At 36.9% G+C, this 116060-nt stretch overlaps 1 protein-coding gene across 4 annotated transcripts; it reads right to left on the reverse strand.

Annotated features, from left to right (window-relative positions):
• Positions 1-13737: 13737 nt before the first annotated feature.
• Tab2 (TGF-beta activated kinase 1 (MAP3K7) binding protein 2) lies at positions 13738-87256 on the reverse strand. Of its 4 annotated transcripts, XM_047558506.1 has the most exons (8): positions 86880-87256; positions 61767-61915; positions 47768-47958; positions 39905-41405; positions 20895-21055; positions 20589-20682; positions 19288-19368; positions 13738-15749 (listed from the first exon to the last, which is right to left on the reverse strand). In XM_047558506.1, the coding sequence occupies exons 3-8, from the start codon at positions 47867-47869 to the stop codon at positions 15607-15609; spliced, it is 2082 nt and encodes a 693-aa protein (XP_047414462.1). In that variant the 5' UTR covers positions 47870-47958; positions 61767-61915; positions 86880-87256; the 3' UTR covers positions 13738-15606. The 4 variants fall into 4 exon arrangements, with proteins under 4 accessions (XP_047414462.1, XP_047414463.1, XP_047414464.1 ...); XM_047558507.1 differs by lacking the exon at positions 61767-61915; XM_047558508.1 differs by lacking the exon at positions 19288-19368.
• Positions 87257-116060: the final 28804 nt, after the last annotated feature.

The following is a 116060-nucleotide window of genomic DNA, read 5'->3' on the forward strand; positions in this document are numbered from 1 at the left end:
TCTGTTGCACATGACTGTAGTATATGTAAAGATTTTGTTTGGGAAAGGAGTTTAGTTGCTACATATTTTGGAAACCATTGCTTTGGGGCAAAATTGGCCACCAACTCTTTTCCTGATCACTGTAGATTTCTAGTCAGTGTTGAAATTTGTGGAGGCTCAGGTCTTCCCAGTGTGGGTTTGCACTTTGGGGGTTCAAGACAGCCTGCAGGGAGACCTGGAGTGAAGGGTGGTTGCCTCCAGAGTGTAGGGAGGGGACTCACAGGGGATCTGGAGGACCCCTCCTTTGCCTTCAGCTTAACAGGACTGCAGCCATCTTGAGTCATAACTGCCACGATTCCTGGCTAACCCTGGTCACTGGCCCCCTGTGTTTCTGCAGCACACTCTAGATAGCCAAAACCATTACAGGACTAGACCTGTAGGAACTTTAGGACTAGACCCCAGTGCTGTCAGTGCCACTAATGTGCCCAAGTCTTTTAGCTTGAGCTAAACCAGGTGTGTTGTGACTTGGTGTGTCCTGATCACTGCATACACCCCACAGTGCAGGGACCCACTGGTCTCACTGTCACCCAGGGCCACACTTCTCGTAGTGGCTCTCCAATAAATGGCACTATGCACAATCCTGGCCTCTTTGGTCTCTTTAGGGTCACACGGCTGATTGAGATTGAACCTGAGCTGGAACCCAGGCTGCTGTCTGCCTCTTTCTTTGGTCTCGCAGCACCTTGCGGTGGGTTCTCAGCCACTGGGATCAGGTTGTTCCAGAACACCTTGGGACTGCCACTTCCTCCCTAGCAGGGCACAGTACAGGAGTCAGTGAAGCGCAGCACATAATTTTAGCAATGAGGATGATGGGAAATTTGGGAGGAGAGTATCTTAGTAAATGCACCATATGGTAATGAGCAGTGGTGTTGGGAGGGAGGACAGGAGGGAGGACTGAGGGGAGGACTGGAGGGGAGGATTGAGAGGGAGGACTGAGGGGCAGGACAGGGGAGGACAGGAGGGAGGACTAGGGGAGGACTCAGAAGGAGGACTGAGAGGGAGGACTGGGGGGAGGACGGGAAGGGATGGTACAGAGCAAACGCCCTCCCTTTCCAGACGCCATAGCCACTTGCGTAGCTTTCTCTGGATCCAGAACATTCCTGTCAATGGTCATCCGGCTGTGCTCTGTGTGTCTTGAGGAAGCCCACATTCCTTGCTCCTGCCAGGCGAGCATCCTTCAGGCGACACAGATGGTGGAGACATGGTTCAGTGAGAACCATCACAGGACAACCCAGACCAGAACACAGGTGGATCTGGGCAAGAGCAGGGAGTTCCTCTCCCGTACTTTCTGGTCCCTGTCCCTGGTGTTTCTCTGAGAGCACACAGTATGCCCTACCGCCCCAGCTGCTGAGCTCCACCACATCACAGCAACCCGCCTGCTAGATGGCTCCGCTCCACTTCCTCTCATTCAACTGCCACAGTGTCCCAGCTGCTTGGGAGGCTGAGGCAGGAGGATCAAGGGTTCCAAGCCAGTCTCAGCAATTTAGCAAGGCCCTAAGTAACTCAGGGACACCCTGTCTCTAAATAAAATACAAAATAGGGCTGGAGATGTGGCTCAGTGGTTAAGTGCCCCTGAGTTCAATCTCTGATACCAAAAAAAAAAAAAAAAAAAAAAAAAATCAATAAAATAAAATAAAGGAAGTTGGGAGGAAACAATACAAAGTCTCTAAGGATAAGAAGGGTGCACCTATCATGGGGTTTAAAACTCACGTAGTGATGATGTCCAAGGTGGCATGTTGCTAATACAGTGTTGCACATTTCTGTATTCCTTTATGAATAATGAGGTCCTTTTTCAGAAGGTAATTACTTGCTGAGCTTTGCAGCAGTAACATCCGAGTCATGATCTTAAAATTGTGCCAAGACTCAGGAGGCTGAGGCGGGAGGATGGTTAAGTTCGAGGCCAACCTGAGCCACTTAGTGAGACCCTGTCTCTAAACAAAATGTGAAAAAAGGACTGGGCTGCAGCTTAGTGGTAGAGCACTTGCCCAGCATGTGTGAGGTCCTGAGTTCAATCCCCAGTACTGGGGGGAAAGTTGTACCAAGAGGGACTGAGAGAGCATGGCTTTGCTGACCTGCTGGGTTCTGAATGGCCTCACTCACATGGCTGGGGGTGAGTGACTTCCCTGAGCTGCAGGAAGCCACCAACCTGTGGGAGCTGTTTAAATCTGCTGGCTTTTGAGATTCAACCATCCTTGGAGCTAAAGACAGGGGATTCTGCTAGGATAGGCAAGGGATCTGTTGCTGAGGAAAGTGTCATTGACAGACAGCCCCAGCTGCTCCTCCCTCTGGATCCCCCACTGGTTTTGTGTGAGGCCACTTTTCCCAGAAGCTGCCCCAGAGATGACAGCCTGGTGGAAGTCCTCCTCAGACCCGTCCAGGGCCTGTCGTCTGCTAGACAATTTCCTCCAAGGACTCCCCGAGGGCCTGGGGAGCCTGTTTGGGACCAACCTGCAGCCCGAGGCTCTTCCTGACCTCTCTTCCACCTCCTCAGGCTGGTGGCGGCCAAAGGCTCTGCTACCTTCTCCTGCTTCTCCCTCCTTCACAGCGCTTCTTGCGACAGAACATCTGGCCTATCTCAGGTCTACTTCATGGAGGACCTGAACCAAATGCAAGTGGCACCTGGAGGGGTCCAAGGGAACAAGACGGGGAGGGTGGGTGGCCCTTCCTCTCGGTGTGGTCTGCCTTTGCCACTGAGCTTCAGTGGCACCTCTGTCTGAGGGTCTGAGCCACAGCACAGGTCTGCACAGCACCAAGCAGACGTTCCTCACAGCGGTGAGGGCCGGTAACAGTTCCTTGGTCCTGAGACTCACTGGCTCACACACTGCACCAACTAGAAGCAGGGGGCTTGGCGGAGCACTGGAGTGGCCTGAGGACACAGGGGAAGCACCACATACCCGGAAGCTCTCTCTGCAGTGCCCTGTCCCCAGCAGGGGGTGGCACAGGAGGGGCTCCACTCACAGGGACTGTGTGCTTCTTTTCTATCTACCTTGAACTCTGAGGGGTGCAGGGCCTGGCCCAGAAAGAGACCATGCTGGCCTGGGGATACGGCAATACCCTGTGTGGCTGGGGTCCTGCAGGTGAGGGGTCACCTGAGGATCCATGGGAAGACATAGGGCTGCTTTTTAAACAGGAGGTTAGAGAGGAACAGGTGTGGAATCCAGCGACTCACTGACACTCCCAGTGAGTGAAATCCCTGCCTCACTGAAATCACAAATAGACATCTGCAACCTTCCTGGGAAAGGAGGTTTGGGTCACCACCCAGGCCGTGCCCATAGACCTGCTGAGGCCGTAGCTGAGGCTGAGGGAGACCTAGCACTGCATACTGGGGAGGGACAGGATGATTACCAGCCATGCCCTGTGACCAACTGCTGAGACAGGGGCCACGGTTGTCTCATCGATCTCATCCTCAGGAAGAGAAGCCTCTGGGAACTACCGGGGGATTGCCGCCCACCTGACAGAGACAGTAGACAAGAGCAAGTCAACCTGGCGGCGGAGCGTCTGCTCAGATGTACTGTGCGGGCAGGGGCTGCGGCCTCAGCTGTGTGGAGGCCATTTCTGGCTTCTGCCCAAGGGTGGAGGACGCCACCTCAGGCCCACTGCTGGAAAATACTGGACCCCGGAGGCAGGCAACCCCGTCTGAGGGCTTCCCTCGCCCTGGCAGTGCAGCTTGGTGGTATCCCGTCTCTTGCCTTCTGACCCAGGCCTGGTGCCTAGAACCAGCAGGGATGCCCTTGGGATTTGGAAGATCTGCTGCTGGGTGTGTCTACAGCGAGGGTCCGTGAAAACAACTGAAAAAGGCAGCTTTTAAACCGAAATTAATCTGGCTTATGAAAATTTAGTCCTTCCTTCCTTCCTTCCTTCCTTCTTTCCTTCCTTCCTTCCTTCCTTCCTTCCTTCCTTCCTTCCTTCCTTCCTTCCTTCCTTCCCTCCCTCCCTCCCTCCCTCCCTCCCTCCTTCCTTCCTTCCTTCCTTCCTTCCTTCCTTCCTTCCTTCCTTCCTTCCTTCCCTCCCTCCCTCCCTCCCTCCTTCCTTCCTTCCTTCCTTCTTTCCTTCCTTCCTTCCTTCCTCTCTCCCTCCCTCCTTTCCTCCTTCCTTCCCTCCTTCCCTCCCTTCCTCCTTTTTTTTTTTAATCTGGCCACGTACAGATCACCGAAGAACATCAGTTAGGAGTGGACGAGTTTGAAGCCGGCCCGGAACCACAGCGGTAAACTTCGCCGCGGGTTCTGATTCCCAGGCTGCTGGCCGCTCCGCGCTGGGTTTGGGCTGCTGCTAGGACTTCGGTAATAGGTGCCTGGTGACGCCGGGCAGGGGTGCGTGCGTGCGGCCGCCGGACCCCGACGGCTCCACTTGATTGGCAGGTGGAGCGCGGCGCGGACCGCACGGCCGGGACCGCGGGGCGCAGCTGCGAGTCCCCGCCTCCCGCGGAGGGACTCCTCTCCCGCGACCACAGACCCCGTGCCCCGCAGTGGCCGGGCGCGTTGGTGCTGTCCCTCGGAGTGAATCAGAACTGTGGCGCTTTGCTCTAGTAGTTCGTTCTGAGCTATGAAAACATCAGCCCTAGGGACACCTTTCAGGGGAAAGTGACAACGGCTTAAGCTTTTCTCTGCGCAGTTTTTCCTGGTGAGCAAGGTTTTCAACTCGAAAGGTTCCCTTGAATTACGCCTCGAGTTTGTGCTTCTGGCTTCGAATCTGCTCCGTGTAGTCAGTAGTTCGAGGGCTGCCACAGAGCGAGCAGGGGACAGGCGACAGACCCGTGCGGTCAGAAAGCATCGGGGGCCCGCGCCGGACCTCTTCGCCGCGCTCCCGGGCTCGGCCCCGCGCTTAGTGTGAAAGGCAGGGCTGTGTTTGTGAAATGCCCTTCTCTCCCCTTGAAGTTGAAGAGGAGGCTGGGGTGGGAGAAGGGGGAGGGGAGGGGGACGAAGAAAAAGGGGAGGAGGAGGAGGATGTGAATGTGATGTCAGATTTAGGAATCCAGTTTAAAAGGAAAAGATCTGGCAGGCACGCCACAGTGTAAGATGCAACCAGAGGGGACCCGAAGCCGAAATTCCCAGGCCTTGGGCAGTCGCGACATTAAAGCCGTTGCAGGCCGGTTTCCCTTCCCATCTCACCTCAACTACAGCAGCAGAGCAGCAGCAGCAGCAGGTCACAGCTAAAGCCAGTACTGAAGAGACCCAGAGCCCATTCCTGGAGCATTTGGCAACTCCCACCCGCTTCCTTCTCATCACAGAAGTAGAAGCCAGAAAAGCATTAACGGTTTCAGTTTATAGTTTTTCCTTCAAGGGGACGTTAGCTCACGTTTGGAACTTTATTTATCCCTCGGATTTTGAGCATATGCTACTAATGAGAGAAGTAAAGTGAACATATAAGGAGGCCACTCTCAAGCACTTGGCGACACAGAGAAGGGGCTAACAAGGCAGGTGGCTGGACAGGCTGGAGAGGAGCCTGGTGATGGACCGCTCAGGGGCCGCTTTCTGTCCTGTTCAGTGTGGTAGCCCCAGGCCCCAGACGAGGCTTGGTCCCTCCGACGGCGCTCTTGGAACGAATAAATAAGCAATGAAATTTCTGAATCAAGTGTTACCTCTAGGAAGCGGAACATCTGAGAGCTGCTTGGGACTTGTCAGGCAGCACAGGGAGGGAGTGGGACCGCAGGGATTTTGTGTGAAAGACAAAGATGACTAGTCCTGCATTGTAGTGACAGGCACCAGGAAATGGGATAACTGAAGGTGGGTGGCCGTCCCTGGAGAACATCCAGGATGCCTGAGGCTGTGCCCACGGGATGCCATCCTAACACTGGTGTCCCTTTCAGGAACATGTGTGTGGGGTTGTGACCAGGACCAAGGAGGCTCCTTCCCCTCTCAGAAAGGGCGATCATTTAGGAGGACCAGAGACCCGAAGTACTAGGCGCGCAGGGATCTGGTCTGTACAGCAGCATTCACGTGGACACTTCCAGAGTGTCACAGTGAGCTCCCAAGAGAGATAAGTGCTCTTAACACAAGGTGACTTCAGCAGGTTTCTTCCTAGCATTAAGTTGGCAGTGCTGTGGTGTGAGAAATCATGCAGCTGTGCAGCAGTAATAACATAGGGGAGTTGGAATTGCATACTACTAATATCAACAAGAAGTTTCAGGTGCAGGTTAGCAATGGTGTTGTTATGGTGTGGATGTGAAGTGTCCCCCCAAAGCTCCTGTTAAGACAGGGATATTCAGAGGTGAAATGGTTGGATCATGAGAGCTGTAAGCTAATCACTCCATCCTGGTCTGAATGGCAACTACAGGCAGGTGGGCTCTGGGGTGTTCCTTGCAAAGGTGCATCTTCTCTGTGGCCCCTTGCTCTCTTGCTCTTCTTCCTGACCCCACCATGAGCTGAGAAGCTTCCTTTTGCTGGGCCCTTCCCCCCTGGTGTTCTGCCTCACTTTGGCCCAGAGCAATGAATTTGATCATCTATGGACTGAGACCCCTGAAACTGTGAGCCCCAAATAAACTTTTCCTCCTCTGTTCTGGTTGGATATTTTGGTCACAGTGACACAAAAGCCAAAACAAGCATAGGTCAAGGAGATTCTCATAGGAGGATGCCTGTCATCTCTAGCTTTCCATATGACAGATTTTCCCAAGGGGCCTCTGGTTGGATTTGAATGACTGTACTTCTCCTTGGGTACCTTTCTTGGGGGTGTTGGTTCATTAGGATGGGGGAACAGTATTGAAGCACAGCAAATATTTCTCTCCCTAAAGTTTTTTTTTTTTTTTTTTTTTTTTAAGACAGATCTGATTTTAATTTATGTATATTATGGTCTGAATGTTTGTGTCCTCACCAAAATGCCTATATTGAAATTCAATCACCAAGGTGATGGTATTTGGGGCCTTTAGGAGGTGATTAGAGATCAATAAACTGCCTCCCACAGGGTGAGGACACAGTGAGAAGGTGTGGGAATGGCCCTCAACAGACCCCAAATCTGCTGGTGCCTTGATTGTGGGCTTCCCACCTTCTAGAACTCTGAGAAATAAATTCCTGCTATTTAAACGCCACTCAGTCCATATTTTATATATGCAGAATGGACAGAGACAATAAAATACACTCATAGTAACTATATATATGTCTACAATAAAATCTACCCATTAAAATTTTTTTTTTTTCAGTACTGGGAATCAAACCCAGGGCCACACACATGCTAGGCAAGCATTCTTCTGTTAATGCCCAGCCTTAAAACGAGTTCTAACAAATCGAGGTACCCATGTAACCTTGCCATGATCACACATGGAATATTTCCACCACACTGAACAGTCCCCACGTGCCCCTTCTCTGTGAATTCTAACCCATTGCTCTTTCTGTCACTTTCTGTTGGTTTTGCCTTTTGTTTTCTCTTATAAATGAAGCCCCGCGGGGTGTCCCCTCCTGCCTCTGGCTTCTTTCAGCAACATCATGCATCTGAGATTGGCCTATGTTGTATTTATCCAGAGTTTGTTCTTTCTTAACGCTGAGCAGCATTCCGAGGTATAGATAACCCATAATCTATTTATTCCCCTGCCTGTTGATGGACATTTGGGTTGTTTCCCGTTTTCAGCTACTCTGACTAAAGCTGCTGTTAACATTCATGTTTGTCTGTATGAATTCACGTTGACATTTCTCTCGGGCAAATCACCCCCAACTTTTCACGGCTCGTTTTCCCATCACGTTAAGTATGCTCCTGGGGCTAACGATGAAGCTTAGCAGTAGAGCATGTAGGGCCCGCACAAAGCCCTGAGGCCCAGGAACACTCCCCAAAATTGAAGACTCTTTTTCCCCCCTTGGTACATGGGGTTGAACCCAGCTGAGCCACATCCCTATCCTTTTTATTTTTGAGACAGAGCCTCGCTAAGCTGCTGAAGTTGCTTTGAACTTGTGACCCTCCTGCCTCAGCCTCCCCAGATGCTGGGATTCCAGGTGTGCGCAACGCATCTGGTGAGTACACTCCTAATTATCCTCTACAGAATGGTCCAAATCACCTTTCTTATCTTTCCCACCTTTCAGCCCAGCGAGGTTGCCTGCAGATCTCTACAGAGCCCCTGAAGTTTCTGAACTCCACATGGCTCAGGTTTCTCCTCATAAAAAGCTTCCCACCTGTGTGACCTACCATCTGAGTTCCATCCCAAATGCCTCCTTTCCATTGACTGTCCAACTCAGCCACAGATTCTCTCCCTTCACTGAACCCTGCAGCACTTTGGACAGTGCTTGTCTTGTATTATCACAGATTTTCTTTATTTATAATGCAATTACTCTCCATAAACTCTCCGTGAATACTAAGTCAGTGAATACTGAACTGCAGGTCAGGTTCCTAGGAGCCTCTGGCCACATTTTCAGCACTCCCTCAACACATGGCCTTGTTTCACATGTTTCTGTTTAAATTAAATTCAACCTCTATGATTGGCTATGAACATTGAACTCTTGACCAACAGCACTGTAATTGTGCCTGGAGGAAACTTCTCTAATGTCTGGTTTTTCTTCCTAAGAGTTGCAGTCTTTTTGGGCTTTAGAGTCCCAGACTGCATTTCAGCACTGTTTGGGGACCATGTAAAATAGCACAATCACCATAAAAAATGGAAAAACATGTCCCTATGTAAAGTGCAGAAAGGACACTTGTTTATAGTACAAGGGCTGAGATAAGGAGCGGGGATCATGAGCACTGGTGACTAATGTCTTGTTGTTTCCTGGATGGTGTTCCCTCTCAGCTGACCTAGGGCAGGGACCTGACAGTGAGAAGCACCCGGGAGAGAGTCATAGAAAAATAAAGTTAGACACTGTCACCAAACTCTCAAAGTTACTTAAAACATGTTGTCCACTCTCTATGTGTCGGCCCACTCAAGCTGAGAGGAGGGTATACAGTAGTGAACAAAATAGGAGACACTGTTCACACACACTGGCATAGAGCCAGAGGAGGAAGTGCCCAGGGAGGGTCTTTACATTCACCAGAATGTAAAGATGAATGCAGACATAAACAGGAATATGTCAATCTGCAGCCCTTCCACGTGCACCAGGCAGCGGTGTAGTGTTAAAAGCATGGCTGGAGGTAGGCCACTTGATTTTGAATTGTCTCTGACCTCTATTAGCTGTGTGACCTTGGGCAAGTGGCGAGACCTCTCCTCGCCTCGATTCCTCCTCAGTAAGAACAGGGAGAATACATCAACTGCTTCTTCGGTTGTCCTAAGGATCACATGTTAACATTTGCAGAGCATTCAGAACAGTATCTAATGTGACATTGTAAGCACGTATCAGAGGAATCATATTTAAAAAAATGCCTACATAGCACCTGATTTATCGGAAGAAGTAAATCTTGTGGGATTTGAGAGAAACAGGAAGTGGGAGGTGCGACTATATTTCTACTTAGCATTTTCACCAGGGGGCCAGGGAAACATGAGCTTGACCACCTAGGTGTCACCTTGGTACATGGTAAGCCTAGTGGGCAGAGCTGCCACTGCTGTCCTGCTCAGCCTCTTGTGAGTCAGAAAGACCCAGGGAACGTATACACTCAGGATTAACTCAGGGAATGCTCCCACTGAAAGAGAAACCAATATTTAAGTATCTAAAACATTAGAAAAACAATTCTATAAAAATAATAGAATCACAAAGTAAAAGCATGGATGGATTTAAAAACCAAACCAAACTACAACTAAACCAAGACCCAGGAATGATCAGAGTCTAATACCAAGAGTGGCTGGGGCCATGACATTCCTCTGAAAAGCCTGGTAGGAGAGTGTTTGACCAACACGTGGTAGAAAAACTCCACTGTGCTTCGCATGGAATCAAAAGCACACAACAGGCTAGTGCCAGGAAACAAGCAGGGGTGTTTTCCAAATTCATCAGGATGCCAAAGATCCCACGATCAACCGTGATTTACAAAATGCGGTAGAGGATTGCATGAGGAGACTCACCGTCCTGTCCAGAGGAGACCTAGACATTACATTCCTTGAGTGAAAGGCCTTTCCAGTGTCACAACTGCAGTAGAGGAGCGAATGGCCAGAGCCTTACCAGTTGGGAAACCCTTCATGTGCGCAGTGCATGAATACTGAGAACGGAAGCCTTGCACCACCCTTGCAGGTCTGAGATCCACCATAGGAAACTGAGCTTCGATGTCAGAACACACGCACATGCTCAGGGAAGACAGCCGGCCTCAGGGTTTCAGGGAGTACTGCCCATTCCTTATTTCACTTGTTCTAGAATTCAGGAGCCATCTATCCTTGAGACGTGGAGTCAGTACTTGTGGCTCTAGCCTGCAAATGACCGAGTAGGAGAAAGGAAGGGCAGGTTGAATCCAGGACTACCAGAGGCGAGTTGTAAAAACTGCTGTTTTTGCCACTGATGCTGAGTAATGACATTTTGGGACACTTTGTGGTCATAACAAAAATCACCTGTTACCATCCGTGGGACTGAAACCACACACGTGACCTCTGTAGCTTAGTGGAGCTTGGCTGTCCACATCAGCAAGCTAGTGTCCATGGTGTAACCGCTGTTCTAGTATGAAAGGAACCTGGCACTTCAGCAAAAGGGCACGTGAAAGACTTTTATTAAAAACCAAATAGTAATCGAGACTTCAAGCCCACTCACATCACAAAATGCAGGCTTGTTTCACATCAGTCGTTGCACAGGCTTTGTCCTGGTCACGTGGACCCACCTTACAAATTCACAAATAGTCCCTTCTGTCTGCTATGAATCCTTCAGCCTGAAGCCTGACTTTCCACTTTTCTTGGGAGAGAGGAAAGCGGGGTTATTGCACACTTCACATTCAATTTTCTTCTTTCCTCTTTTCTTCTACGATTTTTTTTTTTGAAAAATGTTCTTGTATGTCCCCTTCTACTAATAACAAATTAAAAAAAAAAAAAAAAACAACAACCTGTCATCACATCCAAGAACAATAAGGCACCCAAACACGTGTATCCAAGAAAAGACAAACTTTGAACTCCGAAATTAAATCAGATGTTAAGAAACTCAGGGAATTTTATTTCAAACACCAACTTCTAAATTTTCCAGAATGTCCACATCATGCATAAGACAAAAGAAACACTATTTCTTAACTTTGTTTTTAATATTTATGTATCCCAGTAGTACCATTCTTTCAGTATTTTAAATGCAAACCATTCTAGGTAATCAGTGAACCTATCTCTCATCACATTGGTCCTGTGGGAAAATATCTATGTAATTCAAAATGGTTGTACCTGCTGGTTAACTTGAACAAACATTAGAAATTACTTGACCTTCAAGTTAAGAATCATTATTACCATCAACTACTGACCTTTTACTACAGTAATAGGATATTACTGTGGGGACAAAAAGGAATATAACATCTACTCTGTCAGGTATATACAAATGGAAGTCTTAGTTGTATGGAATGCTGAGGAGGAAAAACAGCAAGCGCTGCAAGAGAAGGTGGTTTGGAAAGGTTTCACGATCTTGACCTTTAGCTTAATGTTTGCAGGGAAGGGGTAAGGAGTAAGAACATGGAGGTAGGGAAATCAATTAGCTCTTGTAAAAGGCACAAACATTCTAACAACAGATGCCTGGGCAGGGAGGTAGGAGTCATTTTCTTTTTAAAAACATTTCACAGTGCCCATGAGTAACAACATTTCTGGAACAAAGATTAATAAGTTGTAATGGTTCTTTATTATATAGATGGGGTCAGCGGGAGGCTATCCTTGGAAAAGGAAGGAGGTAAAGAGGATCCAAAGGAAGGAGGCACTAGACCGAGGGAACCTCAGGTCAACTTTAGGCTTAATAAAAATATGCAGATATGCAAACTCTGCACCAAGTCCTTTGAATGAAGTGTTTATTTTCCTGGAGAAATAGTTATATTCCCTAAAATGTACATTCTTTAGGTAGGTGGAATAACAACAGAAATATAAACACAACAGAAATATTTCAAAGGTTGGCCTTTGATATTTTTGTAAACTTTGCAAAGCAACCCACCTTTGACATTCAAAGGGAGGAAAATTCAATTTCAGGGATTGAACCACCAACTGCTGATCCATTGAGATGTTTCCAGACCAATTTAGAAAAATAAAGAGCAAACTTACCTGTCAGAAAAACATGACCCATGGTTTCAGGTTAATATAGTTCCTAGTGAGCAAGAGAAGGGGTTGGCTCAAATGGTTTAACCTTCCATTCCCCAAACCAGTCTACCATACACTAAGGGGGAAAAATCTAATTTAACAAATACCAAGCTCTGAAATTCTGTTTTCTTTAGAAGAGATTTTTCTCTCAGTTGCCTAATTGTGTTTTCAGGTGGAAGTAGTAAAAATTAAAATGTTAATATAGTAATGCACAACATATATGATATGCTAATACCCAGTGTGCAGATAGTACATCTGGTGCTAATAGATTTAATATTATTTTCTAGGGCAACATGCCCACTTCAACCACCCATGGACTGAATAGTATATCTTATATATCTTACATTATTCACCTCTTAAACCTATCATTGCTCTCTAGAATTTTCCATTGACATTAAATTGGGTTAGAGGAAACTACTGTCAGTTAATTTTGCTATTATAAATCTTTGATAAAAATATCAGTTTAAAGTTAATAGCTAATAGAGTCTGGATATATTTTTCTATACAATTTCCTCACATAATTAATTTTAGGGGGTAGAAGGATTCAGATTGGTTGTTTTAAAAAGTAAATAGATTTGAAAATAAAAATTTTCATGTTTTGTTCACAAAAACTTGGCAATACAACATGCATCCCTGTATTAGTATTGATAGTAGATAGTGGCTGACATTTTAATGAGCTTTCCTTCCAGTTTATAAGACTTTCAGTCCCCTCTACCTCTTTGAATATGTTAGCACACAAAGAGAGTGACAAGAAACAGGAGTCCATCTTTCCATGAGGTTCTTAGATCTGCCATTCTGTTTCAGTGCAGTAATTCCCAAAGGTGGTCTCTGGACCACTAACATGTCTATGCCTCATATTCTTTGACAAAGAAAATTTATTTCCTACTGTTTTTTTTGGTACCAGGAATTGAACCCATAGGCGCTCAAACTCAGTTACATCCCCAGCCTTTTTATTTTGAGACAGGGTCTCGCTAAGTCTTTAGGGCTTTGCTTAGTTGCTGAGGTTGGTCTTGAACTTATGATCCTCCTGCCTCAGCCTCCCCTTAAATTGCTGGGATTACAGATGTGCATCACCATGCCTGACCCTCTTTCCTAGTAGGTTTAAAAGGCAACTTGAGGCAGGCCTTTCTACAGCTACATTACAGAGATCAGCAAATGCTACCTCGTTCTCTTCAAGCTCAGAAAAACTGTCGTATTTTTTGAAAATTGTGAACAGAAAAGCTGTCTTCAGGAGAAACACACCATACTCAGCACTTGTTATGCCATGGGCTAGAGCCAATATCAACTATCTGACGACCTAGCATAAATAGCCCAAGAAATCACACCTATTTTCAACAATGGGGTAAATTTTCAAAATTTAAAAAATGGAAAGTTATAACACATTATGAAAAAAGTCACATCCACTTTGTTCTGACTCGTTGAAATCTGGTTGCTTTATCAGTTAAAAAGAAGGCTGGGGAAACTGACAAAAAGAATCCAAGCAGTGTAGCTTCTGAACACCTGGCATCCTAAGAGGACTCTAGAGAATGTATTTTTTTTTCCTGATCACAATTAACAATTAAATATTCTGCTAGAGTACAAATTATTTCCTGTCCCACAAACTTTAAAAACAAAGCACAAAATCCACATTAGAATATAAGTTTTTTAATTTTTATAAATAACTTATCTGTTACAAAGATAGTTTACCCAGCTAAATCACAAAACCATCAACTCAAGATATCCAAATTACGTTTTATTAATAAAACAAGTAAAAACTGATTTATCAATCTTCACATAGAACTGCAGATGAAGCTGAAAAACAAGGCCTATTTTTAAAACAAAATGCATCCAATGTAAGGGCTCTGGGTCTATTGTCTAATTACCTAGGATTGTCATATTTCTTTCCATATACATAATGCAAAGCCTGGAAGCTGAGGCTTTGACATTCATAGAGATCACTGTAGTAATCCTGATTATTTAAAACACAGCCACTTGCAAACATTTACAGTGGGTGACAGTCCACAATTACCTCCTATCTTTTACTGTATTTCAGCACTTCCCTTAGCCCCATCCTAAGCACTGATATAGTTTCATAATTCTTTTTAAATGCATACTGTTCTCTTTTTCTTGATTTCATTTAGTTATATACATTCCTGATCATCTGAATACTTATTTTCCTTACAAAAATATATCATCAAAATAAAGAGATGCTTGAGGTTGCTTCAGTGTTCAAGTTTGCTTGTTTTTCATTTTTTCCAGCTTTTCTTCAGTTGTCCTAAATATGAATAGCCTTGTTTTATAAATACACATATTACTGCCACCAAGTCAGGTTTAGAACAGATTGTCCCAACAGTAAAGCATTTAAACTTCTTTCCAAATAAAAGGGCTGTCGGTACTGCTGCTGTTGCTGGTTTTGAAACTGTACTTTCCCAATAAAAATCTCCCGTGAAAGTTCTGTGGGACACCAAGCAGATGAGGCACGCTCTGTGAGTGGGTTAAAATACCTTCAGTTTTAAGCTTCCCGGAAGACAAACACCATGTTGTGTCACCCACTTCTAAAGTCAGCACACAGTGTGACCTACTGACATAATTCTTGTAACACTTTCTGCAATTCACTGTGCAGCATCTGTATGTCTTCACAGAACATCGGCACCCATGAGGGCAAAGTACAGGGTAAGTAGAGGAAAGTTATTTGTGCATAGTTTCATTTCATTAATGCTTTTTTATTTTATGGCATTGCTTCTCTTAGGTAAGGCTTAAAAAGGGACATGATCGTGCTTAATCACTAAAAGGAAAAAAGAAAATTAGTTAACAAAAGGCTATTACACTATACATATAGAAATATAAGAAAATAATAAAGAAGAAATCACTTAAAGCAGACTCGAGAGATCTGTACAGTAGGAAAAGCTTTGGGGTATTTCACTGCATGTTTGTACAGACAATGCATGCTGCTTTCCTTTTCATCTTGACACCCTAGATTCTGGCTTCACAGAGACATTTTCAGGGAAGACAAAGACAAGGCCAAGAGTACCACAGATGTGTGAAGGTCTTCCCCTAGCCACTGGCACTATGCGGCAGCAGTTTTTAAATAGTTAAACCTTGTTCCTTCTCTTCGTGTATGTAGTGTTTCACTGAAAGCTTTAAAAATAAAAAAGCTATTATTCTATTTCTTCCTCCTGTCAAAATTCAGTAGTGACACGAGGGGAAAAAAGTACTGGGAACCTAGGCATGAACATAGTGAGAATCGCTGTAACGGGCTCCTGGTAACACTGTACATGGCCAGGCAGTGGGCAATCCAGTCTTTCAGCAGATTACCTTTCCGGTGATGGATTTCAACTGCCTGTGACATTATACTGAGGTATTATTAGCTCTGTGGGCTGACACAATATTAGCACAACACCATCTTGTCACACCTTCAATTTGACAAAATCCTATGTAGCAGTGAAACGTTGCCCCGATGACAGACTAGTTTCTTGAACTTTAGATGTGGTTTTGGAGAAGACGGAGGGCCTTCTGGCTCAGAAATGCCGCGGCATCTCGCACTGTTCACATCGGATTAAGGCTGGATGGTTCAAAAAAGTACAGGCAGTGCAATTCCACTGAGCCCCCTCATCATCGTCTGCATCTTGAGTCTTTGGTGTTTTGATGGTGGACCTCTGATCTGTAAGAAAGCAAAAAGAATTATTTTATAGGTAGAGATCACCAAGTCTGACAAATTACTGGCAACTCTAAATACGATTTGCACTGCATGGCACAAAGCAGTTTGTTAATCAAAGGAAGCCAAGAGCTGAAAGTGACACAGGAGCTTGACCACTGCCAGCCTCCACTGGGCTGGTGCTTCTCCTTTGGGGAAGAGCAACACTGACAAGACAGAACCACCACCACATCTCCTTAAGGGAGAAAACAGCACTATTTCCCCCAATTTATAGCAGAAGAAAGGATCTCTAATGGCAAACTTTCCACAATGTCACTTCAGATTGTAAAAAGGTACCCCACTGCAAAGCAATACTGAGTGTATTTAAGCCTCATTAAGGTTAGAGTCAATCATTTCCCATTGAAGTCATCTTTGTATTTCTATTTTCAATTAGGAATGAACATTTCCATGAAATGTTCTTTATCTACTGAAAATGTAAACTTTGAATAACATAAATCAAATACAGAGAAATAATTTCTTAAGTCGTATTTAACTATGTATCAAAATTAGACCTTGCTGGGCACAGCCGCGCATGCCTGCAATCCCAGAGGCTGGGAGGCTGAGACGGGAGGACGGCGAGTTCAAAGTCAGCCTCAGTAAAAGTGAGGCGCTAAGCAACTCAGTGAGACCCTGCCTCTAAATAAAATACAAAACAGGGCTGGGGATGTGGCTCAGTGGTTGGGTGCACCCAAGTTCAATACTTGGTACTCCCCCCGCCCACTGCAGAAAAAAGACCTTGAAGTAGCACATCAGTATAAAATTGTCTACCAAATTTCATTTTTTAAAAAAATCACATTTACTATGGTAGAATAGAAACACTACATAGCCTTTTCATTCTGTTGACTGTTTCCTCTTTGGTGCAGAAGCTAATTAGTGTGATGCAATCCCACTTGTCTATTTTTGCTTTTGCTGCCTTATGCAAAAAAAAAATCATTGCTCAGAACAATGTCAAAAGGCTTTTCCCTATGTTTTCTTCTAGTAGTTTTATGTCTTAAGTTTAAATCTTGAATCCATTTTGAGTAGATTTTTGTACATGGTGTAAGGAAAAGTTCCAACTTCATGCTTCTACTGTGGATACTCAGTTTTCCCAGGGTCACTTTTTTAAAGAAAATTTCATTCCCCCATTATGTGTTTTTTGTAACCTTGTCAAAGATAAGCTTGCCAGAGATGCAGGTACTTATGTCTGGGCTCTCTATTCTGTTCCGCTGGTCTGCATGTCTGTTTTTGTCAGTACTGTACTGTTTGGTTATTGTAGGTTTGTAATCTATTTTGAAATAATGGGGTCTTCAGTGGTTCCTTTGGCACCCTGACAGTGAATCTGTGAATTTCTTTGAACAATATTAATTCCTCTATCCTGTACAGGATGTTTTCCATTTACGTGAATAGTTTCCTTCATCAGTGCTTTATAATTTTGGTGTATAAACATTCCACCTCTTTGGTTAAGTTTATTCATATTTATTCTTTTGGTTGCTACTGTGAATGGTATTGTTTTCTTGATTTCTTTTTTGCATATAGTTCATTGCATATAGAAACATAACTGATTTTTATATGTTGATTTTGTATCCTTCACTTTTACTACATTCATTTATTAGTTTTAATAGTTATTTTTTTGTTGTTGAGTCCTTTGGGTTTTATACATATATTGTTGTCCTCTTCTCTTATCCTTGGGAAATATACTGAACAACCAGAAATCATGGATCACACTGAATCCTATACATACCATGTTTATTCCTATGCATACATACCTATGATAAATTTAAATTTATAAATTAGGCATCATGAGAGATTAACAATAACTAATGATAGAATAATTTTAACAACATACTGCAACAAGTTATTTAAAACTTATTGCTTTTGAGACCATGGTTGACCTTGAGATAAATGTATATTTTTTTGGTACTGGGTAGACAGTTCTATATAGTCTATGCTTCCCTTTTGAATTGATCCTTTATCATTTACATATAAAAATTATATGTATAATGACTGTGTTTAGAGACAAATATAGACTTAAAAATCTATTTTATCTGATACAACCACTCATGATTTCTTTTGGTTACCATTTACATGAAATATCTTTTCCCATCCCTTTACTTTCAGCCTATGTATGTCTTCAAATATAACAAGTCTCTTGTAGATAACATGTTGGATCCTGTTTTTAAAAATTCATTTATTCTATGCCTTTGGGTTGGTGAGTTTAATCCATCTACATTTATGGCAATAATTGCTAAGTGAAGATTTATTACCATTTTGTTGTTCCTAGTATGTTCGGCAGCTTTTTGCTCCTTTTTTCCTCTTTTGCTGTTGTCCTTTTATGATTTTTTAAACAGTGATTTACTTTCTTTTCTCTTTATCTTTGTTGTATCTATATAGGGTTTCTTCTTTGTTGTTAGCTTGAGACTTGCATGAAATATCTTTTAGTTATATACCCTTCTACTTTAAGTTGATAACAAAGTAACTTCAATTGCATACAAAAATACTATATTTTCAGCACCCCCATCATGCCATTTTGTGTTCTTATAGTCAAAGTTTACTTTGTTAAAATATTGTATATTCATTAATAAAATTTTAATATTTTAACTTTCATATTAGGGTTAAATTAAATTATACACCATGATTGTAGTGTTCTAGTAACCTGTATATTATGTATGTCTATATATTTACCTTCAGTAGTGTGGTTTATGCACTTGATTCCATTTGACATGTCTTAATTTGGTATGCATATATTCTTTGAATATCAATGATATAAAATAACAATACTTAACACTTTCTGTAAACCATTCACCTGGAATTCAGGATATTTTGATTACTTAAGAGTTACACAGAACTAAAACAAGACTATGAAAAAATAAACTTCCCTAAAGTGTCATTATTTATCTAAATTGAAAGAATACAAATTTTTGCCCTGGATGATTTATTTTAAAACCAAGACTTGCTATTTTGGAATACAGAGTAATCCCTAAGGTATTCCCTAAGGATTACACAGTAATCCCTAAGGTATTTTTCTTTACAAAAAAAAAAAAAAAATTTTTTTTTGTTTTTTTAGTTGTTGACGAACCTTTATTTACATGCGGTGCTGAGAATTGGACTCACTGCCTCACACTTGCCAGGCAAGCACTCTATCACTGAGCCACAACCTCACTTCACATGTTTTACTCTTTTTTTTTAATATACTTTTTAAATTGTTGATGGGCCTTTATTTCTATTTATTTATATGCAGTGCTGAGAATTGAACCCAGTGCCTGACATAGGTGAGGCGAGTGCTCTACCACTGAGCTACAACCCTAGCCCCCACATGTATTACTCTTAAGAAGCTAAATACATTACACCTTTGCATCCTCCGCAGCCCCCAGCATGTAAATGAAAATAAACAAACATCTTCCTAATGAATTCATCCAAGAATGCCAAAGTTTGAAGTATTTCTAGAGTGGAAGGTTATTAAAAATAAAAAATTTCTAAGATCTTGCTTTTCAAAATTAACAGTTTCACACTTAATGGATACACTAACCTTTGGGTTTTGGTGGCACAGGACCTACAAATCCAATATTGTCATAAAAGTTATGAATAGCGCTGGGATTAAAATGTGGTCCTGAAATATATAAAAAGTAAATATATCAATGTTTATAGTTCAAAAATACTTATTTTATTTTTTAAAGCAAGCATTTCTTTCTAAAAATGCTACAGTATAAACCAAAGAAATGCTTTTCATTATTTTCACCTCTAATCTCTATTATATGTAAGATTTCAAAAACATATTTCAAAATATAGATATAACATAGCATTCATATACAGAGGTAAGTGGTAAATTGGGGAAGAAGTCAAACTAAAGCTGGTAAGAAAGAATTAGAAGCAGATCCCTGTTCTATGTGACAAGTTAAAATAACTTAAAATTGCACAATTTAAAAAGTAACTTTAAATTTCAAACATGGACTTAAACAACTACATAGCCTGGCCCCATGTAAGTATAAAAACCTTGTGCTAATGTGATGTAATGGTTCATTTTAAAAAACTACATGAACAAGGTCAAGGATTGTAGTTTCTAGAGTAGCCATTTCTTTTTTTTCTCCAAAGTTTAAACTGTGGCATTTTTCTATGAATGTTTCAAGATACACAGCTTACCAACATTCTTTTAAAAATTTTAGTAAAATCAATCATCTTTCAGTTTAATGGATGTTGGAACACACTCAAAAGATGGAAGATTTCTTTTTTATTAATTTCTTTTCTTTCCCTGTCTTATTTAATATTTCTATTATTTCCCCAATTTCGGGATTAGCTTTAAGGGATAAAATTTTGTTTTAGTTTTCTATGGAAATGAATTAAGTTGTAAACATCTGTTACTACAACAAGAAATTATTGTTTGCTATTAACAGTTCAAGTATTAAAAAAAACTATCACTGACTTAAGAATGTATAACCTTACTTTCATCTTCTCTATTTTTATCAATCAAGACAGTGCCATTGAAACGGGAATGCATAATTCTTGAAAGGTAAAAGGACCAAAAAACCCAAAAAACAATTATATGGATACATCTGCTAATAAACATTATTGCAACAGATTCTACACACACAAAAGCAATACATCTGACAAAAGTGGATCTGAGGTAAAGTATATCAAGTTATCCTGAACCAAGTATATACTTATTTTGGGGGGAGGGGCAAAGAGGAAATAAAAATCCAATGGTTCTTTAGCATTTTCATCTGGCTTCAAACTGAGGTAGTAAAATATAACTGATGAGTCTGTTCTCAGCCACAGGAAAAGAGTTGGCATATTAATTCAATGAATTTCAGCTGAGTACGCACTGAACTTTACCTCGGGCTTGAAAAAGATCAATTTCTTTGGTTAAGCAGTCAATGTCAATCTGGAGTTGTCTATTACAACTTCTCAACTGCTGCATTTCTTCGAGCTGAAAAATAATTCCATGTCAGAAAGATTTGCATTGAATTCTCATGTTATTAGTTAAGAAAGAGTGGAGTTTGTCAAGGGAAGGTAAGGACAGAAAAACAAGTACGAATTAAGAACATTTGTAGAAAACTAGATCAAGTCCTTTTAACACTATGATGTACAGTCTATTCTCATGTTCAAGCACAGAGGTCACGACAGTTACATAAGACTTACCGAAGGTATTTGGGATATGGAATTTGATCTTTTCAGGCGCCTTCGAGTTAGATTATTTTCCATTTCATTGACCTCAGATTTTAGTTTATCCAGCTTTTTCTTTTGAATCTCAAGTTCTCTTTGAAGTCGTTCCATTCTGGCCTTCTGGTGTACCAATAGAGCTGCAATACATATTAGTAAACATGAGGACCTGCCTACTTCAGTCAGTTAACCTTTAAGCAGACTTGGGGAAAGAAAACAAGTGAATATTTCTGTGCCAAACAGGAACTGTCAAGAATCCCAAAGCTACATTAAAAAAATAATTTTTTTTTTGAGTTTAAACATTTAAAATTCCAAAAATTTTAGCTTGAAAATTGTTTTAATTATTTAAACAAATGTCACTTTACTTAAAAAATTTTTAGGATTTGGATTAAATCCACTTTATGGCTGAAGACAGTATTTTTAGCCTATTACTTTTCTAAAGATTCTAGTCTAGTTGACCTACTCATTGTTATCTAATTCACATCAGACCCTTGGAAAGGATAAGTCCTTTTACACCACAGTGACATGTTTGGTTTTTGCATGACATATTCTAATATTGAAATTTTATATATATTTTAGAAGGGAGTGTGGGAATAGGTTGAATACATTTTGGTGTAGGCAACAAAGCAGGTACTGATTACAAGACACCTGAATGTTAACATTAAATTATTCAAATTGCAAAGTAAAAACAGTATCATTTAAAGAAATCACTTTTTCTTATACTCAGATCATATTTTGTGAAAATATTACACACACACAGAGTTTGTAGTACTTGGGTATTTGAACCCAGGGCTTCACACATGCTAGATAAGCCCTCTACCACTAAACTACATCCTCGGTTCCCAAGATTTTTAAAAGAAACAATATAAGCAATTAATTTTGAACCATGAACTCCCTGGGAAACTTTTAAGCTAGGAAAATAGGGGTGTGTCTTTTTGATTCATCCCCGGACAACATGATCCTCACCCTTCCATCCTTTAGGATACTGGGCTGGAAATAAAGGTACCTGACCTACTTTTATAATGAGATAAGTTTGGGATGATTCTATCTTGAGCAAATAGGCAAATGTGGGGAAAAAAAAAAAAACGCTTAAATCTCTAGAAATAAAAGTCATTTGAAATGAAAAAGTCAAAAAGATTAAATAGAAGATTAGATAGTCAAAGACACAGCTGGTAACCTGTAAGACAGAACTAAGAATTTTACCCAGAATCCACATATAGTACTACAAAACATGAAGGAGTTGTTAAAGGGTCTCATATACAGTCACTCACTATGTAACAAACAACATTTGGGCCAATGATAGTCTGCATATACAAAGGCAGACCCAAAACATTATAATGGAACTCTCAAATTCCTACTGCCTAATATTTTCAACTGTGTCTTTTCTATGTGTAGATAGATTTAGGTATACAGTTATCTACCACTGTTTTATAATTACCTATAGTTTTCAGTACAGGTTTGCAGCTTAGGAGTTACAGGTTATATCTCACAGTTCAGGTATGTAGGAGGTAACAGCACTGAGGTTTGTCTAAGCACATTCTACCATGTTTGCCAATGAGAAAATCAGATAATGACACATTTTCAGAATGTATCACTGTCAATGATCCATGACTATATATCAAAAAAGAATACCAGAAGACAATCAAGAAGATGTGAAGCAATACTAGGTGAAAATGTTCCAAAACAGAAAAGTAACGAATTCCAAAAAATAATGAAATAATTTGTCCACCTAAATTATCATAATACAGATGACTAAGACACTTTCAGAGTTTGGGAGTTTCATCAATGATAGATACCTGTTGAAATAACTACGAAAGATGCTTTTATTTTTTGTGGTGCTAGCGATTGAACCCAGGGCCTTGTGCATGCAAAGCAAGCACTCTACCAACTGAGCAATATCCCCGGCCTGAAAGATGCTTTTTGATAAGAAGGAAATAAAATACAAAAGGATGAAGTAAGATGAATAAATCTAACGAAGAGCTTTGACTAGAAAATAAAGGAAACAAACTATGGTGGATGTGGGGAATGACTAAGATGTTCTAAGGGAAAGTGAAACTAAAACATGAGAGAAGAATAACAAGAAATTAGAAGTATGAAAAATTAGAGATGTAGGTCTTGAACATGTTCAGAGGAGTATCCTCAAATGTTGCTAAGACAAACACACGTTAGTTTTTAAATTAAATATACAGCTTCTATATTAAAATGTGCTAAATAGAAAGTATAGTTTCTAAACTGCACTGATTAGAATGTTCCGTTTCTAAATTCAATGACAGAACAAAGAAACAGAGAAAATGTGATTAAGTCTAGAGAGCAAGAAAGGAGGTTTAAAGGAAAAAAACAGAAAACAAAACCAAAAAGCTGACAAAAGCAGTTCCAATTTTATTAGTAATCACAATAAAAGCAGCCTACTTAAATGCATTAGTTGCATCACAAGAGATCAGCAGATCATATTTTAAAAATTCAGGTATAAGCTACTCATAAGAAAAACATTCCAAATATAGTTCACTCATCCATTCTTTTTAATAAACTGACATCCCATTATGTGTTAGATGCCATTGTTGATAATTTGGGAAATGAATGAACACAAAAGGCAAAAGTCCCTGCCTTGGTGGAGCGAATACCACAATGGCAGGAGAGCCTAGCAGGAGGGCAAGAACAAGACTGCACAGTGGCCAGTGAAAGACACGGGCCAAATCTGGCCTGTTTTGTGAAGAAAGTTTTGTTGGAATACAGCCTTGCTCATTTGTTTACTTAATGGTTATGGCTGTTTTCATGTTCTAACAGCAGACTTGAGTTGCTCTGACAGAAACTATGTGGCCTGCAAGATCCTAAATGATTTACTATTTGACCTTGTACCTCACTGCCCTGTTGACCTTATTAAAAAGATTCTGAGTAAAATGAGGACCCATCACTGCACAGAAAGGTATATAGTAGAAGGAATAAAGTAAGCACCTTGCACTTCAAGCACTACTCTCAGAGGCACAAAGCGAGAAGAGCCAACTGTTGGAGTTTGAGGACTGTGGTGCACTGAAGGCAAGGACAAAAGCCAAAGCCAGTAGCCTTCCTCATGAAACTGACTCCACTCCTCACACCAATAACCTGAGAGAAAAAGAAGTGCCCCCATGGGTGCTACTATGATTTACTTTAGTCTCTTCTGTTTCTTTCCACACAACATTTGACATTTGACAAAAAATTACAAGATACACCTAAGAGCAAGAGAAAAGCCCAACTCATTGTTCAGAAATAACGCAACCAACAGAACCATTCTCAAGATGAGCCAGATGCTGGAACTCCTGATAGGTTAAAGGGTTGAACTTAAAAAGTGGACAATGTGCAGACAAAGAAGCATAATTTGAGAAGGCAGAAATTACAAATGAGTTGAATGCTAGAAATAAAAAAAAAAAACAAAAAAAACAAAATAGTATCAGAGATAAGAATTCCTTTAACAGGTTTATCAGCACATGACACACAGAACTCGTGAACGTGAAGACAGAAATCACCCATACTGAACACAAAGAAAAAAAGTGGAAGAGAACAAAGAATTCAGGAGTTGCAGGAACATCAAAAGCATATGTGCAACTGGCAAGAAAGAAAAGAAAAACAAGACAGAAAACATATTTGAGGAGATAATGGCCCAAAACTTCCCCAAATTAATGAAAGACAATGAATTACAGATCCAAGAGACCCAGAGATACCCAAATAGTATTAGAACTAAAGAAAATACTTATGACACATGATAGCCAAACTGCTTAAAAACAAAGACGGAGAAAAAAAATCTTGAAGGCAGCTAGTGATTATTTTATTTCTATTTTTTTGTGGTGCTGGGAATTGAACCCAGGAGCTCATGCATATTAGGCAAGTGCTCTCCACTGAGCTATATCCTCAGTCCTTTTAAAAAAAATTTATTTTTGACAGGGTCTTGCCAAATTGCTAAGGCTGTCTTGAACTTGAGTTCCTCCTGCCTCAGTCTCCTAAGTAGCTGGATATGCTTAATATAGATAAACCAGGCAAAAATAAAACTGAAACAAAGCTGGTCTACTCATTTCAGAAATACCTCTTTCAGAAAATAAAATTGAGTTCAGGACAAAATGTGTTATGAGACTAAGAGGTTCTTAATGCTAGAAGGGAAAAGATGCTAATACACAATTCTCATTCTATATGGAAAATCAAAAAAGATTATTTTTAAATAATGCATCATAAAGCATAAATTCCAGGATTCTTTTAGTCACATCTCCTCTAGTAATTCCCAATCTGGTATTTTAATGCTTCTATCAAAATAGGAAGTAAATCACAGGGTTGAGCTATAGGGAAGGCCAATACTAGCTTTTAACATAGGGTAAAAATCTAATTTAAAGATCTAAAATTGAAGGAGCCTGTTATGATTTGGATCTGGAATGTCCTGCAAAGGCTCATATGTTGAAGGCTAGGTCCCTAATGCAATAGTGTTCGGATGTGGGGCTTTTAGGAGTCAAAACCTCATCAAAGTATCGATTCATCATGGCTGACTGGACTATGGGAAGTGGTAGAAAGAGCAGAAGGTGAGACTTAGTTGAAGGGTATGGGTCCTTGGGTGTGTGTGTGTGACCTTGGGGACTATATTTTGTCCCCAGCTCTTTTCCCTCTCTTGCTCTGTTTCCTGATCACATGAACTGAGCAGCTTAACTTTGCTCTGCCATTCCTGCCATAATGTTCTGCCTTACCAAAAGCCAGCAATGGAGCCAACGACCATGGACTGAAACCTCTGAAATTGTGAGCCCAAATAAATTTTTCTTTCTGCAACTTGATTTTTCTCAGGTATTTTGTCTCATCAATGGAAAACTGACTAATACAGAGCCACAGTTGCTAAAGGTATAGTTGTGAGGAAGATGGTTTTGAAATTAAAGAGCAAATTCTTCAGAACATTTCTGAAATAGGTAAAATGCTACATCTTTGATAATTCACAAAGATGGAAGTTTTTGCAATGACTGAAGACTTGGCCATGATAAGACTGAGGTTCTAAAGTAAAATATTGCAAATCTAGTGTCTTAAAATTATTTAAGAGGTACTGCTTTCCAGTTTTAACAAAATTTTATTTATAATGACTATATTACTTATAAATGACATAGTGGGTAGACTACTTAGGATCTCTTCAATATATCTTTTAGTTATAAATAAGCTAAATCTGCTATGAACAGTATAAAAGGGCAATTTCTTAGCCAATCTTTATGCCTCTAATTACTTTTCACTTACAGTTTGGGAATTTTAGATAGGAATCTGAGGAAGATAAACTACAGAGAAAAAAGGAGGTTAACATGAATTTCTAAAATCATGAAAATTCAGGTAAAGCTAAATTTTCTTCTCTTGCTGTGATTTCTGCAATTTTAAACTCTGCTGTGCAAAATATTACCCAATACTTGTACATTATGAAACAGTGTTTTCAGTGTTATCCTGAAGAAGGGTAATTGTAGTAAAGACACATCTGCTCTAATCAGCCTCCACCAAATGATCAAGGAAAAATGCAATTACACTTCCAGGGTGCAAAAGAAGAGGATGTTCAGGAGCTTTTGAATAGTGGGCTACAGTTGCTGAGGGAGCCTAGAAATTTTCAACACTGTTATGGAAAGTGACTGTGAATACAGACTTGAGAAAATTACTTCTTATGGCTTCCTGTTTTTTGATTTGGCCCATTAAGAGACTGTTTTAAATGAAATAATTCCAATCACATATTCTGATGAACCAGGCTCATGAACATCTAGTAATATACACTTACACATGAGAATTTGTTCAGACTTCTGTGAAGGAAAATTTTCTCCATCCCTGTCTTTTATTTACAGATTAATAGTGACTTAAAAAGTTAAGTTATAAAGATGGAATTATATTAGCCATGACTTTAGATGGTTGACCGCACGTTGTACTTCAAGAATTTGTTTCCTGAAAGTCCATGAAAATGACGGAGGAATAAAACTGGTATAATCCAACAATAAAGAACAGGAAGAAGGCAATTAATCGACAACAGATTTCAACAAGTTTCTAAAACACTAAAAGCAGATGAAATGACATAGACTAATGAAGGGGAGCAGAGAAACCTACAGTCTCGTGGACAATGGGGTGCTACGAAGAAGCAGTGAGCAAACCTGCCCTGCAGAAACTCACCTGTTCAGCACAAAGCAGTCTGTCAAGTGCCAAGCCTCACTTTCATATACAGGGCTCTCAGCCAGCCCTCCCGACACTTTGCTCTTAATTAAATATGAACCATCTGCCAGGCATCAGCACACATTTGAGTAATGTCTGACACATGAAAGAACTGAATGAACAGTGAGAAAAACTAAACGCAGATTAAGTGGAGATAACTGAGAGAGATGAGAACTTAAATTCTAATTACTATCATTAAGAGATTAGAGATAATATCATACCCATAAAACAACTATCTGCTATGAAAAAGAATCAGAGGGGGTGGGGGGGCAAGAATGGAGGAAGGAGGGACTGTATAGAGGGAAAAGAGAGGTGGGAGGGGTGGGGGGGAAGGAAAAAAATAACGGAATGAATCAAACATCAAAAAAAAAAAAAGAATCAGAGAACTAGCTCTCAGAAATTAAAAACATCACTGCTGAAATGAAAATTTCATAAATGGGCTGGAACAAATATTAAGCAAATCTCCTAAAATGTAAAGTAGAAAAAAAGGTGCAATATACTGAGGATATGAGGGTGAGAAATAGTCAGTCAGTCCAGGAAGTTAAACTGCTGAAGAAGCAAGGTTCTATACAGAGAAAGTGTGGAAACTAATGAGGACCAGAAAAGAATTTTCCAGGGTTGAAGGGATGTGCTAGCTTTTGAACAGGAGGGGTCTGTGGAATGTGGGATGCGATGAATTAAAAAAAGAGAGAGACCTAAGCTTAAACATAACATTGCAGAATTTCAGACTACGAGGACAAAAGGAAGATCTTAAGTATTTCCAGAAAGAAAAGAAATAGGTTACAAAGGCACAAGAATCACATTGACATAGGACTTTCTCAGTGATATGGGACTGTGTCAGTGGCACATTCTGTGGAAAAATAATTTTCATCCAAGAATTCTACAAGATAGAAATATGAGGGCATATAATACAAAGTACCTGCCTCTGTTGTGAACATTTACAAGCATGACTATTAGACATTTAATTTCAGTTAAGTTCCTGCTTTATAAGCATCCTATAGATCAAAACATTATATAATTGCTGTGGTCAGAATGTTGGCATTCTTCCCAAATTCACATAATAATAAGCACAATCCCCCTGATGGTGCTATTATGAAGTGTGGGGGGCGGGGGTTGGGGAAGTGATTAAGTCAAGAGGGATACACTCTCATGAATGGGGTTAGGGTCCTCACCCAAGAGCATCTTCCCTTCCCCTCCCACCATGTGAGGACACACAGAAGGCATCTATGAATAAAGGAACCTCACTGGACACTGTGTCTGCTGGTGCCTTGATCTTGAACTTCCTAGTCTCCACGACCTTAATAAATTTCTGCTGTTCATAAATTATCTAGTCTAATACATTTTGTTATAGTATCTAGGATAGACTAAGGTAGAAATTATGAACAAAATGTCAATGCTATCTACTGTGAATATATATTACATAAGTAAAAATAAAGATGACACAAGCTAGGAAGAGATGAAGAAAAAGGGAAGGGGTGCTAGTAGTCTGTGTTATCAGCAAAAGCTTTCTGTATCATAGCAAGAAGTGGGCAGAAAAAAGTTTAAACAGTATTGATATATTTTAAAAGCTATACTGAAGCACTCTTTGTATCTATATATAATAATATTTTATAATACATATGATGTAATTACATATAAATAATATACCTTATATATTGAATATACATTAGTATGTATATAAAAATAGTATACCCTAAAATACATTAAGTTTTCACTATTCTGGAATTCATAATTTGAACAGTAATGAAGCTTAAGTTATTTTTGCACTACTCATTCAAAAGGCATTAATTAATATCATGAATGAAGTGTGAAGGACAGAAACAGAGATAAAGTTAAGGAAACAAACTATTTCGTAGTTTTTTTTTTTTTTTTTTTCCCTCCCTCTCATTTTCCCCGCAGGGGATTTGAACCTCGGTCCTTCGGCACGCTAGGTGAGCACTCTCCTAAAGGAGCCATTTGTTCAGCTCCCAAGGAAACAAACTATTTCAATCTTTACATGTTATTACCTTGAAAGCTATAGGCACTAACTACCTATTAAAAATAAAATAGTGACAATAACCTGCTGGTTTTTTTTTTCTTAGGTGGAGTCTATGTTGCTCAGGTTGGCATCAAGTCTCTTGTGTAGCTGGGATTACAGGCATATACCACTGCACCTGGCTTAATATTTTGACTTTTAATGGGCAGTAAATAGAAATATTGTTGAAACAAAATCTTGATTGATATTTAAAGCTTCCTTAATGTTTAGCTTAATATTTTCCCCTTGGTTTCATAATAATTTTACCTGCCAGTAAAATATGGCAAGACTTTTAGGTTGATGATGTATTATCAGTGGTTTCTTTATATGCTAGTGCTACCAAGGAAATAAGTGGTGTATTTAATATCAATGATATATTTATTTCTTTAGTTTTCTAAACTATCTTATCTTCCTAAATAGATGAAAAGGAGGAATTATAGGTAGAGAAAAAATATTTAGTACCTTTTAAATCTTTTCATCAGTTAATGGATAAAAGTAATTTAAGTATGCAACTCCCTCTTGTGGTTGATAACTGAATTTTCCTGAATTTAAGTACCAGGGCTCTTAAACCATTCATTGAGGCATTACAGATGTTTTATACAGAAAGTTTAGTCATGACCCAACTTTTGTCAGCTTCTAATGAACAACAGATACAAATTTACTCATTTCATTTAAAACTAGAGAAAAAAACACTGGAAGCTCCAGACGATGTTAACTTTTGTAATTTTAGGCACTTTATAGTACAAATAATGCCCAATTTCTCCAGAAGCTTATAAACAAACACTCAAGAAAACAGAATAATCTTATTTAAGAAATACTTATGCTACCATAAAGTGTACCAGGAACTGATGGATACAAAGATTTCAGTCTTATTTAAAAGGAAATTTTGCCATTGAAAAACACAATCAGTACTTATTTCCAGTACTTTTGAATTTCTGTCATGATTTTATATGCCTAACTCAGGTATATGCCTCAGACATGCCTAAGTTGTTATACTTAAGGAAGTACAATGTTAGCCTCTAAAATACAAATTTTTCTACACTATAATTTTGTTGACAGCAGGGATCATTTGTTTCATAAACTACAGAATTACTAGTCATTTATCTGGTGACTGAATCACAAAAGATTCAAAGATGGTCAATTACTCCTTAAAGTAAAGCTAACAGATTTGCATCTATTTTGCCATTTTTAAGAGCAAGCTGAAATGAGGTCTTGCAACAGTGTTAACTGGGCATATAATTTGGGGAAGAGATGCATGGACTATGTACAAAACTATGAGAAATGATGTTTAATCTCTACTTTAAAGACATTTAAATTACTTATACATTAGTAAGAGACGAGTGTTGGTCCTTTTAACAGAACTGGTGTGGCTTCTTGCTCAATAATAATTTGTTGGCATTTATTTGTATATAATTAAAACTTTGCATACAATCTTATAGAATTAAGATAAGATATACTGTCTAAAGCTTCTTTAGAAATTCCGAACACTTATAACTTAGATTTATATTTTAGAAGGGAATAATGGTAGCTACTTTTCAAGTCTGTGATGGGATGCTATAGACCAGCTGAATGCAGTTCCAAGAAGCATCATTATAACTAAAATGAAAGTAAAGTACAAGGTTTCTATTGTTCTTTTTCTCAAAATTGAAGAATAGGAAGAGATTTTCTAAATAAGACACAAAAGACCAATAAGTGTGACTATGCAAAAGTAAAAAAACTTATAAAACAAAAAATTTTACTGACCAAAATTAAAAGTAATTACAAATTAGGGAAAATGGACAGAGCATCCTACAAAAAAAGGCGAGCTCACAAAATAAGTACAACTGCTGTAAGAGAGAACACATGAAAAGATGTTCAACCTCATATTTAAAGATGCAAATTAAAAAACGCTTTTACCTAGTTGACAAAGATGTATTTTTTTCAATCATTTGTTTATGTGATAGATGAAGAAAGGAACAGAGGAAAGAACACTCTTATAAATGTTGCCAAAAAAGTTCCCCATTTACAAATATGGGAATATAAACTGGCACAGAGACTCAAATTGAAACTGGCAACATTTACTGTGGCAGTTACTGGCATCCTTCACCAAATATTTCTGGTTATTCTTCTCCCAGGTACATCCCAGAATTACACTTCACACTGCCTCTGGATTGGGTGTGGCTATGGGCCTTGTTTTACCCAAAGAATAACATGTTGAGACAGAAGCCTAAGGAGGCACTGCTGATCTGCTAGATTTCCTTTTTAATGGAAGCACAGAGACAGAGCTTCCCTTAATCTGGATCCCTAGGTGAGAATAATGCAGAACAGAGCTCATTACCTAATCTATAATGGACAAGAAGTGTGAGCTAGAAATACGTCTAAGGTGATTTTAGGATACAATTTGTTAAAACACTATAACCAAGCCTAAATGATACATCTTTCAAAAAAAAAAAAAAAAAATGTACATATGCTTAGACATAGCAGTTTAATTTCCAGTAAACTTGTTCTGCTGACATACTTGGACATGGGCACAAATGTATGTATACATGAGGATTTTTACTATAGAACTATTCATAAAAGCTAGATTAATAACTACCTTAAGACCATCAAGAAAAAACTGTTTAGATATCATGGTATAATACTATTACAGTCAGTTTTTAAAAAATATTTTTTAGTTGTCAATGCAAAACACTATTTCATTAGTATAAAGCAGGAGTAAATACACACAGACACTTGATAAACAATTTCAATTTCTAGAAGAATTCATGATGAACTGATTCTGAACAGCCACGGCTTATCTCTGGTAGGATCTTTTCATCATATAGCCTTTAGTTTTGTTTGCATTTAAAACATATCAAATAAACAGAGAAATATTTTAAAGTAATTCCTACCAGAACCTCAATTTTATAAAATTTGTAACTCCTAAAATTTATATGTAATTATAAAAGATTAAAAATAGCCAAATCCATCTTGAAAAAGAATGAAACAGAAGAAATCACAACCAATTTTCAAAATTTGCTACAAAGCAACAGTAATTAAGAGTGTAGTACCAGAATGAGGAACATACAGATCAATGGAAAAGACCAAGAGTACGGAAATGAACCCATGTGCTTATTGCACAGTCAAATTGATTTCCTTCAGGGGTGCCAAAATCACTCAATGAGGAAAGAAAAACCTTCTCAACAAATAGTTGGGTGCTTAACTCATGCCTTTATACAGAAATTCACTCAAAATAGATGAAAGAAGAAAAACATAAAAGCTAACGTAATTCTTAGGAGAGAACACAGATTAAGACACAAGAAGCATGACCAACAAAAGTACACAAATGGGACTTCAGCAAAATACAACAACTTCTGGGTTTAAAGGGCATCATTAAGAGTGTGAAAAGACAACTCAGAATGGGAGAAAATAATCGCAAATCATGGGAGGGGTTTACTTCTAGGATAAACAACTAATACAACTCAATAATAAAACCCCCAATCACCCAAATAAAAAGAGGCAAAGGATATGAATGGGCATTTCTTCAAAGAAAAAAATTTCAACAGCCACTAAGCACAAGAAATGATACTCAAGACCACTAGTCATTAGGGAAAAGCAAATCAGAACCACGATGAAATACCCTACAGGCACTAGGAAGACAAGAATCACAAAGTCAGATAACAGAGGTGTTGGTGAGGATGTGGAGAGACCAGAACTGCTAATGGGAATGCAAAATGGGGCAGACACTGTGGAAAACAGCCTGGCCATTCCAGCAGTTAATATAAGATTATCACATGACCCAGCAATTCCACTCCTAGGTATGCAGAAGAGAAATACATAAACACAAAAATTGTACACAAATGTTTATAGCAGAATTATTTGTAACAGCCAAAAGGTAGAAAAATACCAAAATGTCTATCAACTGATGAATAAATAAAATACAGTACGTGTATCTTACATGACCATGAACAGGAAAGAAGTATTAATACTTGCTACAAAATGGATGACCTTAAGTGAAAACAGTTAGTCACAAAAGAACGCATAGTATATGAATCCCCTTATATGACAATACATAAAGCTATAGAGACAGGAAGTAGTTTTGTGGTGGCCTAGGACTGAGAGTGGTGAGAGCTTATAGGGTATGGGGCTTCTTTTTTTATTTACTATTGGCTGTGATGATGATGTACTTATCAGTGAATGTACTAAAAGCCAATGACTTGCACTCTGCATGAGTGCACTGTACAGTATGTTAACTGTATCTCAAAAAAGCTCAAAATGACTAAAGAAAAAGAATGAAAGATTTGTACATGCTGAAATGCAAAGATCTTAGGTTACATTAAACAAAAATGTGCATTGTTTATCCTCATACATAAAAGCATGTCTATGTTAGACATAATGTAGAGATGTATATTCAGCTGTCTCTTGTTTATCTCTTGGGGATTGGCTCCATGACTCTCATCCTGAAGGATAACCCAAATCCAAGGATGCTTAAGTAACTTATATAAAATGGTATAGTGTTTGCATAAGACATACACATATCCTCTCATAAATCATCTCTTGATGGTTTGTCATACTTAATACAATTCTATAAAATTGTTATGTTGTACTGTTTAGGGAATAGTGAAAAGAAAAAAGATCTGTACATGTACAGTACAATTACCAGAGGGCTAATTAATTTTCAACCTGTAGTTGGTCAAATTCATGAATGTGAAACCTACAGAGATGAACTCATATAATTTGACATTTATGTAGTATACCCATATGTACACGGTAGTTCATACTAAAAAGTGCACATGTGTACACTGGTTGGTATATATGGCACAGGAGTGAATATAAAGGAGGATTAAGAAGTGCTAATGGAGATTACCTCTGATAGTTAAACAGTGGGAGACTTGGGGGAGAGGCACAAATCAAGGGTTAAAGAAGACACACTTTTATTTTATCTTTTTGCTCTGGTTAGAATTTCTTTTACCATGTGAACATGTTACTTTCCTAATGCCTTTTAAATATATTGGTTTAATATATCAAGAAATTACCTGCTAGTAGGCAGAGTTCTCCAAAAATGGAATGTACTACCTGAGGAGGCAGCTTGTTTCTTTCAGGTATTCAAGTACAGAATGGATTTACCCTTAATAGCAATTCTGAAGAATTGAATGTTAAACTGGTAAGTGGACTAGATAACCTTTGGTATAGAACTGTGTATGACCCTTAAAGTCTCTTCCAACTGTGAGATTCAACCAACTAAAAAAGGTAGTCAGTTTTAAGACTGGGAAGAACTGGCAAATAGTAAGGCTAACTTTGGGAAAAAAAATTCATAAGCAGTTTGATCTCAACCCATCTTAACTACTGAGTTAATTATTTAATAATGTGATTTTAATGTCAGCACAGAGCAATGCTCTACCAAAAGGCATTTTGAAGAAAGAGAAGAATAAAGGTAAAGTGAAAATTTAGAAGTCTGAACTAATTTAAATTATATTTTCCTTTGAGAAGAATATCTTGCTCAATGAATATGTGTCACCTTTAGCATTATACTGTCTCCTAAATAGAAGAATATTGTGGTTTAGAGGGAAGTACTGGTGAAAAATAATAAGGAAGTTCAGTCAAGACTACTGCTTAACAGTTTATAACTGGAAAAAAAGTGTTAACGTATCATTAAAAATGTTTATGATTTTATATATGCTATATTATTTTCCAAACAGTTTGCCAGCTAAGTGAAAACTAGAGATGGATTTCTGAAGAAATATGGGAATGAGAAATGATGTTCAGCAGTCATGTCAGTCTGCTAAGAGTTCCTGGCATTTTAACAAAATGTAGAAAGTAGGCCTTTTCCCCATTATGACAGCTGGTTTGAAAAAGTAATGTATTTTGTCCTCGTGTTTATACATGCTGCCAGTGGTACAAAAGGCATACTACTATGAGGGGAGGGCTCTGGAAAGTCTCACAATACAGTGGATAATAAAGTACTTTTTCGCCATTTTTCAGAAGTTAGGTAGAAAGGAAACTGGCAGCCCAGCCAGGGAGCCTGCCTGTGTCCTGGCTGGCCAAATTTGGCGACAAGCCCAGAGAAAGAATAGGCAAAGATGAAAAAAAGGAAAAGGGAATTTTACATAGTTTGATGGAACTGGGAAGCAATTAGACTACTTCTCTAGAGGTCTACAGAACTGACAATTCATAGAAACAAAAGCCAGGTGATACACATATGCAGATTTAGTTAGGGTGTGCTCAGCCAGAGAATAAGTCAGTCTTAATTTCCCTGGCATCTGTCCTCAGTATGAGGAAATACAGGATGCAGGAAAGCAGTTTTTAGGAAGTTGCTTTTAATTTCAAAGGGGGTCTGTTAGTCTGGTGATCAGAATCAAGGGAGGGGGTTTAGCTATCTGGTGACATGACTACTAATAGGAAAACTTTCATTTCTGTATTTGCTATACAGAAGGAAAGGTAACAGGAGAGTCTTCATATCTAAACATTTTAAACTTAAAATTTCCTCCCATATTAATTTTTTTCTACCCAGCACTCATTTTTGTCTGGGATTTCTACAATAATTTAATGACTCAAGTTTAATTTACTTCTTTTTGGGGTGGTTTTGGTAGTGTTACACTTAGTGTCAAGTGGTGAGAAAAGCGTCATTAATTTTTTCTTTTGATCACCTCTAGCAGAGAGCAAATCAAATAATGTATCTGTTTAAAACTCATTTTTGAACATTTTTATTATAGTATTTTTAGATTTCAAATGTTAGACCAAAAAAAAAAAAAAATCTTGATTACCAACTTTGTATGCTTCCTCCTCAATTTGGGAAAAATATTTTCCTATGATTTCAGGACCTGGCTCAGTTTATTTCTTTAACAGTTTGTTCCAGGATCTTTGGAGAGATAGCTTTTATGCAGGAGGTAGAACTGTTTCTTTTATGTATACCACTCGAATTAAGTGTTTGGAAAAAATCCTTCCTCAAAGATTATTACTCAAGTCACCCCATTTAGTACCATAGAGAATGCTGTGTAAACTTTTGCATCACACATATGTGGGGTAAAAGCATAAGAGATGCATACTTGTTTTCCCAGAAATGGGCAATCCTTTGATTTGCCCTGAACCAAATTAATAAAATACTAGATCAAGATTCTCCTAGTGAATGATATACAAACTTGGGTCCATAGTAAACAGAAAGCTTCTAGCAGAAGAAAGGTCGCAGAACAGCACCACCCTAACACGGGGAGCACCCATTCCACAGCACACAGCTATTAAATCCAATGCATAAGTAGGAATATTTAAAGAATTACGTGGTCAAGGTTGTTACAGTTGTCTGAAGGCTGTTGGTTAAAAGAAGCAATATGAATGATGGATTCTGGGGAAATCTGTTTTAGTAGGCTTTCTGTTCTCAAACCAGACTCTGCCCTTATATGAGATTTTTTAAAAAAAATTTTAGGTGTTTTCACAAAGTGCGCTCTACATCTGTCAAGGGTATTACTCTATTGTTTTGGGTTATTTTAAATTATATCCATTTATTGTGATTTATTTCCCTACATTTGTTTGGTTTTGTTCTTACTGAATGATACTTTAAATTCTCAAATTTAGGCAGATGTGGTCCCCACAGTGGTGTGCCATGGACTAATTGAAGCACAAGACACACCTGAAGTATCTTTTCCGAGGGTTTATCTTGAAAACTTCAAAAGAAAGACAATAGTGTAGTGATTTGAGTGTGGTCTGTGTCATCAACTTCCTGGTTAGAATATTGACTCTATCACTTGTCCTTTAGCAAGTTACTTAATCTATCTGTTCCTAAGTGTTTTAATCTGAAAAGAGAAATAATACTAGTATCTACTTTGTAGCTGGCTAGAAATAAATAAATAGGACAGTGATGAAAACATAGTAAGCTTTCAGCAAGTATTAATTATTATATATCTTAATATTACATTATTTATCCCCCTCTTTGAAAAAATATAAGTAGGGAAAGAGAGATAGGAAATGCTGGGTGATGGTTAAGTTTAGGTAGGGAGATGTCCATTAAAAAGGTGATTTTGAGTAAAGATCTGAAGCACAGGAGGGGGTTAACTCTGAGTTTCTGAGAAAAAAAATATAATATATATATCAAGCACAGAAGTCCTAGGGTATAGCTTCCACGTTTAAGGAAGAGTAAGAAGGCCAGCAGGGCTGACACACAGCAAGCAAGGCGGTGAGTGAAAGGAGAAGAGCTGGCAGGCAGGAGCAGCAGAGCAAGGCTTCCCAGGTTTTGCTCTGGACCAGACTGCCATCATGTGCAGAGGAGTGACATATTTTTTGAAGAGCATATCCCTGGTTGCTGAGTTGAAAGAAGACCACAAGCCCCAAGGCAAGGTGAGAGCCAAGGAGGCTCCTACAATAATCTCTGTCTGGGATGATGCTGGCTCAGTCCACAGTCATGGTAAGACAGAATTCTTGAATACTTTGAAGGTTAGTGTTGACAGGATTTGCTGTCAAAATAGATGCAAAATGTGAAAGGAATCAAGGATGTTTTACAAGGTTTCTGTTCAGATCACTACAAAAATTAAATTGCCAGTAACCAAAATGGGACTGGGCAAAGGCAGAGCAGGGTGGGGGAAGGTCAGAAGCTGTTTTAAGACACAGAAATGCCTAGTCAATGTTCCAGTGAGGATATGAAATAAGTAGTTAAATAAACTGGCTTGGAACTCAGTGAAGAAATCTAGAGTTACCAATTTGGGAGTCACAGGTATATAGTGATATTTAAAGTATATGGGTTTAACGAGATCACCTAAGTACAGAAAAAGAGAAGGGGTGTAAGAATTAATCTGTGAGGCTCTGATATCACTGGGAAGAAAGAATGGAAGAGTAAAGAGGTGAGAGGTCCGAGATAAGGGACAAACAGCAAAGAATAAAAAAAAAGTGGGAATCCTAGAGTAGTATCCTAGAAACCAAAGGAACAAAGCAGTTCATAGAGAAGAGAGTGACCTACTGTGTCATAAGCTGCTGATCTACAGATCAAGAGAGGTGAGAGCTGGACAGATGTCGGCCGGCTGTAGAGCAACAACATTTATCACAGATGACCTCCACAGTAGTTCTGGTTGACTACAGTGGGAAAATTCCTGACTAGTAGATTCAAGAAAGAACGGGAAGAGAAAAATTTTGGAGATGGCACATTTAAGCAACACTTTCTTTTCACATTTGAATTAAATATGAATAGGTTTGTTGATATAATTTTTGCTATCCAGTTAAATGAAAATGTCTACTTGATAATTTCTTTTGTCAAATTATCTTCATAAAAAATGTTCTCCTCATTAAAGCATTATCAACTACCCAAATATTAGAAGCTTGCTGTTATGATAGAAAGGGAGAAGAAGAAAGATGACTTTGGGGAAAGGAAAGGAGTAAACACCAGTATAAGAAATAATAATATACTGAAATTCATGTATTGAAACTAAAAGAGAAAAGAAAAAAATGATTCCAGTCAGTCACAGATACAGGGAAAATATAAGTTTGAACACAATTTCTAGTGTAATCAGAATCACCCGTGGACCTCCAAAACACACACACACTGCACACAAACACCTAGGTTCTTCAAGCTGAGGCTCTAATTGAGCAAGTTTAGACTGAGCTCTGGGCATTTTCTTTATTTTTCAGAATCTTTATAATTGATTAGGAAATTTCAAAGTACCACTGCTCAGATTAGAGAACCACTGGTATATAACTGCTTAAAACAAAAATAAGAAGAAAAAGAAAAAAAAAAAAAAAAAAAGCCCAAATAATCAGGCCCCTCTAAGGGTAACTCAGTAATAGTGTATTAGAAATTTTTAAAAGGACGAGTGGTGCGAGGGGTAGCAGGGGCTGCACACTGCATGGAGGTGATGTCACAGTGTTTTCCAACCCAGTTAATACACAGAACAATTCACTGAGGATACGAAGATGACTATGACATGTCTTTTTGCTTTAAGACTCTTAGCTAATCTATACACTTGCATTGACATTCAAAAAACAAATGTGTAATCTCCACTTTCTTATCTGAATGAATTTACATTTCCTACTGAAAATTAAGTAGCTTAAGGGATTACATAAAAGACAGATACTGTCTACTTGAATAAATATAGGAATAATTTAGTTTTATCTCAATATAAACTAGTCTATTTCAGAAAAGGATAATCAAGACAGATTTAAAACTAAACATTCTTATTCACAATTCCAAGTAAGAAATAATTAACTGACATTTAGGGAGACTTAAAGAGGTAAATATCAGGAACAAGATTCAATTTTACTTTGAATTAAATTATTCTAGGACTCTGTTTTATAGCAATTTAGACTTTAATAGAACATAAGAATTAAAATGTCCTATCAATAAAATGAAGAAAATTCTTCTTCAAGTATCTGGTCAAAGAAGGTGGGATCAATTTATTTCTTATTAAAAAGTATATTTGTTTTTTATTAAATATGTATTTTTTAATTGTAGGTGAACACAATACCTTTATTTTATTTTTATGTGGTGCTGGGGATTGAAACCAGAGTCTCATGCATTCTAGGCGAGCTCCTCTACCATTGAGCCACAACCCCAGCCCCTTTATGGGTTTTAACTTGCACAAAATTTAAAGGGAAGTCAGAATTAGTACAGGTACAAGAACTGAAGAGAAAGTGTTATGGACACTGATAAATAAATAATCTTCAAATTATTCTGAAGAGCTGATAATACTATCAAACTTCAAGTTAAATGATAATAAAATTGAAATTTACATGAATGCTTTCAAATGTTAAGATTAGCTGGGGCACCATTTAAAAGATGAAGTAATGCTAATGCCCATTTCTGCTGTGAAATCAAATATACAATAATAAGTCCAGCATGAGAAATCATCCCTCCTTTCAAAAACATTACCTTGTGTGTAGGCAGCATCATCAGATCCCATACTCAATTTCCGTGCTTCACTTATTCTATCCACATGTGCTAAGGTAGGGTCCGTGAGGTGCTGAATATTCTCGGTTTCTACATAATGATCAGGATGATTTAGAAGATTTGTAAGTTCAAAGGTAGGGGACACCACCCCTGGTGAAACTGCAGGGGGTTTATTGGGAGAAACTGTAATTTTGAAAGTATATTTGGTATTGGGTTGGGTGACCACCACTCGAGGAGAAGTTGCAGAGTTACTGCCTATTGCCCGACTTTTGGGAGGGTGGTGATGAATGAAGGCAGGACCCATGCTCACTTGCCCAGACATATTCCTGGAGGCAGCAGATGCCCCAGAGTTTGTGGATATGAAGAGTGTGGGCTGATTCCGCATGCCCTGTTCATCTCCTGTGGTGGCATTAGCTGAAATATAGACCTTAGGTTGACTACGGGAGATCATCTCATCAGTATTTGGGGGACTGGCAGCTATGTAAACAGTGGGCTGATTTCTATTTAAGGTCTGGCTGTTGACGGAAGAGGAACTGCTGGAGGTTCGAGGTCCAGAAGAACGCAATTTTGAAGAACTGTTTCTTTGTGGGGGTTCAAGTTTGATTTCAATCTGGTTTTTTCGAGGTCCTGTTGAAATATTCTGAATGTTGTATTGGCTATGGGTAGAAGACTGTGAGCTACCAGATGAATGAATTGTTGGTGGTTGTGGAGTAGTAGGTGAACTGATGGGCATATAGACATGAGAGGTCTGGTGGCCTTGCTGATTTGGCTGTTGGGCTGAGGTATGTGGCAGAGGATTAGATGCAGAATAAGTAGTCCAGGGAACAGGCTGTGAAGGCTGATAGACTTGTTGAGGGTTCATGGGATTAAACTGAGATACCCAGCCAGAATGCTGCTGTGTCTGTCGAGTTGTACCACTGGTTGTTGTAATGTAAGGCCTAATGTAGATAGAATTTCCCTGTGGACTGTTAAGTACAGGTGGAGGTACACCATGTATGTGCAAAGATGTAGGAGTATTACGACCAGTCTGGATATTTGGGGCTAAAGTTACCATAATGGGATTAAATCTGGGAGTCTGTTGAGAAAGGTTAGATGTTCCTTTGCTGCCTAAGTGAAATCCAAGATGTGGTGCTGAATTTGAAGTACCAGATGTACTGGACATTCCAAAAACATTAAAGCCTTGAGGAACTTGAGCTGGTGCTGTCTGCGGCTCCTGCTGAAACAGTTCATTACTGGACTGACCACCTTGAAGTTGTCCATCACTAATGCTGTGTGCTAGAGTCCTGCTTCCATTCATTCTATTTCCTTCTCTTCCATGGTGGTAAACATTTTGTGACTGCAAGTCCAAGTTGAGAGAAGTCATGTGATTGCGTAGACCAGAAATTCCAGAATCATCTGAAAAATTCAAGTCTCCTTCACCATAAAGATACCTTGTACTCTCCTGAGAGAGAACTGCACAGCAGGCATCCAGGTTATTATTATTCTATAAAACAAAATAAAAACAGCTTGATGTTAACAATTAGAAGTAATAAGACTGTCATCACCATAAAAATATTCTGATTAACAAGTTAATGGCTAAAACAATTTTAACAGATATATTTAGACCTTTTTAAAAATTATTTTTATACAAATGGTTGAATTAAAAATTCTCACTAATGTAATGGAAAAACAATAAATAAAAGTGAATCAAATCATAGTTTTAGAAGCTACTTGGTATGGATTCACGGAAACACAATAAAACTGTAATCTAATTAAAAATACTATTTTAATGTCAAATAAAATATTCAATGTAAGTCTAACTGTATAAATATTTTTTGAAGAGTTAAATGATATAAATTTATTAAGTGTACATTAAAGTGCTACATAAATCTTTTAAACTGATGATCCTTTAACAAGTTAATTCACAGAATTTAAACTTTAAAAGTTCTAAAATTCATACCAGTTATTTCAATTCCTCTCATGTTTTCTCTAACCTTTTGTAAAATACCTGTCTACATATGAAAAATTAAGCACCATAAAAATCTATTCCATAGAAACAACAAAACAAAACAAATAGGCTCTTTTTAAAGACTCCTCAAAAGAAAATGACTAACAGTCATAAATCATCCATAAAAGTTTTTACTGAACACCTACCATATGCATAGTACTGTCTGAGTCTGTGGAAGACTCAATGACAAAACTGAGTTTTTCTCCTAGAAGAGTATACAACTCAATCATGGATTTTTGAAAAGAGTAACATTGTTAATATGAGTATGTGCCATATTAATACTGAAGTTTAACACAAATTAAAATTGTAGACTATTTTAAGAAAGGACGGGAATAAGAGGGAAGTATGGCCTGATGGATTCCATAGGATATGTAGAACTGGATTAGGGGGAAAAAAAAAAGAATTCCTGGTGAAGAGAATGGCATGTATAATGGAGGACACAAATGTAAGAGTTATTAAAAGTATGTTCCAACAAAGTGATTGGAACAGATCTGGCTGGAATTAAAGGTTCATATTGGAAATTTTGTGAAATGAATGGTTGGAAAAGCAAACTGGGATTCAACAATGAAGGATTTTTTGAAAAACGAGTCACATTAGAGATTGACTTTTATTAAAAACAACGGGGAGAGCTACTGAATGAAGATGGAAAGAAAAGTGAAGACATAAAGGGTTAATTCTGTTGATATTCAAGATGAAAGGAAATGAAGACAGAATAATGAGTGTCTGATGATGGAAATGAATCACTGAAGACTAGCCAATACAACTTGGACATAAGAGAAAAAAAATTCAAAGAGGACTAGATTAGGAGCCTAAGAAAAAGTAGACAGTTGTAGACCTAAAGAAAAGAACAAACTTAAAACATGTATAAGCAGTTTGATATGAGATAAAAATAACACAAGAAAGAACTGGATTACAAAGGCATTTTGAAATCTTAAGAAACACGACAGTCCATACTGTGTGAACAGGTAGAATGAAAAAGTGGGCACTAGTCAACCTTCCCCCCGCCACCTAGAACCAACGATTTAAATCTCTCATGCTACAAAAATTCTTTTAAGTCTTGAATTGATATATACTAGTTTTCCAAATAAAACTGAAAAATTGATCACAATTTTTATCATCTATTATAATAAGACTTGAATTAATGCGCCTAACAGGTTTTTTTGCTAACTTTATTGCCTTCTGGTATATTCTTATTAAGCCAAAGCTGAGACACAGAAACTTTGTCTTTCCTTTACCTCCTCTCAGTCAGCATTCCCATTAGAATGAATATGCCAATAAAATAAAATGTATATTCCTACCAAATCGAAGTTCACTCCCTTTGTGAATGTTTCATACTCATATTTACAAAGGTTTTTGCTTTAGTTCTCTTGAGCTTTCAAAAATCCTTAGTTCTTTTTAATTAATAATTATTATATGTTCATATTAAAAAGCAATACTCATTAGATTACCCAGCTCTACCATAATTCATGTGACCTTGTATTACTTATCCTCTAGAGAAATCAATTACTTGGTAGAGTCTTACGCTGTCAGCTTGATCCAGCTAATGATTATTAGCAGCTGTTGATAATCACTGTTTAGAAATATTTCATTAGGGGTTGTAAAATGGTATTGGTAATATCCCAATTATAAAATGCACACTTTATTTATTAGCAGCAGTTCTCCCTCGAAAACTTACCTTTTTAAAAACTGGTTACTCTTTCTTTGTACTGAAAAGGCTGGATAAAGATTCTATTTTTCAGAATAACTTTTAAAGTTGGTATCCTAGAAATCTCCAAAGGTGACTAATATCTATTTTTAGTACTACTAAAAACTCCTATTGCTTCAATATTTTGTTTTGATTTTGGGCCATTACACTGCATCTTTAGCAGAACAAAAGCACCCTGACTCCTCTGTACATACAGTATGAACCCAGTAGTTTTTCAGTTTACTTCCTTTCCGACAGAACAAGATCATGTCTTACTTCAGACCTGGACTCAGTTACTTTTCAAAGAAGCCCTGATTAATTTTAGTGGGAAACTGCAGAGGACTCTCTTTAAATGTATCAAAATGGGGTGAGGAGAATATGAGTTTTTAAAAGATTGAGAATCAAGCCAGGAATGATGGTGCACCCCTCTAATCCCAGTGACTCAGGAGGCTGAGACAGGAGGAGGATCACAAGTTTGAGGCCAGCCTCAGCAATTTAGTGAGATTCTAAGCAACTTAGTAAGACCCTGTCTCAAAGTAAAAAGGGCTAGGTGTAGCTCAGCACCCAGTACGCAGGTAGAGTGTCCCTGGGTTCAATCCCCCAGAACAAACAAACAAAAAGAATAAGAATCATTGTTCTTTCATACACAGCCATAAATTTACATTTTCTTCAAGACTACCAAAAAAGTCTGAATCATATTTCCAGTTTCCTTTTCATTTTTTCCCCAAACTCCTGAATGGGCAAAATTAATAGTATCAAAGTATACCCTATAATCAATCTTCTCCAACACTGATTCATTTACTCCTTCAACATTTATGGAACATTCATTAGGCAGGTAAGAAGGACTACAACTGCTGATCTCAATTCATGTGTAAACAAATAAACAGGATACAGAAATGGTGGGGATCAGGAATATGCGACTATGGGTGGAGGTCATCTGAGAGGTCTTCAACTAGGGAAATAACAAAAAGTAAGGTTTAACATATACTGAATGAAAAGTACTTAATGAATTATTTTGGAGAAAAATCCAGCAATTTTAAGCTTAAAGGCTTAATTCTCATATTAGCAGAATTTAAAATTTGTAAAAATTCAGTTAAAAAGGGAACAAAGAGTTAATTATGTAATATTTCCATACATATTCTAAGTTAAGTTTTAATTATTAAATGAAAAGGCAAATTGAAAAAATACAAGTTATACCTGCTGGTAATATATCTGTATCAGAGAATCTACAACACACACACACACAAAACAATGTGAGTAATTTCAAAAGAGGACTCTGAGCAATAAATAAAATACTTCTGTTCTCTTCTTGAGCAGGATGTCATTTAACAAGGAAAAGCCTAATGGCATAATCCTCTCCCTAAGAAGTTCTGAACCAGGACACTATAAGGAGGATTGCTCAAGAGAAAGGACAGAAGTGTACACCCAGCAGAAAGGGACAGCAGCTCCCAAAAGACAGGCTGTTACCAAACAAGAGATGTTTATATTACATTCAGAGGTAACCTGATTTGCCTCTACAGTGGAACAGTATTTTCCTATATATGGAAGACCTGCAACCTAGCGTACCCAGAGAGACACTTCTCATGCCACTTTTGTCACAGTTCTTGTTGTATTAGCTAAAAAGCAAATTACCTGGATGCCCAGAAAGATTATCAACTCACTTTAAAAAGTGTGATCTGTCTCACAAATAAGTTGCAAGCAAAACAGACTACACTTTAGTCCTCATTCTCACTAGTTGGAGAGCATGCCAAGTAGAGGAGTATGCTTTGGAGAAACTTCTGGGTAACCAAAGGAAAACCAAATAATATTTTGTAACTGTTAGTAAAGTTGAAAGACATGCTTAATTATTTTTTTAAAATAGGTTCAATTTACATAGATCAAATAATAAAAAAAGATATGTTGAGAAGTCTTAGTTGTAACTCTATCCCCATTTGGTCTGCCCCTTTTATCCTCTATTGCTAACCATCTTTTATTAATTTTGTTTTTAATCCAGTATTTCTGCAATCAAGGGCAAATATATATTATGTGTATATTTACACCCTATTCAAGGTCATCTTGTTTTCTTAGTATGTCCTGAAGATCATATTCAAGAGTATTTTAGAGATCATCTTTGTATTTTTGAAAATATTTTAATTCTACACAAAATTCTGTTTTACTCTCAGTTAATGTATTTTAAATTATTACTGAGCTGTGGAAGTGTTCTAGATAGTTCTTTCAATATCAAGATAAAGAAATTTTGAAGAATCTACAGCATTTTTCTATTTTTCATTGACTTAATGGACACTCAATGTAAATTTTACTACAAAATTCTATTTTATTTGAAAAGTTATGGACAGAGACTTGGGTTCTGGGGGGAGATGATCTTTCCCCACTAACTCTGTTCCTTCCTCATACTTTTGTTATCTTCTAACTTCATTCTTATTACTACTACTCCCCCTTTTTTACTTTCTGTTCTATACTGGCACATGTAAACTATGGAGTCATTCACTAAATATTTATCAAGACTTCTTCTATTATTACTCCTTGTAGTATTGGCACACTAACATGAGCACTCATTATGCATCAGGTATCCTACTAGTTGCTCTACCTGCATTATCATAGTTAATTCTTTTTTTTTTTTTTTTTTTTTTTTTTGGTACTGGGGATTGAACCCAGGGGTGCTTAACCACTAAGCTACATCCCCAGTCCCTTTTATATTTTATTTAGAGACAGGGTCTCACCGAGTTGCTTACAGCCTCACTAAGTTGCTGAGAATGGATTTGAATTCACGATCCTCCTGCCCTTGGCCTCCTGGGATTACAGGAGTGTGCCACCGCACCCAGTCTATCATATTTAATTCTATGTGAAATTTTTTATTCTCATTGTACAGCTGAGGAGAAGAAGATGAGAAAATGAGGGTCAAAGAGGTTAATAAAATTACTGCTAATAATTGCCAAACTTGAACTCAGGTCTGTTTACTACCAAAACATATGCTCTTAACCATTATACTCTACAAAAAGTCAGATGAATTTGGAAAATTCCATGTCTCAGAATGACCACAGCATAGAGTATGGGAAGGAAGAAATGATAATACATCAGGCTGTAGAAAAAGCCAGGATTTCGAATTCAGCATGCCCTAGAAAAGACAAAGGCAATTCATTCTGAAGGGCATGGAGAGCAATCAAAAAGTTTTAAGCAGGTAACACATGACAAAAATCTGCATTTAGAAAGACACTTAGGAAGAGACCAAAAAGAGGGTTAGCCTAAGGGCAGGTACACCAACTAAAAGTACAGATAAAAGGTGATAAAGGGATGAACAAAATTTATGTAGTCATCTGATACCAGGTATAGATTTAATAAAAATTTCATACAATTTCAATCTTTAAAATAATTTGTCATTTGTAATATGTCTGACTGAGCCCCAAATACTTTTTTTTTCCCCCCTATTTTTGGTACTGGGGATTGAATTCAGGGGCACCCGACCACTGAGTCACTTCCCCAGGCCTGCTTTGTATTTTATTTTGAGACAGGGTCTCACTGAGTTGCTTAGTACCTCACAGGGTCTCACTGAGTTGCTTAGCACCTCACTTTTGCTGAGGCGGTCTTTGAACTCGCAATCCTCCTGCCTCAGCCTCCCAAGTGGCTGAGATTACAGGCGTGCGCCTAGCTCCCAAATACTTTTTCATAGAAAGATTTCCAGTTTATTCAAATGGGAAGGCATACTATCACTAAATATTCAGAATTATGAATTTCTAAAATTATGTATACTAAGGATACTATAATTATTATATTAATTGGAAAACATAAACTAAATTAAAAATATAAAAATAAACTTTTTTTCTTTAGAACTGAGAACTTGTCAAGTCAAACTTGGGTCATTTTACAGTAAGAAAACAGAAGAACAAAGAGGGCCTTGACCAATATGCATGGAGTGTTCAAGTTCATAGCTACTTAAAATGGGAACATAATTAGTGCTTTACATTCAGAATTCATTTCATTCTTGAATCTACTCTATGAGATAGGTAGTATCCATATTACAGATGGGGGACAGAGAACCCCATGTTGGCAAAGGCCACATGACTCACACCAAAGTTCATTTCTTTTATCACAGCATAACAACTTAAAAGAGCTTTTTTCTAATGTTTATAAAACACCAGATTTGTATTAATAAATTCAGAAATCATTGAACACTGACCTGTAACATGCACCTGGACACAACAACTTCAGGTACTTCAGGGAATTTTTGTCGCAGGTCATGTAAAACCTGAAAATCAATTTGGTGGCTTCCTTGGGCCATTCGTATATTGCCTGATCAGGACTATCTGTACAGTAGGCAATTCTAGGCCTTAGTGGAATTAGTACTCATCTCTTCTGTCCAAGCATTTTCTGTGAAAGAAAGAAAAAAAATTTTAATGAGAATTGAGTATAGAATGAATATTGTGTGGATTTAAAATTTCAGTACAAATGGGTGTGTGCCTTAGCATCTACCAATATAAATGATAAAAATGTTATTTTGGCCTACAAAGTTTAACATATAGTTATGCTGTCTTTTAAGTATAATTCCTGATGGCAAACTTTTATACTATTTAATTCTTTTATATTTGTATGCTCTATAATGGCTCTGGCAAAAGGCATTCTATAAGAAATTACTGTCAGGATTGTCTTCCCTCAGTTTTAAAAGAGAATGAAAAGCTTTACTGGTTTTTTCTTAATGAGATAAGAAATCTAATTTGTTCTATTTAAAGTTCTTAAAGAAAACATGAAAAAATTTAGTTCTCTAAGACTTTTGCACACTTTGTCTAAAGCTTAATAATCTATATCCAATATACTTGATATTTTGGTTTTATTTTTCAGATATACTTAAATGTGTAATCAACTGATTCTCAGAAACTCAGTAACATTTTACTCCCTCTGTGTCTATCAAATTGGTATGTAAAAAATACTAAGGCTGGGCCTCAACCATAGAGGTTCTGATTTAATTGGTCAGGGAGCAACTGGAGCATATGGATTTTCCTAAGTTCCCTGGGTGATTTTCATCTATGGCCAAAGTTAAAAACTACCCCCTTATTTTTATTCCTAATGTAAACCATGGTTAATTTTGAAAACCTCTTTGGGACATAAACAGGATATAAGTATATTAAACCTAAATAAAATATTAAAATATTTAAAACCCATACCATTGGATTAAAACTTAAAATAGACTTCATTTTTGGATAAATTTAACAAGACACAATCTCTTTAAAACTCATTTTTTATTTGTAGTATTTCTTTTATTTTTCATTAGCAAGTCTCAATTTTAGGAATGTAAGAACAAGGTCTCTTGTTCATTGTTGTGTACCTAGCACTTTATAGTCTTCAGCATAACAGAGTAAAAGAATTTGAGTCCTCAACAGAATAAAAACTCACTTATCAATTATGCATAGTAAGCCCCTTAATTATTATTATTTGATTACATTTTACTTAATTTTTTAAACTGATGTGACTTCAGTTTAGTTACATCTCAAAGGTAAAATCACTGCCAATCCAAGTTATTTGCATTACAGATTTTCCAAAAGCATGTCTACATAAAAAACACACAAGCATACACAATTTTGGCACTCAAAGTAGTGTTTCTACAAATGGGCTGCAGAAGAAAAGAGAAATACTGAAAATTGGTAAATGATATTTAAAAATAACTTAAGGGGTAATAAACATGCTCATCTTAAGAAAGTCTCCTCTGATATCCCTCTAACTACAAGGCTATTTCTCTGTTCCTCCCTCATTTTAGGCTAAAACTCCTAGGAAGAGTTATTTATACTTAAAAGGTCTTCATTCCTTCCTCCTAATCTCTTATTTAGGCCTACCCCAATTAGGCTTACAGGTCACAAAATAAGTTCTCACTCCTCACTGTGAACTATTTCCTCATTCTCTGAACAATTTCTTCATTTGGATTCTGAGATATGTACTATTCTGGCTTTCCTTCTATCCACAGGTGGCTTCTTTTCAGTTTTCTTTGCCAGTTCCTTCCTTTTCTGGTCTTCTGAAGGTTGGTGGGTTAATGGAGTTCAGATATAGGGTTTCTTTGCAACAACACCTACATTCCTCTCCAAGGTAATTTCATTCAAAAAACCTTGTTCAAATAGCACTGACATACTGAAGCTTGGCAATCAAGCCCATCCTAACCTCTTCCTTGTTCTCCAGAATATCCAATTGCTTATCTGACATTTCCTTTAAACTCATTTCAAACTTCATGTCCAAAAATTCGACTTTTAATCCACCTCCATCCAAAATCACCCTTTCCCAATCTTTTCCACTCCGTCATTCATCCATTTGGTCCTTCTCTTATCCCATATTTAATCTACCATCAAGTCTTGTTGACTTTATCTACAAAGTATTTTGAATCTGACTACTTTTCCTACTAGTTACTGCCCTTGCCCCAGTCATCATAATTCACCTAGATTACTCCTTCAAGTCTCTTCACCATCATTCTTTGCTTTGGTGCTCTCCTTTCTCCCAGTCTTCTCCTAGTAAGCAGAGTAATCTTTGTGCAAAGTCAATTAGAGCAATCACACCCTGCTAAAGTCTGATTTTACAAGGCCTCTGAATAACTACCAACTCTCTAACTTCATCTACCACTTTTCTTATTCCTTCAGTTCCTAATGGTCTTCTGGTAAATTCTCAAAGAAGTCAATCAAATTCCTCCCCTTGGGCTTTTGGACTTTTGGCTCTTTCTGCCTGGAATGTTCTTTCCTTGCATGGCTCCCTCTCTTAAACTCATTAAGATCTCTGATAAAATGTCACTTCCTCAGAGGCTGCTTTTCCCTGATTAATCTTTCTATCTAAAATAATACCACATCTCTGCCCAAGTTCCCCACACCACATTCTCACAGTTTTTTCTTTACTTATCAATATCTGACATATATTTGATCCATCACATATCTATCCCTAAAACTTCTCCACAGGATCAAGGCCTTTAAAGTTCACTGCTAGAATCTAGTTCATTCCTGTTAAACAACAGATAAAATATTCATGGGATGAAATAAAGGTTTTACTATAGGTCCTTTAATACTATAGTTTCTAATACAGATTTCAAATGAAATTTGGAGAAAATAATTATTTATACACAACTTTAGGGAGAGGAAAATAAATCCTCAGTCTAAATGAGGAACACCTTTACTTAAAAGAGGAACTGTATAAACAAATTACGACTTATTATTAAGACATTTTTACAAAGCCCTTACCATACTTGTTTTTCTAATACTACTGAGTACACAAAACAAGAAAATTACTCAAATATACAATTATATTTTATGTATACTTCCTCCTGTGACTCAATAGATTCTACTGAACCAACTCTTCAAGAAATAATATCTACGAACACTAGAAAGTATTAAAAAACTACTTTAAAAAGTATAAAAACAACTACTTTAAGGCAGACATATAAATAGAAAAAGGAAAACAAGAATGTGGAAGAACAACAGGATGACCTTCCATTTAAAAAATGCTTTTCGCCAGAAAGTAAGAATCCAATTGATTTGAGTAGCTAAAACCCAGATAGAAGAGCCACAGTCTTTATCTGATTGATGAACTAAAGGGCAGACTTTGATATGACCAAAAAGACTTGCTGAGAGCCTAGTGAGTACATCATGTAGAGGAGAACCAGAGAGAAGAAGCCTAAAATTGTGTGTCTACACCCTGTACATACATTTGATCTCTATACATATGTGAGACAGAGTCCAAGCAGCCAGGTTAAGGTTAAAATAACCTATCTGAGATTCTAGTTTGTAGTGTGAGTTCAGTCTAATTAAATGCCCACTAAAACAAACCAAATATCAATATCCATTGGAGGAACATAAAAGAGCCTGGAATTTCTACATGTCACTCATATCCTAAATGCAATCTAAAACTGTTGCACATAAGAGGAAAAAAAATGATGCATGCCCAAGAGAAAAGGCAACCAATAAGTTCAAGGTGATTCAGTTCCTAGAAATGACTAAAGAATTTTAAAGCAATTGTTTTAACTACGCTCATGGATATAAGAGCAAATATGTTTGGACTCAGTAAAGAGAAGGAGGAAGAGGGAGAAGGAAGGAAGAAGAGAGAAGAACCACCACCAAATGGAAATAAGATATCTGAAATGAAAAAGTCACTGGATGGATTTATCAGATTGGAAATGACAGAAGAGTCAGTGACTTTGAAGGCAAAGCAATCTGAAGGATGGAGATTTTAATCAAAATTTGGGTAATAATGATATTATTATTTAAAATTGGGACTAACATCATCTATGTATTTACTCTTACACACTTAAGGCGTGTTCAGTCTGTGCACCTGTTGTGCTGGGGATACAAGTATTAGAGTCAATGTTCCTGCCCTACAGACCACAGCAATTCCTGGATTAAAGTTTGATATAAACATAAGTTTATAATTTAGGTAACTATTTTAACTTGCTGTCCACCTCCTTCTGCTACCGGATTTACTGCCTGCCATCTTTCTTTTTGTTATCCCAGTCTTGGTTTTCATCTCTTGCACATCATTCAAGATCAGATTGGAAGGTAGCATGGTACCATTAGGAAAAATTATAAAAAACAGAGAATAATAAAAACAGATGAGGCTCAAATATAGAGGAAATTAAAATTCATGGTTTTAGCTGGGTGCAGTAGTACATAACTGCAGTCCCACCTACTTGGAAGGCTGAGATAGGAGGATCCTAAGTTTGAGGCCAGTCTCTGATACATCTCAAACTAAATAAAAAAGGGTTGGGTATGTATGTAGTTAAGTAGTAAGTAAAGTGCTTACCTAGCAACACAAGGCCATGAGTTCAATCCAGTACAGCAAAAAAACAAACAAAAAACCTGGAGGGGAGTTTATTTTAAGAATAATGGGAAGCCACTGAAATATTCAAAGCTCAGAGGCAGGGAGAATAACGTGGCTATAATACTGAGAAAAGAGCCAATGCATGTAAGAAAACCAGTAACAAAACTCTGCTATAGTCTACCCTGGAAAAGGTAACAGTTTATATTGCAGAGATGGCAATGGAGGCTGGGTAAAAAGAAGAATAAAAATTTAAGGGATATTCAGGAAGTAAACATTTATAGGGCTCGGGGGTGTAGCTCACTGGTAGTGCTTGCCTAGCATAAGTAAGACCCTGGGTTCAATCCCTAGCATGGGAAAAAAAAAAGTTTTTGAGCTTGGCCATGAATTAGATATTAGGGTGAAGGAGGAGTGTCAAGGTTGATTTCTGATTTGCTCAACTGGATAGTTATTCCATCTATGAACTAGAGAAAAACAGAAAAGTCCAAGAGTACAAAGAGGAGAATTATAGGTTTGGTTTTCAACACGTGGAATCTCAGGCTACCTTTAAAACACTTTAAAACATCCAGAGAAAGTTGCCTTACAGGGTGTTGGGAAATGAGGGTCTGGAGCTCAGAAGGAGAGGTTTTGAGTTAAGCATACAAATTTGAGAGGTAGTTTTGGTGCTGGCATTAATAAAAACCTGAGTGTAAAAGAAACAACTCTTACACATTCTATAATTTAAGAATGCATGAAGAGATATATTCTTGGTTGTATTATGCTTAAAACATTATACAGTCACTAGTAATTTTTTCATAAAGGTCAATATTCCTTCCATCCCCACAAATTTTAAGATGTATGAATACTGATTTTAGTATCTGAATAATGCATTGTTCAAGAAATATTTAACATGACATTATCCCTTAATGAAAACTTTGAATAAAAATTTAAAGCAGAAACACAAATAATTTAAAAAGCCATTTAGCGCTGTAAGGTGCACTTATCAAGAAAACCTGTAGATTCCCTGCCTCAAATCTCTCTATGCAATTCCTATTCTGCAAAGGTAACCATTAAGTTACTTCTGAAATTTCTACATAAAATGATCATAGAATTACTTTTTAAATTTTCAACTTTACACATTATCTATGAATTTCTTAGGAAAATAAAGATTAGTTTTAACTACCTTACCTCACATACCTCTTTACCTCTGCACTCTTCTGCCTAGTTACTTATTTCACAAGTTTTGTGTGATTAGTATTCAGCACTTATATTACTTTTTTTCTGCAAATATTGTTAGCCAAGTCATTTATCAGATATACCTCCAAGGTCCTTTCCCAAACTAGCATTTTGGGAAGAAAAGTACATTCTTAGTGAAAAACTTAAAAAAACAAACAAAAAAAATTAAAAATCAAAAAAACTCCTGTAGAATATTAATCAAATGTAGCCTAATAAAAAGGTGGATTTTCATCTAGCCAATAAAAAACAGTAGAATTCTCAAATTCTAATGAGGTGGAGGGAGGATGGGGAGAAAATGGAAAGATGGGCAAGGGGAAAAGCATGTCTATTCTATCGCTTAGAGGAGATGTATTATTGCATAGCAAACAGACTACCTTGATAAGAGATTAAAAACAAACATCCAAAAACAATGACCATAGAGATAAAGAAAAGTCTGTCAAAGACTGAAACTGATAATTGGGGGGGAGGGGGGAATGGAAAAAAAAGAGGGAGGGAAATTCCATCAAAATAGAGGAAAGATCAGCAGACTAAGGAGATCAAGGGGGAGGAAGGAGGGATGGAATATGGGAAGAACAGTGAAATGAATCTCAATGAACTTTCGTATGTATGTACATGAATATACCACAGTGAATCTCACCATCAGTATGTCTACAAGACCCTAATTAAAAAATAAAACCATAAGTAAATTGCACAAGGATCAGTGCAGTAGAGGGAAAGGAGTGGGGTCTGGGAACAAAATCAGAACAAATTATATCCCATGCTTTTGTAATTATGTGAAAATGTATCCTTATTTTATATAACTAAAAAGATTCAATTAAAATATAAAAATAAACAAAAAGGGGAACATTACAAGAAAAAAGTATAAAGAAGTAAATATAGACCTAAATAATAATAAATTACCATTTTTAAACTTAAAGAAAAAAGATTGAAGTTGACTGCCCCTCACCCTTCTTCCCTTTCCCTCCTACACCAAGCCAGATAGTGGCTATCTCATAGACTGTTGTTAAGAATTAAACGGGTAACCCAGGTAAAATAACAACAAAAAGAGCACAGAGTAAATACAGATCAATAAAACAGTGATATCATTACTTCATCCTTTATAAAATGGAAAAAGCAACTGGAAGAGTTTCAAGGATTAGTGTGAATGCAGTGAAAAAGAACTGTTATTACACCTTCCTGGCCTACAGCAAAAAATGCAAACTGGTAGCAATAATTATTTATTTTAAATGCTGTGGATTTTCACGAAGTAGAAAGGGATAAAACAGGATAAATAGGTCTGCATGCAACCCTGGCTGCAGATTGTTGAAGCTGATCGAATCTTTTGAGGTCTTCCTTTCCAGTGTACATGGGACAAATAACGAGTGAAATGGAGGAACTCTGAGAAAGCTATCTGAAAAGCCCCAAATACTAGGTTGTACGTTAGTGCTAGAAAAGGATTATAAATTGTGCTAAGGTATTTAACAGGGAAGTCCTCTGGACTGAGGGAGGGAGCAGGAGATTAAATAATATGGTTGAAGTACAAAGCAAGGTAACCAAACAGAAGACAGATTATGGAGATCATAAATCATGTGTCTGGGTAGAATAAGACAGGAGGGACAAGAAGATGATTATGAAGAAGGTGTTATGGTGGGGAGTTGTTATGGAAGAAGATGAGAAAGGTCAATGAAGCCTTCATGTATATGATGGTTTTTATTAAAGAAGGTCAAGATACACTAATACTACAGTAGTAATAGTATTATGTAAAACTATATGCATATCATTTTATTTGGTTCCATTCCTACATGATATAATCCTAGTGGTACAAATTTTAATTATTTCAACAAAGAAAAATAGTTCATGTTGAAAACCAAATAATATAATGAAGAAGAAATATGCAAAATTCACTCCCTGACTGTATTAGGATTCTCCCTCATTTTATGAATAAGAAGGTAAGGAGAGAGCATCTTGCCATTTCAACATATCCTAAAATTAACTGGTTTCTACAGTAACTACTACAAATGATAATATTTTCTGTAAACCATGAAATCCTGAGTTAGACAGAATTCTAGGAAGTTATCTTATAAAACTTTATAATTTAAGGTTAGAAAAAAGCTTGTTGACTCTTTGCTAGACTTTTTCTACCCATCAATACAATTTTACCTCTTACAACCAAACCATGATCATAAGCAAAATTTTCCACATAAGTAACGTCAGTTCCAAAGCTGTGAGATTCCTTGCCTACTTCTGTATCCTAAGTACTCCTGTATGAAAAGTGGATGTTCAGTACATATTTGTTGCAATAAATCTCTAAATAATCATCAGAATAAATCTAGCTTTTAAAGACTACTAGAACAAGTAGTATCTATCTTCCCAAATGCAAAAGTTTTCCTTATCTTTAGCTTAAGTTAGTTCTACACTGTTTTGAAATAATAAATTAGTTTTGACACAGTTGATATAGTGGAGAATAATTTGAGCAGTAAGTGAATTTTGCTACAATTTCATTTGGGAGAATTACTAGATAAACACAGAAAACCATATCTAACTGGAACAAGCTGCACACAAATACACACAACACATGAACACACCTCTAACATCTATCTACTAGTTATTTCATCAGCATGTTATGAATTATACCCAGTAAATACCTTGTGTTACAACTTCCCTTCTGATTTCAGAAAATTCTTTTTGGACTATTACACAAAATAACTCTGAGTTGCAACCCTTGTGAGCTCACTTCTGTAAGTAAACTTCAGGTCTTGCTCAAGAAAAAGCACAATGTTTATTGTAGTGTTTATGTAATTCTTAACCATTTAAGATGAGTAAAACTATTGTTATTTTCATTTAAGATTCTTGTCTTTATTTTTAATGTGTGCAGATGAAGATTTTGAGTGCTATATCCCTAATCTCATTTTTTCAACAGGTATGATGCCATTCTTGGTCATTTACTTTTGCATGTCATAGGGATGTTTAGGAAGACAAATGTTAATTTTTTTTTCCCCCCAGTACTGGGGATTGAACTCAGGACCTTGTGCTTGCAAGGCAAGCACTCTATCAACTGAGCTATATCCCCAGCCCCAAATGTGAAATTTTTAACAACTGGTTATATGCCAAAAATCCTTTGATCTCAATAATTGTTAACACTACCCTGCCCAAAATGTCCAGTGGGACAACCACTTATCTGGTTGTCAATATGATTGGAAAATTTCTTCACACTAGTTACAATTTGGATATTCTGTGGAATGAATGACATCATCAAGACTGTGATTAGTTATTCTGAAATAATATCTTCATCATAAAAAAGACTGATATGCAGTATATCACTGCCTATGCCACTTAGGTAACATTTGGTACACTACACATTTGATTATCCTTAAAAGAATTTATAAATGTCATTAATTTAACCTAAAAAAGGCAACATTATTTTTTGTAGCAAATTACTAGAATTATGTTCCTTGGAATATAATGTTACAATTCTATCAAGGTAAAACACTTTCAAAAAATCTGTAATAGAGTTATTTTCCTAAGGTAAAATGCAAGAATTCTAGCTATAGAGTTAAAAATCTAAAATTCAAATACTATCACCATTTAAGATAAAAGAAAATCATAACTCATCTTTAGCATAAACTTAATCAACAACAGTTGTAACACTGAAAAATGTTACATGGATAAAGTTATTTGCAAAAAATAAAATAACAGAAACATATCAATCGTCCAAATACTAACTGCTTTAAGTTAGCTATTATGTTCAGTTTTACTATTAAGACTGAAGAAACTCAAAGATTATGTTACCAAAAGTTAGATATCTCAACTTTTTTATAAGTCTAAAATGGAATAATTTATTTTCTAAAGAGAAACCATAAACATGAACAGCTAAAGTAACATAATGACCTATACTACCATCTCTTAAAAAGAAAATTCCTTCCCCACAAAAAAAATTTCCCAATTTTGTCATTTAACATCATTTCAAGACCATGAATGTTATTTCTATGGATAAAAGACTAACCAGTTATAAGTTCTTCTAAAAGGAATGTGCAAGTCAGCCACACTTGGCAATTTATGTATTGTGGTTTTGTGGTGGGTGCTACCATTTTCTAAGGATTGAGAAAAGTGCAATAAATCTAAGGTGACATATTATATAATTGACTACCTTGTGTGTATTTTCCTATTCATATCTCATAATTATTTTCCAACATATTAGGGCTTTAAGGTGGAAACAAAGTTACCATTCCATGACACTTCTCACTATCATTTTTGGGCAATCTACCCTGTGCATAAAAATCATCTTTAAAAGAACGTAAGAGCTAAATATGTTAATAAGTTCTTACTTATGGGTAAAAGAAAAGGAGGAGAAAAGCAAATGAAGTGCTTGAAAGAACCAGTTTTCATTTTCTAAACCACAAACATTTTAAATGAAGCAATTAGCTCAATGATATGCGAAAACTGTATTATGGCTGAATGTAACTTTAATAGGAAGATTCAGAGAAAGTTATAAGAAGTTTCACCAACTGACTTCTATGCAGGTTTAGTCCCTTACATTTTTCCTGTTCCTCTCAAATAACTTTGCTCATCTTCTTTCTAATGTCACAGCCCTCAGCCAACATATTCCCAGAGTAGACTGCTGGCCAGTTGCTAGAGAGATGAGTGAGTGAGTGAGATGAGATATGAGAGAGAGAGAGAGAGAGAGAGAGAGAGAGAGAGAGAGAGAGAAACTAACCCTGAGAGTGAATTGAGTTTATGAGTTAAACATAGTATAAATGGATATGCTACTAGTAATAAAGTACTGAGAGTTCTACTTTTCTATCCTTCTACATACAAATGAAAGCATCTAATCTAGAGAAAAACATATATAAAGTGGTGCAAACAAAAATTGTGTGCTATTACCGAAACACCCAAATGTCCATCACAGAGGAATAAATGATTACATAGCTATACTAAGGAACATAATGTGTCTTCTTTTCTCCCTCAGCAAAATAAGAGATCCAATTAATTATATGGAAAATCCTAGAAGACATTACTGATTGAAAAAGATTAAGATGCAGAATTCATGTATAATATGATACTCTGTGAAAAAAGAAAAAGGACAAAAAGATCTATTTAAAGAAAAATATTTGTATGAACCCATAGGAAAGATTCTAAAGGTAGTCTGTAACATTAGTTCCAATTGTGTAATGTTTCAATTTTTGTAGGAAAATATATTTATAAATTACTTGAATAATTAAGCATCAACAACTGAAAGAGTAGAATTAAAGTGAAAGAAAAAAATTTTCCTGTAAGATTAATCTCTATATATTTCCCCACAACACTGCTTGTACTTTGATCTGTGGGACAGGAGAATAAGAGTAGAACAGAATGAGTTATTTGAAAGTAACTATACCTCTCTAACAACAGCTACTTTCAAATAATTCAAAGGGTATGTTATCTATGTTGAAAAGGTTATTGATATGTAGTTAACAGCTGAAGCAATGATCAATTATGAAGATGTTTAAAAGACTGAATTTAAAGTTACATTTTTCTAATGTTTTTATTAGTACATTAGAATTACACATCATAGCTGGGTTCATTTTGACATAATCTTTACATGCATGTAATTTAATTTGCTCCAATTTCAATCCCTGGTGTCTCCTCTTCCCTTCCCCTCCTTCTTCCTCCTATTACCCTTCTCTACTCTGCTGTTTTCCTTTTATTTATTTATTTTTAAATGGTGCTTGATAGCTATACACAAAGGCAGAATTTACTCTAGTATATTTATACATGTACAGTTAAATTTTAAACTAAAATGTTATTTATGGGTTCACATCTTTAGGTCTATGACTAATCATTTCTAAGCTTAGTCTCCTAATTCATGACACACAGTTAAAACAAAAAGCCATGTCTAATTTTTTCACCCCAAGGAACTCAAGGTGAACTTTTTACTCAAGCCCTCAAACTAAATAAGCTTACTTATCCACCAATGCAAGTTTAATTGGTTTAAAGAAATAAGTAGGGAGTAGAAGAAAAAGTAGGTTTATTGTTATAATTAAGTTTAAAAGTTCCTCACTAACCCTTATAATCTATTCACAAAGGTAGATATGACACACCCTCTGGTTCAGCACTTACTATGGGCCAGGTCCTAAAGTAAATGTTTAACATGTACCCTATCAGTTACTTCTCAGTATAGTCCTGTAGTGAGGATTAAAGAGAAATTAGAGGCAAACTCTACACACAATGCAGGACAAACAGAACAATAAATGTCCTTAGTTAGGTATTATTACTGCCTAACACCTAACCTTATTAATTCAACCGTCACTTTACTGTAGTCAGTTTTCCAAAAGATTCAGCGACTTACATGAATTAGTACTAAGAAATCTTTATTGGATTTCCATTGCCTAACAAAATAAATAAGAGTCCAAATTCCTTCACCTGACATTTGAAAATATGTATGACACAGCTCCATCCCCCATCAAATCCCCACTTTCTTCTAAGCATGTTAGATGCTTAGAGAATGTTTTTAGAACATATAACTTAGAATAATTCTTGAAAAACACTCTGCCACACACTCTGAAGAATTCTAACCTTCAAGGCTTGATAGAAACATTACCTTCTTCATGAAGCTGATTCTCTCTGGTACTCTCAAAGTAAATATACAATAGCATATTAGTATTTCTACTATGATGCTTTCATATGAAAGTTGTCCCTCAGAATTCAAAAGGGACTAGTTCCAGGACTCCCCAAGAATACCAGGAACAGCAGATGCTCAATTAACCTTATGAAACTTTATATAAAATAGCAATATACATATGCATACTCTCCTGCATACTTTAAATCATCTCTGGACTACTTATAATACCTATATAACAAATTGTTTTATTAAGAAATAATGACAAGAAAAAAAGTGTACAATCATTGAGGCCTACTTAATTTTTAATCTGCAACTGGTGCAGAACCCAGGGCTGTGGAGGGTCAACTATACTTGTCTATAAGCTCACTGAAAGGATTTATTCATTTCTGTACCCCTACTGTGTCTAGCACAATGTTTTACACACACAATTTACACAAAAAGCTTCACCACTACTGATGGTGAAGACTTGGTATTCATATACAATTCCTTCTTCAATTTCTCAAACATTGGTGATGATCCTGTAAGAACTCTGCTACATGCTCCCTCTCTAGTCCTAATTTAGTACTGAGATGATCAATACTAAAGAGTAAGGTGTCACACAACCAATGATGTAATGCTGACTAGACTGCCAGACACTGAACTCAATACATTAACCAACAAAGGAGAAGGAAACACAGGGAAGGCATGGATAGAATATTAGGATCATTCATTAAATTCACAATTGGGATACAAAATCCCTCCGTTCAATTTTAGGTAATCTCTAACTTAGATGAATTGAACTTTAAAATCAAAAGATATATGTGGTTATCTACCCACAGAATAAATAAAAGTCACATTTTATGGATTGATTGTTTCTAAATCTATACGAATTAGTAAATGTAATAAATGTCCTTAATAGCTAACTGACCTTGGCTCTCTAATCATTCATGAGTAGTTTCCCTCAATTAAAAACCTAAGGTGCTAGGAAACCTCAGTTTTTAGTTTTGTTGTTACATTCTAGGACACACTGTGACTTTCTTATATGGCTTATTTTTAGCAGTCAAGTAAAAAAAACCTAGCAAATATTACTTATACACTTATATCTAAAATATAATTAATTCTTTAGGTAAAAGTACTACAATAAATCATTTGGTTCTATCCAGAAATGTTAGTTTTGATTTCTGAAAAATGTGTTAACTGTATGAAGGCATCAGTAATACAGAACAGTTGAAGATTCTAGGAAGGAGAACTTGTTTCATTCAATGGCCCTGTACTACTTGTACCATATGTAAATCTCTTAAAGGAGGACAGTTGATATTGTTAATGTTTTTTTTTTCAAAGACCAGAGTACTTTTTCAAGTTTACAGGGCTTAACTCTATAGCATTTCAAATTTGTCTTAAACTGTTTTTGCATTAGTTTGCTATTACTAGCAAACGTGTTAAGAAAGAAATACTCAGGCAAAAGTTCCACTAAAGGCAATACTAGTTACATGTTACCTAGATGTTAGGGATGTTATTGTATTTTAAAGCAAGAGGAGTACAAGTTTTGAAAGTAAAGTTGTGGTTATTACAGATTTCGTAGTAAGGCAGTTACACAGGCTAAGCTTGACTGGTGCCATGGACTTTAGCATACCTGGAAATAGAAAAATTCAAATTGTAGCTGTTCTTGGTTGGCCCATTGCCATTTTTGCAGCTTACAAATTTTTAATTAAGTAACTGCAGTGAGCTCATCTCTACTGGATACTTCTTTTCCAGGGCAGGTCCAGGAACTGGGTCTGGAGCCTTGAAAGCAGAAGAGAAACTAGAGTAAACTAGAGGTAGGCAGAATAAGAAACGTGACCAGATAACATTATGAGATCTAAAAGCAGTGAGGTAGCTCCTAAAGGCTCTAACACTAAATATTCTGAAGTGGAAAAGGGGCTTCTAAAATGACAAGTGACCAGAGGAAGTTATTTTCTTTACTGGCATTCTCTTAATCTACCTCTAGTATGGACTCCCAATTCTAGAACTGAACAGTAGTTTTGATGAAATCTCTAAGGGCTTTCAACAATGGCCTGTCCAACAGGCGACCAGATTAACTATAACAGAAAAACAACAAAAATTCATTTTTATTGGTAAAACTGGGATTGTGAAGTCCTCATTTTCAGATGATTTTGCTCTTCCTTTCTGCTATTATATTTCCCATCATTTTCTAACTGTTCCCCTAATTTCCTATTTCAATTCTCAGGGGTTTCTTAAGAAATGCTTTCGATATATCCAAGCAACAAACTCAATTTCAAGTTCCAATTTTTAAAAATACTTGGTAAATCTTAAAGAGGGAGGCAAAGAACAGTTCAAAAGATGTGGTTCTTAACCACATTGGAAATTCTTTTTTCCATTACTAAAATAGATTCACGATTAAAAAAAAAAAAAAAAAAAGTGTTAGACCCATATAAAAACAAACCCCAAAAACAAAGTTGCAACTATAAAGGTTATTAAAAAGGTAGGATATTAAAAAAACGGTAGAATATTGTATTAATTAGATTTCTAGGGTCTGAAAATGATGTACTTATACTTGGTAGGTTGGCACCATTAGGAGTTTTTCTAAGAAACAAACCCCATAGCAGTCAAAATAAATCAACTTCTCTGTTCCTGTCAAATGTAAGAATTATAACAGGACAAAAAAATAGTAAAAAGGTTTCAAAGAACTTACCTCCCTGAATTTCTAGTAACTAGCAATACAACACAGCAAAAATGGAGTACTATTTTGTGGAAAACAAACTTTCCATCTTTTATGATGGCAAACTATAGGTAAGGAATTCTGGAAGAGAAAGTCAGAGACCTCCATTCAAATCTGATATGAATATGGCCCTGGATTAAAAGTCTGCAGAAGTTTCCTTTCTATTAAATGTGTATTTCCGCTCATCTCTCTGAATTGTCATGAAATTTAGCTTAAGTGCATAAAGCACCTAAATAGCCTGGCACATATTAGCTGTCCAATACTTTTTCTGCATTACTCAGGAATGAAATACATTCTTCTGTTCTAAACATGGGTATACTAAACATGGGTATACTTAAGTTTTCATTGCAACAGCTACATACTAAGTCTTAGAGTTTAACTAACTCAATTGCATCACATTCAAGAGATATAACTGATTTATCAACACTGACTTCAGAATAGCTACAAAGCAAGTAAGTGAGACAGTTCAAGTCTGATGGCTGATGATAAACAGACATATTAAAATTTATATTTAGGCTATAAAGAGAATTTGTAGTGAACAAGAAGATATGTAATTCTTCTCCCTCCAAGCAAAGCAGAAAATACTTGTGTCAACATACTTGTTAAAAAGTTATAAATTTGGAATACAGTGCTTTTTAAAATACAAAAAGGCAATCAATACATGATATAACTTAAGTCTTTACATCAGGAAATACTTTAAGGAAAAAAAGAGCTATACATATGGGCAATAATTTTCTTCTTACTGATAGAACAGTGGGTTCCACACAAAATTATTATTTACCAAACATGGTTCAAAGATCAGATTACACCTCCCCTGACATTACAGTGTAATAGAGCAAGTATCACAAGCCACAAGGAATTCTTTTTTTAAAAAATGATTTCTTTACAGTCACGCTAAATGTATTCACTGACAACTTCATTTCAGAAGTTTTTAAAAGTTTACATGGAAGTATCTTATTCAAAAGAGATGGTAAGATTAAACTCCTCAGAAAGAAAAAAAGAAAAAAGTAAACATGAGGAGGTGGAGAATTACCACTTACTAACCCATATAGATAGGCTTTCAGTTTAAAGACCGTAAAGGAAAAGAAAAACACTTCAGAGAAACCATTACTATGCTTTTCAATTTTATAATTAGCCATCATTTTGAAATCTCATTACTCATAGCAATATTTCAGTTTCTTGGCTTTTCCAGATACACAATGTTAACTACAAATAATTAAATCTGCCTCTTCCCTTTCTATAATTACACCTCCTGTTTTGTTTTTTGGTCTAATTACACTGATTAGCATTTCCAAGACAATGTTATGTAATAATAATGTTGGCTGGATCTTTTACAATTCATAACTTTTTAACATGGATTTTTAGAATTTTACTAAATACCAATTCTAGTATTTTGATGTTTCTAGTAACAAAATGCTACCTCCTGATCTGAGATATAAATCATCTTAGGAATATCCCTTTATTCTTATTTTACTAAGAATTCTAAGCAGAAATAAATGTTGAATCCCCCTCTTCCCCTTTTTTGTTTCCCTCAGGATAATCATACCCCCCTCCCATCAATAAGAATTAATTAGATCTATCACTACATTCCTCAAATGAATCCCACTTGGTCACAGTACTATTCTGCTAATGCCATATTAGATTCCACTTAACAATTAAACATTTTTTTTTGCACCAACTTTTGAGAGACTGGTTTGTAGTCTTCTTTTATTCTGTTTTACTATCATGTATGTCAGCTTTATAAAAAGAACCACAAAGTTTACCTTTTCTTCTCTGAGTTCTGAAAGGTATCCAGGGGTTGAAAAGTTTTCAAAAAGTCAATGGTAAAACATCCTGGGTCTGATACTTTTTATAGGAAATGATCTCTTACGAATAAGACGAGCATTATCTGTAAATTAAAACTACACTGAGATTCCATCTCACTCCAGTCAAAATGGCAATTAAATACAAGAAACAGTAAATGTTGGCCAGGATTTGGGGAGAAAGGTATTTTCACACACGCCTGGCGGAACTGCAAATTGGTGCAACCAATTATGGAAAGCAGGTGCAACCACTATGGGAAGCAGTATGGGGATTCCTTAGAAAACTTAGAATGGAACCACCATTTGATCCAGATATCTCACTCTTCAATCTATACCCAAAGGTCTTAAAATCAGCACACTACGGTGATGCAGACACATTAATGTTTATAGCAGCTCAATTTACAATAGCTAAGCTATGGAACCATACTAGGAGACCCTCAACAGATGAATGGATAAAGAAAATGTGGTATATATACATAATTGAAAATTACTTGGCCATAAAGAAACAAGAAATTATGGCATCTGCCTGTAAATGGTGGAACTGGAGGATATCATGCTAAGTGAAATAAGCCAATTCCAAAAGACCAAAGGTCAAATGTTCTTTCTGATATATGAATGCTAACCCACAACAAGGAAGGGTGGGGAGGGGAAGAATAGAAATCTACTGGATTAGACAAAGGGGAATGAAGGGAAGGGAGAGGAAGGGGAATAGGAAGGACTGTAGAATTAATGGTACATAAGTTTCCTATGCTTCTATTTGAATACACAACCAGGTTAACTCTGCATCATATACAACCTTAAGAATAGAATCCTAATTACAATAAGTTATACTCCAAATATGTATAATATGCCAAAATACATTCTACTGTCATGTATACCTAAAAAGAACAACAACAAAAGACTAACATTTTCCTTTATGGCTCCAAACCCTATCAACCCCTCCTCCTTTTACATTTCCTTGAAGAAACCAATATCCTTTCTTTTCAGTTTCCTCCTTTAACCTATGACCACGTAAAAGTTTTATCCATCTTAAACAGTCACACGTGTCAGCGCCCACACACACACACACAGGCTCATACCACAAAGTTTTTCCTTAACCTTAAGTGTGAAAATCATTCAGGAAGTATTTATTCTCAAACCTATTTATTAAACTTTCTGCCCTCTATCTATTCCTAGTCCAGTATGAAATACCAGCGAGTATGGAAGAAACCGCATTAGTAATGTAAGGAATAAATATGTCATGCCAGTTCACCTCTCTTACCACTCACAACTTGCCAAACTTTGTTTTAACCTGCCTTCAAGGTCTCTCCCTTGATAATACTTTTTTCAAATCATCAAATCCAAGAACTTCTTCAGGCTCCTCATTGACCTTTTTTGCAATCACTTAAGTTCACTGAATGTTTTAAGTTTTACTAGGTACTTTCCAACTTACCATGTCATTAGATTTTCCCGAACACCAATGAGGAAGGCTAGGTTCAGACAAACTTTTGCAAGGTTCAGACAATTACTTTTTTTTTTTTTACTGATTATCAAAACTAATAACCAGAGAGTCAAGGGCAGAAATGTGTCTGTGGTTTTCTAACTCTAGGTCCAGGGTTCTTTCCTCTTTATTGTACTAATGTCCTTACTAATAACTTTCTTCTTGAAAACTCCTTTTTTGGTCAACACTGTGCAGTCTCTTTTAGTTTACTACAATACTTATTTCTATGCCTTTCCTTAATGTTTGTTAAAAGGATAGAGGCACAAAGTTATGACATTCATTCTTTCACTGTTCCTCTGGCATTCATCTACATTCAGCATAATCTAAGGAAAATCTCAAAGCTGTAGTTTAAGTGTTCTAATCTACTTGATGAAACATTCAGTATTATAGAATTTGAAATTTAAAAAGACTTTACAGATTTAGTCCAACCTTAATTTATTTAAGAAAAACATAAAAGTTCTCAACATAAATTAGTGTACTATGAACAAGTTTAATAGACAAAATTTGTCTTATTTCTTATAAATCATAAATAAGGACACACATTTATATATAGTAAATACAAAATAATGTATTTAAGAGTAATTATTGAGGTTTGTTTCATTTTTTAAAAGGTTTTCCCTATTTCTAGGAGATATTACTTACATGATAATACCCATATATAAGCCCATTTTTCAGAGTGAATGCAAAAGAAGTACAGAATGGCAAGAGAGTTAAAACTTCCTCAATCCTGGGTATTCATGCATTAACTATCTATATTCCAGATTTCAGAACAAAAGCACACCATTATGTATGCTAATGCTTTCTACCTGAGTTGATGTCCTGACTCAGCCTAAAAAGAGAAACACACAGCACAGACTGCTGCTATGCACACAGAGCAACATCTGCCCACATTAGTGACCACTGCAACTGAATGATGAACACTTCGAAATAAATTCATATTACGATGAACACGGCCACACTAGTGATCTGACATACAGAAGAGGATGTGTTAGAAGCTAAGTACCTCACTCCACTCCCTTTAGTCACTTTTCCAGATTTTGTTCAGTGAGTAGGGTCACAGTCCTCAACCACCAAGGAAGGCCCTTCCATTCACTCACAATCCAGAAACACTTTAAGGTTTCAACATAGAGGCTGCTAGGCTCCTTGTAGGTTGCTAAGAATTAAGAGCTCCTTTTAGAAGGTAATTTTACACTCTAATAACTTTCAAGCTAATTTATCAATGATAAAGAATATGAAAAATATAAAAGGGAATATCAGTGAGGCAAAAATGTTTCCTTAACTGTGCTTATGTTTACTTAAACTCTTCCCAAATTGGCTTCCTTCAACTCTCCAATTTTTTCACTGAAGTAGCAATTTTCTTTTTGGTCTGAAAACTGAAGCTACTTCAACTCTTCTCTTGTCCTTTTTTACCTTTATCCAACTCCTTTAAATCTCAACCATTTTGTAACAGTCTTCAAAACAACTCCGAAGACTCTCCTCACTGGAAATCATAGTCAACTACTTCCATAGCTCTAAAATTTAAAAAATACAGAAGAGATTTTTTTTTTTTCCATGAAGTTTCATGTCAAAACTCATCTGGAAATGGGAAAAAATTGACTTGAGTTGATGTAAAACTATTTATAGGTTGATTTAGCCCACTTACTGTGAGTATTTCCATGTTTCACTGCAGAAATACTAGTATTTAATTATAGGGTGATGTCTCAGATCTTGCTTAGAAGAGTTACATAATACACAACACACATTACCTTTCCAAAATCCAAAAAATTCAACTTATATAGTTTTCTTTTCAAATCTCTTTGAGATTCTACTCCATCTCTATTGCTACCAATCATGCTGTTCCTATCATCCAACATCTAAATTATCAGACATGTGCCTTGGCTCCCTGACCTATTTAGTATACCAAATTAAGAAATGTTCCTCTGTATCTACTTCAAATATTTCACTCAGTTGTGCAAGAATTAAATAAGCTTAAATGGATATATAATATGAGGGCAAGGAGAGTAAATGTGGAATTATGGATGAATTTTGGTTACCTTTTTTAAACCTTAGTTTATCCACAGCTGCGTGCTAAGAAGAGTTCCCCTTCTCTTAAAAACAAACAAACCAAAAAACACTTCTTCAAACTCTAAAACTTCCTAAATTAAGTTTCATTTATTCTGTTAATGGCACAGAAAAATTCATTAGGTTCCTTTCCTGCTTATCACTTCCACTAAAACCCATCAGGCAGGTTTTCAATGCCATTTCCAGTTCGGTTCTACAATAAATCAGGGGTGGTGGGCCCCTTGGGTAGTCTTTCAATTGTATATTTAAATAAAATATATTACCATCACCCCCCCACCAATGATACTAAACCCCAGTTACCTTATTTATGATAGATTAATATGTATATGTTTCTTTATTAACATACAACACAAAAAAACAATCAGGAGTTTTAAAACCATAATTGTAAAGTAGTAATATGCATAAATTACATCTAGAGATGCCACAATGATAGATGTGAAAGTTGTCTGTGCTTTTTCTATTAGCAATAAAGACAAGTACTGCTAATACCACTGTAATCTGCTGCTTAAAACTGTAACAAAAGAATATGCCAAGTTTCAGTTAGAAGTTAACTTTTTTCATCCAAATGCAGACGCCCCCTCCCCCTCCCTCTCCCCTTCCCCTTCTTCTTCTTCTTTGTACTAGGGATTGTACCCAGGGGCACTCTACCATTGAGGTACATCCCCAGTCCTTTTAAAACATTTTTATTTTGAGATAGAGTCCCACTAAATTGCCTAGGCTGGCCTCAAACTTGCAATCCTCCTACATCGCCCTCCCTAGTAGCTGGGATTACAGGTGCATGCCACAACTCAGACCTCTCTCAATCCCATCCTCAGATCCCCTCAGGAACACATAGCCTCGATTAAAATATCTCTACTATATCCACTTACTTTTTTTCCCACCAGTCTTCACACCCTTAGGAATCCAGTCGGGACTGTTTGAACATATTGACATCCCTTTCTTTCTTTAGTACCTACAGCCATTGCTTAGAATATGATTTCTCCCTCTTGATATCAAACTCCTAACTACATCTTGAAAATCTTCAATTTCAGATTCTTCTTGAATCCTTATTCTGCTTCAGCCCACATGGGCTCTATTCCTAGAACTTAACTGTTGTTCCTGTGGGTCATGCTTCAACACTTAAATGAACATTCATTTATTCTCCTACACTTCTACTTCTGTGTCTCTTCAGCCAAGTTACACAATCTCTGGAGAGTAAGCTAGTGCTTAAATATAGGACATTGCTATATATAACACAGGCACATAAAATGTACTCAATAAGTGAAGTGCTCTCAATAAATCAAGTATTGGAAGATCACTTGTTTGGCAACTTCAAATACCAGAAAAACTTATCAAGACAAGGTCAAAAAATCCAGTCAGCAGCTAAAACAAACATTATAAATTAAACTTATAGTTCAACCCTATGAGAACCTAGATGCCCCTACTGATTAAAAATTCGTAAGTTTATTTACTAGGAAGCAATGAATTTCAAGTAATAAATCAGAGGAGGAGTACTAAACTAGGCATAAAACAATGACTCATTCTAAAAGTTTCTGCAAAGCACCTACTACATGCTAGGTGGAGTTCCAGAGTCCACGTAGACAATTCTCACACAACTTAGTGCCAGCCCTGGACTAGAACTTGGGGTTCCTGACTCATTCTGAAGCTTTTTCTATCTTCCAGAAAAGGTTTAGTATGCAAGGAATGAGTGCTTTTCTCTATTTCAGAAAGTAGCAAAGCATATAAAAATTATAAAGAAATAATTTGGAGCTATAAATATCTTTATATAAGTATTTTTAAATCTCTACATAAAATCTATTATTAAACAGATCTGGGGATAAGTTTCAATTATCTTCTGAAGTATTACCTAGTGGTAATAGATGAATGATGTGTTACTTTACTCATTAATATTTGAATCACAAATACATCATAAAGGTTTGTTTTTCTTCAAAGAGTTTTGCCAAGCTACCTTATTTATTTCATATAAAAATGTATCTATCAATATTATCGAAGTAGGATGGAAGTAATGACAGTGGTATATTTATTCTAAGTAATTTTTTCAATATGGTGGGGATAGGGGAAGAGGATGGGAATGTGGGTAAGAAACAAGGAACTGCCCTCCACACATTTCAAGCTCTATTGTGGATTATGACTAAAAAAGTTATTTTTCCTCAAGGGAAGTTATTAGACTAATACCAGTGGAATTCAGACATGAGGGGGAAAGAAAGGGGTGGAACCAGAACAAGCAAAACTAACAGCCTGCCAATAACCATGCTACCAACCTAAATTCATCTTATCTACAAAACTCATTGTCTCCCACCCAAAAAATGCATTTCTGTTCATTATTTTAAGCAGTGTGATTCTGAAACTAGAAAACAGTCATGTCTCCAATTCTTTTACTTTCCACATATAGTCAATGGCAGTTTCAGTGATCACTCCCACAAAAACTCTCTTGTACTCATCCCCTATTCTCCAGTATTCTTGTTCAGGTATCTGTTATCTGGACAAACACAGTACACACAATAATCACTTATTGTATAGTTTATTATACTGTTAAGTCTTTCTGTATTTCATAGTGGTGACAACGTACTAGCTGCGTCAAATGAAAAGTTATAACAAAAATGATCATAAAGTCTTTTTTAATAATTGTGTAACAATTTTTCTATTTATTAATACCTTATACATAGCAAGTGACAGGCAATGGGTCAAGAGATTTGTAACATATTCACTTGTTTTTTGTATTGGATTAAGATATATGTCTATACATGAATATACAGAGACATGCACAAATACACATACACACACACTACAGATATGAAAATCACACTATGCCTTTATAAAGTATCTATTTTGGTATTTAAATCTACACTGAAATAGTAAAGCCTCAGGACATTTTTGTCTTATAAAGTGCATAAATGAAAAGGTATATGAAAATATTTTGTAAGTATAATTACCGTAAGTATTATTACTTATAATTATTGTAAGTATTATTACTGAAGGGAAACCTCGCTTATACTCCTACCATCTACCTGGAAATGGGGAGAAGAACTAGATAGTAGGTAGGCTGATAACAATTCCTTTCTTTTAAAAAGTGCACCAGAAACTTCCTATAAGACATGCAACATATGGACCCAATAAGCCCAGTCTACTATCTGCAATGTGCAATCCATCCAACATGAAAAGTCTTAGCTAAAGTTCAGGTTAATCTACAGAAATCCATTGCCACCTGGGAAAAAATATCAAAAGGCAAAATGTGTGCAGCATTGACTTTGGATTCAGGATGGTGCTATGCATACAGGTGTATATTCTCTAGGAGTGAAATGCTTGTTGGAAAGCATTCAAGGTAACCTGTACTCTATAATCTCAAAAACCATTTACTTTCCAAAACAAACAAGTCTACCAGCTTTAAACTTTGGTAGTCTGCATTCATTCGCTTATGCACAAGTACTTAGTACAGTTCATGTGCTTAGGCATTGTACTAATAATGTAAAAAATGTGCAGTTAGTGGGAAACACTGAAAAGTAAACAGATAATTGTAATACAACTTGGTAAATGCTGCAATGGGGATAAATAATGGTGCTAAAGTATATAAATTACCAGTAAGAAAATATCATTAGAGTTAATAATCATCAGTTACAACAGAAAAACAAACAAACCCTGCAGTATTTAAAAAGTATTTTCCAGAAAACTTCAATGTAAAGTAAACTTTCACCAACTCTCGGTGACTGAGGTTTACCCTCTTCCTTCACCAATTTATGTCTGGTTTAAGAATCTTCTTGCTAGCTAGTTTGTATTGTTGTTTTTAATTGGTTTTGATTTCTCTCTCTGGTTGTTTAAATCTACTGAAAAGTGCTGCCACAGAAAGTCATTTGGGCACTTATTCATAGTGTCAAACTCTTTTCACAACACTCATAGAGCTACTTCATTTTTAAAAAGATTTAGGACAAAGTTCTGAAAATTAGTAAGACACTATTAAGTGACTACTATTATTCATCTACCTATTAAATAAATATTATGGTTTCAAATATATATTACGGTAAATATACTCCCCCAAATACCTATTCCCAAAATTATCTCCCAACCACATATTTCTGGTGCACTTAATGTCAGATACAACTATCTGTTGATAAATAGAACCAATTCACATTTTCAAAGTTCTTCATATGCTAGGAGAATCTGGCTTTTTACCAATAAACCTTAAGGAATATGACAGTAAACAATAAGTAGTTATAGGAATAGTTTTTAACAAATACCACTATAATTTCTTACACATAAACTTATCTGAAGACTCCCAAATTTTATGTTTCTAGCCCAAATCTCTTGCTTAAATTCCATTTTGAATACTGAATGAATTGCCTACTTAATATCACCAGTTATATGTTTAAAAGATATTTCAAGATTAACATGGTCAAAAAACACAAAAACCAAAAAACAAGTTCCTGATTGCCCAGCTCAGTCTAAACTTGCTACTTCACCACTCTGCCCCAACTCAGTCAACAACAATTCCATACTTCCAATTGTCTGGGCCAAAAATCTTGGGAGTCATTCTTGAATTCTCTTTTATACCTCATATCCAATTCATCAGCAATCCTGCCCACAGAGAATTTGAAACACATCCAAAATCTGACCTATACTCACCTTTTCCTTTTGCCACCCTGATCCCAGCCACTATCACCTCTCATCTGGATTATTGCAATAATTTCCAATATGGTCTCTTTGCTTACATCTTGGTTCCATCCCAAGAGTTTATTCCACACAGAGAAAATAAATAAAAAAAGAAAATTATCACTTTAAGGAAGAAAAAACAGAAACTATTATCAATTAGAGTAAAAAAAGCATTTTCAAAGATTCAAGACCCAGTCATGATAAAAACTCTTCACAAACCAGAAACAGGGAACTAACCTGATAGACACCTACAAAAAACATACAGCTAACATATACTTGTTGGTGAGAGACTGAATGCTTTTTCCCTAGATCAGACACAAGACAAGCTTGTTTGCTTTTACCATTTCTATTAAACACAACACAAAAAGTGCTAGTGAGAGCACAGAGACAAAAGAAAATAAAGGGCACACAGTTCAGAAAGGAAGAATCACAACTGTCTGTATTTCCAGGCACATTAAGAAACCCCCAAAACTGTTTTAAAACAAAACAAAACAAAACAAAAAACTTCTTATAACTGATAAGTTAATTTAGCAAGGTCTCAAGATATAACATTCACCCATGGAAATCAATAATACTGATTTAGTTAACATACTGATATAGGTTAAAAATGAATAATTAGAATTTAGAATTATAAAAAATAATCATTATAATCTCTTTAAAATCTGGGTATAAATCTGACAAAATGTGTATAGGACTTGTATGCTAGAAACTTTTCATGCTAATGGAAGAAATCAAAGACCTAACTAAATGAAGAGGCATACCATGTTCATGAACTGATTCAAAATAAAAATGTCAATGACCCCTGAAGCTGAGCTATAGATTCAATGCAATTCTTATAAAAATACCAGCAGTACATTTTTATAGATTCTGAATTTTACATGGGAAGGAACTAGAATATACAAAAAAATCTGAAAAGGAATAAAGTCAGAGGAATGTCACTACGATTTTATGACTTACTATATAGTTATTAAGATCATGTGGTATTAGTGGAAGGACAAATATGAAGAGTCATGAAAAGAAGAGAAAATCCAGAAATAGAACCTCATACTTACAGCCATCTGACTTCTGCCAAAAGTACAAAAACAGTTCAATGGACGAAGGATAGTTTTCTCAAGAAATTAATGTTGGAACAACTGGTCATCCCCAGGCAAACAAAACAAACCCTCACTTCAACCTAAACTTCATACTAAATCAAAGTAGGTCACATCTATAAAAGTTAAGATATAAAGCTCCAAGGGAACTTTTAAAACAGAATAATCTTCTGGGGCCTAAAGTTAGTTGAAGACTTCTGAGAGTTGACAAGACAGGTACAATCCATAAAAGATAAAATGCATAAACTGACCTTCATCAAAATTAAAAGAAAACTTTGCCCTCCAAAAGGTTCTATTTATAAGATAAAATGAGAAGCTAAACACCAGGAGAAAATATTTGAAAATCATTTAGTCAACAAAGGACTTGGAACCAGAATGTGTAAAGAACTCTCAAGAAAACAATCCGGTTTCTCAAGAAAACAACCAGGCATGGTGGCACATCTCTATTCCCAACAACTTGGAAAGCTGAGGGAAAATGATTACAAGTTCAAGGACAGCCTGGGTAACTTAGGGAGATCCTGTTTCAGAATAAAATATAAAAAGGCCTGGAAATGTAGCTCAGTGGTAGAGCACACTAGGATTCAATCACCAGTATTGGGGGGGAGGGGAGGATGAGCAAAAGACTTAAGCGGACACTGCACTATACAGGAAATATGGTGGACAGCAAAAAAGCACATGAAAATATGTTCAATCAATAGTCATGGCACAGGGCTGGGGAGATATCTCAGTTGGTAGAGTGCTTGCCTTGTAAGCACAAGGCCCTGGGTTGGATCCCCAGCACCAAAAAAAAATAGTCATGGCACAAATTAACGATACAATGAGATGTCACCTTTTTAGACTGGCTGAAACTTTAAAAAAAAAAAATACTGAAAATACCAATGGTATTTGCACAGGATGCTGCACAGAAACTATATCTCATACACTGCTAGTGGGGATATAAAACAGTAACAATTATGCTAGAAAGTCTGTTAGTTTCTTATAAAGTTGAACATATATTTATCACACAGTCTAACAACTGCATTCCTGGGGATTATGCTATAGAGATGATAATTTTTCACACACAACACAAAAAAAGTCAGAAATAGTTCATAGCAGTTTTATTTTTACAGCCCCAAACTGGAGACCTCTGAAGTCCTTCAAATTAGTGAAAGGTTAAATAAATTATGGTATATTCATACAATAGTATACTTCTTGGCATTAACAAGCAACAAACTACTGGTACATGTAACAATTTGGACGGACTTTAAGAGCATTACACTGTATGATTCCATTTATGTAGCACTGAAAGTGACAAGATTATAGGGATAGAGAACAGAAGGTGCTTGCCAGGGGTTGAGATTTGCTAGAAAGGTGAGACTATAAGGCAGAAAGACAACACAAACTAAAAACCCTATTACAAAAGCTTACTCACTTGGATCTCATCTACCCTTCTCCCTCTCCTTCACTCCGTTCCAACTGTACCAGTCTTTGAGCTCTTGGAAGGATGACGGCAAGAAGGCTTTCATCGAAAGGCCTCTGCATTTGCTCCTTCTATGTGGAAAGCTCTTGTTTTTATCACTTCAGGTACCTGCTCAACTGTAACCTAATCAGAAAGCCTTCCTTGTCTCCCTCCAAATAAAGTTACCTTTTCTTTCTATCTCTTTCTACCTCCACAGGAACCTTAAAATCAACAAACAAAACTAACAGCTTATCTTCCTCACCTGTTACTCCCCTGGTCTGTTCTCTCTCAGTGAATGTCACCACCATGTACCTAGGAACTCAAGCCAGGGTATGTATGACCCTTATCTTTACTTCACACTTGGTATTCCCTTCTCAAGCCCATCTGCTCATCTCCTTAATTACCCTATTATCACAGCCTTAATTCTGATCTTTATCAACTCTCAAACAAATGTTTATAAGGCCTAACTCTCCCTCCCAAGTGTAGCTCTTTTCTTAAGTATTCTCTCTGCTGTTTTTCTAGAATGTGAAGAACTTGCCTTCCATCATTAATAGAAATGGAGTCAAATTTTCTTTAAGGAGTACTCTATCTTCATGCTCTGTCTTCTCATTTTCCATCTCACTTCCTATTAACCCACCACTGGAGCCTAACACACTGTGGAACTACTCACAATTACTAAATACAGATGGACATTCCTTCCATCTGTATTTACAGATGGACATTCCTTCCATCTGTATTTCCATACTGTTTTTCTCTGTCCAAAATGCCCTCTTTACCCCAAACCTGTCTTTTCCTTGTCTGCCACACACTCAGAGTAATGTCATTTTTTTCCTATGAAGATTTCCCTGTTGTATCCTTTCATCACTCACTGAATCAGAAACTCCCTCCTGTGGATTCCTCAAGAATTTTGTTTAACCCTGTCACAACATTTGTCACAGTATATCATAGTCACTTACACACGTCTCCAAGGACAAGAACTATAGATTATTAATCTCTACATCCCCTTTGCATAGAAAGGACCTGGCACACAGCAGGAACTCAAAACTACCGAGTTAAGATTTAATAATAAAGAATACAGAGATGAAACACCACAGAAAAATGAGCAAGTCAAGATTTCTTGGGTGAGCAGCTATTCCGCATAGGTGTGCCATACAAGGCATATGAAACTTTTAGGAGTTATAGTCCCATGTGATATATTCTATAAAACTTGAAGTACTGATCAGTATCTTGACTTTGGCTAAGATCACCAGATAAATTTTCCTATGAACCAGTTATCTTCCCCTAAAGAGTACTTCTCGTTCCACTTGTAGAACTACAACAAAGGCACTGGACAGTCATCCAGAAAAATCTCATGGAGAGAATGAGGATGTCTCCCTGAGGCCAACCAATCACTTCAGCGAGAAAAATCTCAAAGAGCAAACAAGTCCAATCAATAAGCGTCAGTGCATATTTATATGTAAAAAAGCAGAATCACCATATGTGGCAGACAGAATTTTCTTTTGAAATCCCCTTTCCACTTGTTTATTTTTCCATTTCCTAGAAAATCATAAAAGTGGCAAACAGTACTTAATCAAGTACTATTTGCAGTGGTAAACGGAGCTACATGCTAGTCACAGAGTAAGGCTGCAACAGTTATTACCTCATGTAAATATACAGTACCTATATTTCCAGCACTTTTTGACACTGACATCTTAGATTTGTTCTTTGAGAACATTTTCTAATTCTAGCAACTACTTAACTGTGACACCTAGGAGTTAATGTTAAGTCTCATCATCTTAGATGAGGGATGCCTATAAACACTTAAGTTGAACAAATACACCACACTTAAGAAAACATTTGAAATAAATAATGTTTTTAGAGCTTTATTCTTTTGAGAAAAGTAGTAAATGAATGATTAGAATGTCTGAAAATATAAATAGATGATATACTAATCTCTAGATTGTGATTTCCAACCTATTTTAATACACCTGTGTCAATTTCATGGACCTATTTGCAGAATTGAAAACTTGGGACTTTAATGGGTTAAGTTCTAAAAAGCAGAAGTCTATGTTTATCAGGCCCCTGTCTTTTTAAAAAACAACTATACCAAGTTAATGTGACATTGGATGGATTGAGGAAAATGTGAAACAACAAAATCCCTTCCCCTCAAGAAAGCAACTATACCACAATTTGTGCTCAATGGATTAAAATGGAACATGTAATCTGTTCTAAATTCTTTTTAAAAGCAACAATCTTCTTGACTATATTGCTATCTTCTCTATAATTATTTTCTAAGGGTAACTTAACATTAAAAAAAGTCCATAATCTGGAAATAATAGTATTAAAAAAAAGACAAAACAGTCCAAAGAATGCCAAGTATAGAACATCCAGAATATGGAAACAAGTATAATACGATAGGCTTTATAGCATAAATTTAAAACTATTAATTTTTTATTTTATTTATTTTATTTTTTTGTGGTGCTGGGGATTTGAACTCAGGACCTTGTGCTTGTGAGACAAGCACTCTACCAACTGAGCTATCCCCCCAGCCCTAAAACTATTAATTTTTAAAGGGAGGGTTTTTTCCATTTAAATTTTTAGCAAATATTACTGACTTAGCTGCTTGGAAGTCAAATGTTGCACACTGCAAAATTGCAAAATCAGGACTTGGAATGTGGCTCAGTGATAAAGTGTTCACTAGGATGCACAAGGCCCTGGGATCAATTCCCTCCATCACACACAAAAGAGCAAACTTAATTTGCTGACCCAATCATTAATTGTATTAAGTGACCCATCTGAAAAGATTTACAAATATGCTATTTTTCAAAATAATGACATTTGATCAAAACAAACATAAAATGTACATATATATACTTTTGTGCATATATATATATATATATATATATATATATATATATATATACACACACACACACACACACACACACAAGTAATCCTTCACACTACATGGTGGACTTTTGATAGCAGAAAATCTATTTGGGTATAAAAACAAGCCCCCTCCCCAAACCAATATGTACCTCAAAATCCTTTCTGTAATAACTATATCATTTATCCAATGACTAACTGCTAGATCTCCATCATAATTTGTGTTTCTGGTTTGACTTTACAGACTGGACAAAAACTGCACACATTTAAGACTAAAGAGTATTTAATCACCTTTAGGACAAGAGATTTCAAATTTATATATACAACAGAATATTCTAAATATACTTAATAAAATGCAGTCCATTTTAAAACTGAGTAGGAACTATAGAGCAATTGGCTTTATCAGTAATAAGTTATTTGTACTACGATCATATTAGAAAGAGTTTTGAAGTTTAGTCCATAATTAATAGGCAAATGGTATTATTAATATAAATTATTATTTGTAAACAGCATTTAATACTAACTAGTACAGAAAAACACAACAAACACACCAGTTCACTCAATAAATTAAGACAAAATACTTTAGGAAAAATCAAAGCAAGGACAATTATAGTTAATCCAGTGATGAACACAGGGACATGAGAGCACTATTTCTCTTCAACATGTGAAATATAGACATAAAAAGAATGTTACTGAAATAACTGAAAAAGTAATTCACAATTATTTAAGCTACATATCTAATGTAACTAGAACAACTATTCATCCATCTTGTTTATTACTTCAAAGATTATTACTTTTCATAATTAAACTTTGCTGAATAAAAGGTGATCAAAATGAGGCTAATATAAGAAAGTTACAGGGAAGAAAAACTGCCTTAAAAAGCACAGTTCCAGTGGCAGAGCTCTTGCTAGCATATATGAGGCCTGGGTTCAATCCCCAGCACCACCCTCTGCCCCCAACCTCAGGACATCATGGAAAGTATTCTACATTTTGAGTACTATTTATTGATGGTTACTAAGTTCAGTTAGACACCATGCTAAGTAACATAATACAGAAAATGTAGTCAGAAGTACCATTCAAGGTAGCTATTACAGTTTCCACTTTTCTTGGATTTAAGAGTTTGAATAATATTTAAGACCATACAGCTATGGTTAGCAATAGAACTCATATTTGCACTCGGGCTACACTGTATGGACTGCCAACATAATAAAATTAAGATATTTAATTAAAGCGGCAGAGATTGACGATATGACAAGTTAACAAACAGAAAAATTCAAAAATCCAAAGTAATTATTTGCTTTGGTTCCTTTAGAGAATTAAAATCAGGTGAACTCCCTTCCAGTCCTGTTTCCCCAGTTCATATCGGAATGGCTGCTTTTGTTATTTCTCTGCCTCAAACTTGATTGATGTAAGGTCAAAGTTGTGTAAGGTTGAGTGGCTACCTTCAAGTTTTCATCTATATTATCAAATATTCTCTCATTGATGAGGATTGGAAAAATCATTCCACAAAATTGCCACTGATTAAAATAAGCAATATCTCTGGGCTGCCTGGGCTGACAAACTGACAGAAGCAAACTTAGGACAGGCTGAATTGTGTTGACACTAAATGGTATAAAGGTATTAAAGGTCAAAACAAAATTTCCTTAATGTAAATAAATCCCAGACTAACTTTAAGCTAAGACTCAAAATAACAGTAGTATTTAATGATTCTGATGAAATAAATCAGGGAATAAGAATTCACAAAAAAATACTTTCACACAACAATTTCTTTAGGGAATTTTCTTCTTTTTCTTGGTTCTTTTTTAGTTACACATTAGAATTCATTTTGACAGAATTATAAAAGCATGGAATATAATTTGTTCTAATTCAGTTCCTAGTACTTCCCCTTTCCCTTCCCTCCTCCCTTCCTGCTCCTTTCCTTCTACTCTACTGACCTTTCTATTTATTTATATATATATATTTTTAAGTTTGTGTCTTGTGGATATACAGGATGGTGAGATTTACTGTTGTATATTCATGTATATACATAGGAAAGTTAGATCAAATTCATTCCACTGTTCTTTCCTTAGCCCATCCTTCCTCCCTCCCCTTCAATTCCCTTTATCTACTCCACTTACCTTTCTTCTATTTTTTACCCCTCCCCCCTAATTTTGGATTAGCTTCTGCATATAAGAGAACGTAAGACCTCTGACTTTTTTGGGACTGACTTCTTTCACTTAGCATGATAATCTCCAATACCATTCATCTGTCTATCGGCAAATGCCATAAAGTCATTGTTCTTTATGGCCAAGTAGTACTCCACTGTGTATATATACCACATTTTCTTTATCCATACATCTGTTGAAAGGCACCTAGGATAGCTCCATAGCTTGGTTATTATGAATTTTGCTGCTATATTAATGGATTAATTATTTTTAAAACAATCCTATTAAAAATAGCATTCATGCATTTCCACATTTCTTTACTCTTGTTTCCCCTGCGCGCGCGCGCCTCCCTCTCTCTCTCTCTCTCTCTCTCTCTCTCTTTCTCTCTCTCTGCAGTACCCTTCCAACGCTACTTTATTATTTGGCTTCTGTGACTCCTACCAGGAGTACTGGTGTTAGCCCCATTTTTGTTTTTCTTCTTAGGTAAAACAAGAAAATGTCATTTTCTTTAACAAGGCAATCAGAATACTACAAATTCTTACTTTATTCTGCTCTCCTCTATTGTACCTGTTTGTGGGTAAATCAGACTTCCTTTCTGATGCCATTCAAACACCCTGTAGTAGTATTTCTTTTCTGTGGTAGATTATTGTTCAAAACAAGCAAACAAAAAACCCACAAGAGTATTAGAATCTTTAATTGTATGTCTTTCTCATTTGCAAGATAATAATGAGGCATATCAAATCTGAATATAAATCATCCTATACATGCTTTAGGAGGAATTTTTAATTCAAGAAATAATTTGTGTTAAACGGCTAAAGGTCTTAGGACCAGACAGAAGTCTCTAATCTTAGGAAAGCTGAAATCATTATTCATGAGGTAGAGGATAACTTGTAACAGAATAGGAAAAAGCTTACTGGTACTAAGATGCAAACATCTGAAGAACTGGTTCCTGTTAAAGTGGGTGTTGGGGCGGTGGTGGGATGTTTTCCCTTTTCTGTGGAAACACCAGTATTTCCCACATCACAGGAATGTAAGTAAATAACCGAGCCATTTAATTCATAAAGCCAGTGCAAATCTACAGTTTCACTGAAATTGCCTTAAAGGGACAAAATAAACTTGACCTTTAAGTTAGTTAAGAGCATATAATTATGCATGACTTCATTTTTCTATTCTGCTTTTAAAAACTGCTATATCCCTTTTTCACATTGATGTCAACATCATAGGAAGAGGTTAGTGAACACTAGTTTAGTTGCAAATAATTGATCTCTTCCTTTCAATTTCTAGGGTATTTTTTCAAAATAAAAAAGTTGTTATTCAAGAAAACTGCTATAATATCTTAGTCTGTACTTAAAAGGGAAGACTCAAAAATTTAAATCCACTGTACCCCTAACAGTTCAGCTTCCAGAGTTTACTAACAAATAGGGTTGTGATACACCAAAAAATTACCAAGAACCACTCAACACTGAACATACCAAGTTCCTAACTACAGGCTAAGCACTGACCAGATCATGGAGGGTCAAAATCTAGTCTATCCTTGAGAAGCTCAATTTAGTAATCTTCCAGTGCAAAAATGAAAATAGGTATGTGATTTGAATGGTTACTTTTCCATGAAAAAAAAAACAAAAAACAAAAAAAAAAACCTCATTCACAATTTGCATTATTTTCTTTTATCTTTGTAAATGTCTTCCTTAGTATTTGGTAAATTCTTTGAAATACCCTTCATACACAATAAAGGAGAAAAATGACAAAATTGAATGCTCACTGAACAGTATGTATAAGGCACTATACTAAATGTTTTATAAGAATTTACATGAATAGGAATTCTAATACAATACTTTGTTGTCTACTTGTCCAAACACAGATCCAGCTTGTCAACCTATATGACCAAAGAGGACACAATGTTCCTTCACCAAAAAGATGTTACTCCATATGTTACATTGACTAGATAACATGAACAAATTCTCCAGAAAGTACCAGGGACTACACGTTACAGCTGTGGTTTAATTAACCTTCTGCTATCAGGCAAGACAGCTTTAGTTAGCCAAATGAAACTTGTATTAGACTATGTCCACACAGAGCTGTGAGGGCTTCTTGAAGAATCACTGACTCTGGCCATGCCTTTTTTTTTTTTTTTTTTTTTTAATATAAAACTCCAGTTAGGTGGTAAGCAAAAAAGTTGCAATTTGTTGAGTTTCTGTTGCATATAATTTAAACATACAACTTAATCATTGCAACAACCATACAGACATTATATTCATTACAGATTAGAAAACAGGATCAGAGAAGCAAAGAAACTGTAATTGGCCACAAATTTAACAGCAAACTCAGTAAGTGGCAAAACCAGGATTCAAACCAGGGTAATAAATTCCAAAATTTTCTACTGAGCCACAAAGCAGCTTTCTGAAATAATAACAATAAGAAATTCCTATTAATTGAGACTGTATAACTCTGAAGCACAAATAATCTTGTTCCCAAGTTATGAAGTTTATTATCCAAAGAAAAAAATTTTATGTATTGGATAGTTTTTGCTTTTTGAAATCAAGAATAATACCCATTAAGTAGTTTTTAAAAGATCAAATAAGCAACATTCCCCAAACTCCTCCTGTTTTATTTTTCTCCACAGTACTTTTTTTCTTCCAGACACACTACACTTTAGTCATTTATTATGTCTTCTACCACTAAAAAGTAAACTATATGAGAACATTTTTGTCTGTTACTCAGTACCACATCTCCACCATCTCCAACAGTCCCTGGTCCATAGTAAGTACTTAGAAAACATTTGTAAAATGAATGAAAACTTGGCACACAGTAGAAATTCAAGAAAATTAATTCCTTCCTTTCAAAGATAACACCCCTTTGATACCAATTCTGAACTGGAATAGATAATTCTATATCTAATACAATCCCTATTAAACTTTTACCTTAAAAATGAATTACAGAAATCAAAAAGTCACATTCAGTGAAGGCTCATTTACCAAGCACCATCAGGAGACAAGGGGTCTATGTAAACTAACTGTTGAACAAACGCACATTAAAGTGACAAATCTTTTAAAACTTTTTCATAGAGATCTTTTATTGATATTAATATCCACAACGTTACTTTGCAACAATTCTGACTTGAATCTCCTCAAACATCAATTTGTCAGCTGGCATTTCTCACTGTGCTCACTCCTTCTCTAAGGATTAGGAAATGAGAAAGTAAGCATATTCTGTACAATAAGTCAATAAAAATCTCAGTGAAATGCATCACTTCAATGTAGGGGTTTTGTGACCATGATTCTGGGACAACCCCTGTCTCTCCCAAAAAAGAAAAAAATCCTGGAAGGCTGAGTGTAGGAAGAATACCATTTACTAATAAAAACGGTTGTTTTGAGGGATACTTAGAAAATAATGAAAAAGACAACCCTCCCCATTTATTCTTTAGTTATCAAGATCACAGTAAAGTTTAGTGATTAACTAAAGAGAACACAGGAAGTACAGTACCTGGCAACTGCCGGAGTACTTAGGAATTTTAGCATTCTGAGTAAGTGCTCTTGATTTTTATTTTTTTAGAATCAGAATCATTAGGAAAAAAATGGTAAAATATCTTAAGTATTCTGAAAATAAAAGCTGGAGGCAAATAAATATGAACATATATACATTTAAATTCCATAAAATTGTAATGTCTTCAAATTCTTATTATCTTAAAAGAGAGGGTCTTAAATAAGATGACATATATAGATTGCCAGAGCCTACTAAAAGACAGAACAAATCTCAGTGCAGTTCAGCACGATCATTTTCCTATGCTTGGCAGCCACCACTACCCACATCACATTCCCAGCTACATAAAACAGTTCATCTAATCCTCCACTAGCATCTTATCTCCTATCTTCTCCTTATTGTTTTGTCCTAATCTTCACACTAACCTCTATTTTCTCATAGTTCTTTAAAGAGTCTCAATCTTTGACCAAATAAAAATGGCATAAATGACACAAAGGAAAAATGGTACTACTGTTGTCTGGGTCATGGGAACCTGGCCAAGTAGAAATATAATGGAATTAAAATCTTTCTGAATTACAATTTATAAACTTTAGATGTTGTAAAGATTACTAGAAATCTTTTTAAAAGCATCTATAGAAGGCAAAATTTCTTGTGTAAAGTATGCTGATAATCATAAAAAAAATAAACTTATTGTCTTGATGTGTTTATATAACTTAAAAAATTGCAGTTTTAGAAAATTCAGACATTCCTCAAGGACTTTTCTGGCAATGTAACTCATAGAGTAAAAGAGCCTACATATTTTACTCATAGAGTAAAAGAGCCTATTTTTCAAAATGCAGTAGGTTCATTTCATTCTAAACAGTGGAGTGAGAAAAGAATTTTCCTTACAAAGAAAATTCAGAAGTTGAATAAAGTTTTATTTCTGGGAAGATACTCAAGAGACATCATGTTAAGACATTTACCTGAGTAGTGTGATACACACTAAAGCAGCAATATTCAATACAGACATAATTAGGCATCCAGTAGTGTCTACTCAGTTGGGCAGAGTTTACCTCAATTAGATGTGTAATAACTGTACACAGGTCTTACAATATCTTTAGCTGAAAGCAAATGCTTCTTTCCACTAAAGAAAGAACCAAACGTTAAGTGTTATTTCAATCAAATGGGATTGAATTAAGTTAAAATGTAGTTTTCAGGGAACATGTACCATATGAACCTCTGAGCATGTACACAATTTTTAATGCATTACAAAAGCACAGGTTCTACTATGAGAGTTCACTAAAGAGGGTTTGTATGGTGGCATTTAATCAGTGTCCTTTGGAAAATACTTTTAAACTCAGGAAAAGTTATTCCATGCACCCTAGGGGAAAATGAAATAACAGTATATCTAACTAACTTACTCAATTTTCAGTCTGATTCTTTAAGAATTAAAACTTAAGCCCCTTCTACTAGAAACTGTTTAGGCTTAAAGGGGGGAAACCCAAACAGAAGTTCTGAATCATTGGAATTTTTGTTCTATTTCCTGTTAACACACTGATAGTACCATCATTCAATATATTCATTGCATACACACTTTTTTTTAAGTTAAGGATCCATAAACTAACTGGGTTCTAATTTTTTCTATAGCTCATTTATCTGACACTTCTTCCCATGGTTTCTAATTAAAGTGCTCAAAGAATACAATAAAATGAAAAGCAAATCTTTTATTAGCAGCTACTATGTTTTCAAAATTTGAGGTTTCAAACTGTCAAGTTTTAAAATAAACTGTGATTTCACCATTGCAAAGAATCTAAAAGATACTTTTGAAAAGGTATCAATACTCTGCTACTACACCAAGAGTGTGATAAGCAGCAGTAGTGTAAAAACTGAAAGCAAAAACTATCCTTGCCCACCAAAATTCCCAGCCAAATTTGAAATTGCATAATGAGCAATACATTCTTTGAGTACAAGAAACTTTCTTTTATAATGTGAATCAACCTGACCCTAAAATCTGGCACTTTACAAAACAGACAAAATGGATGCAAAATTATATTGCCTCACTGTTGCCTTGAATACGACCTTAGTGCTCAACAACTTTCCAATGAATAAAGGCAGTGAACAGTCTCCACTTTGGAGACCTAAATTTCACCAACTACTGAGAAATCCCTGTGAAGCTGCAAATTCCCTCCACTCTCCTGGAAAACCCTCTTATCAGAAACATTTGAAGAATTTCTCCACAACAATTAAGCTGACTTGAATGGAAACCGAACATCTCAAATATACTATATATGGAATGAAACACGGCCAAACACATAAATACAAACTCACTCGGTCTGCTGACACTTGGGTACACAACTCTGCCCCAACAATCCCAAAGCATCAGCAACAGAAAGATCCACCTGCCACCTGTTTGGCCATGCCAAAAGACCCTCGTCGTCTCCGGATCTCAACCACAATCGCTGGGTCTCAGGCGGAAGGGACAGAAAACTCGTATTTTCCTGTGAAGTCTAAGGGGCCACATATTCATAGCGGGGCTTGCTCCCCACTTTAAAGGCTGCAGAAAATCGAAGTCGTGCAGGGAACGGGGTTCTCCCCCGACCTCCGCACAACTCCCTCTCGCTCCCGGCACCCCCGGGAAGTCATCTTCCTGCAGACCTCGGCGCCCCAGGAGCTGTGCCGCCCCCACCTCCAGCCACACACGCCTGGGGGCGGGTCGGGGCAGGGGCCTCCCCACCCCGGCTCTCCGGGCGCGAGGCTCCCACGAGCCCCCTCCCCCTCCACACCGACGCCCCGGGGCCCAGGCCCGGCCCGATGCTCCCCACCCCCACCCGGGCTGGAGGACTTGGGGGGCCTCCCTCTCCGCCTCGCCACTGGGGGAAGGACAGGGGCGGAGGGAGGAAGAGGGCGAGGAAGGAGCGGACGCCCCGCAGGGGCCTTCCCCGCGAGTCCGCGGAGCCGCTTCCCGACGACGGGGAGGCGCGGGGCGCCGAGGGGAGAGCCGCGCCGGGGATCCCGCCGAGGCCCGGCTGCGCTGTCCGCTTACCCTTCGCCGCCGCCGCTTCCCCCTCCTCCTCCTCGGCCGCCGCCGCCGCCGCCGCCTCTCCCACTAGGGCAGCCGTCTCTACCGTCGCCGCCGCCGCCTCCGCCACCACGGCCGCCGCCAGCGCCGCCGCCGCCTCCGATTCCACCCGGCAGGGGGGACACCTCAGCCCTCCCTCCCTCCCCGCTCAGCCCCCTCCGATCGGCCGCCGCCGCCAACTCCCTCCGGCCGCCGCCGCCGCCGCCGCTCGTGGCTGAGGGGGAGGGGAGGGGGTCGGGCTGGGTCGCCCCGCCGGCGGCTGCTGCAGATCAAAAGCGATGGCTGGGCGGCGTCGCCGCGGCCCGCTGCTCCGCTCCCGTCGCTCGCCCTCCCTGCCTCCCTCTGCCCCCACCCCCTCGCGCTCGCCTGCCCTCCCCCCACCCCCCCAGCTCTCGCTCGCTCTCGCCGCGGCTCCGCCAGCCCAGTCCAAATCAAAATACTGTCACACAATATGGCGGCGCGGAGGCCGGCAAACACCGCGAGATCTGCGGGCGCTGCTGAGGCGGCGGCTGTGACGAGGCCTCCCCCAGCCGGGCGGCGAGGGAGCGGCGGCGGCGGCGGCTCGGGGATGCTCTTTCCCCGCCCCGCACCCCGCCCCCGACACTCACCCTCCGCACACTCGTCTGGGGAGCGCAGAGGGCGAAGGCTGCTCGGCGGCGCGGGCTGGCGCGGGCCGCCGCGGGGCCGTGCGCGGGGGGCGCTGGGGCCGCCGGCCGGGGCGGGGGCAGCGGTCTCCCTGCGCTCATGGGGGCTGAGCGCCCTTGGGGTTGGAGGGAGAAGGAAGCCCGAGCTCCCGGGCCGGTCGCCCGTCGCGGGGGTCTCGCCGGGTCCGGAAGCGGGCGGCGGGACCCGCGGGCGGCCGGCGGCGCCGCTTGGGGGTCCTGGGGGCGGCCGCGGGGAGCAGGTGGGCCCGGGGAGGCGGGCGCGGGGCGGGCGCGGAGCGGGCGCGGACACACCCCCTCGGAGCCCGGCCGCGCGGAGGCCGCCGGCTCACCGGAGTGACCCGTGCGGGAGACCGAGGCGCCCCCCGGGTGTGCGGAGACGTCCTGGAAGCCTCGGGACTCGGAGCTGGAGACTCGAAGCGGCGTCGCGTCGGGCTCGGACTTCTTGCCGTTGGGGTGGGGGCGGGGGAGCGCTGCGAGGGATTTGTTGTTTCGATTTTATTTTAATTGCACGTTCCTAGAAGTCCTAGAAGCAGAGCCAACGACACATTAGCTTTCAGGGGAGACGGGGAGACTTCAAGTTTCTATCTTCTTAAAGAAATATTTGTTTAATTTCATCCCCCGCAGAAAAAAATTAACATACGTTTCTCACAATATAAAATATTTAATAATTCTAGCATTTTCATGGTATCCAAAACACTACGACGTTTTTCTATCCCTGTCCAAAATGTCCATATCGCTGCCAGTTTCTTCTCTGAAACAATTCTTACTCCCGAGAAGAATCCCTAAGGACCATTTTTACTCTATCGCAAGGGTAAGCTCTATAGCTACAGTGGGAGGTGTTTTTTGTTGTTGTTGTTGTTGTTGTTGGGTTTTTTTTTTTGTTTTTTGTTTTTAAAAGCATCTTTTAAGAAGTATAGCCTTCCATACAGTTAGGTATTTTCCCCACTTCCTTGTCCCTTTCTCATCCTTAGAATTACCTGAAATACTGAGATATAGCACTGAATTGAAACCTTTCATAGTTGCCTAACCTGTGCAAGGCCATGGATTCCATCTCCAGCTCTGCCAGGGAAACAAACAACGACCAAAATGTACCACTTCAAGAACAAAACTTCAAAAGGCTTTAACACTGCAAAAGCCAAAAGTGCTTATGATTTACGATATCGGAATTTATGAGCTTTCTTTCCAATGGAGATATTATTAAGAAATATAAAAGTAAACCGGTGCACTGGCCCACGGTGGCCCACGCCTGTAATTCCAGTGGCTGAGAGGCCGAGGCAGGAGGATCACAAGTTCAAAGCCAGCCTCAGCAACAGCAAGGCGCTGAGCAGCTCAATGAGACCCTGCCTCTAAATAAAATGCAAAATAGGGCAGGGGATGTGGCTCAGTGGCCGAGTGCCCCTTAGTTCAATCCCTGGTATCCTCCCCAAAGAAAAGTAAAACTGGGTTTATAAAATGGAAAGATTCCGTAGTTTAATTATTTAATTGGCAATAAGTCAATGAACCTTCATACTTCACAGCAATTCTCCCTGAGGAATTATTGTCATGCTCAATGATGAAATAATTGAAATGATTTTAGATAAATTGAATCTATTAAGTAAATTTCACACAAAGTCACAAGTGCTTTTGAAATGGTAGAATTATGTATTGTATTTAAACAAGAATTTCTTCTTTCAGAAATTTGTTTTACAAAATTTGCAGGTAAATATTTTAGTAGAAATACAATGTTTTATAAACTTATTAATAGGTCCAGTCTAAGATCCAGTGGAGAACAAGAAGGTCTGTATAACAATACTTCCTTCATCAACTTTGAAGAGCTTTAACCAAGATCTCATCATGAGTAAAAGTCGGATGATCCAAGCAGAAAAAAATTCTGTAGAATAACTAGCGTTTTATTTTGAAAACAGTTAATGTCATAAAAGACAAAAACCGCAGATTAAAAGAAACCAAAGGAACATGACATCTAAATGCAATATGTGACCCTGAAATGGATCCTGTACAAGAGGAGAAAAATGCCGTAAGAATATTGAGATAATTGTTGAAATTAGATGTGAACTGTAGTTTGACATAAATATTGTTTCAATGTTTAATTTTCTGAATATGTTCTATACAAAATACTCTCCTTCATAAGAAGATGCATGGAAATGTTAAGGGGTAAAAGGACACAATTATGGAATTTTCTCCCAAATGGTTCAGAAAAAACAACATACCCCCTCCACACACTCACAGCTCTTGTACACATATACAAAAAAAAGTTTGAGAAAATTTGGTGAATCTAGGTTATTTTTATATTTAAAAATTAAATTTGGTGAACCTGAATATTTCTGTACTATCTTGCAATGTTTGGTCAGTTTGAAATTATTGCAAAAGAAATAGCTTGTAAAAACTATTGAGTTGGGGTTGTAGCTCAGTGGTTGAGTGCTTTCCTAGCCTGTACAAGGCCCCAGATTAGATTCTCCAGCTCTGAAAAATAAAATAAAGAATAAATAAAATTAAAACTTTTAAACTGTAAGGAGTTCCTTTATCTCACTAAGAGAAGGAATGTTTTAAAATAGATATACTTAGATGATAAATCCTCTTATAATGACCTAATTATCTGTTCCTCAGTAGCAGACTGGAATTTGGGTCATCAAGGGATTTCTTCTTCCTTATTTAATCCACTTGAATTTGGAACAAAAATAGCTAGACATCTTTATAAGTACTTGTAAGTACTTATAATACTTAAACATGAGTATTTGAGAAATGTGATTATTGATTTCAGTGAAAATTCAATGTATATTATCCACAAGACTGGAAAAAATTAAGGAGAACAGAACAGATTGTAGCTTCCAGGTGCTCTCTGTAGTAGTTATAAGAAAAAAGTGTGCATACTGCATTCCAGAGCCTATTAGTCCGGTACTGTACTGTCTGATACAGTAGCCATTGTCTGATACAGTAGCCATTAGCTACTTGGGTTTAAATTTAAACAAAATTAAAATTCAGGCCCTTAGTTGTACTAGCCACATTTCCAGTGTCTGATAAGTTATGTGTTCTATCTTTGCAGAAAACTTTATTAAAGGCACTAGTAGAAGAGATCACACAAATAGCATGGATGCAAGGTAGATGATGATAAACGCCATGGATACTTGGAGAGGAGAGAGTACTTTGCAAGGAGTAGAAATGGGAGAATAGGGCAAGTTTCAAGAAGATTGCATATAGACAGGGGCGCTGAAGCAAGGCAAGATAACACGAGGAAAGCGGGAAAGAGAAAGTCATTCTTGGAGGATGGCACTTAATTCTTTGAAAAGAAGGGTAGGGTTATATAAAATCACAAATGTTGAGGTTGGGGATATTGCTCAGTTGATAGAATAGTCCTGGGTTCAATCCCCGGCACTGCAAAAAAAAAAAAAAAAAAAAAAATCACAAATGCTGAGCTTAAACTGTTCTCTAGGCAATGGAAAGTTACTAGAAGTCTTTGGACAAGACAAAAGACATGGTTAAATAGTTCCTTAAGAAGGAATGTTTACACAGAGCACGGTGGTGCATGACTGCAAACCCAGCTATGTGGGGAGACTGAGACGAGAGGATCACAAGTTTGAGGCCAGCCTAGGCAGCTTAACGAGACCCTCTCCAGATAAAATTAAAAAGGGATGGGGCTGAGGGCAGAACACCTTCCCAGCACGATTGAGGCCCTGGATTCGATCCCTAGTACAGGGGTTGAGGGGTGGGTGGGAAGAAAAAGAATCTTTAGCAAGCAGGTATATAAAATGGATTAGCTTTGAAACCAGAAAGACCAGATAGAATTTCAGCAGCCCACAGGAGATATAATGAGGAGTTGAGATAGTGTATTCTACCAGAAAGGATGTGTCAATGCTTGTAACAAATCCTAATTTAAAATGTCTTCAATAATAAGGAAGTTTTGGGGGGTGCCAATGATTGAACCCCAGGGAAGTTTAACCATTTAGCCACCACTTCCCCAATTTTTTTTTTTTTTTTTGGTGGGGGGTTGCTGGGGATTGAACTCAGGGGCACCCAACCAATGAGCCACATCCCTAGCCCTTTTTAATGTTTTGTTTTGTTTTTTGTTTTTTTTTTTGTAAATTTTTTTTTTTTTTTTAACTGGGGATTGAACACAGGGGTGGGTGCTTGACCACTGAGCCACATCCCCAGCCCATTTTATTTTTATTTTTTTATTTTTTTTGTGGTGCTGGGGATTGAACCCAGAGCCTTATGCTTGCAAGGAAAGCACTCTACCGCCTGAGCTATCTCTCCAGCCCCCTTCTTAATGTTTTATTTAAAGACAGGGTCTCACTGAGTTGCTTAGTGTCTCCATGTTGCTGAGGCTGGCTTTGAACCTGCGATCCTCCTGCCTCAGGCTCCCAAGCTGCTGGGATTACAGGTGTGTGCCACCCAGCCTGGCAATAATAAGGAATTTTATTTCTCAACAATTTGGAAATTCCAAATTAGAAAAGACATCAGGGCTGAAGGAATCAGGAACTCATCAAGGATCAAGTTCTTTTCCTTTCTGCTCTGTTATCTCAGATGCTTGCATCAATCTTTGCCTAATAGCAAGATGGTAGTGGTAGTTCCAGGCATCTGAACTATAATGTCCACAGAAAGAAGAAAGATTGTCTTACAAGAGGAAAAATATTTCCAGAACCGTTTCCCCTCTTCCCTTGCCATCTTCTAGGCTGTAGTTGAACCACATGCCCATTCTAAGCCAGTCCACATGGTGGAATAGTTGTTGAGGAGGCAAAGATGATGCTAAAGGTTTGAGTCAAATGATCCAGGAACATAGAGAAGTTATGAGAAGAAAGATGATGATTTTTATAATAGTCCATATGAGTTTGGAATGCCAACGAGATTTTTCAGCTGGAGATGAGGTAGGTGGATGTAGGATGAGATAATAACTCCTGATCATCCAAGAGAGGCATCTGAGATTAACATTGAAGGCACAAAAGGAGAGTTCAGCTTTTTAGGAGAAGGGTCATTTTCCAAAACAAAATATATAAGGAAAAAAATTGCAAAATGTGTGTGTGTGTGCATGTGTGCATGCGTGCAGATTGAAAGCTGGTTCTAAGCTTTATATGGATATGTAAAGGCCTGGAATAACCAAGACAATTTTCAAAAACAGAGCTCAAAGACTTATCCTACCAAATTTCAAAACTTATTATAAGGCTCAGTAATTAACACAGTGTGGTATTGGCAGAAGGATAAATGAATACACCAAAAGAACATAATAGAGAATCCAGAAATAGAACTTGAGAACTTGATTTACGACAAAGTCACTACTACAGTTCAGTGGAGAAAGGATAATATTTTGAACAAATGGTGCTGGATCAACTGGCTACTCATCTGGAAAAAAAAGATATTTGACTCCTACCTCACTCCATATACAATAATTAATTCAAGATGCCTTAGAGACCTAAATGGGGAAAAAAATTAAAATAAGCTTCTATTAATCAAATGACACCAATAGGACTGTGGGTAGGGAAGAAAGAATATATTTTTAGACATTTATCTGAGAATGGACTCATATCCAGAATATGTAAAAAATTATAAGACTCAATAAGAAAAACCATACAACTCGATTTTTAAAATGGGAAAGTCTTGAACAAGTACGCTACAAAGATGATTTCCAAATAGCCAAGAATAGACAAAACTGATGGTAATCCAAGTCAAAGTCTCAGCATGTACAAAATTAACTAATTATAAACCAATTAGTACCACTAACAAATATTAGCACCATTACCACCATTACCAGTTCACAGTTAAAGATCTCAATATTCAGTAAGTTAAGTATCTTACCAATGTGAAACAACTAGTAAGTGAACAGTGATGCTTTGAACAGATCTAACCTCATAGGCCATCCTTTCCACAATATCATCATGAAAGACATTCTTTGTGCTTAATCAACTTATGAACTACTAATAATGGTGATAGTAAAATGGGCAGGCAGTTTAAGAGCAACTAAGTTCCTCTGGGAGTTCAGTAGAGGAGATGATAGGAAAGGTTTCTTGGAGATGATATTCCAGGTGAACCTGGAAGAAGGGGTGGAGTTTCAAAAGACTAGAAAATAAAATGGGAGATCATTCCCAATGTACATGATAGCAGGAGTAAAGGCCTAACGTCAGAAAAGCACAGATCAAATCTTGGGAACATTAAGTATTTAATTTTGCTGAACTATAGGAAAAATGTAGAGTAGTAGTGGGAGACAAGAGAGAAAAGAGTAGCAGTGTGAACTAAATTTGGTAGGTGGGGATGTACCATTCACATTTAATGTACAATGGAACATAAATGGATTTATACTTCATTGTTATGGTTTGGATATGAGGTGTGTCCCAAAAGCTCATGTGTGAAACAATGCAAGAATTTTAAGAGATGGAATGATTAGATTATGAGAGTTATAACCTAATTTGAGGATTAATCCATGATATGGATTAACTGGATGGTAACTGCAGGCTGGTAGGGACTAGAGGAGATAGGTCCCTGGGCTATGTCTTTGGGGTTTATATTTTATCCCTGGTGAGCAGAGCACTTTCTGTTGCCTTGTTGCCATGTCCTGAGCTGCTTTCCTCCACCACGCCATTCTACCATGATGTTCTGGCTCATCTTGGGCCCAGAGTTATGCAACTAGCCATCTCTGGACTGTGACCTCTGAAACCATTAGGCAAAATATACTTTTCTTCCTCTACCTCTTGTCAGGTTTCGGTCATAGCCAAAATGAAAGGTTGACCAAAAAGTTCATCTATTCCTTCTTCAGGAAGAGAAGGAAGACGGAGGAGGTGGTAAGACCATAGAGTCAATTATTGCTAGGCAAAGGTGTGGAGAACCTGAACAAACCTGCAGCAATGAAAAGGGAGCATTAGAAGCAAAGGACATTTCCACAGTAGATTTTTCTTTTATAAGATTTTAGGCAAATGAAGGAAAGTAGGGATGATAGAGAAAAGTATCACAGAAGATTAGGTGATTTTTAAAAACATTTATTTATTGATGTGTTTGTTTGCTTGCTGTGCTGATATTGAACCCAGGACCTTGCACTTTCCAGACAAGCACTCTATCTCCAATCTGCACTTCCAGACCCAGACTATGTGATTTTGATCTTGAATATGGAGAACTGTTACCCTTCTTAGCAGAAACAATGAAGTAAGATGGAGAATTTGCTTTTGATGGCAATGATAAATGAAAATTTTTATATATTGAACAATGATCTTAGTTGTCCTTAGGACCTTCTGGAGCCTTCTCTGCCATTCAGATGTACAAGGGTAAGAGGTTGAACAAATAATACAAATTATCAATAAATATATAAAAGAATTCTATCTCATTGGTAAATATGTAAATATGAGTTAAAAAAAATTTCTCACATGGAGAAATATTTAAAAGACAAACTATTCAAAAACAAACTTAGAAAAATATACTATTATAAGAATAAAACTAAAAACCTCACTGAAGGACACAAAGAAAGCCTGGAAAAAAATAGAAATAATATACCCAAGTGAGAAGATTTAATATTTTTAAAATGAAAACCACTCCCCAAATTTATATATGTAACTCAATCACAATAAAAAGTCGATGAAATGATTTTAAAAAGCATATGGACATTTTATTAAATGAAATAAAATAAGCAGACTGTAGAACAGTTTGTAGAGTATGCTTTGATTTGTGTGGAAAAGGGGGAAATTATACACAGACAGGAGGAAAACAAGGACTACTGAAATAAAGGGAACTCTTAGCTTTTATCCCTGTGACGAAATACAGAGAAAAATAACTTAATGGCAGAAAGATTTAGTTTGGCTTATGGTTTCAGAAGTTTAAGCCAATGGTCAGCAGGCTCCATTGTTTCTGGGCCTGTGGTTGAGGCAGTACATTATGGCGGAAGGTCATGGTAGACCAAAGCTGCTCACCTCATGGTTGTTGGGAACCAGAGAGAGAGAGAGAGAGAGAGAGAGAGAGAGAGAGAGAGAGAGAGAGAGGGGGAGAGAGAGAGGGGGGGGGGGAGAGAGAGAGAGAGAGAGAGAGAGAGAGATAAAGAAAGAAAGACGAAAAGAAGAAGAGAAGAGACAGACAAGGGAGAAGGGACAAGAAACACCCTTCCTGGGCATGCCCCCAGTGACTTCACTTCTTCCAACGAGGCCCCATTTCCTAGAGATTCCACCACCTCCCAAAAATGTCATCAACCATGAACCCAATCAATGGACTAATGCTTTGATGAGAATAGAGCCCTCAGAATACAATCACTTTCTAAGAACTGTACCTCTGAACACTGCGGCATTGAGGATCAAGCCTCCAACACATGAGCCTTTTGGAGGTTATTACACATCCAGACCATAACAGGGAGAGAGAAACATCTCAATTGATCCATTTTCCTTCTTCTGATTTTGAAAATGTGAGTACATTAAATATTAAAAATAGTGAAATCAAATGAGAACCATAGCTCCGTCAGTTTTTTAAAGCAGGAACAATTGGGAGTGGAGAGTGGGATAGAATTGGTATACGTATTCTACTAGACAAAAACTTTGTTAGAAGGATTAAATGAATAAACCTGCATGGTGTTTGCAACAGTTCTTGGCACATGAACTGTTACATAAATATTTGTTGTTATTGTTATATTCTTGACATGAGAACTGTAAAGACTTTATCTTCATAAAGGAGTGTATTAATAGATTTTTGCTATATAACTGTAAAAACTTTTGGATGGAGAAAAATAAAAAATAAGATGAAAAGATCCATAAGAAACTGGTAAAATATATGCGATGGACAAGGTCAGTTATTCTACAAGTATTTCTTAGGGTCCACCCTGAGACAAGGATTACACTAGAGGTTGGTTATATTGTGATGAAGAAGATGGTTTTGGCCCTTGTGGAATTTCTAGTGCCCAGAGACTTAGACTTATGCCCACATATGCAAAAGGTAAATCCATAAGGAAAAAAAATCTCACAGGTCAACAGGATATGGCAAAAGAGAGTTAAAAAAAAAGAATTGCTAATGGTATTAGAAAATAAATTCAGTCTCAGTAGTCAATTTTGCTCAAACAAAACTAACAAGATATATTTATTTATTATTTTATTACTGTTAACTATTAAAAACAGGCAGATTTCAGGGTTGGCATGTTGGAGACAGGCATTCTTACATCCTGGGAGTGGGAGTATAATTGGTATAAACTTCCTGCAAGGCAGTTTAACAACATGTATTGGAATTTGAATTATGCCAACTGGTTGACCTAGCAATTCCACTCCTAAGAAGAAATAATGGGACATGGATTTGAAGATGTATGTTCAAAGATGTGTACCCCAACCTTTCTTATAATAATGAAAAAATAGAAAAGCATGCTAATACAACTAATCAGGTGATGGGTTAAATTTTGATATAATTGAATATGATGCAGTGTTTTAAGGAGAATAATGTGGTTCTACATACATGAAAGTGAAAAGATGTCAGAATATTATATTAAGGTAGATCTCATGACAGATAGTTAAAAAAAATACTTTGATCTCCTTAAAAGATGTGGGTATATGTCTGAGAGGGAGGGTGTATCAAAAAAATCTAGAAAGATAGAATCCAAAAATTAACAGAGATTGTCTCTGGGTGGTGACATGCAAGGTGATCTTTGTTTTAATTCTTGATACTTTGTTTTGTTTTGTTTTGTTGTTGGCCTTTTCTAAGCTTTAGCAATGAATATACTATTTATATATCAATAAACAGAATAAAACTATTCAAAAGTAGTTTATTAATTCTTTTTTTCAAAAATACTTTGGAAATGACCTTTGTCTAACCAAAACCACGATAACCAAAATTTTTACTATTAAGACTCTCAGGTTTTGCACATTCATATTTTTTTCTGTCCTAAGTCAGTAGGGAAACCTTTGTAAATAATAAAATATTTCAAGAATTTGGAACAAAATGACAATCACAGAGTACTGACCTCATTTCCACGATGGTTAAAAGAACTGAAGGAAAAGAAATCCTGACAGGACAACAGACAGATCTGAGCAGGCCTGGTCTTTTTGGATTAGGTTCCTTGGTGTTGGGTGGGATAGAATGGAAGGGAACAGAGGAGTCTGCCTCTTGCTTGGATTGTCATTGGCCTAACTGTTCCCCAATTTTCATAAATTTCCATATGTACAAGGTATTAGGGTACCAGAGAATGGGTCCCCTTGTCCCTGTCACTTCCCTTTCATCCTTATTAAATCTATCTTATTTGTCCTCTTACCAGGACATTAAATCCTCTTGGTTCTGCAACTATGATTGTCTTAAGAAGGACAAAACTCCCCCTGTTCAATCCAGTCTCTAGTAGAACTTGGATCTAAAGTTTATCCTATTTAGACAGAATCGTCCTCTGACTCACAAGACTACCCATCCATGAACAGAAAACAGCTATGTTCCAGTCTGAGATTCTGGGGCCAGAGGAGGAGGCAGGCTCCAGGGATTAAGGGTTATTGTAAAGAATCTATGACTTCATAGAGGTCCCCAGCATGGTCTGAAAATGAAGTAGACCAAAATACAATTACTGTTGTATAGGGACCCACATTTTAAAACATGTAAATGAAAAAGGATTTCCAATTCTTAAGATATTCACAAACTCCAAAACTAAAATAATCAACTTTGTGGGGTCTTTCATGTCTTCCTCTCTCTGTTTCTCCAAATTCCTCTCCTCATCCCCACCCCAACTTTCTTGTTCTGGCAAACCCAGTAGGGGTAACATGTCCAGCACACGGTTCAGTCCAAATCTGACAGAATTGTAGAACAGCCCCCTACTCCCCACATGCTTCTTTCCCTTCCTCTTATTTCTCTTAGAACAAAATTCCCATGTAAAATTTTTTTTAAAAATGAAAAGAAATTGATTGTCATGGCGCCTTGATGTGGGGGTGAGGAGAAGCATTGGACAATTTTCATGTTTCTAGGCCTAATTATTGGTTTACTTACTAGAAAAATCACAAAATTTTCTAAGCATCTTTTTTTCCAAAATAAATGTTGAAATGCTTGCTATTGTAAAATGGAAAACCTTAGGAAGAACTTTATAATAATAAGTCTATGTATCTGAATTGGAGGAAAAAATGACATGTTATGGAAATACTTGTATACTCCAGTTTCAGCTACTATAACATTTCTTTAAATAAAATTTAAAAGAATGTTACCTCAGATTTATGAATAACTGCTTTGTCTAGGCTACACTCAAAGTCAGCATTTCATGGAGGAACTTTGTGTTCTATAATTTTTTTTTCAAACTACTTTTCTTTCCACACGATAATATCAGAGTTTTTAGTTTCTAACAACTCATCTAGTAACAGCAAAGAACAGATAGGAGGTTTGAGATAAGCAAATGATTAAGAGGTACTTTTATACATTTAAGAGTGCTTGAGTCTAAACAGACTTGAGGGACTGGATGGAGTCCTCAGAAAAAGGAAATAAATTCCAAGTGACAAGCTGTGGCAGGGTTTGGATTTTAAGCTCACAGTGAGCCAAGTAACATTGTGGGCTCATGTAGCAGAACTTGACACTGGATTATGTTAACTGTATACACTTCTACCTCCAGTCTATTATTATGCTAATAATCAACATTTCAGAAAGATATTTGAATAGGAATACATTCTTTTTTGAAAAAATGGTTTTCAGCATTTTCCTAGTGATGTTTCCAAACTGGGAAAGGCTGTAGTACACTTTAAAACAAATAAGTCAACCCCTTTAGGTAAAATGAAGGGCGCACCTGTGAGATCCTGATCATGTGCACACCTGTGCTGTTTTGCATGGATCTACGGCTTGTGCGTCACATATTTGTGAAGTCAACTGTTCTGTGACCTGAAGGCAGAAGATAGAGACCTGGCCTGGGCTGCCATGCTTGCCATTTCTTCTATTTTTACCTACCAGAATGTGACCTGTTCCATAAAATTATGTCTTCCTCTGCTGAGTCTGGACATGTCCTACTTCTGAAGTTCCAGAAAGAGAGTTAATCCAACTAAAACAGATTCTTCCAGATTGAATTCACAGAGTTCTGTCACGGAAGGAAGAGAAAGCGCCCACAAGAAATTGAGCTGTCTGGAAAAAACTCACTGTGACCACCAGTCAAAATGAAGGTATGATCACTGTGAGAACTAAAGACCTCTTATTTCACCTGTGCAGGAACTGAATGGCTCCCTCAAGGTTAGAGTTCTACTATCAAGACTATCCAGCTCCAGTCAACCTTGCACTCTTGATTCAGCAAACATCTTTTATCGATCAAAACCATTCTGTTTGATTCTTTCTTTTTCTGTAAGAGAAACAGAACTTTTTAGTCCTCTAGAATCAAATGTAAAAATCAGAACTCTAAAAAAGTTTAACTGAGAAACTATTAACAATACATAAACATTTTAGCACAGACCCTTTTACTTGGATTTGCCAGAATTATAAGGTCTATCCTCAGTTTACATCTTCCTCTTTCTGTACAAGATATAGTTTCTATGTTGTTAATATCTACAGAAAAAAAATCCTCAAAAATAATAAGAAAAATATACTTCTGTCTTCACCCAGAAAACTCATCTTTATCTAGTTATCTAGCTTTATTTAGCTTCATTTTCATCTAACCAAAACATGGGTATGGGATAGAATAGGTTTGCCTTAATTTTTACCTTACTATCAGGCTTATTAACTTTCTAATGTGAATTATAGCAGCTGATAATGTCAACTGACTAATCGGCACTAGCATTATTGTTAGAGTTTCTTGACCAAAAGTAAATATTCCAAACCAATGTTATACTCACAGATGAAAACTTTCCACTAAAATCAGATTCTTAACATAGTTTTCTCTTCTACTGTAATACTTTTCATTTTTGGTTATATGTGAAACATAAAAATGTTAATAGTTGAATAGTCAAGGAAGAAAAATAAATCCCATATTCATTTAACATGAAAAGGATTCTTTAATCAAATCCCTAGTGAAGAGATATGATTGATAGTAATAGTAGTCATAGATTTTTTTAAACTAAAAAATAACATAGGAGGAATGTACTTAGCCAGTTATGGAATTAATCTCTCTAGTTGAGATTATCTTAAAATTTCTTAAATAGGTTCTATCAGGTGGGAGAATATGATCTTATTTTATAACATTTGCACCTGAAATATGAAAAATTAACATTTATTTATGTGTTTCTGTGTGTCCTAGGCTTTGTAAAATGTCTTCCATATTTTAAATCTTCTTTAGAATATGCCAAAAGAGTAAAACTATAATTTCCGTCTTAAAAGTGAGAAAACCAAAGTTCAGAGAGGTGAAGTGGCTGGTTCGAAGTTACAAATGCAGTAAGTAGTGGATTCTTGGTATGAAATGATGTCTTCTGATTTTAAAACTATACTTCTTACCCCAAGGAAAATACATTTCCAAGGAATAGCACGCATATTTTCAGAGATACCTAAAATAGTAGTCACTTTTTTTTTTAACAAAATATTATAGGAACTCTGACTATAACCCTTCCTATGGTTTGGATGTGGTTTGTCCTGTATGGATTCACTTGTTTGGAATTCTGGTCCTCAGTGTGGCAGTGTTGAGGAATGGAAACTTTAAGAGGTGGGATCTAGTAGGGAGTGCTGAGATCATTGTTGGGGGCACTGGCCTCGAATGGGGTTAATGTAGTTCTCATGTAACGCCAGTTAGTTCCTGCAAGAGTGAGATGTTACAAAAGAGTAAGAAATGGCTCCTGCCATGATACCATCTGCCACAAGGTCCTTACCAGAAGCTCAATAAATGGAGCCATTCAACCTTGGACTTCCAGCCTCCAAAACTTTGAGCTAATAAATTTCTTTTCATTATAAGTGTCCAGCTTCAGGTATATCATTATAACAATGGAAAATGGACTAAATCCTCTAAAGTCCCTTTTAAGCAATTTTAAGGGATTAAAATTGCTTAATTATTTTTCCTTTAATCAAATTGTGATTTAGAACCAATGACTTCTTTGGAAATTTTAAGTTCGAGGTCACACTTTTTAGGCAAAATAGAGTAAATTGACAATTACATTGTGAAATGTAAAATAATTGTTTTTAGTATTTCATAATCCAATGTATTATCATATAAAACAAAATATTTTTTATAAAATAGGGAACCTGCAGGGTAGTAAGAAAAAAATTCTAACCGGAAATACAAATATTTCATGAACATCATAAATTATTTAAAATGTGGTCCTTTCACTCAAAAATATATTCACTTGGGGCTATGGATATAGCTTACTTGGTAGAGTGCTTGCCTATCATGCACAAGGCCCTGGGTTCAATCCCCAGAACCACCAGAAAAAAAAAATGTTCATTTAAAAAGTGCATACATTGTACTATTTTTCAACTGATCTTTGAAAAAAAATTTTAAAATAATGAAGCAGGATATAAACTAAAAGTTTAAATTCCTCTTCTCAGATCATTAGTTATGTGTATATGCCTTATAAAATCCGTTTCTAATTATTCATTTTAGAAGGTGGAAATCATGAACATGACAATTAAATGAATTGCGAAATCTCTTATTGGATTCTGGTCAAGAAAAAAATACAACTATAAAGGATTTGGGGGGACAATTTGAAATTTAAAATTGATTCTAGATCTCATAATAGTATATAATACTTACTTTCTTTAGAGTGGTAATTGTATTGTGGAGGTAGAGAATGTCCTTGTTTTTAGGAGATATGTGATGAAGTATTTAGGGTCAACATCTAACCATCAAATAGTAGAGGAAATAAAGGAAAAAGGCAGAGTAGGAGGAAAAGGAAGGGGAGAAAGAGAAGGAGAGGGAGAGAGAGAGAGAGCTGCAACTTCTCTGACAACTTAAAATTTTTCAAAGTAAAAGAATAAGGAGAAATCAAAGATATGATAACAGGATACTGTAATGAACATAGCCATTAGGTACCAGAAATATTTGTGCTCAGTTCCAGACTTTACCTATTATTTAATACTCAAGAGACCTTGGCCTGGTGAGTTAATGTCTTGAGGACTCAGTTGTGCCCCGCTAAAGTGAAGACGCTGTCTACCTTGAAGCATTCTAGTACCAGTTACAGGTTATGAGAGAACTTCCTGTTTATAGTAATGGTGAGCTAAATTATTCAAATCACACCCCCCTCTGCAGCTGAAAATGACTAAAAGTTTGGATATTTAAAAAAAAGTCTCCTGACACATTAAAAAGATGGTAAGGCAGTAAGACATTTTCAGGCTGGCCAGACAGAAAATGAGAGTCCAGAGAGGAAAACAATAAAGAAATCACTTTAGGACTGGGGAGATAGCTCAGCTGGTAGAGTGCTTGCCTCGAAAGCACAAGGCCCTGAGTTCGATCCCCAGTACCGCAAAAAAAAAAAAAGAAATCATGTTAGCCTTGAAGCTAACTTTTTATGATCCTGGAAAATTAGGATCTTCATTTTGACAGGTTTGAGGACGTGAAGGACAAAAACCCAAGTGTGGAACTTGCTGGAGTTGGGGAACCAAGCCTGTGATGTCCCTCATAATAAGCTGAGTCCTCAAAGGATCACAACCTGAGGGCCAACCACAGATTCAAATCTGCTTCACATGGCTGGCATGGTGGCTCATGCCTGTGGTCCCAGCTCCTCAGGAGATGGAGGCAGGAGGACCATCGAGTTCAATAGTTCAAGGTCAGCTTGGGCTATATATTAAGAAACCACCTATTGAAAAAAAAAAAAAAAAAACCCTTAGTCAACTTGAATTCCCTCAGCTTTTCAGGAATGTCAAAATTTGATTTGGGCTGAGGTCATCTTAGGTTAGTAGTACCCCACACTTGGTAGAAGTGAGCACAAATCCTCTCTGAGGCAAAATACACTCATATTAAGCCTTTAATTATTTTTATAAATACTTTTACAAAGGCATGCAGTACATGGTCAAAGATAACCAGGCAAAAGAGAAACGAAAAGAACAATTGTGATGTATTTGAAATAATCAAATGTAATTACCAGAAGTAAATAAATATATAAGTGAAATTTTTGAACTTAATGAATGGTTTTAACACTAGCTTTGAGGCAACTGAAGGTGGAATTGATGAACTAAATGGTAGATCAGAAGAGGCAGCGACATCACAGGGATCCAGTCACCTCACATAAGGACAACCCCAGTTCTCTATTCTCAGCCCCTTCTAGTACTGTCACCCTAATTTGCCTTTTCTTCAAACTGTTTTTGTAAATTGAGGTATCATTTACACAAAATAAAATGCCCCAATTTTACAGGGCTAAAAAAAAAAAAGTAGATCATTAGAAATTATTCCAAGAACAATATAGAGAAACAAAATGGAGGATTAGAAAGACAGAAACCAGGGTTGGGGTTGTGGCTCAATGGTAGTAGTGCTCGCCTTGCATGTATGAGGCCCTGGGTTCGATTCTTAGCACCTCGTATAAATAAACAGAGAAAATAAAGGTTCATCAACAACCGGAAAACAAAAAACAACAACAACAACAAAAAAAAACAGAGACCATTACAAGGAGATCTAATGTATATTTAGTTGTGGTCCTAGAAAGAGAGGAAAAAGACAATGGGAAATGATAATATCTAAAGAGATCAGAGTTTAGAATTTTCCAGAATGTATGAAAGATATCAATCCACAGATTATAGATCTCTAGTGAATTTCAAGCTAGGTAGATTTAAAAACAAAACAAAACAAAAAACTTCACGTTGTTTGGTCATTGATTTTCTGGGTCAAAATGAAGTGGCAGAAAACCAATGGCAAAAACAAAATCTTAAAAGCAAGTGCAGGAAAACAAAAATCAACTGAAAAGAGAGCGAATTGGGCTAAGTAAAGACCTAGATGGCTTCACTAGTAGCTCTTCTAAAAAATAGACCAGATCTTTCACAAATTACTCCAGGAGTCATGAGTCTGTTTAAAGAGTCTTCATAAGATTCACTCAGGATGAAAACCCTTCAGGTTTGTACTGGAGACTGTGGCCGTACAGTGAGATGCGTAGGAAAGATAAAAGTGTAAGGGCTGACAAGGAAGAAACAAAACCACAACTCAGATGATACAATTATGTACTTTATCTAAAATCCCATAGCTAAATTTCACAGTAAAAGGGTGAACAAGACCTTATATTTGGGTATGGTTTTCACTGCGCTCTTAATAAAATGTGACCATTCTTGAGGAAGTAAGGCTCAGAGAAGTTGAGTTGCAAAGCTGGAAAACGGGAGAACTTGCACCAGGATCAGGTCTGCTGACAGTTCAAGTGCCTTTCCAGTTCACAGGTAATTTTTTTTTTTTTTTTGGCATCCACAGAAATGACAGTGGTCCATAAAGTAATCCATTCATTAGGAAACATAATTTGCATTATGTAGCATGCTTTTGGCTATCGAGTGACATCATACTATATGTGACCCTGGAATTCGATGGAGGAAGAGACTAACACTTAACCAATGCAACTCTTTTACTTTGCTTATCAAAAAAGCAAGAGTGCAAAGTATGTTAGAAGCCACTGATAGAGCTGGATAATAGGCTGAATCATGTCCCCCTAAATTCACCCATTGATGTCATAACCTCTAGTACTTCAGAATGTGACTGCATTTGGAGGAAGGGTCTTGAAACAGGTAAAGTTAAAATGAGATCATTGGGATGAGCCCTGAGTCAGTGTGACTTCTGTCCTTATAAGTGGAAGTATGGATATAGACAGGCACAGAAGGAAGATCACACAAATATAGGCAGAAGACAGCCATCTGCAAGCCCAGGAGAGAGGCCTGGAACAGATCCCTCAGCCCTCAGCAGAAACCCACTGTACCAACATCTTGATCTTGACTTCAAGTCTCCAGAACTTTGAGAGAATTAATTTCTCTTGTTTAAGCTCTCCAATCTGCACTACAGTTTTGGTAGCCCCTGAAACCTAAAATACCTAGTGGCTAAAATAAAATAAAGTTGTTACTCTTAAACAAACAGTGGATATAATGAGATGCTGGATTTGTATAGCAATGCTTAGTTTCATGGTTGCACTTGTAACTAACCTTTTCCTAGTCGTGTTTTTTTTTTTTAATGGAAAATAACTTTGCTTTTGAATATTTGACACTCTCTGGTATTTATAGGCACTTTTTTTTTACCATTGAAATGATTGTTTCTATAACACTCTATTGGATTGACATTTTTTTAGAAATCAAATTGTTACGGCAGGATAACCACTTTTATGATGACTCATAGTATCAGAATATAAATGAAGTCATATTGTCTGGGAAATGATCTGGCAACCTTTTTTGAAAGATACTGCAAATTTCTCTTTAACAGAATGTGTTAAGCTTATATTCAGGCAGTGATAATTTTGAGGAGTTGACATGAATACTAATTTAGTAACTATTTGAGAAGATGTGGAAGCCCTGTTGGATTTGCCCTTGTTTACCTAGGCTGAGTGTACCTGGAACATCTGGTCTTTCATTCATTAAATTCAACCTTCCCGTGGAAAATGCTATTGGAATGTGCAAAGATTCAAACAAGCAGCCAGGACAGCTGCATCTGAGACAAGTTTTATTTTGAAACCAGAAAATCCATGCAAATAAACAATAGCAACAAAGGTAGTACAAGGTGAATTAATGGCAGTGTCCTGGAGATGATTCCAAAAGAAAAACATTTCAATTGTAGTTTCCAGCCTTCTATCTAGAACAAAAACAGGTGGATTATTAACCATCCCCAAAGAGAAGGTAGAGTAATATACAACACATTTATACTGTATTGCATGAGGAAAAAATTCAGGACATTTTATATTCAATGATTTTTCTAAATCGAGCAATTCCATTTTCACTTCACCTCTAATCTCTGTCTCTCTCTTTAATTCTAAACGATGAAGAAGAAATCAAAGTTTTGCAATGTATTATCCTTATTGGTCTCCCAACCAAAGGCTTTTCATCATGAGGCCCAGTCTGAGAAGGAGATTTCTATTGTTCACATAGTTGTTTTGGGGGGGGGGGGGCGGAGGGACACAGCTCAGTTGGAAACTCCCAACTTGCCAACTTATCATTCATGGAAAATAGTGAAGGTGTGTATTTGGAAAAACTAACTTATTCAACTTGTCAGAAATGTTAATTCAGTACTCATCTATTGAGGAACAATGAAGACTTTTATAATTAGCTTGGGTTGTGTAAGAACCCAGAAACCACTCTGGACTCGGGCACTCACATAAGAGTTATATTAAGCAAACAGGCAGAGTGTCTCCCTGCAGGGTGAGAGAGAAAATGAGAGGAAGAGGAAGAGGAAGAGGGAGAGAGAGAGAGAGAGAACAGGCAAGAGAGAGTGAAAGCCAGGAGGAGGGAAAGAGAGAAAATGGGGGGAGGGAGGGAGCTATTCTTAATTCTGTGGGCTAACAGGGGACCAATAACAGAGAAGGAGACTTGCAGGCTGATGGATGAACCAGTAGCTAGCTAGGATGTTCACAGACTGACAAGCTAGGTTGTAAGTTGGGAGGCAGGGAAATGACTGCAGGGTAAAGGGCAGGGGAGCAGCTTAATATTATAGGTTGTATGATATTTTTATTAAAGAAAAACAAAGGAATTCAATTAAAATTACAAATGTTAAAATAGTTCATGTAGGTAGCTATGAAAAATTCTGGTTTTTGAATAAGCTTATTGTTGATTGGTAGAAACTTTAAGGTGTTTTTGATCCAAATAGAAAATATGGTAGATTTCTTAATATGTAACTTTTATGTTACTTACTTTACCTATTGGAACACTGTCCGTAACATAGTTTAGAGAAGTTTCAAAAAATAAATTTAATGACTGATTCTTTCTCTAATAAAAATTTTATGTAGCTTAGTTTATCCTCTCTTTCAAAGTAAGCAAAAATTTTAGAAATGCTTTCTGGCATGGTTTAAACTTGCTACTTTAAAGTCAGCCCCTCACTCGCTAATAACTAATAATTGCATCAATCTCTCATACTAAAATTGTGCATTTTATCTTGACTTGCCTGTTCAGGGGGACTCCTGCTTATGAAACAGTTTTCTGATACAGATGAGAGTTCAATCTATGGCAGTCACTGGAAAATGAGATTTATCTGTCTTTGTTGTAAAACATTTACTAGAACATTCACTCTTTATAGAGCATGGAACTAACCAGAATCCATGCTTCTGTCCTGTGAATTAATCTGCTTAACATTCCTATGCCAGCCCTTAATCACTTCCTCCAGAAGGCTTCTGTTTCTCATTTGTGTCTTAATTTGTATAACTTCAATGAATCTTCATCGGCATGTTAATTTATAACTCATTTTCCGATTATTTAGTTCTTAAGCTCTATCTTGCTAGTTAGACCATAAACCCTCAAGGGTGGGGATCATGTCTTCTATTGTTCTTTTGAACAGCCTCATCATAAAGATTAACACTCATTCACCTACAAAGCTAAAATAACATTCCTAACAATGACGGTCGGTCACAGTACAATTCCAAAGTGTTTTCTGAATAGTCACACTATTGACATGACTATTGTCATGTTGAACTCTCATTTTTTTTTTTTTTTTTTGAAATTTGGCAATCTTTAAATGTTAAATGTACATCAGTTTTTAGGCATGGTAGAATATTATTTCCAATAATTCCGATTAGACAAGAATTTACTAAGTGATGTTCTGCATTTGCAGAAACTCAGGGAAATGCATTTGCTTTTAACAAAATGAAACAGAACTCAAAATAGAAGACAAGCTTTGCAATTTAGATCTCATTATGTTAGACTTCGTGATAAATTGTGACTCAAGGTCTATGCCGAACTATACATTTGTTTTAGCTATAAAAATGGGGTTTACTCTTATTACTGTAAAGAAGATGAGGAGATTTTAAATCATTTATTTAACATCTAGTTATTTAGCATCTGTTCAATACCATATACGTTTCTAGCCTCTTGGAATATAAAAAAGCAAAACGAAGAAAGATTCCTGCACTTGCAGTTTGCATTCTTATAGAGTGGGGTACGACTTGAAAAAATTAAAAAATAATAAATATGTGGATGATACTATGATTTGAATGTGTTGCCAACGTGATAGAAATAAGAGGCGCTTAGACCCTGCGGTCTCCTAACGCGTGAGGAAGGAATTGCTTTTTGTCTGCCTTTCTCCATGTGAAGACCTTCCGGGTTCTAGTTCTGAGGGAAATCGATTTCTGTTCTTTATAAATTACCCTCTTGAGTATTTTGGTATAGCGGCACAAAACAGAGTAACCAGGTGGTAATAATTGTTATGGAGAAAAATGAAACATGGAGGGAAGATAGAGAATATGAAGGGTGAAGGATGCAGAGGGTAGTTAGGCAGGTGTGTTCTGAAAAGGCGACTTTCGAGCAAAGATCTGCAGAAATAAGGGCAGAGCCACCAGTGTATGCCAAAGGGGGCCTGTAAGTGCTACAGCAGGGAGGTGTTTGTTTACCTGTCTCTGCCAGGGAACCAGTGGCTGCAGCGTGCTGGGTGCTTGGTGCGGTGGAGGATGCGGTCAGATCCCGCAGGAAGATGTCTTCCCGGTATCCACGTCACCATGGAACTTGGAAGGGGCTCACGCCCAGGGCCGGGCCCTAGAATCTCCTCATGCGATTCACAGAAGGTCTTGAGACCATGTTGAGGCTTTGGCTTTTATTTTGATGGAGATGAAGGACATTATGTGGTTTCCAGCAGAGAAATGATCTGACTAGCTTAAAATCACTTTTGTTCCTGTGTTGGCCGGAAACCACTGCCTTAAGAAAATACATTTGTGTTTGTCGGTCTGTGTTTGTCGGTTTGGGTTTGTCTTATTTCAGTTAACATAATGTCCTTCAAGTTCATTCATGCTATGATAGAACGATAGAATCTCATCTTTTTAGTGACCAAATAATATTCCATTGCAAATGTATATTATCTGTTTCAGATTCCAGAGTGTACTATCTTCAGTCATTATAGAAATTTATCAAATTTCTTTTTAAAAATTTTGGAAAAAATTAAATTTAAAAATTTTAATTGACACGAAAATTGTACACATTTATGGGGTGCCATGTGATCCATATATACATTGTGTAACACATTTTCTTTATCCTTCATCTGCTGATAGACATAAAAATTGATTCCATATTTCAGCCTTCATGAATAACACTGCAATAAACACAGGTGTGCAGATGTCCCATTCACATACTGATTTCCTTTCCTTTGGATATATACCCAGTAATAGGATTGCTGGATATGATCTCACTTATATGTGGAATCTAGAAAAGTCTATCTCAGAAAGTTGAGAGAAGTGTAGTGTTTACTAGAGGCTAGGGAGGAGAGAGAGGAGGGAAATTGGAAGAAGTTGGTCAATGAGCATACTTTCATAGTTAGGAATAAATTCTGGTGTTCTACTGCACTGTAGGGCAGTCATAGATAACAATAATGAACTGTAGGTTTCAAAATAGCTAGAATAGAAGATTTTGAATTTCCTTAACACAGAGAACTTATACATGTTTGAGGCAATGAGTAACTACCCTGATTTGGTCATTATACAATGTATACATGTATCAAAACATCATATTGTACCCAGAAATATGTACAATTATTATCTGACTATTAACATAAAGTAAAACTGAAAAAAGAAAAGCTATTTTGGTGCAGTCTTATAAGGAGCTTATATTAGTTCAAGTTACTTTTATCAGAACATTATAAGACAGTCTCTAAGTCAATTATTACTTCATACTAGTAAACAAAACATAGTTCAAGTTCTTTTATGCATAATATAATTGCATTGCTTAAAAAGTATTCTGGACACCAAGCTTTCCCATAATTTGATTCTCTTTTTCTGCACTTTGGGTTGGAGAGGATGTAAGGGACGAAGAGGAAAAGGCCCTTTCCCCTTTTCCTTCTCTGTAGGGAGTGCCACATCCCTCCCTGTCATTCATATCTCAGGGGCCTGGGTAATGAGCAGGGCCAGAGGAATAGGATTGGTAACAAGGACAGGAACATGCAGGAGACTGTGTTTGCTTGGGGTCTCACCTTGAAGTGTGCAGAGTTGAGCTGGGCTGAGAAGCTTGCAGAAGTCTGTGTTTGCAACTCTGCTCTCCACTATTTGACATTGAGGTGAATTGGAAAGGAAGAGTGGACCATAAGAACATCAGTTCTACTAAGTAGTGTGAGATTCGAATGACCCAAGGACCACTTAGTTGGTGTATTTGCCTCTCAGGCTTCTCATCTGGGGATAATAGTACCACCATATAAAGTGATTGAGGGTTAATGAAACAATCCACATTAGATTAGGTAGTATGCACAGTACCAGGCAAATAGTATGGAAGTAAAAGTGTTTACTGTTACTACTTCTTTATTGCTTATGAGTTTAAAAATCTAACTAGTTTATCATAACCATAATTGTATTTTGTGCTTAATAATAATTTAATGATAGATTTAAACATGTTACATGTTTTTAAGAGAGTACCAACACTCTCCTGCAAACATTATATAGTGAGAAACTACTTAGTGGAACTTTGTTATATTGAGATTTGTGTTTAAGATCTCCTTATGAATAATACCACCAATACATGGGTGCTCCGGGCTTTTATTTACAAATGCACTTTAGAAAATGTTCAGTACTAACCTGCCTTTTCCTGAATTTATTTCTACAGGGAATAGAATTACCTGCCAATTTAAGTATGCACAATGTCTTTATTTTTAGCACATATAAAAAATAAAACCAGGCACAGTACTGCATTGAAAACGAGTTTAATAACAGGCTCACTGCAAGTGGCCCTGTGTTTTGTCTGCTGGCTAAGAAGTTAAAATATACATCAGCAGTTGGCATTGAAAGAAATGCTTTTACAACAATTTTAAAAAAGCACAAGTCACAATTTTCTATTGCTTCCTTAAAGAAAAAGCAGAAAACAAAGTTTGCTTGTTTTATTCCCTTTGTACCTTTCTGTGTAAGGGAAGCTTATTATTTCTATCCATTTAATATTTCTGCAAGCATTTCTAGTTTGGGCATAAACATGCATTTTAAGATCTTTTCAGTTTTATTTATTTGTTTCTAAAACAGTGCTTATTGTTTTTCTATTGTAAAGGTACTAATGCTCATACTATCTATATGTGGAAAAGTATAAAAAGAATACTCTTCTCATACTGACAACTTGTCAACATTCTGTTTTGTTTTGAAATTTTTTTTTTTTTTTTTTTTTTGGTGGTGCTGGGGATCGAACCCAGGGCCTTGTGCTTGCAAGGCAAGCACTCTACTGACTGAGCTATCTCCCCAGCCCCTGTTTTGAATTTTTTTAGAACATACTTTTTATGATTGCACAGTTGAAGTTAAGTAATAAGTAAAAATTTAAACTGCTTCTCCCCTAATATCATATAATAAGCATTTTCTCATGCTACTAAAAAATTATTTTTAAGGGCAACTAACATGCCAGCAAGGTATGTATCAAAGCTTGCTCAATTAATCCCCTTTTGTGGTAATCATGTCTCTAATTTTTGCTATTATAAATAGTGCAGTGATGATCATTTTTCTTCATGAACTTCTATCAGACTGTTCCTCAGGTCTGGTTTTTAGAAGAGGATTTAATGGGTTGAAGGGTTTTTATTTTGTCCAATAAGGTTGAACCAGTTTAACCTTGGGAGAACTTTAAGCATGATGGACTCTCTGACTTTAATTTTTAAATTATAATTATTACTGCACATTAAGTACTAAAAGATGAATTTTGTCACAATTTCATACATCCATATAATATACTTTGAGAATATCCACCCTCCCTATTACCTTCTCTTACCTGCCTCCCCTGAACCCCTTCGCCTTCCCTAATGTCCCCCTTCTACTTCCAGCTCATCTTTTTTACCCCCTCTAGATTCTACATATGACACAAAATGTGTCATACTTATTTTCTGGGATCTGACTTATTCATTTTTTTTGGTCTAAATTATAATCCACTGCAATGGATTATTTTACTATAAATAATGCATATATATGTATTTATACACACATCCTGTATACACTCACTACATTTTATATATATTATATACCATATAAATACTATATATACCATATGTATATACTATATGTCATATATATGCTACATATTGTATAAATACACTATAGCGTGTGTGTGCGTATCACATTTTTCTTACCTATTCATCCAATAATGGGCCTCCAGGCTGATTCTATAACTTGGCTATGTTGAGTAGTGCTGTAATAAGCATGGGTATGTAGGCATCTCTATAATATGCTGATTTTGATTCCTTTGGATATATACCCAGGAGTGGCATAACTGGATCATGTGGGAGTTATATTTTTAGTTTTTTTGAGGAAACTCCATTGTGTTTTCATAGTGGCTGTACTAATTTAAATTTCCTTCAAGAAATTCCTTCCCCGCACCCTCACCAGCATTGGGTATTTGTTTCCTTTACAGACATTCTGACCAGTGAGATGGAATTTCAAAGTAGTTTTGATTTGCATTTCCCTGATAGTGAAAGTGTTGAGCATTTTAAAATATAATTATTGATTATTTGCACTTCTTTTAGAAGTGTCTGTTCAGCTCATTTGTTACATGTTTTTGAGTTCTTTATATATTCTAAATGTTAATCCTCTGTTGGAAGAGGAGCTAGCAAAGATTTTCTGATTCTGCAGGCTGTCTCTTCAGGTTGTTGGTTGGTTTCTTTGCTCTTCAGAAGCTTTTTAATTTGATATGATCCCATTTGTCAATTCTTGCCATAATTTCCTGAGCTTGTGGAGTCCTATTCTGGAAACCATTGCTTATACCAATATCTGGAAGTGTTTCACCTATGTTTTTCTTTAGTAGTTTCCAAGTTTCAGGTCCTCTATTAAGGTCTTTGATTCATTTTGAATTGATTTTTCTACAGGCCAAGAGACAGTCATCTAGTTTCAATCTTCTATGTGAATGTATGCAGTTTTTTCAGCACCTTTTGTTGAAGAGGCTGTCTTTTCTCCAAAATATATTTTTGGTTCCTTTTTTGAGAATCAGATGGCTCTGCATTATTACTGAATCTTCTATTTAGTTGGTCTATATTGCCCCATGTCCCGTGTGGGTGAGGAAAAGGTTTCCTGTGGAAAGGATGGGCTGGCTGTGAACTAATTGCTAAGAAGTTTATCATCAAGAAAGACAGGAGAGAGAATTATTTTGTGGTTTTTTTTTTTTTTTTTTTTTTTTTTTTTTTTTACAGTGCTAGGGATTGAACCCTGGGCACCCACTCTACCAACTGAGTTATCTCCCCAGCACCTCAGAATTATCTTTAGAATGAGGGTATGATGGGTTGAGCCATTCATAAGGGTCTGGCTCTAACAAAATGGAGGAGCCCACATTTTCTTTAGTTATAGCAGTACAGAGCAAAGGGGGACGGGTAGGAGCTACTTCTATGGGAAACAGGATGGGGTGAAGTTAAGCAAACCATTTCTCTCTAGCGGGTCACTGGCACGTCCAAGGTCTGAGAACTCTGGTGGTGAACCAACCTGCAGGGAAACCACATACTCCAAGCAATCTGGAACGATATCTCATGATCACCAGTTCCTGAGAGCCAGATTTCTGTGTCCGATGGCTCAGTCAGGTCAGGTTTTATTTGCAGGCCATGGATCGCATCCTGCAGGTCTTCTTGTCTGGTTTTATGCCAATACCATGCTTTTTTTTTATTTAATGCTTCTACAGTCATTTTGAAATCAGATAACATGATGCTTTTAGCATCGTTCTTGTTTAGGGTAGATTTGGTTATTCTGGGTCCTTTGTGCTTCCGTGTGAATTTCAGGATTTTTTTCCTTGTTCTGTGAAGAATGCCATTGGTATTTTGGGGGGCATTTTATTCAATCTGTACATTAATTTTGGTAGTATGACTATTTTAATGATATTAATGCTCCCAATTCATGAACATGGGCTGTCTTGTCATCTTCTACGGTGTTCTTCAATTTTTTTCTTCAGCGTTTTATAATTTTAATTGTATAGATCTTTTACCTACTTGGTTGGGCTAATATCTAGGTAATGCATTTATTTAATTAATTAATTAATTTATTTTTCCACTATATATTTTTTAAATTATTTATTTTTTTGAATTTTTTACAGACTGCATTGTGATTCATTGTACACAAATGGGGTACATCATTTCATTTCTATGGTTGTACACCATTCATGTAATCATTTTATTTATTTTTGAGACTATTACTAATGAGATTGTTTTCCTGATTTCTTTCTCAGTGAATTTATTGTTGGCGTATACAACTACCAATTTTTGTATGTTGATTTTGTATTCTTGCCACTTTGCTTTGCTGAATTTGTTTTTGAGTTCTCAGAGACTTTTAGTGGACTCTTTAGAGTTTTCTAGGTATGGGATATCATCTGCAAGCAGGGATAATTTGATTTTTCCCCTTTCATTTCTTTCTCTTGCCTGTTTGCTCTGACTAAAATATATTGAATAAGAATGGTGATGGTGACTGTGAACACCCTTGTGTCATTCCTGATTTTAGAGGAAGTATTTTCAGTTTTTCCCCATTCAATATGCTGTCCTATGGGTTTCTTTCTTTCTTTCTTTCTTTCTTTCTTTTTTTTTGTAAATAATTTTATTATGTGAGGTATGATCCTTCTATATCTAGTTTAGTCAGAATTTTTATCATGGGGTTGTAGGATTCCATTGAAGTTGTTTCTGTATTTATTGAGATGATCATGGGATTTTTATCCTTGATTCCATTGATATATTGCATTTCATTTAGTGATTTGCATATATTGAACCAACTGCATCTCTGAAATTAAACTGACTTGATCATGGTTTATAATTTTTAATGCAATTTTGAATTCAATTTGGAAATTTTTTATTGTGCATTTTTTTCATCAGTGTTCATCAAGGATATTTGTTAATAGTTTTCTTTTTTTGCTGTGCCTTATCAGGATTTGGTAGCAGGATAATACTGGCTTTGTAGAATGAGTTTAGAGGAGTTTCTTCCTTCATATTTTGTATAATAGTTTGAGGAGCACTGGTATTAGTTTTTATTTAAATATATGGCAAAATTTAGTGGTGAGTCCATGCGGTCCTAGACTTTTCTTTGTTGGTAAACTTTTTATTATTGCTTCAGTTTTATTGTTTTTTATGGCTCTATTTAGGTTTTTTATATTCTCTTGGTTCAATTTTGCTACATGATATGTGTCTAAAAATTTGTCCATTTCTCCCAGATTTTCCAATATATTGGCATATAATTTTTTCAAAATAATGCATAATGATCCTCCAGATGTTAGTGGTGTATACTCCTACTTGATTTCAGATTCTATTTGTTTGGAATATCATTCTCCATTTTTTCATTTTCAGTGTGTGTCTGTGCTTGTGAGGTGAGTTTCTTGCACACAGTAAACAGTTGGGTCTTGTGTTTTAATCCAAACATCCAGTCTGTGTCTTTTAATTGGGGAATTCAGGCCATTTACATTTGAAAGAATTGTATTAGTTTCTGTCATTTTTTTGTTTCCCTTTTGGTTGGTTTTTAAAAATTATTTGTTGTATTTAGTTATACATGACAGTGGAAAGTATTTTGTTTCATCATATGCAAATGGAGTACAATTTTTCATTTCTCTGGTTGTACATGATGTAGAGTCACACCATTCTTGTAAGCATACATGTTCATAGGGTAATATTTGTCTTATTCCAACATCTTTCCTTCCA

The sequence above is a fragment of the Sciurus carolinensis genome, chromosome 7, assembly GCF_902686445.1.
Source record: "Sciurus carolinensis chromosome 7, mSciCar1.2, whole genome shotgun sequence".
Taxonomy (NCBI): Eukaryota; Metazoa; Chordata; class Mammalia; order Rodentia; family Sciuridae; genus Sciurus; species Sciurus carolinensis.

What these genes read in the sequence shown, in the direction of transcription:
- Tab2 (XM_047558507.1), bottom strand. Translation starts at nt 47,869, where the DNA reads ATGGCCCAAGGAAGCCACCAAATTGATTTTCAGGTTTTACATGACCTG. An exon ending in CCATATCCCAAATACCTTCG is followed by an intron (nt 20,683 to 20,894) that starts GTAAGTCTTATG and finishes ATTATTTTTCAG; the next exon opens with CTCGAAGAAATGCAGCAGTT. An exon ending in TGTGCCACCAAAACCCAAAG is followed by an intron (nt 15,750 to 19,287) that starts GTTAGTGTATCC and finishes GCTTTCTTACAG; the next exon opens with ATCAGAGGTCCACCATCAAA.